The following is a 128,230-nucleotide window of genomic DNA, read 5'->3' on the forward strand; positions in this document are numbered from 1 at the left end:
CTGCCAGCAAGGGGCAAGTGTGTGTGGGAGTCTGCAAGGAAGCGGCAAGTGTGACTGTGTGTGTGACTGCAAGCAAAAGGCAAGTGTGTGTGTGACCGCAAGCAATGGGGCAAGTGTATGTGTGTGTGCGACTGCAAGCAAGGGGACAAGTGTGTGTGTGTGTGTGTGTGTGTGTGTGTGTGTGTGTGTGTGTGACTGCAAGCAAGGGGGCAAGTGTGTGTGTGTATGTGTGTGTGACTGCAATCAAGTGGGCAAGTGTGTGTGGGAGACGGCAAGCAAGGGTGCAAGTGTGGGTGTGTGACTGCAAGCAAGGGGAGAAGTGTGTGTGTGTGTGTGTGTGTGTGTGTGTGTGTGTGTGTGTGTGTGTGTGTGTGTGACTGCAAGCAAGGGGGCAAGTGTGTGTGTGTGACTGCAAGCAAGGGGACAAGTGTGTGTGTGTGTCTGCAAGCAAGGGGGCAAGTTTGTATGTGTGTGTGTGTGTGTGTGTGACTGCAAGCAAGGGGGCGAGTGTGTATGTGTGTGACTGCAAGCAAGGGGGCATGTGTGTGTGTGTGTGTGTGTGTATGTGACTGCAAGCAAGGGGGCAAGTGTGTGTGTGTGTGTGTGTGTGTGTGTGTGTGTGTGTGTGTGTGTGTGTGTATGTGACTGCAAGTAAGGGGGCAAGTGTGTGTGTGTGTGTGTGTGTGTGTGTGTGTGTGAGACTGCAAGCAAGGGGGCAAGTGTGTGTGTGTAACTGCCAGCAAGGGGGCAATGTGTGTGTGTGTGACTGCAAACAAGGGGCAAGTGTGTGTGTGACTGCAAGCAAGGGAAAAGTGTGTGTGTGATTGCAAGCAAGGGTGAAATTTGGCCTCTTTCCCGATTTCTTGTGCTGTAAAGTTCATAGATACAGCTGACTGAGTCGATTTTACAAGGAGCTGAGAGATGCAGGGGCACAAAAGTTTAGTGCTGCTTATGTCTGCTTGTATTGCTAATAGCACAACAGGTAGTGTATTTCCTTTTGATGCAGAAGACTGTGGGTTCTACTCACACTGTACACAGATGCATGTGTGAAACTGTACTGCATTGCAAATGTGGTGGATGATGCACTCCTTTCTGGTGAAGATGATCAATAACTATGAACCTGTTATCAGTTTGCCGTCCATTCCTTATTGCAGTATTACTAGCTTATTGTTTTAGTATAAGGCAATTTATTCCACTAAGGCAACATGGACTTTATTTGTTGATGACATTATGACTTAGAAAATTGTTTGCTAGCAGCAACCTCTCCATTAGTTACAGATCTCTTTAATGTGGAATTATTGACATGACTTTTTTACTAATTCAGAGATTGTACATATGTACTGATTCTGATGGACTATAGCAGTCTGACTAGAATTGTGATGGAAATGTTCAGAACTTGGCAGTGTTGTCATTATTGGTGCATGCATTTTTTTTCACTGTTTACACCCGCTAAAACTGTACTGCATTGCACAAGGAATATAATTATATACAATCAGGAAGGTGTATTCAAGAACATGTGCATTTTTTGTCTGCAACGGGTCTGTGATTTGAACATAGCCCAAACCTAAAGTTAAACTTTAACTAACACTGGCTAAATGTATTATCTTTGGATGTCTATTTCAGTGCTGTTTCAATGTCCAGATTCTGACTGCAAGCAAGGGCCAAGTGTGTTTGTGTGTGTGTGTGTGTGTGTGTGTGTGTGTGTGTGTGTGTGTGTGTGTGTGTGTGTGTGTGTGTGTGTGTGTGTGTGTGTGTGTGTATGTGTGTGACTGCAAGCAAGGTGGAAATGTTTCCTCTCTCGGGATTTCTTGTGCTGCGAAGTTCATAGATACAGCTGATCGAGTAGATTTTATCAAGGAGCTGAAAGATGCAGGGGCGCAAAAGTTTAGTGCTGCTTATGTCTGCTTGCATTGCTAATAGCACAACAGGTAGTGTATTAGCTTTTGATGCAGAAGGCTGTGGGTTCTACTCAGACTGTACATAGATGCATTTGTGAAACTGTACAGCATTGCAAATGGGGTGGATGATGCACTCCTTTCTTGTGAAGATAACCAGTAACTATGAACCTGTTATCAGTTTGCCGTCCATTCCCTATTGCAGTATTGCTATTGTATTGTTTTAGTGTGAGTGTGTGAGTGTGTGTGAGTGTGTGTGTGAGTGTGTGTGTGAGTGTGTGTGTGTGTGTGTGTGTGTGTGTGTGTGTGTGTGAGTGTGTGTGTGTGTGTGAGTGTGTGTGTGTGTGTGTGTGTGTGTGTGTGTGTGTGTGTGTGTGTGTGTGTGTGTGTGTGTGTGTGTGTCAGTGTGAGAGTATGTGTGTGACTGAGGGTGAGTGAGTGGCTGATAGTGAGTGAGAGTGATTGAGTTAGAGTGAATTAGTGAGTGAGGGTGAGTGAGTGAGGGTGAGTGGGTGAGTATGAGAGGGTGAGTGAGTGAGTTAGTGAGTGAGTGAGGTTGAGTCAGGGTGAGTGAGTGAGTGAGGGTGGGTGAGTGAGTGAGAGTGAGGGTGAGTGAGTGAGTGAGAGTGAGTGAGAGTGATTGAGTGAGTGACTGAGGGTGAGTGAGGGTGAGTGAGGGTGAGTGAGTAAGGGTGGGTGAGTGAGGGTGAGTGAGTGAGTGAGAGTGATTGAGTGAGTGACTGAGGGTGAGTAAGTGAGGGTGAGTGGGTGAGAGTGAGGGTGAGTGAGGGTGGGTGAGTGTGAGTGGGTGAGTGACTGAGGGTGAGTGAATGAAGGTGGGTGAGTGAATGAGTGACTGAGGGTGAGTGAGTGACTGACGGTGAGTGAGGGTGATTGAGTGAGTGAGAGTGAGTGAGAGTGATTGAGTGACTGAGGGTGAGTGAGTGAGGGTGAGTTAGTGACTGAGGGTGAGTGAGTAAGTGAGGGTGAGTAGGTGAGGGTGAGTGAGGGTGAGTGTGAGTGTGTGAGTGACTGAGGGTGAGTGAATGAAGGTGGGTGAGTGAATGAGAGACTGAGGGTGAGTGAGTGACTGAGGGTGAGTGAGTGACTGACGGTGAGTGAGGGTGAGGGTGATTGAGTGAGTGAGGGTGTGAGTGAGGGTGAGTGAAGAGTGAGTGAGGGTGTGAGTGAGTGAGTGACTGAAGGTGAGTGAGTGACTGAGGGTGAGTGAGTGAGAGTGAGGGTGAATGAGTGAGAGTGAGGGTGAATGAGTGAGAGTGAGGGTGAGTGAGTGACTGAGGGTAAGTGAAGAGTGAGTGAGGGTGAGTGAGTGACTGAGGGTGAGTGAGTGAGTGACTGAGGGTGAGTGAGTGAGTGAGGGCGTGAGTGAGGGTGTGAGTGAGGCTGTGAGTAAGTGACTGAGGGTGAGTGAGTGAGTGACTGACTGAGGGTGAGTGAGTGACTGACTGAGGGTGAGTGAATGCAGTACATTGCACACAAGCACATTTCCTGACTATAAAAATATTGTATGAAGAACAGACATTGTGTACAAAAACAGACAATATACAAATTACAATTCAAAGTTGTGTTTGTCAGGACCACCCAACAGATATCACTGAGATATATATCTATCTATTTATTTAAATGGAGGGTGCTACATTTTGTCTTTGTGCACTGGGGAAAAAAATCAAGGTAGGGATTTAAAAACATGGTGTCATAAAGGTGCATTGCGATTTGCGAGTATTACAGTTGCATGGAATCATGTTTGGAAATCTGAATACATGTATGTATACCATGGCCCCATCTGAAATCAGCCCAAGGCTGAAGTTTCTCCATCAGTTGCAAGAGTGCAATTTCTTTGAATGAGGGTTTCAGAACAGTGGCCAAAGTGTCATTTTCAAGGGCATGGGAACTGGAATGGCAAATATGTTAAATTCTGTGGGACCATTGCTTTTGCCTAGCAGTACTTCTGGAATGCAAAATCTCTAGTACTACAGTCTTATAGGTTCATAAGTTCATACTAGGCTATCTGCCCTGGGGCATTTATAAGCCTAGCCCGATTGTGTTTGGCTTACGCCACCCCTTGATTTGAGTATACTGTGCCCTTTTTAAAGTTTAGTTTACTGTGCCTCTGTCTAATAGTGACACGGAAGTAATCCCTGGGACAAACCTACGATCCCCCATCCACTCATCAAGATTCTTCTTGAAGAGAGTCAGTGAGGTGCTCTGCCTAACATGAATTTGAATTCTATTCCAGAGCGAAGGGAGCCTCTGGGTTATGAATCTGTCCCTCCAGCATGTTCTATTTATTTCTGTGCTCAGGTTCAAGTCCAAGTGGCTCTAAGGGATTTAGATTTACTGAGGTGGAGCATGTCCATTAATTCTGGGTTGGACATAGCTTTATATGTCAGGCATAGATCTCCTCGAAGTAGGCGGTATGCAACTGAGTAGAGCTGGAGTTTTTTTAACCGAGCAGCATATGGCATCTGTTTGAGTCCCTTGATCCTCCTGGTGAGGTACTTTTGGGGTCTTTCTAATTGCTGCAGGTGTCGGGTAAGGTACATCCCTAAGGGGGCATTGTATTCTATGATGGGCCTGATGAGGGATGAATAAAGGAACCACGATTACCTCTCTTGATCTAGATGTGAATCCTTTCATGATGAGGTGGGCTATGTAGAAGGTCTTTCTAACCACTTTGGCAATGTGGTTGTCAAAGAGAGATTGCTATCAACTTGGGTCCCCAGATCCCTAATTACTTTCTCTGTACTTAATGGGTTACCACCTATGTGGTAATTTGTGGGCACATTGTTTTTGCCAAAGGGTATGACTATACACTTTTTGGCATTTAGCTTTAGACCATGGCTCTGGCACCAGTTATCCGTCTCTTTGAGACCTTTTTGAAGGATGTTTGTGTCAGCTGAAGAGTCGATTATGGCGCCCAGTTTGCAGTCATCTGCAAACTTGGTGAGCCATAGTCCTCCCACGTTGGCCTGTACCTCAGAAAAGTAAATACCGAACAAGAGTGGTCCCAGGACAGAACCTTGTGGGACACCACTTGTGACCGGTTTCGAGTCTGACATGGCTCCAGCAACCCTGACTCTGTGGGTTCTGTCTTTGAGCCAGTTTGTGACCCATCTTGTGACATAGGGGTTTATATTTAGGCTGGATAGCTTATCTATGGTGCCCGAGTGGGGTATTGTGTCAAATGCCTTTGCGAGGTCCAGATAGGCTGTGTGGACTACCTTCCCTTCATCTATGGCCTTGGTGACTGTTTTGAAGAAGTTGACCAGGTTCAAAAGGCAGGATCTGCCCTTGACGAAGCCAAATTGGGTAGGATCTAGTGTCTGTAGGTCCCCAATGTCTTTGTTTATGAGTTTCATGATGATCCTCTCCATAGCCTTGCAGACTAGGCTAGTCAGGCTTATGGGGAGATAGTTTCCAGGGTCTGTAGAGGCGCCACCTTTGTGGAGTGGGAGCACTGTTGCTGTACGCCATTCTTTGGGCACATATCCTGTAGTGAGGCTGGGGTTGTACAGCAGTTTTACTTGAGGGATTAGTTCTTCTTGGAGTTCATGTAGGATGCAACCTGGGACGCCATCTGGTCCCATGGAAGCAGTGTTTTTTGCTTTGGAGAAGGCAGCCTTCACCTGAGCATCAGAAATGTTTGGGAGGCTGCACTCTGCCGGGATAGATACTTGCTCTTTTGGGGGGGGGAGAAGTTTGCACTGAACCTGTCTGCCAGGATATTGGCGATGTATGTGGGTTCAGTGTATTTTTTGTCGTTTAGAATCAACTCAGAACAAGTCTGGGAGTTGCATCCCAGGTTCCTAACATAACTGAAAAAAGCCTTATGATTGTCTTTAGTGTCCTGTGCAATTTTTCTCTCAAAGCTGGCCTTGGAGGATTTTATGAGTGATCGTAATTTTTTGCTAGTACTGATCAGAGATGCCTTCCCTTTTAGGGATTTTGCTCTATCATGTAGTAGCTTCCTCCTTCTGTTGTACAGTTTATTTATGGCTGGGGTCCACCAGACTGGACGCCTGCCTTTGGATGATTGGGTCTTGATTTTGTTTGGGATAGCATGATCCATGCATTCCTGGAGATGTCCGTAGAATGCGTTTATATAGGATTCTGCAGTTTGGGCCGTAGTTTCCACTGGCCCTGGGGCCTTGGAGGATTCCACTTTGGTTTTGAGAAGTGTGAAGTTCGCTTTTGAGAAGTTTTTCACTGTGGTTTTCTGGGCTGGGGGTGGGGTCAGGATGTGGATATCCAGTGAAATTAATTTATGGTCTTATCTTACCAATGAGGGATATACTTCTGGTATGGAGCATAGAGTTCCCATGTTTGTAATGATCAGGTCTAGTATGTTTTCCCCTCTTGTGGGAGTGATGACTAGTTGTTCCATAGCATTTGAGTTTATAATTTCCAGGAACCTTTGGGCTAAGGTGCTGGGGCTTGAGTAATGCTCCCAGTCTATGTTTGGGTAGTTGAAGTCACCCAATATAATGGTGTTCGGAGAGATCTTCATGTTCTCCAATGTTTTCAGGAAAGCCGAGTGGGATTCCTGACTTTGAGAGGGTGGTCTGTAGGATGCTATAAACTGAAAAGCAGTCTTGCCCACTGTCAGTTGCACATGGATGGTCTCCGATACGTGCAATGCCACTAACCTGGAGGTGTGGATATCCTTGATAAATATGGAAACTCCCCCTCCTTTTGTGGTTCAGTCTGGGTTTTGGGGCCGAAAAGCATTATATGAGGTATAACCTGGTAGTGCTGGGGTGCTCTCTGGAGCCTTGAACCAGGTTTCTGTCACTGCACAGATATCGATGTTCTCCATACTGAGGAGAGCTTCGAGTGCGTGCATCTTGAGGTTAAGACTTCTGGCGTTTAGTAGCATTACCCTTAGTTTCTTGTTCCTTGTGCTGTCTATGGAGGTGGGTTTGACTTTTGAGCCTTGCCTAAAAAAGGCACTATGGGGGTGGCAAGAGCCTTTGCCTTGTCACATTAAAACAGACTGTGTGTTAACAGTACTTCAGTCACACTGCACAATTGTCTGTATTCTAAACCTACATTTGCCTATTACCACAATTGGTTCAAAGGACACGTAGGCCTACCTCTAGATTGGTTTTCTACCTGTGACCTGTAATTCTTATGTTAAGTTTTAGTTGTGGTTTTTGTTGCAGTTGACCATCCCATAACCATTACATTGTGTGTTCTGGGTTGTCTGGAAGATCATCGGCTTATATTTCTGTAACTGCATTCTATGTGCTCATGCTATGCCTTCTGGACTGCTTATTCTACTTACATTCCTCTTTTGTAATGTCATTACATGCCTTCTGTTATATATAGTTATAGCTTACTTTGCCCATTACCAAACTGAAACACTGTCACTGGCATCTTCAGTGAGGGTGATTGATTTTTCGGACAGTATGCCGTATATATGTATATGGACGTATATGTGCATGCGATATTGTGGACACTGAATGCATTTATTTTTTTTGCATTGGACAATTCTCATGCATTTCTTTGGCTGTTTATTCTCTCCCACATTGTAACAGCTCACATGGCAGGGCACGATCAAAGTAATGCAAGACAGGGCTATCAATCTGAGCCCAGGTATCGACCTCAGGGCACGGTCAAAGTAATGCAAGACAGGGCTATCAATCTGAGCCCAGGTATCGACCTCAGGGCACGGTCAAAGTAATGCAAGACAGGGCTATCAATCTGAGCCCAGGTATCGACCTCAGGGCACGGTCAAAGTAATGCAAGACAGGGCTATCAATCTGAGCCCAGGTATCGACCTCAGGGCACGGTCAAAGTAATGCAAGACAGGGCTATCAATCTGAGCCCAGGTATCGACCTCAGGGCACGGTCAAAGTAATGCAAGACAGGGCTATCAATCTGAGCCCAGGTATCGACCTCAGGGCACGATCAAAGTAATGCAAGACAGGGCTATCAATCTGAGCCCAGGTATCGACCTCAGGGCACGGTCAAAGTAATGCAAGACAGGGCTATCAATCTGAGCCCAGGTATCGACCTCAGGGCACGGTCAAAGTAATGCAAGACAGGGCTATCAATCTGAGCCCAGGTATCGACCTCAAGGCACGGTCAAAGTAATGCAAGACAGGGCTATCAATCTGAGCCCAGGTATCGACCTCAGGGCACGGTCAAAGTAATGCAAGACAGGGCTATCAATCTGAGCCCAGGTATCGACCTCAGGGCACGGTCAAAGTAATGCAAGACAGGGCTATCAATTTGAGCCCAGGTATTGACCTCAGGGCACGGTCAAAGTAATGCAAGACAGGGCTATCAATCTAAGCCCAGGTATCGACCTCAGGGCACGGTCAAAGTAATGCAAGACAGGGCTATCAATCTGAGCCCAGGTATCGACCTCAGGGCACGGTCAAAGTAATGCAAGACAGGGCTATCAATTTGAGCCCAGGTATCGACCTCAGGGCACGGTCAAAGTAATGCAAGACAGGGCTATCAATCTGAGCCCAGGTATCGACCTCAGGGCACGGTCAAAGTAATGCAAGACAGGGCTATCAATCTGAGCCCAGGTATCGACCTCAGGGCACGGTCAAAGTAATGCAAGACAGGGCTATCAATCTGAGCCCAGGTATCGACCTCAGGGCACGGTCAAAGTAATGCAAGACAGGGCTATCAATCTGAGCCCAGGTATCGACCTCAGGGCATGGTCAAAGTAATGCAAGACAGGGCTATCAATCTGAGCCCAGGTATCGACCTCAGGGCACGGTCAAAGTAATGCAAGACAGGGCTATCAATTTGAGCCCAGGTATGACCTCAGGGCACGGTCAAAGTAATGCAAGACAGGGCTATCAATCTGAGCCCAGGTATCGACCTCAGGGCACGGTCAAAGTAATGCAAGACAGGGCTATCAATTTGAGCCCAGGTATTGACCTCAGGGCACGGTCAAAGTAATGCAAGACAGGGCTATCAATTTGAGCCCAGGTATCGACCTCAGGGCACGGTCAAAGTAATGCAAGACAGGGCTATCAATCTGAGCCCAGGTATCGACCTCAGGGCACGGTCAAAGTAATGCAAGACAGGGCTATCAATTTGAGCCCAGGTATCGACCTCAGGGCACGGTCAAAGTAATGCAAGACAGGGCTATCAATCTGAGCCCAGGTATCGACCTGGAGAGCCAAGGAAGCAATGCCGTTCATGCAACAGTGGTGAGAATGAACAGCCTTCTCCAGACCCTGATTACAGCAGTCTGTCAAGTATGACATGGTGCTTATGTGGCAAATGTACAATGATGACCACATTGCGTGAATGCCTATGTTGTGTGTCATCCCCATGAGCAATTGAAAAATGGGCAGCAATAACTTCAGCATCGGATCACACTGCATGCATAAATGTGCATCCACAGTTTGAATCAGCCTGCCTTTACACACATGTTTTAAAAACGATATTAAGGCTTCTGTGCCAGTGTAGAGGGTGTTGCCAACTAACACAGTGGACAAACAAGTAAGTTGTCTATGTGTGTGTGTGTGTGTGTGTGTGTGTGTGTCTGTCTGTATGTGTGTGTCTGTGTCTGTGTTTCTGTCTGTCTGTGCCTATGTGTGTGTCTGTCTGTGTCTGTCTGTGTGTCTGTGTGTGTCTGCCTGTCTGTCTGTGTCTATCTGTCTGTCTGTGTGTCTACCTATCTGTGTGTCTGTCTGTCTGTGTGTTTGTCTGTCTCTCTCTCTCACTCTGTCTCTCTCTCTCTGTCTCTTTCTCTTTCTCTCTATGTCTCTCTCTCGCTCTCTCTCTGTGTCTGTCTGTCTCTCTCTGTCTGTCTCTTTGTGTCTCTCTCTCTCTCTCTGTCTGTCTCTGTCTCTCTCTGTCAGTCTCTGTCTCTGTCTCTGTCTCTCTCTCTCTCTCTGTGTCTGTCTGTCTGTCTCTGTCTCTCTGTCTGTCTCTGTCTGTCTCTCTCTGTCTGTCTGTCTCTCTCTCTCTCTGTCTCTCTCTCTCTGTGTATTTCAGGTTGTACCAGGTTTTGGCATACAGTGCATACGTGTTATGAGTGCATAACAATTGAAGGCTGGGATATGGAAATTGCATGGTGCTTCCCGATTGTGTCATGTCGCGAATTCGAGCACAGTTTCCTTGTGATGATGATGATTCTTACACAGGATTTAAACCTTTTGAGGGACTATGGATTTTTTCAGAACACTGACATGTCAATTAAAGTAGTATTACTATAGCTGTGCATTGTTGGTCACAATTGACAAAATGGATTTTACTTTTCAAAGCCTTATACCCTAATTTATTTTGAAATTTGTGTACTAATAAAGTGTGTGAATCATTATGACTTGGATACTTAATGTTTCATGTGTGCTTCTGTCTACCATTGCCTTAAATTAACAGTGCTCTGAGAGCAGTTTACGTACTTACAGCCCTTTTGACTGTTGTATATCATCATGGTGATTGTGTCTTTCTACAGCAATATTTGCACAACTTGCAATCCATGGCGAATGTCCACCAGTGCAACTGGTACCATTCTTCCTGTGGCCCACCATGCATACAAACTAAATGTATGTGGTCCTAGAAGTGTTTTTTAATTCTGTACTGGTTCTGCCATACCGCATATGTAAGACTAATGAATTCCTAAGGTTTTTGGCTGCAGCAGAGTGACCATACGATCAATATATTCCAAGCTTGGTGATTGCACTTATTTGTAGCACAAAGTGTTGAAGTTGTGGTAAGGGGAGAAATTCACCTGAATTAAAACTCCTTTTACATTGCTAATGTAGAAAAGTAGTGTTTTACAGTGCCCTGGTTTGAATCAGAGGAATTGTCGACTTCATGTGTCATGTAAAGCCTGGGAACATGGATAAACTTTGATAGCAGAGCAACTAAGGTGGATGACTGTGACACTGACAAATGTATTTCATGACTGTCACATGAAGGCAGCCATTATTAAAGTTGGATATTTCATTGAACATCGATTCGAACTGTTGAAGTCTTACAGGTTATACCAACGTTATCATGCAGTCTAATCAGTTTACCATGAATTTTGTGATTCCTGTATGTGATTTGATATAGTACTTTTTATTTTTATTAGGTGATCGTCAAAATGCCATCCTGTTTTGCAATCAACTGTAGTATGCGCCAAGACAATCCATTCCATCGGTTTCCACGTGACATCAACCTGTGTAGACAGTCGGTGATTAACTGTGGTAGAGATGTCGGTAGCATACCGAAATTTGTTAAGGAAGTGCTGAGTAGTACAAAGCCACGACATTTCCTCTGCTCCAAACTTTTTGAGGAGAGCCAGTTTCACCTTGACTACCAGCATCAGCTACTTCCTGATGAGATGAAGCCCAAGCATCCAATTTGGAGATTAATAAAAGGGGCAGTACCATCAATTTTCGCTCTTTCGACCAGCAAGACACGGACATCTTCAGTACATCGATTGCAGCAGAAACAGCATCAGAAATTAAGAACATTGGTTGGAGCACTGAAAGGTTTAATCAGTCTACTGTCATTTACTTAGTGGGATACTGGCACTGTATGCATTTCAATTTGCAACAGTTAATGGATGCACTTTTCCATGCAGCTTACTGAAGACCTTCTGAGTACAACGCAGCCTACATTGCAAGACCTTGTGACAAAGCAACGGTCTGTCCAACGCAAGGTGAGTGTAATTGTATTGTCTCCTCAGCATACAAATCATTACTCACTACTCAGGTGAATGTAATTTTAATGAGCCATAATTTGTATCTGTTGCAGAGTAATATGCACGTCCAGCTACAGAATCAAAGGGATCTTGATAATGTGGCTTCAAGACACAATGTGGTAGAAGACCAAATGGAAGACTGCCAAGCGAGTCAAGAATCTGTGGAGGTAAGTTTTGATGAAAACCTAGTGGAATATGTATGTGTAGATAAGCATTTAGTCTACTGGTGAGGTTATGTTTGTCTGAGGAATCAAAAGAATTCTACATGAAAATTTTTGTCTGGAGTTCATTATGAGTCCATTGAAAATATTGACTCAGGATCACAGCGATCCAAATGCTTATGCTGTCATGACAGTGATATGTGTGTAGAGTTTTATACTTGTATATTTAAACTTTGTCATTAGTCGAGCATTGACTGATTAACAATTGTTATGTGATTGTAAATTCAAATGACAGAATTGTATGAAGAGGTAGTTGAAGGCATGGAAGTGTACGCAATGGAGATTGGGATTTGCAGTCAGAGTACAGTTGCATGCCAGACAACGTTTCGCCAAAAGAAAGGTAGCAGCATAGGAATTCAAGCCAAGCTAATGGACCTTCAAACATTACCACGCACTATGATTGATGCAGCTGTACAGGTTCCAGAAGTAGGAGTCTCACCACTGATAGACCACACATATTTCAAAAACTCCAAGGCTGTACAAACAGAATTGAGTGAGCCCAGACCAGAGCAGCACAGTTTCACTAATGCCAATCATCGCCTGAGTGAGAGTACATGCCACAATGAAAAGGATGAGAGTTCCACCGAAGAGGCCACGTGTAGCGCCAGTGCATACACCGCTGTGGAGATGGCAGATTGCAGTACTCTGGTCAAGCTACATAAGGATGTCCATAACACGAGCATGCATAGCAGCGCCTCACTTTCACAGTGGACAGATGATGTTGAAAAGGATCCGACTGGTTGTACACTTCTGACAACTTGTCTATGTCAGAGATGGAAGACACAGTGCTGGAACAGGACGAAGACGAGAAGATGATAAGTGAATCAAAATTCATTGGGTTTGAGTCCTGCCTAGCTTGTGTGTGTTGTTAAAACTGACCTGTCCACAATGCCAGACACCAGCCGTGGAACTGAAGAAAGTGAAGTTGGGATCCTATGTCTCTGTGAAGGTATCATGCATTAGTGGACATGAAGTTCTACATTGGGAAAGTCAACCATTAATAGGCTGAATGCCAGCTGGCAATCTTCTACTCGCATCATCTGTACTTTTCAGTGGAAGTACGTATGCACATATAGCGCGATTCTGTGCTTATCTAGGACTGGGATTTATAAGTGAAACCACATTCTATTCTATTTAATGAGAGTATTTATTCCCAGTTTTGCAGCATACTTGGACACAGCATCAGACTTGTCTGCTAGAAGATGCAATGGGTAAGGAAGTAAGGTTAGCTGGAGATGGGTGGTGTGATAGTCCAGATTATTCTGCCAAGTACTGCTGCTATAGCATGATGGACCTGGACTCTGGATTCATTGTTGATTTCTGTCTGGAGCAGGTCTGCAGCAGTGTATCCTCGGTGGCACTGGAGAAGAAAGCTTTTAAGAAGTGCATGAAAAACTTGCTGGATAAGAATGTGAATGTAAGCCTTGTGGTAACAGACAGACATCCTGGGATAAGGTTATTGATGCACACAGAATTTCCAAAGGTGGATCATCAGTTTGATGTGTGGCATATGACAAAAAATTTGACTAAGAAAATCACTGAAGCTGGGAAAAGAAGGGGCAAGCAAGACCTACTGCAGTGGTGCCACAGTATTTCAAATCACCTGTGGTGGTGTGCTGAAACATGTGAAGGGGCTGAAGTCGTACTAGAGGAGAAATGGTTTGTCATTGCTTTATCATGTAACTGACCAACACAGTTGGGGTGGTGGCAAGAAGGTTTCCTGTTGTGGACATAAAATGTCACTCATCGAAGGAGATGAGACAAAGTGGCTTGAAGAAGATGATGCATATCACAGTGCATTGAAGAGAATTGTTGCAAACAAATTTCTCATTAAAGATTTGAAACACATCACTAAATTCTGCCACACTGGTGACCTTGAGGTGTTCCATGCATTACTGTGCAAGTATTGCCCCAACTTTGAGCACTTTAGTTTTGCAGGGATGAAAACAAGAATCATACTTGCCATCCTGGATCATAACGAGAACCTTCATCATGAGCAAGTAGTGGTGAGATTCCCTACAAAGAAGTCAGCAGTAAAGGGAGAGCTTAGGTATCACATGGTGTACCCAAAAGCAAAACAGGAATGGGTAGCCAAACCAATATTTGAGAAGAGAAAGTTTGACTACATATATGACCTGATGTTGGAAGTTATAAAAGCTAAGCGAGGCATCTTGGAAATGCAAACCATGTGTATACTTGACATACCAAAGAATATTGCTAGGTGTGAATGTCCTGAGAAGACTATGGTGATTGCTAGACATATTTCACAATTTGGTGACAGTAGTAAACATCCAGGTTGAAACAGCACAGTTGCTACTGTGGACTGGGTAAGTAAATTGTGACACTCTATACTTTTTTCGATTGACCTAATTTGGACTGATAATATCCCCAGCTATTGATGATAATGGGTGATATTACCCCTATACCCTAAATAGCTCCCTACAGTTAAAGTAAATTAACTGTTTTATGTGCATAGGAGCACTGCCACAATATGCACGATCAGCCCTTATTGACCAATTCAAAGTGACACCCATTGGGATGCCACCGGGCATTCTGTACTGCTTCAGAGATCTTACTGGAACTGGCCCACTGGTGGGGCATACCTGAAATGCACCTGTTCGCCTTTTCCAACAGGCAACTTGGCTGGCATTGCAGCAGGACAACAGAATCAAAGGCAGTGGTAACCGATGGCCTCTCGACCTCTTGGCAGGGGAAATTTCTGCATGCTTTACCAATTATTTCCAAATTTGCAGCTGAAAAATTAAGTTGGATGAAGCATACATCTTTATGTTGACTCACTACTAGCCAAGATAGCACTGGTTCCCCCTCTTAGGTCAATCACGACAAGTTACCCCACTCAGTGGACCAACTAAACACAGGAGGGATCAGAGATGCACAAGGAAATCTTGCCTATTGATGAGGAAAAGATTTTCCATACAGTTTTACAAGTTTTTTGGAGCCCCAGGAAAGTGACATCCCTCTAATCCTGTCTTGTGTGTAAACAAATACAGACAGGTGCATACTCTACTATAAAAGGACATTTTTTCAATATCTCAGCTTGTCTCACCCTGGATCCACCCTTATCATACAGACTACCTTCAAAACCTTCTGGAAAGGGATTCTCCACCTAAGTCGCCATATGAAACAGACACCTCCTCCATGGGTTATTTAACTAGAAGTTCGAACTACTCAACAGAGCCCCCTTTGAGCCAGATGCCAAAGCCTCACCTAAATGTTTACACATGAAGCACTGGCATTTGATGGGCTGTAACCTCAGACTGGAGGGTCTCCCATCTAGTAGATGTAAATGTCTGACCCACCTTTCCTAACCTACCATCTTGACAGGCTTTTGCTCAGGACCAACCCGTCCTTCATGGCAATGATGAATGACCTATCCCTGAACCAGGCCATACACCGACCCACTTTTTTCCCTAAACCGCAGGGTGATAGGGATAGTTATCCATACTCTGGATGTTCACAGACTGATTTGGTTTTATGCCCGTAACACCAAGTGTAAATCAGTTCTCCCTAAACCGAACCGCAGGGTGGTTATCCGTACTCTGGATGTTCACAGATTGATTTGGTTTTATGCCCGTAACACCAAGTGTAAATCAGTTCAGGATTTTGTCTCTTTGCACCCCAGGGCTCTGTGGAAAGTAGTGGTCATACTGAACATTTCAGCCTCTTTTCTCCAAGGTAATTACATTTTGCTACCTGTACCATGGAAACACATTGCATGGAAGTATTACAGCTCACTACAGAAGAGTGATGGCCTCTTCAGGAGACTTAAGGAACGTGACTCCAATGCTATCATTGAAGTAGCTAGCTGTTCCTTAGTACAGACTTTATGTAAAAAATGCAAGCGGGACAAAATCACAATGGCCAGAGCAGGATTGTCCCGGGCTGTCCTCCATGGTTTCCTAGGGAAACGTCTACCAAACCAGATAGCCTTCAAGGTGAACTGAAAACAGGCGACACAGTAACAACTGCTGGAGGCTGATTTATTGAAAATAAATAACAAAACCATAAAACAAAAAGTACTAAGCGCTTTCACCCGTGAGTGTTCTGGGCATCATCAGAGTACTAAGAAATACATTCACTAGCTTCTATTTAAAGAGACTTGCTAATTAACTAATTAACAATTAGTTGCCAGTGGTTACTTATTGTGTAGTGAAGTTAATAAAAAAGCTAATAAAAAAGCTAAACACATACATTTACTATGCCAAGACTTGTATAGGACAAAATGTGCAATACTCCTTGCAACGAAAAACCTATATAAATTGCGTATATCCAATAAACAATTTAAAGATGCAATGGTCAAAAAATAAGATTTGCATTGTACATAATAAAATCCCAATAATAATAAATATAAATAATCATATTGAATGTTTGTAATACTTAGTGAATAATATATAATAAAAATACTGCAGTAATGAATAAACTGACACATTATAAAAAGTCAAGGAGTGTAAAAAAACTGATATTAAGTAAATAAATAAGCGGTAGTTAAAAATAATTAAAATCAGTTTCAAATAAAATGCAACTTGTATTTAAGAATACTAGCTATTGAAATGTGTTCATTGATACCTGATAAAGAACTAGCATTTAATATTAGTTGCCATAAACATTCTTTAGCCTCTAATAAGGTCTTATCATCCCCTCCTTTGTTATTGTTGTGTGCAATTCTGTCAATCACAAAAAATAAGAACCTTTTAAAATTGTGACATTTTTGACTATGCATATAAAGAGAACTAGTACTTTTTTCTTTTATTATATCTCTAGTGTGTTCAACTATCCGTTCTCTAAGCTTTCTAATAGTTTTGCCCACATAATAAGCTGAACAAGATGAACAGGTAGCAAGGTATACAACCATTTTAGTATTACAGTTGCAGTGACATCTGATAATTTTGCCATAATTATATATAGCAACATATGGTCCATCATTAATATATTTACAGGTTTGACATGCCCCACATTTGCTCATCCTAGACATTTTAAACATATTCTTGCTATTGGATGCCTCAAAATGCTCTTTTAAGTTCATCCCTCTACTGCAGGTAACCTTGGGGCAAAAACCTATGTTATCGATTAATTCAACATTGTTCATAAAAACACAAGTCCAGGTCTCCCGCACTGTGTTTGCTATCGTAAGAGATGCTTCATTAAATGGTATAACAAAGGTATTATTTCTGATTGTTTCGTTGCTCTTGGATATATTATTATCAAATCCAAACTTGATTATAGGTTTGTATACTTGATTTCTTTTCATGTGAATCTCATTTCTAACTTTATGTATTAGTTCACATGGGTAACCTCTGTCTAGAAACGTATTGGATAGTTTTTTGATCTCAATACAAAAAATATTGTCATTACTAATAATTCTGGAAAGCCTAACCATCTGTCCTTTAACTAGATTCTTTTTTTGATAGTATGGTTGGCAACTATCAAAATGTAAGAAAGAGTTAGAGTGTGTTTTCTTCCTAAAAATATTTGATTCTAACCTACCCTTGTTGTTGTAAGATAGTATATCCAGGTATTCACAATTATTGTCGTATATCTTGCTAGTAAAATTCAAAAAACTAGATGTTGTTTTAAGGAAATTTTCAAATTCTAAAAACAATTCTCTACTACCCTTCCAAAAAATAAGGATATCATCCAGGTATCTCAAATAAAGGGCAATATTTGACCAGTGAGTAGACGTAAAAACATATTGTGCTTCCCAAAGAGCTAACACCAAATTGGCATAAATGGGGGCACACTTGGCCCCATGGCTATCCCTGTACCTTGTCTATAGTATTCACCGTTGATGTAAATGTAATTGTTTTCAAGTACTACTTCCATAAATTCCCCTAAAAGTTTACATTTTTCACTATGTATATCACTAAATTTCAATAAACTGGCCTCAAACATTTCTAGACCCAGTTTATGGGGAATCACTGTGAATAAATTAACAATATCAATGGTTACCATAATCATGTCTGGGTCAATGCCAACAAGATGTTCTCTTACTTTGTCCAAACAATGCCAAGAGTCCTTCAATATATGCAGTAAGTGTTTTAACGTCTCCTTACAATGAACATCTATAAAGGAGGCTATAGCCTCAGTTTTGGACCCTTTGGCAGATACTGTGGGCCTAAATGGTGGATTATTGGTATCCTTATGAATTTTGGGAATACCAAAGATGGATGGAGTCATAGGATGTTCCACTGTTAAATAATCATATATTCTTCTTTATTAATGACTCCATCCATCAATCTGAAACATTTTGTCTTAAAGAGCTGACTACAACAGACAAATTTAGGGTTATGAAACCCAATAAGGGTGGTGGAGTTGTTATTATGTGTAAAACTGATTATTTGAACAAAATGACTGTAATGTTGAGTGACAAGACAACATATGAAAAAGTGTCCAAACACCAAATGCATAGGGCCTATACCAAAGTAGATTGGCAACTATATTTGATGGATGGAGAAGAACTGTCCTGTGCTGTACACATGTACAGATATTCGAGTTAGTTTAGGAGTTAGGTTATGAAAATTATGACATTTATTTCATATTTTGGTACATAACTCCTAGGGAAGTTGTTAACATGGTAAGTAATACCTCATTTAGAATCCAGTATTAGTACATACCCCATGGTAAAAGAACTGTGCCCATGTGCTGTACACATAGATGTCAATGATGCTAAGTAATACCTCATTTAGAATCCAGTATTAGTACATACCCCATGGTAAAAGAACTGTGCCCATGTGCTGTACACATAGATGTCAATGGTGCTAAGTAATACCTCATTTAGAATCCAGTATTAGTACATACCCCATGGTAAAAGAACTGCACCCATGTGCTGTACACATAGATGTCAATAGTGCTAAGTAATACCTCATTTAGAATCCAGTATTAGTATATACCCCATGGTAAAAGAACTGTGTCCATGTGCTGTACACATAGATGTCAATGGTGCTAAGTAATACCTCATTTTGAAGACAGTATTAGTACATACCCCATGGTAAAAGAACTGTGCCCATGTGCTGTACGCATAGATGTCAATGGTGCTAAGTAATACCTCATTTTGAAGACAGCCTTAATAGTTACAGCACGGTAAAAGAACTGTGTCTGTATGCTGTACACACGTAAAGATATCAGAGTTTGTTTAGGACTTTGGTTATGAAAAGTATGATTTTTTTTTTCATATTTTGGTAAATAACTTTCCTAGGGAGCATGATAATGTGCCAAATAATACCTCACTTTGAAGACAGCATTAGTCCTGACAATATGGTAAAAGAACTGTATCTGTATGCTGTACACATGTACAGATATCACAGTTTGTTTAGTCTTGTAGGATTATGAAAATTATGCATTTGCCATATTTATTATTATGTCCATATCTTTGTAAAGGAGCATGGTGATGACACACATGATACATAATGTTTAAGCTGACATTGAGCCACACAACCTGTATACTGATATGTAGTCTCTGTCTGTTACAAGTGATGAAATATTATGCTTTTTTAAATGATCAATTATGAGAAATATAATATTACTCATATTTCTGTGAATATCTCAATAAAGGAGCATCACACAGTAATGGTTATGGTATCATTTTAAATCTGACATACATACAAACAAATTGATTACAAATTGTATGGGTCTTCATGGTACATTCAACAAGATATTGTGATTTGTTTTACCAAAAGGGTAAAAAATATGCATAATCTCAGCATTCCTTGGCAAATATTTAATAACAACTTAGATACACACTATCAACATTTACACTGTTGGAAAGGTCGGTGTTTGCTGAACAACTTTCACATTTACATTTTTATTCTAGCTCTTGTGGTTAAAGAGTTAAGAACATTTATTTTCTGTATGGTATTACAAATGGACTATCTGAAAATAAGCTCAGGCTGCACTGTTGCTCCTAAGGTGGAAGTAAGCAGTAAGCAGGCAACATTTTCTGAGCTGCTTCGGGGTGAATGAGTTAAAATTTACAGTTTATAATTTAAATGATACATATTGAATTCTACTGAACACAAATTAGTCAGTAAAGCTTACAGAGATAAATTCCACACAGAATATAAAAAAGAAAAAAAATCAATGAGCAGTCAACAATAAATGGAAAAATATTTACAAATGTAGGGGTGAACAGTTCACATTTGTATAGAGTAGTCATTGCTGATCTTAATTGTTTACAATAGTAATAGAAGTATGTGTTGTTCTTTCAGAGTTATTATCTTACCAGTAGCTTTTTCACCATTAATACAGTTGACTAGATTGATTAGGGGTTACATGTGAGTCTAGGGGGTCTTGATGCAATTACATATCTAGTTAGATGAAAGGTGGGTATGAAGGGAAGCCTTGAAATGAGTAAAGTTTTGAGTTGCTCTGATGGGGAGGGGTAAAGCATTCCAAGTTGTGGCTACTGAGAATGGGTAGAGAAGTTGACCAGGAGGGAGATTGGGTTTGTGGATTTGTAATAGTTGCTGGTCTTCTAATCAGAGTGGTCTTTTGGGAAGGTAGTAGTTAAAGGTAGAGCTCAGAGCTGGACAGTCTTGGGGTTTGAAGAGGATTTTGTGAGCAGCAGTAAGTTGTAGATAGGAAAGATAGTTAGGAAGTTCTAGCCATCTGAGAGAATTGAGGGTAATGCAGTGGTGAGTGGAGTATTTGGAGTTGGTAGTGAATTTGGCGATTTTATTGTAGCAAGTTTCAAGTTTGTTTTTAGTAGAGGTATGGATGTTAGTGAGCAGGGGGGCATCGTAAAGTAGAACGGGTAGCAGGTATGTTGTGGCAAGGATGTGTCTAGTGGATAGGCCTAGGAAATGGTTGTGTCTATACAGGGTACCTAGTTTAGTATGTGTTTTGCGGATGTTGTGTTGTATGTGGAGATCAAAATTCATGTGCTCATCTATAATGACTCCAAGGAGCTTTATGTGGGTAATGACCCCTATCAAGGGTTTATTGAATGGAAGATGGTGAAGCCTGACTTATTTATGGGGGTTGTTTTTTTAGGAGAGAAAAGAATGATTTTGGTTTTTTTTTTTTTTGGATTCAGGGCATAATGATTATTGAGCATCCAGGATTCGAAGGCATTTTGAGTTAGTTTAAGTAAGTTGGGTGATGAATTGGAAGAATAGATGACTGTGAAGTCATCTGCATATTGAATAACTGACCCTTGTGGTAGTGATGGTTGGAATTTGTTTATGATTATACTAAAGAGAATGGGTCTGAGTATGGAGCCTTGGGGATCACCGGTGGTGGTGTTGAGAAAGGTGGAGATGGAGTTTTGCAATCTTGTGGCCTGTTTTCTTTCATTTAAGTAACTGGGGAACCAATTTAGAGAGTTGGGGAGAGGTCAATATTGGAGAGCTGGGAAATGAGTAAGGGGTGAGAGATGGTATCAAAGGCTTTGGCTAGGTCAAGGAAAAGAGTTGAGACTAGATGGCCTTTGTCACATGCTTTGTTTACTGAGTCTATAAATGATAGAAGGGTGGTTATTGCACTATGGCCGGGTCTAAAACCATGTTGTGATGGTGAGAGGATATGGTTATCTAAGATGTATTTGAGGAGTTTGGTGTTGACAAATTTTTCTAGTATTTTGGATAAAGAGGAAAGAGTTGCATTGGAGCGGTAGTTAGTGATGTCTCTGTTGTTGCCACCTTTATGGAGAGGGAGAATGCAAGGCTTTTTCCATATTTTCGGGACATAGGACTCAAGGATGGATCTGTTAATAAAAATGCTGATGGGTAAGAGATACTGTCAGCTACTATTTTTAGGTATTCTGAAGGCAGATTGTCAGGGGCACTGGAGCAGGGTTTTAGTTTAAGTAGTAGGTGTTTTATGATTGAGGTGATGATTGAGGTGGGGTAGGTGTTAGGGAGAAGGTAGAGGAGGGGTAGGTATTTGCTTTGGATGATAGTTGGGGTTGGGGTGAGCTGGAAAGAGTGGGTGTACTAGGTTTGGAGGGGGGAAGAGGAGGAAGGGTTAGTTTGGTGGAAGTCTGAAGCAATATTAGCAACAGAGTTAATAAAAAAAATGTTGAAGAGGGAGGCTATTTCTTCAGGAGGATTTTCAGGGTGGAGGCAGGGATTATTCTTTTTACCTGGGTTAAGTAATGTAGAAATGGAGCTCCAGAACTTTTTTGGGTTTTGTTAGTGAGTAGACTGGAGACTGAGGTAATGTTGTTTTTTGTCTTTGGTGACTTGTTTCTTAACTTGGTTGCACAGTTCTTTGAATTTTTGTAGGTTATCGGCATTATTGTATTCCTGCCATAGCTTCCAAGCTTTGTCCCTGGCATTCATGAGAAGTCTGATGGGTTTTGAAAGCCAGGGGTCATGGTTATTTTTTACTTGCTTTATACGTAGTGGGGCTAAGCTATTTAGTGAATTCAGGAAGGTTGTGTTGAAGTAATCAACAGCGTCATCTAGCGGGAGAGTCTTTTGTGAATGTCACTCTGTGGAGTTTAGGATATTGTTAAAGGTGGAAGGACTGAAGGAGGTAAGATTCCTGCTTTGCTTGTATAGATGCTGATACTGACAGGGGAGGGAGGCTTGGTTGATAAAAGCTGGGAGGTGGTCACTGAGGATATTGGGGAGAGTTTCTGGGGAGGATTTCTTGTTAGGGTTAGTGACCAGGGTCCAGTCTAGAATGGACCCAGTATCATTCATTTTGTTGGGTCTGTTTGGGGTTTTTATGAGCTGGATGAAGTTGAAGAGATTGATATTTGATGAGGGATGTGAGGAGTTGAGGTCTAGCCAGTTGATATTTACATCGCCTAGTATGATGGTTTCATTCCTAATATTGGATGACATCCATGCTAGGATGTCTTCCAGTATAGAAATGTTGTTTCCAGGGGGTATGTAGAGGGCAGCTAGGCAAAGCTTTTTATTCTTGTTCACGTTTAACATTGTTATAGAAGTTCTGCATTGGAGAAGTGTGGTGGGGGGTTGGAAAGTGGAGCAAGATTATATGAGTTGGAGAAAGGGATGGCAACTCTTTCTCCTTTTTATGGATCCTGTCTAGCCTGATTGTTTGATTGCCTGGATGGAGAAATTCAGTGTCTTTGTTAAGTGGGTTTAACCAGGTTTCAGTTATTGCAATAATGTCGGATTGCTGTTGTGTGACCCATGCATGAAAGTCTGAGATTTTGTTGTTAATGCTTTGGAGATATAGGCTTACTATATAGACAGACATTTTGGAGGTAGAGTTGTTGGGTGACGAGGGAGGGAGGGTTGAGTGTGGTGGGACCTGGTTTGGGTGTATATCATCACATAAGGCTATTGTTGAAGTTTGTTGTGGGGTGAATGGCTTTAGCTTTGGGGGGTTGAGGAGTGGATTCTTAAAAAAATTAGAAAATATAGTACAGGGAGTGAAGTGGATTTGAATGCTGTTTGGATAGTGTGGGTAAGGGTCTTACTTTGTAGAGGAGGAGGGGGTTGTTAATAGAGGGATGGGAAGATGTTAGTATAGCAGTCTGGTAGAATAGGTAGGGAGGTGGATGTGGAAGTGGTAGGAGTGGGGTAAGTAGACAGGGAGATGGTACTATAGGAAGTGAGGGAGACCAGGGAGAATAGTAATAAGAGGAGAGGTGTAGAGAATGGTGTCAGAGGGGGCATGTTGATGATGGTAAGTGGGCAAGGTGAGAAAGAATAGTTGGTAAATATATGGAGCTGGTAGTGGTATAGTTTATGTTGAGTGGGGTGGTGTGAGCAGGGAGAAGAAAGACTATTGTATAGTAAAGTGGGGTAGTTTGGGCAGAGAGTAATAAGTATTTAGTGAAGTAGGATAAGAGTGAGAGTTTGTAGAGTGGGGGGTTAAAGACTATAGACTGTGTATGGTGTGTTACGATAAGGAGCTGTAGTGTGGTAGAGAAGCTGGGATTGGTTGGGAGGTGTGGTTGTGAGAGGTTGGTGATTGGATGAGATGGGGTGAGGGGGTGGCCTGTTAGGTATAAGTCTAAGGATAGTGGGGTGGGTGGGAATGGGGTAGGGTAGGAGAGAGGAGTGAGCCCTTGCTTTGGGTTCACCCCATGTGAGATCAGGCCACAGCTGTGAAAAACAATCAGTGAGAGCAGTTTCTACTTTTCCTCTTTTGTTTTTGTTTTTTTTTACTTTTCTTATCTTTTATTTATGTTTTCTTTATACAGGTCCATGCCTAGTGCACAGCAGTAGGCTACAATAGCAGGACTTCTGCACTTCAGGGAGCTCGTCTGTAAGAACTGATAAGTAAGTCTGCCTTGAGGAGCTGGGAAGGGGTCTGCAAGAAACTATGTCCACTAGTGGGGGAAGGAAGAAGAAGGGGAGAAAGGGGAGTAGATCAAATATGTAATCTCTGGAAAATAAGGGTGGAGAGGGGAGTTACTAGAGCCCTGTTGAAGTGTGTGAACCACCACAGATGTTAGACAATTAGGCCAATTTGAATTGCAATTACTTGAAAACCGTTCTGGAAGGCATACACCATGGAGGTTATGAGTATGTCACTTACTGGTGACTGTGGCTTCAGCTATGCCATTTTATCCCTGCCATACCAATGTAGAGACCTGGTAATCTGAGGCACATTAGGTGAAACCTGTGTAGCCAGGTCTGTGTGCCCAGTTCTTTCACCCCTGATTATGTACAGCACGTTTTGCTACTGATGTGCTACTTACCAGGTGCATAGATCTACCTGATGGAAATGATGCTATATATATATTTGCTTGGAGTTTATAGTCATTAGTATGCCAAAAGGCATGTGTTCATAATACCCTCTTGCAGGATAGTGACATACCACTGAGACTCTATGAGTGCACACAATTTGCAGGCGTCAGCCAACATTGTTAGCCACAGTCATTCAATAGTCATGTGTATTGTGGTTACATGGATTCTAAGCAGCAGAGGACCTAGAACTGCTCCCTGCTGAGCATTGCTGCTTGCAGATCAACTGTTGGAGACAGATGTCCCTTTGTTGCATATGTGTGCCATCAATGAGCCACTTAGTGACCCCTGCAATGACAGTATCATGGCTGCCTAAGTGGGTGCTTTGTAAATGTTGCATGAGTGGGGGATATAGTCAGATAGCTTGGCTGAGTCTCGGGGTTGTACATCCTGATGTACCCTCACCCAGGTCCTTGGTGACTGCCTCAGAAATGTCTACCACGTGTAACAGTCATGCTCCCCCTGTCACACATCAAAACTGTGTACAGTCAATTGTGTGTAGATCACATATATATGTGGTGATCAGCTCCATGATGATTGTCTTTATGGGCATACAGATATGGCTACTTAGACAAAGAGGTCTATAGTTATGTTGGTCAGTGGATGCACCACCTCTGTGCAAGGGTACAACAGTTGGCGTTTTCCACTCAGCTGGTGGGCAGCCAGTGGTGTCAGTATGACTGCAAGGGTTTCCCAATGGTGTTAGTAATCCTTGTCAGATTGCATGTGGGATGTAGCCTAGAATGTTAGCATGTGCAATAGATGCTGGGTATGGTCCATTGAGAGGCCAGTTACAAACCGCTCTGTAAATATGGAAGTTATGGGACAGGTTGTAGGGATGTCATGTGCCACGTGGTGGGGACAAGGGAGTATACTTGACACAGACAGTGTGGGAATACAGGTTAGGTATGAGTACAGACCCATCATATGTGGCATCATGACATCTGAGGTCAGTGACAATCTGGGCCTGTCCTTTGAGGTCATACATGTAACTACACTGTGCATTATGGTTCTGCTTTGTGTGGCTGGCTAATGTTGTCACTTACCATGTCTACACAGCATCACAAATCTATGTGCTTCATTTAGCTGAGGAGGTTGTGGCTGCATGTTCGGGGGACACCCTCACCCCAACTGTCATACAGCAATGTCCACCTGTTATTACACAGCCTACTAATGGCAGTTGTCTACCAGTCAGGTTTGATGACCCATGATGAGCCTGTGTCCCCTCTGTTCCGTACAGCTGAGTTCATGCAGTTGTAATGCTGCTGACATAATCCATGGGTGCAGAGCTCTGCATATCTGCCTGCACCATCTAAAGGGGGTATGCAGTCATGCTATATCAACCATCCTGCAGGAAGTAATAAATGGCTTTCTTGACATATATGTCTATATTTTCTGCAAGGGGAAGGACACATGCTGGTAGTTCCAAAGAAAACGATCTGTGGACAGATCCCACCAGGTAGGACCTCACATTGGGGGGCTGTAGTGGTTACCTATATTGATAAACACATGATGCAATGGTTCCCCATGTGAGGATCTTACGGCACTGCTCCAGGGCATTGTAGGTAAGGACCCGGACCATTCTTTGGGCAAGTGTGTTGCAGCATGACTAAGCAACACAGTGTGTACGTATTACACTTCCCTAATGTGTTTGTCTGTGCTCTGTAGAGACACCTTGCATGACTCTCTTCTTGCAACATGCTGGAAGTAATTGCAATACTTACTTGCACAGAGGGAAACTAGTATGTAGTGCAAAGCAGTCTCCCCAGATCTCTGAGTCTTGTCACCTGAAATGCCATGATAGGAGTTAGCACACCTACTGACATGGACCAAACACTGTTACCTTTGCTGAAGGCCAGATCATGCCCTCCGACTGTAACTGGTGGAGCCCATTGACTGTTATACTATGCAATGGATGCCAGACAGACATCTCACTCACCAACCATGGCCTGACAACATGTATCACATAAGTCATGTACAGAGTGTTACCTGGTGGATAGGCAAGTGTCTGACAGTCATACTCAGGGAACATAACATTGGAAGACCTATGCTGCAATGATGCCAGTCACCAGTGGAGTTCATTATTGGCGCTCCCTTTCTACCTATTCCCTCTCTGCAGTCACAGCTACTGACATTGACCACTGATGAGTACATTAGCAGGTGACTGCATATCAGGAGCTGTCACAGAATCCCACACAGAACCAGCAGTTATCCAGGATGGCCTAAGACACAGTCAGTTGCTGTCTGAGCCACTGGCAATGACTGAATACCAACGACTGCACAATACTCTCCTGTGGGGAATCATCCACCCCTGCAAAATAGTTATGGACACAGAGATTAATGTAGCCTTTGCCTTTAACTGGTTGGAAAGAGGTGGCAATGCATTAACTGTTGTACAATCAATACCAACATGTTTGGGATGTAAATCTCAGACTGTCGCTGCTATACTGAACGTGGCAGTCATCACACCTATCATTCTGTGCAGTGGCCCCTTGCCATGTCACTACATAGGCATATTGTACAACTTTAGCAGCCACACAGGTTCCATGGTACACTGATACACAGTGTAGATAACATGTCATATGGAGTCTGTGTCACAATCATACATGTGTAGTAAATGCTTTGGAGGGTGTGTGTGTGTGTGTGTATGGCTCCATACAGGGATGTTAGTTCCCACTGTGTAGCTCCCACTTATCCATGACAGGACTAACACATATCTCACCTCTTTACACACTGACAAAATCAGCATGGTATGCATAGTACATGCTGGAGAGATAGGTATGTAACACAGACAGTGCACCCTACATGAAACAGGCCCACCATGCATGTAAAGCATACATCTGCTGTGACACAGTTTATGTGCAGGTTACACATTAGGATGCAGAACACGACAATCATAACTGGTGTTGGGCAACTGTTGGTACTGGACATGGGATCTATCTAGATGGGTCCTCTCCATCACTGCAGCTTGTAGTTGTTTTAGTTCTAGAACCCTGGTAACACTTATCAAGAGTAGCAGATCTTATCACAGATTAGGGATGCATGAGTACGCTGAATGCTGCCATTGTCCTTCTTAGCCTGTTATACACATATGAACCTATAGAGCCATGCATTAATAGTACTCTACCATGACGAAGACATATTTCTGTTGTGCTGACATGCCATCCTATATTTATTTTCAGTAGAGGCCCGGGAGAAAAGCTCCATACATAAAAGTCAAAATGACAGGTGTGTCATGAGCCTGTTTTGTACTAGGCTAATTGCCCTGGAGCCTTTACAAGCCTATCCCATAGAAGTGCCCTGGCATTGTGCTGCCCAATGTTAGTTCCCAGTGCCTCTATCAAGCAGAGCCACTGGAGTGATCCCCGGGCTGAACTTTCAATTTCCCTACCACTCATCAAGATTTCTATTGAAGAGGGCCAGTGAGATGCTCTGCTTGACATGCATGGGAAGTCTATTCCAGAGCATGGGCATTCTCTGGGTTATGAACCTGTCCCCCCAGCATGTTCTGTTGATTGTGGTAATGAGGTTGAGGTCTCTGGAGGGTGTAGTGAGGAGGGATTGGGATTTCTTTAGATGTAGCATTTCTAACAGAGCTGGTTCAGATATGGCTTTGTAAGTCAAGCAGAGATTGCATCATAGTGTTGCTTTACTTCCACTGTGTATCCATAAGTTATACCAACAGACTCCTGTAACAGAAACAGGCTCATGACACACCTGTCATTTTGTAACTATACATCCAGTAGCACATCATACAACACAAGGTACACACATGTATGTGGCATAATTGTGACAAATACCAGCATACAGTATCTGTTGGTAACAACTACAAATGGCATGACAAACCAACTCTGCATAACACAAGTACATGTTAACTAGTATAGTCACCCTGTGCATCAGACACATAGCTTCATTTCCCTGCATCAATGGCGAGGGTGACAGGGATGTGGCACAGGTGTCATCACTTTCACAGGGTGTTATGTGGGGGTGCAGGAGGCCTAGGCTGGCCAAATGGTTGACAGCATGTGTGTGAGTCAGGAAGGGGATCATGTAAGATGGACTATGGAGAAGTGCCATGTGTGTCTGTAGGTGACCTGCATTTGACAGCAGTGAGTGAGCGTGTGCGTGTACACAGTCGATCTCAGTGCTAGCCCTAACATCTTTATGTTGGACAGCTTTGTACCATACATGGTAGAGTTGACAGTTCACCACCTCCGGCCCTGAACACTGAAACTGGATCTGCCAGGAGTTGCACTGGCACCTCCATGCCCAAGGTAAGAAGCGATGCTAGTATCTGATGGTGACCGCTGTCTGCTGGGACCTTGTCCTCCATGGGACCAACCAGGACCATGAGCCCATGGCCTGCCATGTCATGGTGTGGACAACACACTCCCCTCTGTAGCATTGTGCACAGCCACATGGAGCCTCAGCAGATGATGTTGCTAATCACACATTCCAGCACAATGTGCAGTCAAAGACAGACACTGTCTCAGCCCACTTTCTGTCCACTGCATCAGTGAACCAATCCAGGTTGTCCCCAATGTGGTGGAGGCAGTCACGGACGTCAGACTGTGCTGCATCCATAACCCTAAGCATATGTCTGGTGTTCCATTCAGAACATACCTGTGCCTTCGCAATGGCCAAAAACATGTGCTGAGTGACCTGTGATGCTGGTATCTGTGGTTTAAATACCCATTGCCCACATGGTCTATGACCTTGTCATACTGGTATCTGTGGTTTAAACACCCATCGCCCACATGGAATATGACCTTGTCATACTGGTAGCTGTGGTTTAAACACCCATCACCCACATGGACTATGACATTGTCATACTGGTATCTGTGGCTTAAAGACCCATCGCCCACATGGAATATGACCTTGTCATACTGGTATCGGTAGTTTAAAGACCCATTGCCTCCAAGGACTATGAACTTGTCACACTGGTATGTCTGGTTTAAACACCTATCGCCCACATGGACTATGACCTTGTCATACTGGTATCTGTGGTTTAAAGACCCATCGCCCACATGGACTGTGACCTTGTCATGCTGGTATCTGTGGTTTAAAGACCCATCGCCCACATGGACTGTGACCTTGTCATGCTGGTATCTGTGGTTTAAAGACCCATCGCCCACATGGACTGTGACCTTGTCATGCTGGTATCTGTGGTTTAAAGACCCATTGCTCACATGGACTGTGACCTTCTCATACTGGTTTCTGTGGTTTAAAGACCCATCACCCACATGGACTGTGACCTTGTCATACTGGTATCTGTGGTTTAAACACCCATTGCCCACATAGACTGTGACCTTGTCATACTGGTATCTGTGGTTTAAACACCCATCGCCAACATGGGCTGTGACCTTGTCATACTGGTATCTGTGGTTTAAACACCCATCATCCACTTGGACTATGACCTTTTCATACTGATATCTGTGGTTTAAACACCCATTGCCCACATGGACTATGACCTTGTCATACTGGTATCTGTGGTTTAAAGACCCATCGCCCCCAAGGACTGTGACCTTGTCATACTGGTATGTCTGGATTAAACACCTATCGCCCACATGCACTATGACCTTGTCATGCTGGTATCTGTGGTTTAATCACCCATTGTCCACATGGACTGTGACCTTGTCATGCTGGTATCTGTGGTTTAAAGTCCCATCACCCACATGGACTGTGACCTTGTCATGCTGGTATCTGTGGTTTAAAGACCCATCGCCCACATAGACTGTGACCTTGTCATACTGGTTTCTGTGGTTTAAAGACCCATCGCCCACATGGACTGTGACCTTGTCATACTGGTATCTGTGGTTTAAACACCCATCGCCCACATGGACTGTGACCTTGTCATACTGGTATCTGTGGTTTAAACACCCATCGCCCACATGGGCTGTGACCTTGTCATGCTGGTATCTGTGGTTTAAAGACCCATCGCCCACATGGACTGTGACCTTGTCATGCTGGTATCTGTGGTTTAAAGACCCATTGCCCACATGGACTGTGACCTTGTCATGCTGGTATCTGTGGTTTAAAGACCCATTGCCCACATGGACTGTGACCTTCTCATACTGGTTTCTGTGGTTTAAAACACCATCACCCACATGGACTGTGACCTTGTCATACTGGTATCTGTGGTTTAAACACCCATCGCCCACATAGACTGTGACCTTGTCATACTGGTATCTGTGGTTTAAAGACCCATCGCCCACATGGACTGTGACCTTGTCATGCTGGTATCTGTGGTTTAAAGAGCCATTGCCCACATGGACTGTGACCTTGTCATGCTGGTATCTGTGGTTTAAAGACCCATTGCCCACATGGACTGTGACCTTCTCATACTGGTTTCTGTGGTTTAAAGACCCATCACCCACATGGACTGTGACCTTGTCATACTGGTATCTGTGGTTTAAACACCCATCGCCCACATAGACTGTGACCTTGTCATACTGGTATCTGTGGTTTAAACACCCATCGCCAACATGGACTGTGACCTTGTCATACTGGTATCTGTGGTTTAAACACCCATCACCCACATGGACTGTGACCTTGTCATACTGGTATCTGTGGTTTAAACACCCATCGCCCACATGGGCTGTGACCTTGTCATGCTGGTATCTGTGGTTTAAAGACCCATCGCCCACATGGACTGTGACCTTGTCATGCTGGTATCTGTGGTTTAAAGACCCATCGCCCACATGGACTGTGACCTTGTCATGCTGGTATCTGTGGTTTAAAGACCCATTGCCCACATGGACTGTGACCTTCTCATACTGGTTTCTGTGGTTTAAAGACCCATCACCCACATGGACTGTGACCTTGTCATACTGGTATCTGTGGTTTAAACACCCATCGCCCACATAGACTGTGACCTTGTCATACTGGTATGTCTGGATTAAACACCTATCGCCCACATGGACTATGACCTTGTCATGCTGGTATCTGTGGTTTAATCACCCATTGCCCACATGGACTGTGACCTTGTCATGCTGGTATCTGTGGTTTAAAGTCCCATCACCCACATGGACTGTGACCTTGTCATGCTGGTATCTGTGGTTTAAAGACCCATCGCCCACATAGACTGTGACCTTGTCATACTGGTTTCTGTGGTTTAAAGACCCATCACCCACATGGACTGTGACCTTGTCATACTGGTATCTGTGGTTTAAGCACCCATCACCCACATGGACTGTGACCTTGTCATACTGGTATCTGTGGTTTAAACACCCATCGCCCACATGGACTGTGACCTTGTCATACTGGTATCTGTGGTTTAAACACCCATCGCCCACATGGGCTGTGACCTTTACCTGTGGTTTAAACACCCATTGCCCACATGGATTATGACCTTGTCATACTGGTATCTGTGGTTTAAACACCCATCATCCACATGGACTATGACCTTGTCGTACTGCTATCTGTGGTTTGAACACCCATCGCCCACATGGACTATGACGTTTTCATGCTGGTATCTGTGGTTTAAACACCCATCACCCACATGGACTATAACCTTCTCATACTGGTATCTGTGGTTTAAACACCCATCGCCGAAATGGACTATGACCTTGTCATACTGGTATCTGTGGTTTAAAGACCCATCGCCCACATGGACTATGACCTTGTTATATTGGTATCTGTGGTTTAAACACCCATCACCCACATGGACTGTGACCTTGTCATACTGGTATCTGTGATTTAAACACCCATCGCCCACATTTATTTATTTATTTTATTTTATTTTTATTTATTTTATTTAACATTTGTTGACCGGGAAAGTCCGACTAGGTTCCACAGAGCCTGTTTTCAGCAGAGGCCCAGGGAGAAATGCTCCAGATGCAGGACTATGACCTTGTCATACTGGTATTTGTGGTTGGACTATGACCTTGTCGTACTGGTATCTGTGATTTAAACAACCATCACCCATATGGACTGTGACCTTGTCGTACTGGTATCGGTAGTTTAAAGACCCATCGCCCCCAAGGACTGTGACCTTGTCATACTGGTATGTCTGGTTTAAACACCTATCGCCCACATGGACTATGACCTTGTCATACTGGTATCTGTGGTTTAAAGACCCATCGCCCACATGGACTGTGACCTTGTCATACTGGTATCTGTGGTTTAAACACCCATCGGCCACATGGACTGTGACCTTGTCATACTGGTATCTGTGGTTTAAACACCCATCGCCACATGGGCTGTGACCTTGTCATACTGGTATCTGTGGTTTAAACACCCATCATCCACATGGACTATGACCTTTTTGTACTGATATCTGTGGTTTAAACACCCATTGCCCACATGGACTATGTCCTTGTCATACTGGTATCTGTGGTTTAAAGACCCATCGCTCACATGGACTATGACCTTGTCATACTGGTATCGGTAGTTTAAAGACCCATTGCCCCCAAGGACTGTGACCTTGTCATACTGGTATGTCTGGATTAAACACCTATCGCCCACATGGAATATGACCTTGTCATACTGGTATCTGTGGTTTAATCACCCATTGGCCACATGGACTGTGATCTTGATATGCTGGTATCTGTGGTTTAAAGACCCATCGCCCACATGGACTGTGACCTTGTCATGCTGGTATCTGTGGTTTAAAGACCCATCGCCCACATAGACTGTGACCTTGTCATACTGGTTTCTGTGGTTTAAAGACCCATCACCCACATGGACTGTGACCTTGTCATACTGGTATCTGTGGTTTAAACACCCATCGCCCACATGGACTGTGACCTTGTCATACTGGTATCTGTGGTTTAAACACCCATCGGTTTGATGGGTTTTGAAAGCCAGGGGGCATGTTTTTTTTTACTTACTTTATACATACTGGGTCTAAACTATTTAATGCATTCAAGAAGGTTGTGTTGAAGTAATCAACAAGGGAGAGTCTTTTGTGAATGCCAATCTGTGGAGTTTAGGATATTGTTAAAGGTGGAAGGATTGAAGGAGGTAAGATTCCTGCTTTGCTTGTATAGATACTGATACTGACAGGGGAGGGAGGCTTCATTGATAAAAGCTGGGAGGTGGTGACTGAAGGTATTGGGTAGAGTTCCTGCAGTGGATATCTTGTTAAGGTTAGTGACCAGGATCCACTCTAGAATGGATCTAGTATCATTCAATTTTTTGGGTCTGGTTAGGGTTTTTATGAGCTGGATGAAGTTGAAGAGACTGATATTTGATGAGGGATGTGAGGAGTTAAGGTCTAGCCTGTTGATATTTACATCACCTAGTATGATGGTTTCATTCTTAATATTGGATTACATCCATGCTAGGATGTCTTCCAGTATAGAAATGTTGTTTCCAGGGGGTATGTAGAGGGCAGCTAGGCAAAGCTTTTTATTCTTGTTCATGTTTAACACTGTTATAGAAGTTCTGCATTGGAGAAGTGTGGTAGGGGGTTGGAAAGCGGAACAAGATTATATGAGTTGGAGAAAGGGATTGCAACTCCTCCTCCTTTTTTGTGGGTCCTGTCTAGCCTGATTGTTTGATAGCCTGGAGGGAAAAATTCAGTGTCTTTGGTAAGTGGTTTTAGCCTGGCTTCATTTATTGCAATAATGTTGGGTTGCTGGTGTTTGACCCATGCATGAAAGTCTGAGATTTTGTTGTTAATGCTTTGGAGATTGAAGTTTACTATATAGAGAGACTTTTTGGAGGTAGAGTTGTTGGGTGATGAGGGAGGGTTGAGTGTGGTGGGACCTGGATTTGGGTGTATATTGCCACATAAGGCTATGCATGAAGCTTTGTTGTGGTGTGAATGGCTTTAGCTTTGGGGGGGGGAGTGGATTCTTAGAAAATTAGAAAATATAGTACAGGGAGATGAAGTGGATTTGAATGCTGTTTGGATAGTGTGAGTAAGGGTCTTAGTTTGTAGAGGATGTAGGGGGTTGTTAATAGAGGGATGGGAGATGTTGGTATAGCAGTCAGGTAGAATAGGTAGGAAGGTGGCTGTGGAAGTGGTAGGAGTGGGGTTAGTAGAGTAGGAGATGGTACTATAGGAAGTGAGGGAAGCCAGGGAGAATAGTAATAAGAGGAGGGGTGTGGAGAATAGTGTCAGAGTTGTGTTATGGGGCATGTTGGTGATGGTAAGTGGGGAGGTGAGGAAAAATAGTTGGTAGATATATGGAGCTGGTGGCGGTATAGTTTGTTATGTTGAGTGGGGTGGTGTGAGCAGGGAGAAGAAAGGCTATCATATAGTAGAGTGGGGTAGTTTGGGTAGGGAGTAATAAGTATATAGTGAATTAGGATAAGAGCGAGATTTTGTAGAATGGGGGGTTAAAGAGTATAGACTGTGTATGATGTGGTAAGATAAGGAGTTGTAGTGTGGTAGAGAGGCTGGGATTGGTTGGGAGATGTGGTTGTGAGAGGATGGTGATTAGATGAGATGGGATGAGGGAGTGGCCTGTTAGGTATAAGTCTAAGGAGTGTGGGGGTAGGTGGAAATGGGGTAGAGTAGGGGAGCGAAGTGAGCCCTTGCTTCGGATTGCATCCCATGCGAAATTAGGCTGCAGCCATTAAAAACAATCAGTGAGAGCAGTTTCTAATTTTCCTTTTTTTTTTTTTTTTACTTTTCTTATCTTTTATGTTTTTTTTTTCTACAGGTCAGTGCCTAGTGCACAGGAGTAGGTTACAATAGCAGGACTTCTGAGCTTCAGGGAGCTCGCCTGTAAGAACTGATAAGTAAGTCTGCCTTGAGGGGTTGGGAAGAGTTAATTGAATGGGGTTTGCAAAAAACTATGTCCACTAGTGGGGGTAGGAAGAAAAAGGGGAGAGAGGGGAATAGATCAAATATGTAATCTCTGGGAAATAAGGGTGGAGGGGAAGATGCTAGAGCCCTGTTGAGGTGTGTGAACCACCAGACAAGTTAGACAATTAGGCCAGTTTCAATTGCAATTACTTGAAATCAGTTCTGGAAGGCATACAACATGGAGGTTATGAGTATGCCACTTATTGGTGACTGTGGCCTCAGCTATGCCATAGTATCCCTGCTATACCAATTTAGAGACATGGTGATCTGAAGAACATTAGGTGAAACCTGTGTAGCCAGGTCTGTGTGCCCAGTTCTTTCACCCCTGAGTATGTATAATACATTTTGCTACTGATGTGCTACTTACCAGGTACATAGGTCTACCTGATGGAAATGATGCTACATATATATTTGCTTGGAGTTTATAGCCATTAGTATGTCAACAGGCATGTGTTCACAATACCCTTTTGCAGGAGAGTGACATACCACTGAGAATCTATGAGTGCACACAATTTGCAGAAATCAGCCAACATTGTTAGCCACAGTCATTCAGTAGTCATGTATATTGTGGTTACATGGATTCTAAGCAACAGAGGACCTAGAACTGCTCCCTGTTCAGCACTGCTGAACAGGGAGCAGTGCTGATCTGTAAGCAGCAGCACTGCTCCCTGTTCAGCACTGCTGCTTACAGATCAGCTATTGGAGACAGATGTCCCTGTGTTGCATATGTGTGCCATCAGTGGGCCAGATGTCCCTGTGTTGCATATGTGTGCCATCAGTGGGACATTTAGGGACACCAACAATGACAGTATCATGGATGCCTAAGTGGGCACTTTGTAAATGTTGCCTGAGTGGCAGATATAGTCAGACAGCTTGGCTCAGTCATTGACCACTGACTGAGTACATTAACAGGTGACTGCAGATCAGGAGCTGTCACAGAATCCTACACAGAACCAGCAGTTATCCAGGATGGCCTAAGACACAGTTAGTTGCTGTCTGAGCCACTGGCAATGACTGAATACCAACGACTGCACAATACTCTCCTGTGGGGAATCATCCACCCTTGCAAAATATTTTGGTGTCCACACACCACACACAGTCGAGCCATTACACATGGAGTTATGGACACAGAGATTAATGTAGCCTTTGACTTTCATTGATTGGAAAGATGTAGGGATGCATTAACAGTTGTACACTAAATACCAACAGGTTTGAGATGTAAATCCCAGACTGTCACTGCTATACTGAATGTGGCAGTCATCATACCTATCATTCTGTGCAATGGTAGCCTTGCCATGTCACTACACAGGCATACAACTGTAGCAGCCACACAGGTTCCATGGTACACTGATACACACTGTAGATAACATGTCATATGGAGTCTGTGTCACAATCGTACATGTGTAGTAAATGCTTTGGAGGGGGGGGTGTATGGCTCCATAAAGGGATGTTAGTTCCCACTGTGTAGCTCCTGCTTATCCATGATAGGACTAACACATGTCTCACCTCTTTTACACACTGACAAAATCAGCATGGTATGCATAGTACATGCTGGAAAGACAGGTATGTAACACAGACAGTACACCCTACATGAAACAGGCCCCCAATGCATGTAAAGCACACATCTGCTGTGACAAAGTTTATGTGCAGGTTACACATTAGGATGCAGAACATTACGATCATAACTGGTGTTGAGCAACTGTTGGTACTGGACACGGGATATATGTAGATGGGTCATGTCCATCACTGCAGCTTGTAGGTGTGTTAGTTCTAGAACTCTGGTGACTCTTATCAAGGGTAGCACATCTTATCACAGATTAGGGATGCATGGGTACGCTGAATGCCACCATTGTCCTTTTAGCCTGTTATACACATATAAACCTATGGAGCCATGCACTTATAGTGCTCTACCTTGCTATAGATATATTTCTGTTGTGGTGACATTGACCAAAAAAGAAAGCCAACACTGGTAAAACAGCCAAAACCACAAAAAACAGTGTACGAAGGGATCAGTCCACCAATAAATATCCAGAAACAAGTTTATTAACGAAGGCAATTCCAACATATACCGTTTTCGTCAACACTGTGACTTCATCAGATACAATGTTACAATAAAATTCATGAATATATATATACACTTAATTGACTTCAATCTTTCAATTATAGCTAATTGATAATATAATTTTAAAGAGACATAGAGACCACTCTTAAAAAACCTGAAGCTCAATAAAACTAGTAAAACCCTAAGGTATTGGAAATATATGAATATCAATATACAATATTACAGATTTAAAAATATATTAATAAATAATTTATAAATACTATTAAAATTTATTTACATGCAACAAGCTTTTAACCTTAACAAAGGCTTAATAGATATATATTCATTTATACCTGGTTCCTTATTAGATTCCAGTAAAATTTGCCAATAGGTTTCCCTGTGCTCTAATCTATTTTCCCATGGCCCTCCTCTCTTTGTAAACAGTTTCCAAAACAAAAAACTGATACTTGGCTGTAGGGCATGTCGTAAGATGTCTATAACGGGCATTTTTGAGATTTTGTTTTTGTATCTCATATAAGTGCTCATATATCCTTCTTTTTAAAGGACGTTCAGTTTTGCCCACATAGAAGGCGGGACATGATAAACAGAAGGCCAAATAAACCACCCCCTGACTATTGCAGTTAGAAAACCTAGTGGACTTAATATATTTATTTCTAGCTGCAAGAAAAAAGTTTTCCAGATTGACAACGTAGTGGCACTGTGAACATGAACCACATTTGTAAGTGCCCATACGCTTATTAGAATATTTATTTAAATGGAAATTTTGTTCTAACAAGTTCTTAATATTTCTGCCCCTTCTAAAAACTGTCTTAACATTTTTGTAACTTAAATTTTCCGAATCTGTAATGTCCCGGAAATTATCCATTCATTTTGTATGATATTCCTGATGACCCCTGAATTGGCACTGTACTCAGTAATAAACACCCGATTAAAATTGGATAGCACCTTGGTGTTGTCAGTTGTATTATATGTATCTCCTAAACCCAAAATGGGTTTGTACTGATCTCTTCTGCCTGAATCTACCTGTTCCTTAATCTGGGAGATAAACTCATATGGATAACCTCTTTCTTGAAACATACAAAATAATTTGTAACACTCCAAGTTGTAATCTTCTTCCTCTGATGTCATACGGGATATCCTGACCAACTGTCCCTTTACTATTCCTCTTTTTTGATATAATGGATGGGAACTATTGAAATTTATATAACTATTAGAGAAGGTTGGCTTCCTATAAACTTTAGATGTGAATTTTCCTTGATGGATACTTAATAATACATCTAGGTATTCAACCTTCCCTTCCTGAATGTGATGAGTGAAAGTTAAAAATTCAGTGGTAGAGGCCAAATATTCCATAAAAATGGAAATAATGTTGTCAGGTCCTGTCCAAAAGATACAAATGTCATCCAGGAATCTGAAATAGGCCCCCCAATATTGAGTAAATTCACAATTGAATACATATTTGTTCTCCCAGACAGATAGAATAATGTCGGCATAAGTGGAGGCACAATTAGACCCCATGGCCACCCCTGAGGTCTGTTTATAATATTCCCCTGAAAAATAAATGAAATTGTTATTCAAAACCATTTCCATTAATTCTAATATAAGAAAGTTGTCATTGGCACTAGCCTTGGGAAAAGATGTTAAAGCTTAAGTCCAATATCGTGTGGAATCACAGAAAACAAGTCCACCACGTCTATAATTAAAAATTTTAAGTTAGGAACTAATAAATCTGGGGTTACTTTCTTCAAAAATTCCCAAGAGTCTTTTAATAAACAGCTTGCCTTGGGCCATAGATTCTTGAACTTCCAGTCAATAAACTTTGAAAGTGGAGAAATTTTGGAACCCTGTGCTGCTACAATGGGTCTGAGGGGGGGTCATAAATGTTTTTATGTACCTTGGGTACCCTGAAAATGGAGGGCACCCTGGGATTAGTGTTATCCAAAAAGGTATACATACTAAAATCTATAACTTCTTGATCAAAGAGATCTTTTATGGCTATGTCAATTATTTGTAAGCTATATTGATCTCATTTAGAGAAACAGAAGTATATCTAGAATCATTGTTCAAAAGGGCATACATTTTACTTTCATATATGATCTTGTCCATGAAAACTGTACCTCCCCCCTTATCTGGTTCCATAACCCTGATATTAGGGTTATGGCCCAGTTCATATAATAATGAACTTTCTTGTACAGTTAAATTAACTTGATATCCATTTTTTCTAAAGTTGTTTCTGATTTTAAGTTCCATCCTTCTCTCTAAATTCTTTAATTGAGGATGTAATGGTGGATTGTATGTACTAGGCCTATGGGGGGTGTTGACATTAGCAAATTGGCCTTCCCCTAACAAGTTCTCTAGATTCAGTTTTCTCATAAAGTTTTAACTCCATAATAACTTGAGTAATGTTACTGTTCCTCCTTGGTATGTACTTAAACCCTTTGGTAAAAAGATCAAAATGTGTGTCTGTAATCTCTAAATTACTATAATTGTAAATAGAATAATTCTCCCTAACAAACACATGTCCGTTTTCCACACTAGATACAACTGATGTGCTTAATGGTCCTGTTGCCAGGACGGTGGTTTGTTCTGAAACACATTCCTGTTGTGTCCCCCCTCCCCCTGTGATGATAGCGAATCGGCGAAAAATGATTATCTTGATTTGAATTACGCTGATTGCGTATTCTCTCTGATCTCCTGGGTAAAAACTCTGTTTCGTATTCATGTCCCCTATCATCCTCATAGCCATCCTGGGCTGTAACTGAGGCTGGTGGAGTATTGGGACGAGTGTAGGAACTTCTATAATGCTTAGGAGGCAGAGGGTATTGATTTCCTTCTTTGTATTCTCTTATGTCCCTATAAAGTTTTTTGTACTTTCTATCAAGTATATCCTGACACTTACGATCAACTTCTCTTCTAATATTGTAATATTTCTTTTTCTCTATATCAACATTGAATAACAAATCGCCAACAATAGCTTGATTATACATATCTATGTCATTGTTAAGCAAGACAATATCCCTTTCATTTTGATGGATAATAGCTTGCACTATATCCAGTCCGCATTGATCAAATGCCTTTAACAAGTCCGAATGAAATACGCTACCAGCAACAACATTATTAGGGTATTTGTATACCCGTAAACCTTTAGGCACAATCCGCTTCCTGAGACATTCATTAAGGTACATATTGTCAAGTATTAAACCCCTGTATGTGTATAATGAAGTCTCGAGCGCTGCCATAGAGTCAGAAAAAGTCCTATGATTTTCTGAAATGGTGCCATTATTTTCACGAAAGTCAAAGGTAGGTACTGCCTTATACCATTCATCGAAGGTGGAAGGCGGTGTTTGTAGCCCTGAATTGGCTCCTGCTGACTGTGGTAGTTCTTCGTTGTTGGAACGCAAAACCTGTGGCGTTCTGTGAAACTCTGTTGTACGCATATCATTTCCGCGACTAGTTGAAGGGTTAAGTCCATTAGAAGAAAAAACACTGGGGGTGTTTTCGGTCTCCTTGTCTCAAACGCTGTTTTTAGCATTAGAACCGGTCAAAATAGAATGGAGTCCTTGCCCCAAAGGCAAAAGAATGTCAATTAACTGGCTCAATTGTCATGTGAGCTTGTAACTCACCCACCTCTGAGCGGGTGGCAGGTTCCGGGATATCGGCGGATCTAGATTCCCCTGCTGAGACTTCCATAATCCACAATGACCAAAAAAGAAAGCCAACACTGGTAAAACAGCCAAAACCACAAAAACCAGTGCACGAAGGGATCAGTCCACCAATAAATATCCAGAAACAAGTTTATTAACGAAGGCAATTCCAACATATACCATTTTCGTCAACACTGTGACTTCATCAGATACAATGTTACAATAAAATTCATGAATATATATACACTTAATTGACTTCAATCTTTCAATTATAGCTAATTGATAATATAATTTTAAAGAGACATAGAGACCACTCTTAAAAAACCTGAAGCTCAATAAAACTAGTAAAACCCTAAGGTATTGGAAATATATGAATATCAATATACAATATTACAGATTTAAAATATATTAATAAATAATTTACATTATGATCATAACTGGTGTTGAGCAACTGTTGGTACTGGACACGGGATATATGTAGATGGGTCATGTCCATCACTGCAGCTTGTAGGTGTGTTAGTTCTAGAACTCTGGTGACTCTTATCAAGGGTAGCACATCTTATCACAGATTAGGGATGCATGGGTACGCTGAATGCCACCATTGTCCTTCTTAGCCTGTTATACACATATAAACCTATGGAGCCATGCACTTATAGTGCTCTACCTTGCTATAGATATATTTCTGTTGTGCTGACATGCCATCCTATGTTCATAGGTTCATAGGTGTGTACTAGGCTAATGACCCTGAAGCCTTTACAAGCCTAGCCCATAGAAGTGCACTGGAATCGTGCTGTCCGATGGTGGTTCCCAGTGCATCTATCAAGTAGAGCCACTGGAGTGATCCCCGGGGTGAACTATTTCCTATCCACTCATCAAGATTTCTGTTGAAGAGGGCCAGTAAGATGCTCTGCTTGACATGTATGGGAAGTCTATTTCAGAGCATGGGCAGACTCTGGGTTATGAACCTGTCCCTCCAGCATGGTCTGTTGATTGTGGTAATGAGGTTCAGGTCTCTGGAGCATGTGGTGTGGAAGTATTGGGACTTCTTTAGATGCAGCATTTCTAAAAGAGCTGCTGTGGTGGTGGTGCTGCGGTAGCGTTGTCACCTCACAGTAAGACATTGTCCTGTTCGATTCTCAGCTAAAGCATCTTCTGTGTGGAGACATATGTGAATGGTGATGGTGCTGTGGTAGCGTTGTCACCTCACAGTAAGACGTTGTCCTGTTCGATTCTCAGCTAAAGCGTCTTCTGTGTGGAGACATTTGTGAATGGGCGTACCTTCGTTGAAGGTTGTACGTCAGGCCTGGCAAGTCGGTACGTAAAAATCTACTGCCAATCATTAGTGGACCAGAGTTCCGCTGTGGCGACCCCTAACCCGGGAAAAGCTGAAAGATACAACAACATTTCTAAAAGAGCTGGGTCAGACATGGCTTTGTAAGACAAGCAGAGATCGCCTCTTAGTGTTGCTTTATTTCCACTGTGTATCCATAGGTTATCCAAACAACTCCTGTAAGAGAAACAGGCTCATGACACACCTGTCATTGTGCAACTATACATTCAGTACAACATCATACAACATAAGGTACACACATGTATGTGGCGTAATTATGACAAATGTCAGCATACAGTACCTGTTGGTAACAACTACAAATGGCATGGCAAACCAACTCTGCATAACACAAGTACGTGTTAACTAGTATAGTCACCCTGTGGATCAGACACATAGTTTCATTTCCCTGCATCAATGGCGAGGGTGACAAGGATATGGCACAGGTATCATCACTTTCACAAGGTGTTGTGTGGGGGTGTAGGAGGCCTAGGCTGGCCCAAATGGTTAACAGCATGTGTGTGAGTCAGGAAGGGGAGCATGTAAGATGGACCATGGAGAGGTGCCGTGTGTGTCTGTAGGTGACCTGCATTTGACAGCAGTGAGTGTGTGCGTGTACACAGTTGATCTCAGAGCTAGCCCTACACATCTATATGTTGGACAGCTTTGGACCATACATGGTAGAGTTGACAGTTCACAATCTCTGGCCCCAAACACAGAAACTGGATCTGCCAGGAGTTGCACTGGCACCTCCATGTCCAAGATAAGAAGCGATGTTAGTATCTGATGGTGACTGCTGTCTGCTGGGACCTTGTCCTCCATGGGACCACCCAGGACCATGAGCCCATGGCCTGTGACGTCATGGTGTGGACAGCACACTCCCCTCTGTAGCACTGGATGTAGTACCACTATGCGAGAATGACTGTGCACAGCCACATGGACTCTCAGCAGATGGTGTTGCTAACCGCACGTTTCAGCACAGACAATGTGCAGTCCAAGACAGACATTGTCTCAGCCCACTTTCTGTCCACTGCATCAGTGAACCAATCCAGGGTGTCCCCAATGTGGTGGAGGCAGTCATGGATGTCAGACTGTGCTGCATCCATAACCCTAAGTATATGTCTGGTGTTCCATTCAGAACATGCCTGTGCCTCCACAATGGACCAAACGATGTGCTGAGTGACCTGTGATATGACCCCTACAACAGGTGGTGTATGGACTGCAGGTCTCCTACAAGCACCCCTGTCAATCTACCTGTGTGGGACCTCACCAGCTCTCTGGCTATGGCCGTCTGCACTTACTGGAACCACAGTTGCCACACTTTCCTGTTCAGTGTCCCCATCCTCTGACTGTTCAATATATGTGGCTTTCTGGGGCAGGGTATGTGTGGGCATACAGAGGGTGTGCAGTGACAATGGGGGCAGAAGAGGGGTGTCTACCACTGGGACAGATTCAGCCCTTGAAACCCCTCCTGTGCCTCACTGTGGCCACCATCATCATCGGAGTCTGAAGAGACACTGACTTGTGTAGGTGACAGACATCAACCTGCCCCCAAGTCACCTACAATAAGAAAGAAAAAAGCATTGCATTAATACCTGCATTATTGTGTATGAAAAATCCACCAAGACTCATAATAACGAAGACCCATAACTGGATTAGTGGTCAAACGCCTTCTCTGCTAAAAGTCTTCCTCAGAACAAAATACAAATTCAATTCAAGACCTTTATAACAACCACTTGAAGTAAATCAAGTAAAACGTGACCAGTAATATTTACCTTTTAATTAATCGATATGACAATATACTAGAAAAAACAACACACAAAAAACAAGATAACTATCCTAAGACATATACTGAAATACACATTTCACTGCCTAATTTATTTACCTTCAACCCCTTGATTTTTAAAAGGCATTTTAGATTCTTTGCCTCATTCAAACAGGGAGCCTTATCTGCTCTTAACTGTCAAAGTGTTTCTTTTTGTTCAGCTACACTCCTGTGATTACCCCCTCTAAGATCCTTAGATACCTGTTCCAGAATGGAAAATAAAAACATTCTATGCAATTTACACATGAAATTATGTTTACATAGGGCAGTATTCTGGCCCTTAACTATACTAGAATATAAATGTTCCTTAACAAAACAGTGTCATCCTTACCAGGAGCAGGACCACGGCCTTGGGCAATACCTGACGGGCCTGTGAAAAGTTGAGGGTGGGGTAATGTCATTACCACTGCATGTTGCAGCACAAGGTAACACATGTATATATCTCACATTTACAGTAGCTAGTGTGTTACTTGTTGTATTGGTCACATTCTGCGTATGAGACTATAACTGAGGTTAACCCCTCCCCCAAAGAACAAAGGCCTGACACACACACAAATATCTACAGCCTGACACACCGACTGCTACAGTATTACAATGCTGATCACAGTAAGTTTACCTACATGCTCCAAACCTGTGGAAACTGTGGCACCCACCTCCACAATGTATGGTCTGATAGATGTCTGGGCACTGTTGTGTGTGCCTAGGTATGCCAGGAATCCCTCAGTGGGTGAGAGTGGTTGTTCCACTGCAGGACCTCCACCGGTGACAGCACGATCCCTGGCTACATCTGCTGCCCTTCATCATGCGGCATTTGTCATGTCAGTTGCATGGTGTTGAACCTGCTCATATTTCCTGCCCTGCTAGCCCATGCCATTCATATCACAGACAAGGTCTGCTGACAGTGTAGCCCTCTGTTCCCTGCTTTGTCTCCCCTGGACAGTAGGTTGTGATGATGTTGCCTCAGTCCTTCCAGTATAATTTAATTCTCCACATCCAAAAAGGGTGCATGGCATCTATGATACATAATTCCTGAAAGACAACAAAAGGGGAACACATTACAGGATCATATATGTGGAAGTACACTATGTACAGATACAGATAGGCCAAAATGGCTGGTGCTATCCACTGCTTGCTCACACGTCATACTCCACAGTGTGCAAACAAACTAAGTGCGTGGCTACCACTGAGATAGACTGAGATAGTAGCAATAGTTAGGTATTCTCATATGTGCAATAACAGCTACTGCTGCATTATCATACACCCAACACTCAAGCCTACTGTGGTGTGTCCCCTATGGGTAACCCTTTGATATGTCATACTAACAATGCCACATGAATAGAAGTGTGTGCTACTACAACAACTATAAAGGGATAGTCCATCGAGACAGGTGTGCCACAATGCACCACTGATATTTTGTACATCCTGTGTAGGTGTAAGACAGCAGGAGATCAATGGATTGTCATTATCACTGGTCTAAGACAGGTGCAATGCTGTAATCCCTAATAATGGCCTAGTAATGGTGACCAAAAACTGGGTTTTCCATGACAAATATCTGAGGTCACAAGAAGAAGCTGTTTCAAAAGGAGGCATTGTCAGAGATTGTAGAACTAATGTCAAGTCCCATGGCTGAATAGGCTCTCTGAAAGGGGGCTTCAGATGATTCACATCTTTTATGAAGGTCTTGCATAGTCTGTGTGACATAAGAGAGGAGTCCTGGACACTCTCATGGAAGTTAGATATTGCAGCCAAATGCACTCTAATCGTAGATGCCGATACACCTGAGTGAAACAGGTCGGCCAGATATTCTAGTACTACAGGCACTGGTGCTGAAAAAGGGTCTAGTTGTTTTTCTTTCAACCAACACGTAAATATTTTCCACTTGCTTAGGTAAGTAATTCTAGTGGAAGACTTATGAGATGCAATAAGAACATCCCGTACTGGTAAAGAAAGATCATTCTGCCTGGCAATCAAGGGAATTGGAGGAGCCAGGCTGTGAGCTTCAGGCTGTCCAAGTTGGAATGAATCAGATTCTGTGGATGGGAGATCAACCCCGGGGTTGGATGGAGGATCCATGGTTGATCTAGCAGGTGAGGCCAAAGGAAGGGGAAGCAAATCTGACGAGGCCAATATGGTGCTATGAGGATCACCTTGCTCTTCAACCGATGGGCTTTCTTCAGAAACTGAGGAATGAGGGGAAGAGGTGGAAAGGCAAAAAGAAGACCTGAGGGCCAATCGTGGACTAGAGCATCCCTGGGTGACTGTCCCAGAGGGGGAATCAGGGCGAAGTAGTTGCTGCATTTGTAGTTGGTCGGGGATGCAAAGAGGTCGCAGCAAGGAAGGCCCCAGCGGTGGAAGAGCTCCACTGCTATCAAGGGATTTAGGGACCACTCATGAGGTTGTAGAATGCACCTGCTAAGTCTGTCTGCTATCACGTTGGAACTCCCGGGAATGTGCATTGCTAGAAGAAAGCGGTTGGTAGCCATCGCCCATTGCCATATCCTCATGGCCTCTCGACAAAGGGGGTATGATTTGGTTCCACCTTGTTTGTTGATGTACTAGACCACTGCCATGTTGTCTGATTGTATCGCAATAGTCCCGGACGGCAGCAGGGGATGGAATGCTTGCAACGCCAGAAGCACTGCCCTCAGCACTAGAACATTTATATGCAGTTGGGCCTCCTGTTCAGGCCAAGTGCCTTGGACTGTCTGTCCCTGATATAGCCCCCCCCCACCCCATCAGAGAAGCATCCATGGTCACTGTGGCCTTGGGCTGTTGGTGGGAGAATGGGCAAGACCATTTTGATGGGTCGTGGACATCCAACAATTTAAATCCTGTTTGCACCTGTAAGTCACTTGAATCTTGGCTGAAAGAGGAGACTGAAAGGGATTACCAGTGAGTGAGGAGTAGCCATTGTAGAAGCCTCATGTGAAACCTGACTAGGGGAACAATGGTGATAGAGGCTGCCATGGAACCCAACAGCTGAAGGACAGAGTGAGCTGTGGCTTTCTCCCCTGAAAGGCCTGGGACCAGTTGTTGTTTCATCCTTAGTATTCTGTGCTCTGGAACAGATGCTCTGCAATTATTTGTATCCAAGATGACCCCTATGAAGTCTATGGAGTGAGATGGGGTGAGATTGGATTTTTGCCAGATTATGGTTATCCCTAGCTTTTCTGCAGTGAAGAGAGAGTATGCCAGGGCCTCTTCCAACATATGTCTGGTGGGGGTGGAAATGAGCCAGTCGTCTAGATATGGAAACACCTGGAATCCTTGTAGTCGCAAGTGGGCTGTGACAACTGCCATGCACTTTGTGAACACTCTGGGGCTGTAGAGAGTCCGAAGGGCAGCACTCTGAACTGGTAGTGACTGGCTCCCACACAGAAGCGCAGGAATCTTCTTGATGGCCTGTCCACTTTTATGTGGTAGTACGCATCTTGAAGATCTATAGAGCACATCCAGTCATCTTTTTCCAAAAGCTGGAGGATAGACTGTATTGTGACCATCTGGAATTTTTGCACTCTTACAAATTTGTTCAACAAACTGAGATCCAGAATTGGTCTCCAGTCCCCTGTTTTCTTTGGCACCAAAAATAGTCTTGAGTAGAATCCGGATCCTATCTTGTCTGGAGGGACTATTTTGATGACTTTTTCTTAGCAGCTTTGCTATCTCTAATGCTGCTTCTTCCCTTTGACTGGGTGGAACATCGGGTAAGTTTTTTGAAGGGACAGGACAAAGATCGAAGGGGATATGATAACCTCTGGTTATAATCCTTTGTACCCAAGAATCGGTGGTGATGGTTACCCAGGCAGAAGAGTACAAGGAGAAATGACCCCCAACCACCTCCAGAGGAAAGGAGTTGGACCGTTCTTCAGGACCGCTGGTAGGATTGGCCAGGAAAAGTGTCCCTGGAACCCTGGTTACACAGACCCCCCACTGCTCCAAAAGGGGCATCTTCCTTGTGAGCTTCCCCCTCTGCCTCTAGGGGAGAACTTGGCCTGTGTGTCACAGAAAGGACCCTGAGACTTCTTGAACCATATCTTCCTACTCTTTTGGTTTCAGGAGAAAGCACATTGAGGGGAAGAATAATGGATACCTACGGCAGAAAGGCTCTTACCGTCCTGTTCACATCTGGCCAGTGTGCTTTTAACTTTGGGTTCAAACAATGAAGAGGCTTCAATGGGAGCGTTAAGAAAGGAAGCCTTAAAGGGTTCTGCAAAATTGCACAAGCGCATCCAGGCTTGTCGTCTCAAGACCACGCCTGAACCCACCGCTCTAGCTGCTCCTTCTGATGCGTGAGATATCAGTCGCATGGAGGAGTTACATATTGACTCATTGGTGACCAGCTGAGAGGTCACTTTGTCACGGACCTCATCAGACATAGCACCAGCCAAGGTTTTAGAGAGCTCGGAAATTAGATCCCTTTGAAGCCTGGTAAGAGTGTGCCTTATACTTTAGGGACCTGATAGCAAAGGTCGCTGATGCAAAGGTGCGCTTCCCAATCCTACTCTTTGTTGGGCGGATGGACAGTCTGGCTTTATTCTTACGCCAGATCCTTTTTGTTTGCGGCCGCCAGCACCAGAGCATCCACAGGGAGACCTCTGGACCAATGGGGATCCATGGCAGGAGGGGAAAAAACTTATCTGGCCTCCGGGAAATAGCCTCAACAGTGTCAGGAGCCTTCCATGCATGCTGCACGATGAGCCGGACCAGTTCATCAGCAGGTGGAGTAACCCAGGAGATAGGGGGCTGGGCGCGAAAAGCCTGCAGGAACACAGACTACTCAGAGGTTGGATTAAGGGGCTGCCATTCACCTCTCTGTTTAAGGATTTCGAGGATATCACCAAAGGATATCTCAGTGGGTGACTGAGGGGACCCTTCCCCATCATCAAAGTCTGTGTCTTCAGTGAGGGACTCCTCTGTGGAATTCATGTGCTTCCTCGTGCACAAACTTTTCTGGTGAACTTTGTCAGAGGGGGAAGCTGGGGAAGACAATGGAAAGGGGGTTTCCTGTGGGAATATGTCCTGAGGCCCTTGCGCCTGGTGTCCACTAGGTGTGACTTGTGAACATAGCGGTCCAGAGGAGGCCAGGGAGATAGCACAGTATCGCCAGCAGATGCCAGAGCCTTCTCCATCAGTTGGAAGGCTGGTCCACCTGAAGAGGGATGAGTGTCCATGACAGGGGTCATCCCTCCCCTAAGTGGCTCAGCCTGCCAATCCGGAGTTCCCGGATGGCTGTGAATGTCACAACTATCATCCTGGGTCATAGCTAAACTCTCCTGCCATGAAGGCAACTGCATTTCCTTAGTGAGGTCCATAAAAGGAACCATAGAGGGGGAAGACTGTGCTATATCAAGGGGCTTCAAAGGCAATGAAGGAGGAGAATAAGAAGGGGTCTTTGGCGATGGGTGATCACCTCCAAAGGAAGGATAGGTTCTGGGGGGGCGGGATACCTCTGGCCAGAAGCACTTGATCCACAAGACGCAACACATCACGTTCAGAAAGGCTTCTAGTGGACTTCACGGACACAGCTGAGGGAGAAACAGGTCTATCCACAGAAGAGACAAGTTTGGTGCCCACCTCACTAGTCCACACTAAGAACAACGGTGCCGAAAGAGACTGGACTATGGGTGTCTGCACCGAGGAAATCACTGGTGCCGAGGTCATAGTCTGCACTGACAAAAAGATTGGTGCCAAAGTGGCTGTCGGTACCGAAGCTGGAACCGAAAAAATCAGTGTCAATAACTGAGGTGTCGGTTCCAGAAAAGATGTCGGATCCGATGTGGTTAAGGTCTGTTCTGACTGAACAGTCAGTGCCGATATAGTAGTCTGAACCGAGGAGCCCCTTGGTACTGATACAGTAAAGGCTACAGTAGATGGAGCCAAAATCACAGATGGTGCCGAAGGCCTTGGTGCCGAAGGTCTAGGCACCGAAAGTGCTGGGGCCGACAAAGTCAGCTCCGAAGCAGAAAGCTTAGCCTTCTTGGGTCTTGGTTGGCGGGAGTCCCCAGCCGGGGAAGAAGGCAGAGACTTGGCCTTTGTAGGATCATCCGATTTTTTCTTATGGGCTCTAGGAGGGGTTGAAGCCTCTGACCCAGAAATAGCCTCTGAAAAGGGAGATTTAAGAAGTCCCTTCAGTAACAATTTATTTTTCCTCTCAATCAAAGTTCTGTTGGAAAAGTTCTTACAAATACCACAGGGCGGGTCAACAGATAAGTGAGACACACCCAGGCAATAGACACACAGAGTGTGCATCTGATGTAGGTAATTTGTGTCCACAATCTGAACACCTTTTAAATCCTGGACTACCTTTTTTATCTGCCATGAAAGAAAAGGAGAAAGAAAGAAAGGGTACCAGCAATGGTACGAAAGAATACCTGAAGGTAATGAAGAAAGGAAGGGTTTACCAATGATGGTAAGGGAGAAAAAACCTTGCGGTAAAAAGTGCAGAGTAAAGAGAAGGAAACTCAAGAAATATAGTCGCTAAATGCGATAAGGTAAGAGACAACAAATTAGAAACTTTTCTGACAGAAAAGGTTATTTGAGACTAATTTGACAACAAATATCTATACTTTGCTCAAGAGAAGTTGCTTGACATGACTGAATGGCAACGCGGCAAATGATCTTTGGGGTAACAGGGAGAGGGGGATTCTGGGTAAGCGTTTTAGCTCGAGAGTTTGTAGCTGACGTGAGCTTGGAAGATGGCCGGCTCGGTTCTGAGGTTGGAACCGATACCCATATTTAAGGAATGAACGAGGATTAACAATATCAGATTGACTGAATTCTGACAACTACTGTTTGTGTGATATAAATTAATAATTGCTTTAAGTTGTGAAATGAGATACCATAACCAATCAACAATGAAGTATTGCAGCAGAAAATAGTGGCAAATACTTTTTAAGTGACAGATAATGCTTTCACTACCAGAGTGGTCATTACTGATATACAACAGTTCTTCCACTGCATTGGTTCAGTATAATACATTAATATCTCAAGTTTTATGTACTGACTATTGAGTGATGACAACCCATCATAATGAAATATGGTACTGCATTTGTCACTTGTGTCATATTTTATATGGTTATATACTTTTATATTACTTAATATTATTTATTATTTGTTACACTTATGAGTATGTTACACCATCTGGGACACTCCCACTGGTGATGTTTGCAGTTATATTAGATCTCCTCTGGCACTGTGGAGATACTAGTAAAATATGAGAAAAAGAAAGATGCTTACTTTTCTCACTTGTGTGTGCATTCTGAATAAAAGGAATTCCTTATTTCTAACTTATGTTATAATTACTAACAAAGTTGGTAACTGAAGTCAACACCTTCTATCCCTTGCATGCTTCATTTTTTGAAGCCATCCATGGTCTTTTTCTGACAGTATATAACATGTTACTATGTAAATTTGTGTCTGCCCCTTGAAGTATTTCTTGTAATAGTATAGTAAAGTTGAGAAGGTGTCCATCCTGGAATAGATCTTGCGGTTCCTTTGCTTCAAACAGGGTTTGGTAGTTTGTTACAGCCAGTACTGAACATTCATCAGCTAATAACATCAGAGGCACTATAATCTGTGGAGGGGAATGGCAACTGGTTTATTCATCTTTTGAAAGGAATGATACCATGGCAACCGCAGCAGATAGTCTCAGGAAGACCTTATTCCTATTGCTAAGCTTGCAAACAGTTTCAAAGTGAACAGCTTAAGGTGCAGGCTATTATTGCTATCAGTATTCAGCTATGTATATCTTTCTCTATAACTGGAATTAGTTCTATGCTATGGCAATGATGCCTTGATTATTAATACCATGAGTTATTCAACATAGCCTAAAGTATTGCAATTTGCATGAATGCAAACATATTAAAAATAAATCAGTTCAGATAATTTCTGCACAACACCTCCCTTCCCCTAGGCTGGGTATGGTGTCTTGGTGTATGCAGCCATTGGTGAAGTGAAGGAAAGCTATGGGAATCACCAGAACACTTCAAATAGCTATTTACATGACACTGCAACATAATTGTAATGCATTTTACAGTACAAAATGAATGTTATCACTATGTATCATTACATTTTATGACCCCAGTAACAGAAAATAATTACCATCATTACAATGAAACTGTCTAACTGAACTGCAATGTAAAAACTACAAGAAAGACCATCTAGAATCTTCATTGTATAATACTTTAAACCTCCTGTGCTAGAGGCCCCTGGGACAAATGCAAGTGATCCCTTAAGGACATACTAATGTTTCAACTATTTGGCTTCTGAAAGCCCACGAGTTTTAACATTTTACTTTTTAGTCTTTATGGGTACATGCAGGTCAGTTGGCAAACATAGTAAACACAACTATGATTACTACCCTAAGTTCAAAATTTCCTTTATTATTTGTCAGCATTTGAGCACAGTCTGACTTCACTCTTGTCTCGATGCTGCATTTTCAGACTTCAAAATATAAACTCTTTTCACTATGTAGCACCAACAGATAGTTTGCTTCCATGTTTCTGTTGAACACACAAACTGTTTTAAATGCACTTACCTTTCATTTTGCACCTTTCGAAAATAATTTTTTAACAAGGTTTCTACAGAACTGATTAAAAGTAGAACATTTCTTCCTCTCAGTTTACACCACACAGAGAACAAGAGGTTTGCTCTACTACCTCTGAGCCTTATGGTTTTCTTATTTTTAGTACTGTTATGACAGTGTGTCACTATAATTCTTATTTTTCCTTTCTTTCACTCATATTTTATCTTGTACAAGTCAATCTGCTCGGTTAATTCTTTTAAAATATGAACCAATTTCACTCATTCTGCACACATCCACAACTTTCAAAAAATCAGGAGCATTTCTCTTAATAGCCTAATATTTGATTATTTTAATTGTCCATTTTATTCCCCAGTACTAGCAGGGTGGCTGAAGAAACCTGAATAGTTAGTGTGTGAAACATTTCTGCATGTTGCTGTCATTAAGTCTCAGATTGTTCCATTTCTTATTAGTGAATCATGGAAATCAGTAAACTTAATGTGTCTGTGTTGACTCTTATCTTCATTGACATAAATACCTACAACATCTGTACGACTGTTTGCTTTTGTGAGGAGGAAACTGTTCTTTCTGGGTTTATAATGATTCCTAACCTTCCCTCCAACACTGTTTTTCCTTCCTCTTCCTGAAAGGCATAAGTATTAAATACCTTTCAGACTTCACTGACAGCAACAAGCAGAAATGTTTCACGCTGTAACTGATCAGGTTTCTTCAGCCACTCGGTTAGCACAGAGGAATAAAATTAATTTCTTGATCTAAACTTCTGAGATTTTTTTTGTATCAAGAGAATTCCAGGTGACTGCAGCTGTACCATTTTGGAATTGGAAATTATACTTCTAAACTTATAATTCCTTAACTCTCAAAACAAATATATTTATTAATTTCTGCACATCTTTAGTTTTGAAACCATGTAACATTTAAATGTTCAATTGGGTGCTTAATAACTAACAAAAACACAGTAAAAGTGCTTTTAGTCTCAATGAGGTATTTATTCTTACTCAGAAATAATTGTACCACATTCCATACACTTCCTTTTGCTAGACATTAACATACTTAAAGATACATATCCTGCATGTTACAGTACTGTACAAAGTAAACCAACATGCATCTGAGGAAGGAAGTTCATAATTGTATGATACTCCAGCATTATTGTGTGTGTGGATGTTGCACTGAAAAAAGGCTAGCAGGTACTTGGTTGTTTAACTAATACACATCCGTGCAATAGCTGAACCTGCAGGTCTGAACCAGGGGGATATATCTATCTGGGAAAAGAAGGCTGGAACCCTGCACATTTAAGAATCCAAGACAACTAATTAAGTCAATAGCAGGCACATACAGACATCCATCAGGCATGGATTTCAAAGTGAATGAGGCAGACTGTTTCGAAGTTGTGCTTTTCTTTTATAGTTTTTAGATCAATCTCTTTTTCTGTATTCTTCTAGTAATGATGCTTCTTTTATTAACTGTTTTACATTTGTTTCTAATCATCATTTCCATGGTGGAGATATATTTTTTTCCTTTATTACTTTGTTTTCTTGGTAATACTTTCTCTGTTATTAGCTCTGTTATACAGTAACGCATTCTGTTAGTTTCTATTATATCATATGTATATTTTTACTTTACATTAATAATTTTTATTTTTAATAATCTGTGTCTTATTCACTTTTGGTAGTCTCTGTCTCTCATATATATTGTTATATGTATCTATTTCTATCAAAACCACCAGTTCACGCCTTAAATTAAACTCTTCATGGTTAAGATTTTTTTCCTATAGCTTGTTTTCTGCTCTTCTTGCCTCTGTATAGACACAAAGCTCTCAACCTCTTACCACAAAAAAATTTGGACAAAACCAAAAATAATGGGGGACAAGCCTCAAAAATAGGGATACATTTTCAATATTGTTGTGTTGTGTCTTTCAGCTTTTCCTGGTTAGGGGTCGCCATAGCGGAACTCCGGTCCGCTAATGATTGGCAGTAGATTTTTACATGTCGAGTTGCCAGCTCTGATGCACAGCCTTCAATGAAGGTACGCCCATTCACGCATGTCTCCACACAGAAGACGCTCTAGCTGAGAATCGAACAGGACAACGTCGTACTGTGAGGTGACAATGCTACCGCAGCACCACCACCGCAGTTTCAATATTGCTCTTACAAAATTAGAAAGTTGCTAGAATAAAAAAGTCTTGTGTTGTTATGCATTTTCTGAATTATATGAAGTTTGAAACTCAAATGACTGTCATTATTTAGTGAATTTAATCCTCAATGATTTCCCATAAAAATAAAAAAAAAATCACAAATTTTATGAGGAACAGATGACAAATATGAAGCAAAAATCTAGACATTCTGCGAAAATTTGTAAAGTTGAGAGGTATGACAGACATATCTTGATTTTTGAATAATTCTCCAGCTAGACTTCCTGAGATTTTGTTTTGTGAAACATGTTCATTGCTTTCAACATTTAACTGAATTAATGAACACTTTTCATTACTGTAATACTGCTCTACATCCTGTCACTTCTTCAGCCTGTACCTGTTTTACTGAATAACCATTCTGAAGTAGCATTTGTATCTCGGGTTCCCATTTCAAATCCTTCACTTCTTAGCAGATCTATCACTTCATTTTCAATTGGCTCCATTTCTGTCTCACTGACCTACTTACTTTTCAGTACTTTAGACTTCTGTGCTGCTATTCTCTCTTGTAACACTTGACATGTCTGGGTTTCTTCACCTATATATATTTGCAAATATTTCTGATTTTGATTTAAGACTGTAAGTTAGAACTGATTTGTTTTCTTCATACGAGTTGCACCACATTAGGTCTCAGTTCTTTTCTCGAGTCCATTTCTCTCTTTTTAAGGTTGCAAATAAATGTGGCCTTTTTTTTTCACTTAATACTTCCTTTTCTGCATCTTTTTCTAAATTCATCAGTGTTTTCTCATCTACATATTGTTTTGCTTTTATTTGATCAATTACTGATCTTAGGTTGGAATCTGTAATGTTTAGCATTTTTTCCTTTTCAATGACTTTTCTCTTTTCGACTTGCTCCCTTACTCTTGAAATGTAACCCCTTTTTGGAAACTCCAGGTTTGCTGCATAAAAATGACAAAACAAGATTTCATTTTTGTCCTTAAGTGTCCATCTCTTTGTTTTCATGCTGTTTGCCTGCCTTACCATACTTTTTCCTTTTTGAGGAGTACTTTCATTTGTCACAGTGGGATTTCTTAGATCAGTGTGGATATTTTGATGATTTTTCAAAGTATTTTTAAGTCTAAAACTCTTGTCACATATGGTGCATTTAAAAGGTTTCTGCCCAGTGTGGATACTCTGATGTACTACCATTTGACTCTTCTGTGTAAAACTCTTGTCACATATCTTGCATTTATATGGCTTTTTCCCAGTGTGGACACGTTGGTGAACTATCAAACTACTCCTCTGTGCAAAACTCTTGTTACACATTGTACACTTGAAGGGTTTATACCCAGTATGTATGTTCTGATGAACTATCATATAACTTTTAGACCTGAAGCTCTTATCGCACATGGTGCACTTGTAGGGTTTCTGTCCAGTGTGGCTCTGCTGATGAATTAGCATGTGACTCTTTTGTGTAAAACTCTTGTCACACACAGTGCATTTATATGGCTTTTTCCCAGTGTGGATACGTTGGTGAACTATTACACTTCTCTTGTATGCAAAACTCTTATCACACATTTTGCACCTGTAAAGGTTTAGCCCAGTGTGTATGTTCTGATGAGCTATCATATCACTTTTACATCTAAAGCCTTTGTCACACATGGTGCATTTGTAGGGTTTCTGTCCAGAGTGGTTATACTGATGAGTTTGCATGTGACTCTTCTTTTCAAAACTCTTATCACACATTTTGCATTTGTAAGGTTTTAGCCCAGTATGTGTGCTTTGATGAGCTATCATGTCACTTTTATATCTAAAGGCTTTGTCACACATGGTGCATTTGTAGGGTTTTTGTCCAGTGTGGAGAAGTTGGTGACTTAACATGTGACTCTTCTGTATAAATCTCTTGTCACATGTGGTACATTTATAGGGTTTTTGCCCAGTGTGGATACACTGATGAATTACCAGACTCTGTTTGTGCTTAAAACTCTTCTCACACATGGTACATTTATAGGATTTCTGATCAGTGTGAATATGCTGATGCCTTACCATAGTGTTTTTGTGCCTAAAACTCTTGTCACATGTGGTACATTTATAGGGTTTCTGCTCAGTGTGGATACGCTGATGACTTACAAGAGCGCTTTTCGCTCTGAACCTCTTCTCACATGTGGCACATTTATAAGGTTTTTGCCCAGTGTGGATACGCTGATGAACTACCAGACTGCTTTTGTGCCCAAAATTCTTCTCACACGTGGTACATTTATAGTGTTTCTGCTCAGTGTGGATACGCTGATGCCTTACCAGACTATTTTTATGCCTATAACTCTTGTCACATGTGGTACATTTATATTGTTTTTGCTCAGTGTGGATATGCTGATGAATTATAAGAGTGCTTTTCTGTCTAAAACGTTTATCACATGTGTTGCATTTATATGGTGTCTGCTCAGTGTGGATACGCTGATGACTTATAATAGAGCTTTGCTGTCTAAAACTCTTCTCACATATGGCACATTTATAGGGTTTTTGCCCAGTGTGGATACGCTGATGAATTACCAAACTGCTTTTGTGCCTAAAACTCTTTTCACACGTGGTACATTCATAAGGTTTCTGCTCAGTGTGGATACGCTGATGACTTACCAGATTGTTTTTATACCTACAAATCTTGTCACATGTGGTACATTTATATTGTTTTTGCTCAGTGTGGATACGCTGATGAATTATAACAGCACTTTTCTGTCTAAAACGTTTATCACATGTGGTGCGTTTATATGGTTTTGTCAGTGTATTGTTTTGTGTTTTTTCACTGTGAATTAAAAGAGTAGAAAACCTTTTCTTAGTGGGCATTGAAGTGCTGCTGTCATTAAGCCAACTGCCCTGCCTTTCTCCTGCAGAAGTTTCCAGATGCATTTCTTGTTCTGTTTTCTTCATAAACTCACTGCTTTCCAAGCTTTTAAGCTGTCTTGTTTCAGCCTGCAACATGCATTGCAATGTGAATGACATCTTATCTGAGGGATATGTGTCACCTTCAGAATCCTGATGTTTCCCATGGGATGACTGTAGAATCTGCAGATCAGGGAAATCTACAGGTACATTCCTGTGGACTGAAAAGAAATAATGTGTCAGAATATAATGAGCAACACTGCACATTTGCTTCTCTTACCCGTGGTTTTACAAAACAAACTACATATCAGCATAGCCACAAAAAAAAAAACTTTCTAATTTGTAACGGTAGAAAGCACTGCAGAGCTATTTTCATTAATGAAGTGCTGCCATTAAAATCGGTGTCCTATTTACTGCTCCTTCTAATCACATGCCAATACTAATCACGCTTAAGGCTTTATAACAGTATGTCTGATGTAACTGGCATCTCTAAGTCCTCCCCAAATTATCCTCCTCCTCCAGCTTCTTGTGACAGCATCACTGTTACTCCTAAAAAGTAAGAAACTCTTACAATCAGCTTGCTTGATGGCTGAAAGGTGCAATCAGCTCATTCACTAGTGACAACAAGAAAACATGGTACTAGTCTAGGTTCACTACAGTCATAACACAAAAACATGGTACTAGTCTAAGTTCACTACAGTCATAACACGAAAACATGGTACTTGCCTAAGTTTCAAAAACTAGTCATGCTTAATGGCACTGTTTTCTAACACAATAGCTTTATGCATTTAAAAACTCACCATTAGCTGCAAATAACTGGTAGACATTATAGAATCAGACTGCAGGATTTGATTTAGCTGCAACATTTTAGCAACAGATAAGCTTCTTGCTACTGTTACAATGGCAAAGAATGCTTCCTTATTACTAGCGATACTAAGTAATCAGACTCTTGTTACTGTTGCAACGATAAAGAATGTTTCCTTATTACTAGTGGTACTCAGTAATCAGACTCCTATTACTGTTACAATGGTAAAGAATGGTCCCTTATTACTAGTGGCACTTAGTAATCAGACTTTTGTTACTGTTGCAATGGTAAAGAATGTTCCCTTATTACTGGTGGTACTAAGTAATCAGACTTTTGTTACTGTTACAATAGTAAAGAATGTTTCCCTATTACTACTGTTACTAAGTAATCATACTCCTGTTACAATGGCAAAGAATGTTTCCTTACTACGAGTGGTACTAAGACTCTTTTTACTGTCACAATGGTAAAGAACGTTCTGTTATTACAGGTGATACTAAGTAATCAGACTCTTGTTACTGTTGCAATGGTAAAGAATGTTTCCTTATTACTAATGGTACTACATAATCAGACTCTTGTTACTGTTGTAACGTTAAAGAACGTTCCCTTATTGCAGGTGATACTAAGTAATCAAACTCTTGTCACTGTCACAAAAGTAAAGAAAGTTCCCTTATTACTAATGGTACTAAGTAGTCAGACTCTTGTTACTGTCACAATGGTAAAGGACATTTCCTTATTACTGGTGGTACTAAGTAATGAGACTCTTGTTACTGTTGCAACGGTAAAGAACGTTCCCTTATTACTAGTGGTACTAAGTACAAATAGAAAAAAAGACTGAAGTCCTGATGCTTTTATTCATGTGTTAAAGTAGATAAGCTTAGTGGTACAATTGCAACTTTCCACGTAAGAAAGCTAACATATATTTACTATTGTTCCTGACCCATGATATGACACAATACAAATGCCTGTAACAGGGTTCATAAATATACCTGTTGAATACATAGAGATACAATTCCATAAAACTATCATTATCATTCATAAATATACCTGTTGAATACATAGACATCGTCTTCTTCTTCTTCTTCTTTCAGCTTTTCCCGGTTAGGGGTCACCACAGTGGATCATCTGTCCACTCTTGATTGGCAGTGGAGTTTTTACAGTGTCGAGTTGCCAGCCCGGTGCCCAGCATTCCACAGAAGGCATACACACGCACACACTCACACTTAGGGCCAATTTTAGAGTGTCCAATCCACCTACTGCACGTCTTTGGGATGTGGGAGGAAACCGGAGCACCTGGAGGAAACCGAAGTGACCACAGGGAGGACATGCAGACTCCACACAGAAGGCACCCAGCCAAGAATAGAACCAGAGAACCTCTTGCTGTGAGGTGGCAACGCTAACCGCTTCACCACCGTGGCCGCCCAGTTGAATACACAGAGATACAATTCCATAAAACTATCATCATTTATAAGTATACATACATGTTGTATACATAGAGATACAATTCCATAAAACTATCAATATCATTAATAAATATACCTGTTGAATATACAGATATACAATTCCATAAAACGATCATCACCATCATTCATAAATATACCTGTTGAATACATACAGATACAATTCCATAAAAAGTACAGTTTTGTACCGACCATAAATGTAGATGTTCGAGTGTCTTCACTGCTGCAGTCATTACACTTGGGTTATCCTGCCATCAGGCAGTCCCGCAGTCGGCCAGAGTTCCAAAGTCTTGGCCTGGCGTCAGTTGCTGTCGCTTCTTCCCTGACGTCAGTGCGCCAGGGGTATATAAGATGCAGCCAACGCCATTTTCTTCAGTTTTTCTTGCCCCAGATGTCAGGTGCCCCCAAATAGGTAGGCAATACATATTGCTAATAAAACATACAATAAAGGTAAAAGCAAAACCTTCAGTTACCAGCAAATACACCACATAGGTAGTATAGGGTTGAAAGGTATAGATAAGTCCCATCTAAGAAAGAGGGGATGGCAGGTGGGTAACCTGAACTGCAGCAGTGAAGACACTCGAACATCTACATTTATGGTAGGTACAAAACTGTACTATGTTCATCGTCTTTCACTGCTGCAGTCATTACACTTGGGTTGAATCCCAAAGCTGAGTTAGGGTGGCTAGTTCTGTAGAGGATTTGGGGTGGCTATGAGGCCCTGCAGCACTGCAGTGGCAAAGCCAGCTCTGGATCTAGAATAAAGAGGCAAGTGATAATGCTTGGTGAAGGTGTGCACTGCACTCCAAGTTGCAGCTTCCAAGATATCTTTGGTAGGTACTCCTCTAAGGTAGGCAGTTGAAGTGACTGTTGCCCTGGTGGAATGTGGCCTAATGTTACTAGGTACAGGTTTCCCATGCTGTGTGTAGCAGAACCGGATACAGTGTCCTATCCACTTTGAAATGGTCTGCTTTGAAATAGCCTTTCCCTGTGATCCTGCAGCATATGCTACAAACAATTGCTCAGTTTTTCTGAAAGCTTTTGTTTTGTCCAAGTAGAAACGTAATTGTCTGTGTATGTCCAAAAAATGCAGAAGCCTCTCCCCTTTATTCTGGGGATTTGGATAAAATGTTGGCAAGTGAATAGCTTGGTTAAGAGCCACACTGGATACCACCTTAGGCATAAATGAAGGGTTTGTTCTTAAGGAAACCCTGTCTTGGTGGAAAATGATGAAAGGCTCCATTGCCATTAGTGCCTGTAACCCTGAGACTCTTCGTGCTGAGGTTACTGCCAGAAGCAGAGCAGTTTTCCATGATACATATTTTAATTCTGCTGAATTGGCTGGCTCAAAAGGAGGTAAAGTTAGTTTTTCCAAGACAAAATTGAGGTCCCAAGTTGGTGTTGGTGCTCTCCGGGGTGGTCTTATGTTTTTAGCCCCTCTGAGGTGCTGTTTTAGCAATGGATGAGAGAAAATAGGAGGATCTGTGTTGTAATGAGCCGAGATGGCAGAGGCGTGGATCTTAATGGATGAAAAGGATAGTCCTTTGTCCAGCATCTCAGTTAAGTATTGTAATATCTGAGGAATATTTGGGACAAGAGGGTCAAAGCTTTAAGCCTGGTTCCAGGCACAGAATCTCTTCCACTTTTCTGAATAAGATTTCCTGGTGCTAGGCCTCCTGGCCTCCAAAATGACATCCATAACAGCTTTAGAGAGAGGTGTTGTCTGCTTGACTAATGAATCTGCCATGCAGCCAGGTTTAAGGTTTTGAGCTGACTGTGCAGGATCTGATTGTTTTGTTGAGTCAGAAGGTGCGGAGTTTGAGGTAAAATCCATGGTGGGCCTTGAGCTAAGTTCTTTAAGATTGGGTACCAGTGCTGGCGTGGCCAGTCTGGGGCAATCAGGATCATCTGTGGGTTTTCTTGTCTGGCTTTTAGTAGTACCTTTGAAAGGAGAGGCAGTTGTGGGAAGGCATAAACTTTTAGGCTTTTCCAGCTGAATGAGAGAGCGTCCACTTTCCATGCTTGTGTGTGATAAGTCCTTGAGCAGAATTTTTGTAGTTGGCAATTCATTGGGGAGGCAAAAAGATCTATGTCTGGGCACCCCCATTTTTGCATTATCATGCTGAATACTTGTGGATTTAATTTCCACTCGTGAGGTCCATAATGTTTCTGCTTAAGTCGTCTGCCAGAGTATTTTTCTTTCCTGGCAGGAATTGTGCTTGTAGATGAACTTGATAGGTTAAAGCCATGTTCCACAAGGTCATGGCTTGCCTGCAGAGGGGATAAGAATGAGTGTCCCCTTGCTTGTTTATGTACCACATAACTGTGGTGTTGTCTGTATTTAGTAGTAGTTGTCCTGGATGCAGAAGGTCCTTGAAAGCTGTTGGGACATTTTGTACAGCTAGCATCTCTTTTTGATTGATGTGAAGATGCATTTGGTCTGCGGCCCACATGCCCTGAATACATTTTCCTGCCATATGTCCTCCCCAGGCGTAATCCGAAGCATCTGTTGTTAGTGTATGCCTGGCTGTGGGTAGAGTGAAAGGCTGTCCCTTGTTGAGGTGACATGCCTGTGCCCACCATCGAAAGTCCTGTTGTACGCAGGGAATAAGAGGTATTACTGCTTTCAAACTGTGACAGTGTTGAGTCCAAACACTTTTTAGGTACCATTGTAATTTCCTCATATGCAGTCTGGCATATGGAATTAGTAGTATGCAGGATGCCATGAATCCCAAGGCCTGCAGAATTTTTCTTGCAGGGAGCTAGGTTTTTGTTGCCATCAATTGAAAGTACTGAGACAGTTGTCCTTGCTTGTCTGGCGTGAGACAAGCCATCTGGGCCGTTGTATTTAAGCTGGCACCCAGGAATATTATCTCTTGTGAGGGCACTAGTTTTGACTTCTTTTCATTTACTGTGTACCCTAGGCAAATTAGCATCCTTTTTACAAACACCAGATGCTTTAGAAGAATGTCCTTGCTCTCTGCTTGAATAAGGCAGTCGTCCAGGTATGGATATATTTGAATTCCTTTTTGTCTGCAAAATGCAAGTACTGGTGCCAGGCACTTTGTGAAGATCCTGGGCGCAGTAGATAAGCCAAAGGGCAGTGCAGAGAATTGGTAATGTATTGAACCAGCTATGAATCTGAGGCATCTTCTGCAATTTTGTCTGATAGGGACATGCAGGTATGCCTCTTTGAGGTCCAAAGTTACAAGCCAAGCCTTCTTGCCCAGCATGGGAAGAAGCTGCTGTAGTGTCAACATTCTGAATTCCGGAACATCCAGGTAAGTATTTAGAGTAGAAAGGTCTAGTATGGGTCTCCAGGCTTTGTCCTTTCTGGGGACCAGGAAAAGTCTTGAGTAAAATCCTTGTCCTTGTTCCTGTTGTGGCACTTTTTGAATAACTCTCATGTCCAGGAGGGCTGTAATTTGTTTTAGTGCCTCTGCCCATTGATTTTGTGGCAGGTCTGGCATTCCTTTTAGCCTTGGTAGAATGTGAAAGTGGAACCTGTAGCCTTGAGACACAATATTCAGAACCCATTTGTCTTGGGTGATTATATGCCAATTTTGAGAAAAAAGTGCTAGTTTTCCCCCTAAGGGAGTTGCCAAAAGGTAAGTGCTTGGCATTCGAAGGGGGAAGTCATTGGGACTGTTTCCTGTAAGGTTGTGGCTTGTCTTCACCTCCTTTTGGGGTTGAAGCACCCCACTGTCATGGTCTGTAAGAGCCTTGGGGCTGAGATCTGCCTCTTGGGCATCTGTATCTGCCTCTTTGTGGTCTGTCTGACACTGGAAAGGACCAATTCTTTGAAGGCCAATTTCTGCTAAATCAAGGTGGCTGTACCTGTAAGAAATCCTTCACTGTTTGTATAGCTTTTGCCTTATCCTCCATTTTCTTTAATACCTCTTCTGCCTTAACACCAAATAAAATATCCTGCTGTAAAGGAGCATCCAATAATTTAGCCTTAACATGATCAGGTAAACCTTGTTCTTTTAACCAAGCATGCCTTCGAATCACAGATCCTGTAACTGCTGCTCTACAAGAAGCCTCTAATGAATCAAAACCACATTGCAGAGTATTTTTCCCACTTGTTCAGCTGCATGCAATAAATCCTGCATTTCCTTATAGTCAGGATGTTCTGAACTTGTAAGCATTTTCTGTTTTAACAGAGACATTAAATATTGTTGGTATTTAAGCATGTGAAACTGGCAATTTAAAGCTCCCACTGCTAAAGTTGCAGAAGTGTAAACTTTCTTCCCCTATCTGTCTAATGCTCTAGAATCCCTGTCAGAGGGAACTGGATTCTTAGTCGTGGAAGCCTTTACCCCTTTGGGACCCTGGGAAATAGTTTCTGGGTCAGCAACAGGGTTTTTAAAAAGAAATTTGTGAGAGTCAGGGAATCTGTAGTACCTGTCCGGCTTGACTGGAGCAGGGGGCAAAGAATCAAGATTTAAACTGGATTCAGAGAACACATTATCCACAATATCTAACACTGGCAGAATAGCAAGGGGTCTGTGCTGAGGTAATAAAAGAAAGTCTCTGAGCCTTTTCTTGGATTCTGACAAATCCTGGCCCTCCCAATGGAAATGCTCCCTCATGGTATGTACAGTTTCCCCAAAAGAATAATCCTCAGGAGGAGAGGCTGAAAGAATTGATTCTTCAGCATCAGAGTCCTCACATGGGGGTAAAGAGTATCCCTGGTCTGAAGAGGAATCAGAAGAAATGGAAGCCTGGTCAGAGGAATCATAGTCTGTATCCTGCCTAGGCCTTTTATCAGGAGGGGGATGGGTACCACTGATCAGAGTAATTAAGTCTTCGGCCATTTTGAGCATCTGTTTTTTAGGCATGGAGGCCTGTCCAGGTGAATGCTGTACTTGCCTCTTTGTCTTTAATGGAGTTTTAGACTTGGCAGTAGTTTTTATGGTAAGCTGTGAAGGTCTGAAAACACCCTCAGAAAACGATGCCTGCTCAGTGGCTCCAGACCCATCTGAAGGTTAGTTTCCATAGGCCCAACACTTTGAGTATCCAGAGGCCTAGACATCTCCACGTGGGAGTCGGAGGCGGCCTGTGGCTTTGAGGTAGCGAGTGTCAGGGGCTGCGAAAGCGCCTCACTGAGAACCGGTGAACCGGCAACTGGCCTAGAAGAGGCTTCATCGTCAGTTTTGGGCCTTGGATGCCTGTCCTTATCCTTGTCTTTGCGTTTTTTGTGTATTCCGGTCGTCGGTTGTTCCGATGGCATGGTGTAATTAAACCTTCGGCCAAAGTAATGGCGAGCAAAATCAAACCGACGTTTAATAGTGCGTTTGTTAAATCTACCACAAAACTGACAACTAGTGACGTCGTGGTCTGGGCCTAGGCATGGAATACAGTAAGAATGAGAATCCTTATGAGGTATTTGCTTCCCACAAGAAATACAATTATTAACTTTTACTGACATCGGTCTGAGGCAAGAAAAAGTTTCCCCAACGGGGTACTTAGCTTTATTGAAGACTTTGGTTCTGAAATTCGAATTGGAAATCTCAGGAGTCGGCCGACCGGCACTTGCGAACTGCTTTTGCTTCGGGCACCGTGCAGCAAGAAAGACTGAAGAAAATAGCGTCAGCTGCATCTTACATACCCCTGGCGCACTGACGTCAGGGAAGAAGCAACAGCAACCGACGCCGGACCAAGACTTTAGAACTCTGGCCAACTGCGGGACCGCCTGACGGCAGGATAACCCATGTGTAATGACTGCAGCAGTGAAACACGATAAACATCTATCATTTTGTTCCTTACCCATGATATGAAAAAAATACAAATGCCTGCAGCAGGGTTCATAAATATACCTGTTGAATACACAGAGATACAATTCCATAAAACTATCATCATTCATAAATATACCTGTTGAATATATATAGATACAATTCTACAAAACTATCATCATTCATAAATATACCTGTTGAATATACAGAGATACAATTCCATAAAACTATCATTGCCATCATTCATATATATACCTGTTGAATACATAGAGATCTTCTTCTTCTGGCTTAGGGGTTGCCACAGCGGATCATCTGTCCGCTCATGACTGGCAGTGGAGTTTTTAAGGTGTCGAATTGTCAACCTGGCGCCCAACCTTCCACAGAAGACATACACACCCACACACTCACACCTAGGGCCAATTTTAGAGTGTCCAATCCACCTACTGCATGTCTTTGGGATGCGGGAGGAAACCAGAGCACCTGGAGGAAACCCACGCGACCACAGGGAGGACATGTAGACTCCGCACAGAAGGCACCCCAGCCGAGAATCAAACCGGAGAACCTCTTGCTGTGAGGCGGCAATGCTAACCGCTGCACCACCATGGCCACCCAGCTGAATACATAGAGATACAATTCCATAAAATGATTATCATCATTCATAAATATACCTGTTGAATACACAGAGGTACAATTCCATAAAACTATCATCATTCATAAATATACCTGTTGAATACACAGAGATACAATTCCATAAAACTATCATTCATAAATATACCTGTTGAATACATAGAGATACAATTCCATAAAACTATCATTACCATCATTCATAAATATACCTGTTGAATATACAGAGATACAATTCCAAAAAACTATCATCATTCATAAATATACCTGTTGAATATACAGAGATACAATTCCATAAAACTATCATTATCAGCATTCATAAATATACCTGTTGAATACATAGAGATACAATTCCATAAAACTATCAATATCATTCATAAATATACCTGTTGAATATACAGAGATACAATTCCATAAAACTGTCATCATTCATAAATATACCTGTTGAATTTACAGAGATACAATTCCATAAAACTATCATCATTCATAAATATACCTGTTGAATATACAGAGATACAATTCCATAAAACTATCATCATTCATAAATATACCTGTTGAATATACAGAGATACAATTCCATAAAAGTATCATTATCATCAATCCAGGTTGGAAGGGTGGCCTAATCGTTAAGGTGTTTGCCTTACAAACATGAAGTGCAGGGTTTGAGTCTCACAAGGGATAATTGGCTAGGCTTAAAATGGCTCGCAAGGGCAGTTAGTTTAGTATTAACCTATGAACCTATGAATCATCATTCATAAATATACCTGATGAATACATAGAGATACAATTCCATAAAACTATCAGTATAATTATTCATAAATACAATTCCATAAAACTATGATTATCATTTATAAATAGGGTCTATGTTATATGTTCGAACGCTTAATCGCTTGAACAAGTAAACATCGACTGTTAGTGACTGAACAACTAATTGATTGAACATATAAAAAAAATAATATTTAAAGAAAAAAAAAGAAAATGTAAAGGCAAGCCCCCCTGTACCCCCACATCCCCCCTACTTAAATATACCAACTCCGAGATCGTACTTCAGTGTGCTACAGTGTGGAAATGGAAAATTTCCCATTTCGTTCACTGTTGTGCAATCTTGGAGTTGGTATATTTAAGTAGCGGTGGGTGTGGGGGGCACAGCCCCCTTGCTTACACCCTTAAGTTTTTTTTTTTTGTTTACTTCAGTTTTTTTTTAATTTTTTACAATATTTGAACATTTAAATGTTCGATCACTGAAGGTCGATCTTCAGCAATCCAATCATTTAAGCATTCGAATATTTAACATAGACAGCATAAATATACATGTTGAATATACAGAGATACAATTCCATAAAACTATCATTATCGTCATTCATAAATATACCTGTTGAATATACAGAGATACAATTCCATACAACATTGTCTACATGAGGTTGGGGGTGTCGTGTCAGCTGTCACCAACTGAGCTCCTCCATGAACGATTCTGAAAAGCCACTCCTAGTGACAACAGTCTTCAACCTAGCATTATTGATAGTTGGACTACCCTTGTTTCTCCTGCCAACCTTGTTGACTTGGGTCTCTTAAGGCAGTGTAACAATTGCCTCATGCACACTGACAACCCTGTACTAATAACTTATTCTAGTACAGAGTGCAAGAGATGTATCTATGCCAAGAATCTTGAATTCATGCTCTCTCGCACTCAAAACAGTAATACAGAAGAGGTTGTCAACTCACCCACCACTAAATATGCACATAGTACCATTACTCATACACAAAGTGCGCATCAAACACAAAATTTATCTACACACATGGAGGTTCTCTCAAAAAAACTACCAAAACACCACAGACCTCCAAAATACAAGACTGCTACAACTAACATTGCCCCGACAGCACCAACAACACATAGCAATACTAGTGTCTCACCCAGCAAAATATTAAAAGGGTACACTCAAAAAAAAATTTACTTGTCATTGGAGACTCAGTGGTGAGACATAGGGATGTCCCACTCACTAGGTTGGACAAGGAGAAAGTCATAGTCAGCTGCCTGTCCGGTGCCATAATTTGCCAGATCACACATGCACGTAGGCCTCTCAGCAACACGTTCAATTACAACTCTGTCATACTTCATGTTGGTGTGAATGACCTGAGACGTACCTAACTGGTCTATTTGAAGAGAGACATGGTTGAGCTCTCCGAGTATGCACCCCAGGCAGGTATGTCCCTAGCCTGATGCCGCAATATAAACAAAAAATTATTCATTTTAATAACTGGCTTAGTTTTTGTGTCATTCAAAAGGGAACCAGTACCTGTCAGACTGGGAAGCCATGGTTGACAAATCTTGCTGCTTTGCCAGAGATGGTTTGCACCTGGCACCTCTAGGTTTTTGGCTGCTGGCAAAGCCTTTTGCCTCCCCCATTGTGCCTTTTTTAGGCAAAGTCTCGAAAACAACATTAACAACATGAATTAGCCAATCACAACAAAATAAGGGTCATGCTGCTAAATGCTAAGAGCTTAAACCAAAAACTGCACTCCTTGGAAGCACTTCTATCACTAGAAGATGTAGATGTCTGTATTATCACAGAAACCTGGTTCAAGGCCTCAGATAGTACCATGGTGTTGCAAGGCATAATGCATTCCATACCTTTAGACCACAAAATGAACATATGAAAACCAAAGGTGGTGGGGTTTCTATCTATATTAGAGATAAATTCACCTCCCATCTAGTTAGACTGGGGAGCACCATAGAGTTACTCCAAGTCAAGGTTATGGTGGGTAAGACCCCCCCCCCCATCCAAGTCATAGCCAGTTATAGATTCCCCCTCCATGGGTCATGGTGCCCACAATGCCTACTTGACCAAACTGGAGACAATCCAAATTTTACCAAACACTCTGGTCATGGGGAATTTCAATTATCACACCATGAACTGGGGAACCTACGGTAGCCCCAACTCACTAGCACAAAAGTTCCTTGACTTTGTTAATTCAAATGCCCTGGAACAAACTGTTCATACCCTGACAAGAGGAACAAGCATTCTCAATATGGTCCTCACTAACATGTCAAACAGATGCAATGCCGCAACTGTCAGACACTCATTGACCACAAAAGTCACCTTCGAGCTGGCACTAACAACAAAACTCACAAAGGATGAAATCAGTCTAAAAAACTTCACCAGGCAGTGGTAACTACATCAACGCTTACACTAAAGCCCTGTACAATTACTTGCATAAGTGTATAAACTCGGTTGTACCAAAAAGAATCAAAGCTAGAGCACCAAGTAAAGCAAGCTGCCATGGTGGACATCCATCAACAAACTTTACAATAAATGCTAAACTTTGCTGTCCAAGAAAACAAAGGCAATGTTTCAACAATGGAAAAGCACCCTTCTCAGCCTCAACAGGCAAATAAGACAACTTGTCAACTCCTCTAAGGACTCATTTGAGAGAAATTAACAAGTACAGCCAAGGATAACTATAAGACCTTTTACAGCTATGTAAGTAGCCTAAAAGGTAATACCCAACCATGTGCAGAACTAGTGACTATTGATATCACACACAGTGACCCCACAGAGACAGCAAACCTGCTAGCAGATAGGTTTGGTGAAAATCTCACTCCCTTATCCCCTCCTAACTTATCACAAACCTTCCCCCCAACCCTACATATCTGAAGAGCAGGTCCTCAAAGCCTTGTTCAAGGCAAAAAAAACAGTGTCTATGGGACCAGAAAACCTACTAGGCTGTCTTCTAAACAGGCTTTTCAATCATAGCCTAACCACATGCTTTGTCCCTGCAGAATAAGTTCATAGGTTGGTACTAGACTATTGTCCCTAGGGCCTATACAAGCCTAGCCATAACAATTCCCTGGCTATTTCTTCCCACAGTATTTACTTCCCTGGACCCATGTCTAGCAGGGCAACTGACATGATCCCCAGGGTGAATTTCCTATCTCCCATCCAATCAAGGTTCCTTTTGAAGAGGGCCAAAGAGGCGCTCTGCCTGACATATATGGGCAGTCTATTCCAGAGTCTGGGGAGTATCTGGGTCAAGAACCTATCCCTTCAGCATGTTTTGTTCATTGTGATGACGAGATTTAGATCCCTGGAGCATGTGTCTCTGAGGGATTGGGATTTCTTTAAGTGTAGCATGTCCAATAGCTCTGGATTTGACATGGCCTTGTATGTTAAGCAGAGATCGCCTCTGAGTAGACGATATGCGACAGAGTATAGGTGGAGTGTTTTTAGATGGTCAGCACAGGGCATCTGCTTTAGGCCAATGAGGTATTTCTGCAGCCTTTCCAGTTGTTGCAGATGTCTTGAGAGGTACATACCAAACGGGGCATTGTATTCTTTAATGGGTCTAATGAAGGATGAGTACAATGGGACGATGAATTCCTTTTTTCTGGATGAAAAGCCCTTAGTGATGAGGTGTGCCACACAGACGGATTTCCTGACTGTTGTGGTGATGTGGTTATTGAAGGTGAGACCACTGTCCACCTGTGCCCCTTTGTCTCTTATCACACTTTCGGTGTTTAGTGTACTGCCACCTATGTGGTAATTCATGGGTACATGTTTTTTCCCAGAGGAGATAACTATACATTTCTTGGCATTGAGCTTGAGCCCATGGCTCTGGCACCAAGCATCTGTTTCTGTAACGCCCTTTTGTAGAATATCCATATCATATGGGGATTCAATAATGGCTCCCAGTTTGCAGTCATCTGCAAACTTTGTTAGCCAGAGTCCCTTAGTGTTGGCCTATACTTCAGAGAAGTAGATGCCAACAAGAGCGGTCCCAAAACCGAACCCTGAGGTTCTCCACTTGTCAAATGTCTGGAGCTGGATTTGGAGTCGGTTACTTTTACAGTGTGGGTTCTGTCAGTAAGCCAGTTGGCAACCCATCGAGTGATGTAGAGATTAATGCCCAGCTTAGTAAGTTTATCTATGATTCCAGAGTGGGGAATGGTGTCAAAGGCCTTGGTGAGGTCCAGACAGGCTGTGTGAACCACCATACCCTTGTTCACAGCTCTGGAAACTGATTCAATAAGTCATTCAGGTTCAGGAGACAAGATCAGCCCTTCATGGACCCAAACTGCATGGGGTTCAGTCTTTGAAGGTTGCCAATGTCTTTGTTTATAAGTTCCATTATAATACGTTCCATGGCCTTGCAGATCAGGCTCATCAGACTGATGGGGCAAGTAGTTCCTGGGATCCAAGGTGGATCCCCCTTGTTGAGTGGGATAACTGTAGCTGTGTGCCACTCAGTGAGCATGGAGTCTGAGGTGAGGCTATGATTAAACACGACACTTAGGTGAGGTGCCAGTTCATTTTGTAGTTCATGAAGTACACAGCCTGGGATGTCGTCTGGTCCCATGGATGCTGTATTCTTAGCTTTGGAGAGTGAGTTTTTACCTGTGTGGCCATTATTATTGGAATTTGGCAATCCTTTGGTATTGAGATGGGCTCTTTAGGAGGTGAGAGGTGGTGAAGTTTGCAATGAATCGATCTGCCAGTATATTGGCAATATCCTTGGGATCAGTATATTTAATGTCATTCTGTTGTAGCTCAGAGCAGATCTGAGCACTGCCATTTAGATTCTTGACATAGCTATAGAATACCTTGTGGTTGTCTTTGGAATCTTTGGCAATTTTATTTTCATAACTAGCTTTCGAGGATTTTATGAGGGATCTCAGCTTCTTAATGAGGTTGGTAAGGGAGTTTTTTGCATCCTGGGATTTTTCCTCTTTTCTGCAACAGTTTCTTCCTTTTGTTGTAAAGTTTGTTTATGGCAAGGGACCACCAGATTGGCTTCCTTTTTTTGGAGGAGAGCATCTTGGTTCTAATGGGGATGGCACTATTCATGCACGAGTGGATGTGCTCGTACAGTACCTTAGTGTAGGATTCAGCAGTCAAACTTTCAGTTCCCGTCTGCATGGGTGTCATGAAGTTTCTGACTTGAGTACCATGATGTTGGCTTTGCAGAAGTTTTTAATGGAGGTTTCCTTACTGGGGGGTCAGGGTGGGATGTGGATGTCAAGGGTGATTAGCTTATGGTCAAACCTGACCAATGAGGGGGGGTGACCATAGGTGTGGAGCATAGATTTCCCATGGAGAACAGTAACAGTTATTCCCCTCCACAAAGGTGGCCTAATAACAGACCAAGGGAATTACAGACCCATAAGCCTGACCAGCCTCATTTGTAAAGCTATGGAACATATCATTATGGACCTCATATATAAAGATATAGGTAACCTCCAAACCCTGGATCACACCCAATTTGACTTCATCAAGGGCAGATCCTGCCTGTTAAGTCTAGTGGACTTCTTTGAAAATATGACCAGGGCCAGTGACGAGGGAAAATTTGTGCACACAGCATACCTGAACATGGCAAACACAATCTCACATTCAGGCATTACTGATAAACTTAACAAACTGAATGTAAACCCCTCCAACTGGCTCACAGACAGTACACACACTATCAAAGTGGGTGACCTCACATCAACTAGCAGATCTGTTACCAGCGGGTGCCACAGGGGTCAGTATTGGGCCCTCTACTGCTTAGTATATACTTCTCAGAAGTTCAGGTCAAAGCTAAGGGATTGTGGTGGAACAAGTTTGTAGATGACAGCAAATTAGATGCACTCACTCAATCCCCAAATGATGTCAGTATACTCCAGGCGGGTCTCACGCAGACCAACAACTAGTGTATTAGTCATGGTCTCAATGCAAAGACATGTACCATCATTCACTTTGGCACAAACAATATTCCTTCACACTATCAGATCAACAGCAATAACCTAATTACCCACTAAGTGGTAAGGGACCTGGGATCACAAGTTAACTGCAATGTTAACTTCGACCACCATGTGTCTACTGTAGTAAGAAAAGCATTCTACATAGTACAATTGATTAGTAAAGGCATCGCCATGAAAGCAAAAGAGGTTATAACCCCTCTATACTCGGCACAAATCTGTCCCATAATTGAGTATAACACCCTGTACTGTACAAAACACATGCAACAACTGGAGAGATCTTAGAGGTTTCTAACAAAGAAGATCAAGGGGCTCTAGCATGTGCCTTACACAGTCTGACTCAAGTGCCTGTCACTATACTCCATATCATATGGATTTCTTAAGAAAGACTTGTATGCCTGGTCTACAGATTAATCCAAGAAGAGGCATTACTTCATATCAGTAAATCGAATGGGACTAGGGCTATCCATTTCAGGGACCAAAATATGGCCTGTGACTTAAATAGGACATGCTGGAGGTTCATAGGTTGGTACTAGGCTATCGGCCCTAGGGCTTATGCAAGCCTAGCCATAACAATTTCCTGGATATTTATTCCCACAATATTTACTTCTCTGGACCCCTGTCTAGCAGGGCGACTAACATGATCCCGGGGTGAATTTCCTATCTCCCATCCAATCATCAAGGTTCCTTTTGAAGAGGGCCAATGAGGCACTATGCTTGACATGTATGGGCAGTCTATTCCAGAGTATGGGGAGTCTCTGGGTCAGGAACCTATCCCTCCAGCATGTTTTGTTCATTGTGATGACAAGGTTTAGATCCTTGGAGCGTGTGGCTCTGAGGGATTGGGATTTCTTTAAGTGGAGCATGTCCAACAGCTCAGGGTTTGACATGGCCTTGTATGTTAAGCAGAGATCGCCTCTGAGTAGACGATATACCACAGAGTATAGCTGGAGTTTTTTTAGATAGTCAGCATATGGCATCTGCTTTAGGCCTGTGATTCTTTTAGTGAGGTATTTCTGTGGCCTTTCCAGCTGTTGCAGATGTCTTGTGAGGTACATACCAAATGGGGCATTATACTCTATAATGAGTCTAATGAGGGATGAGTACAGTGGGACAATGACCTCCTTTTTTCTGGATGAAAAGCCCTTAGTGATGAGGTGTGCCAGATAGAAGGATTTCCTGACTGTTGTAGTGATGTGGTTATCGAAAGTGAGACCACTGTCCACCGGTGTCCCTAAGTCTCTCATCACACTTTCAATGTTTAGTGTCTTCCCACCTATGTGGTAATTCATGGGTACATGTTTTTTTTCCAAAGGGGATAACTATACATTTCTTGGCATTAAGCTTGAGCCCATGGCTCTGGCACTAGGCATCTGTTTCTGTAAGGCCGTTTTGTAGAATATCCACATCATTTGGGGATTCAATAATGGCTCCCAGTTTGCAGTCATCTGCGAACTTTGTTAGCCAGAGTCCCTTAGTGTTGGCCTGTACGTCAGAGAAGTAGATGCCAAACAAGAGTGGTCCCAGGACTGAACCCTGAGGTAATCCACTTGTCTGGAGCTGGATTTGGAGTCGGCTACTTTTACAGTCTGGGTTCTGTCAGTAAGCCAGTTGGCAACCCATCGAGTGACGTAGGGATTTATGCCCAGCTTAGTAAGTTTATCTATGATTCCAGAGTGGGGGATGGTGTCAAAGGCCTTGGCGAGGTCCAGATAGGCTGTGTGGACCACCTTACCCACGCCCACAGCTCTGGAGACTGATTCGAAGAAGTCAATCAGATTCAGGAGACAAGATCGGCCCTTCACAAACCCAAACTGGGTGGGGTCCAGTGTTTGAAGGGACAGATTTATCTCCCAGTGACTGACGTATCTTTGGAACAAGTTACCTATTTATGTGAAATAGAGCACCTGATATGTGCAGAGCTGATAGATTTAAATTCTCCTGTCTGTGTGCAGAGTTGGAATCTATTCCCATCTAATATTCCAAACTGATAAGTACACTTTTTGCAACACAATTTGCACTGCACTGTATTTATATATTTGCTTTATTATTTATATATTTGCTGTATTGTTTATGTCCTTTGTTGTCTGCAACAGTCTGAATCTGCTTGTTCTTATTCCCTGCCAAGGAGTGTATCATATAACTGATTTAGTTTCCCCCTCCCTATTGGTATCTTGTTCCTATACTTGGTGGCTTTGCAGTTGCCTGCCCCTACTATAAATTTATCTGGGACACTCCTCCCAGTCTAGTGTCACTGGCTCATTCTACCGAATACAGAGAGAAAACCTGAGAAGGCCAACCCACTTAGTTTCTTAACCTTGAATTATCCTCTGCTCCTCCTTTCTCCCTTTCCACGTAACGAAAAAAAAAAAAAACTTTGCTAGGATCTCTCTGTGTTCTGACCGAGTGTGCTTCTCAACTGATAACTGTTCAGATCTGAATAAAACAATAATTGAATTCAATTCAGAATACACTTTGAATAAATTGCACTTATTTAAACTGTATTTGCCTTAATACTGCTACACAAGTGTGCTAGCTTGCACTACACTTGAATTGTTTTTAGTGCTGTTTTAGCTGCTTTTCTGTAAAAAAAAAATTCTAAGCTTGTTTCCTACCTTTCCTGGAACTAGTCTAGTCCAGATATAGATTTCCTGTATCCAAGAGTGTTTGTAAGCTTCTGAGCCTCCAAGTCTTTCTGTGTTGGAGGAAAGCCTTCTAGCTTGATGAGCACTAAGTAACCTATCTACCACAAGAGGGGTGGTTTCTGGCCAAGAAGTTGTAGTTTGTTGGCCATTTGGGCAGTTTTTCCATCTTTCAACTTTCTGGTTTAAAAGCCTGTAATTGCTCTTTTCCCACCTTTCTTGTGTCTAGTCTAGTCCAGATACAGATTTGCTGTATTCAGGACTGTATGTAAGCTTCTGAGCACTGCCAAAGTCTACTCTTCAAAATTTCCCTTAGATCTGCTAGTTCTCTCCTCTCCTGCACTTTTACTAGCTTATTAGTCTAGCACTTTATCAGACTTCTTGTAGCAATTATTGTAGCACACAAAAGTGCTACCAGCACTAAATGTTCTACAAGGAAACAGCTCCAGTACTTATTATTAATGCCCACCCCTTCAGGCATGTGTAAAGGTCAGTTCCCTGTGCTTTCTCCTATTAATCTGGTGAACTTGGGCATCCTGAGACAATGTAGCAACTGCCTCATGTATAATGACAACTCTCTCCTCTTACCTCCCAACACTCAGACTTGTGAGAGATGCACTTATATATCCAAATTGAAAGCCACTCACTCTCCAGCCAAGACCGGAATAGCTGGTTAACAGGAGAAGGTCAACACTTGCAGGACACCACATGGAACACTCAGCCCTCCAGAACACACACCAGCACTGCTTTCCCATAAAAACACAAACCACACACCCACCTTCATGGAGGCTCTCAACAAACACCTACCCAAACAGCACAGACCTCCAAGGTAGAAATGCACTCGACCACCACAGCACTAATCATGAGACACATAACTCTCCTAAAGTGTGTGCCACTCAAACAAAGCCCCTAAGGCAAAACAGCATGCCCAACACACTAGTCATAGGTGACTCGATAGTGAGGCACACTGATGTCCCACTCACTAGGTTGAATAGGGAGAAAGTAACAGTCAGCTACCTGCCAGGCACCAGGATCCACCACATAATGCACGCACACAGGTCCCTCAACAACAGGTACAAATATGACTCTGTCATTGTACATGTGAGTGTGAATGACCTGAGATATACCTCCCTGGACTACATGAGCTACAGGAGCTCTCAGATTATGTAGTCCAGGCAGGGTATGACCTTAGCCCTGAGCAGCATCTTACCATCACCCAGAATGATACCACAGTACAAGCAGAACATGATTTCAACAACTGGCTAAGTTTCTGTTGTCATTCTAAGGGGATCCAGTATCTGTCTGCCTGGGATGACATGATTGACAGACCTCGATGCTTTGCCAGATATGGCCTGCATCTGTCACTCTTGGGCTTCCAGATACTGGCCAAGACTCTTGCCACCCCTATAGTGCCTTTTTTAGGCAGTGCACCAAAGACCAAATGACCACTGTAACAGCTACAAACAAATGCAATCTGAGGGTCATGCTGCTCAATGATAGATGTATAAATCTCAAAATGCACTCGCTCGAAGCACTCCTTAAAATGGAGGACATTGGCATTTGTGCCACAACAGAGACCTGTTCAAGGCAGCAGAAAGCACCCCTGCAGTGCCAGGCTATAACTTATTCCACACCTTTCAGGCCCAGAACTTGGACTGAAGCTCCAAAGGCGGTGGTGTTTCCATATTCATAAAGGATGCCCAACATAATGCATCAGAGATACTTCAGGTTCAGCTAACATTGGGTAAGACAGTGATTTAGGTTGTAGCCTTCTACAGGTCCCCAAACATGTCCCAAGACTCACACTTCACATTCATAAGCACCCTAGAGAATATTAGGGTCCAACCTAACAATCTCATACTGGGCGACTTCAACTACCCCTCCATTAACAGGGAAAACTACTCATGTACCAATACACTTCCCCAACGTTTCCTGGAATTCATTAATTCCAATACCCTGGACCAGCTCATTCTTACCTCTACTAGAAGTAGCAACATCCTTGACCTGGTCATTACTAACATGGGTGACCATTGCTCTACACCAATAGTCACCTCCTCCCTGGTTAGATCTGACCACAAACTAATCACCTTGGAAATTCATATCCCTCCAACCTCGCACGCAAAGGTAACCACCATGAAAAACTGCTCCAAAGCTAACTTTGGGCTCCTAAAAACATAGGTGGCTAACTTCACAGCACCCATGCAAATGGAGAATAGCTGCATGACCACCAAATCATACACCAATGCACTGTACGAACAAGTACACAAATGCATGGATCTCGCCATACCAAACAGAACCAAGACACTCCTCCAAAAAAAAGGAAGCCAATCTGGTGGTTCCCTGCCATAAACAATCTCTACAATAAAAGGAGGAATCTGATGCGGAATAAGGTGAAGTCCCAAGACTGGAAAAACTCCCTTATTAGCCTCAACAAAAAGTTGAGATCCCTCATCAAATCCACTAAAGCTAGCTATGAAAACAGAATTGCAGCAGATAGTAAAGACAACCACAAGGCCTTCTATAGTTATATAAAGAATCTCCATGGAAATACCCAGATTTGGTCTGAGCTACTGCACAATGGTACCTCCTATACCGAGCCAACAGATATTGCCAATATACTGGCCAACAGATTCAGTGACAACTTTACCCCTCCCCCCCAAAGGACCAGTCACAATACCAATAGATTGCCAGGCACCCTGTATTACTACTGCACAGGTAAAAACAGCACTGTCAAAGGCCAAGAATACAGCTTCTATGGGACCTGACAATATCCCTGGCTGTGTTCTACATGAACTACAGAGTGAACTGGCACCTCACCTTATTGCCCTGTTCAATTACAGCCTTACCTCAGGCTTTGGCCCTACCGAATGGTGCACTGCTATAGTCATCCCTCTCCACAAAGAAGGAGTGACTACAGACCCTGGGAACTATTGCTCCATTAGTCTGATGAGTCTGATATGCAAAGCTATGGAATGCATCATCATGGACCTAATACACAAGGATATAGGGAATCTCCAAACTCTGAATCCCACACAGTTTGGTTTTGTGAAGGGCAGATCATGCCTGCTCAACCTGGTCGACTTCTTTGAGTCAGTCATCAGAGCTGTGGATGAAGGCAAGGTGGTTCATACAGCCTACCTTGATCTGGCCAAGGCCTTTGATACCATTCCCCAATCAGGAATCATAGAAAAATATCATTAGGTGGGTTGCAAATTGGCTCACAGATAGAACCCACAGTGTGAAAATAGCTAACTCCAAGTGAGACTGCCAACCAGTCACAAGTGGAGTCCCACATGGTTCGGTCCTGGGTCCTCTCCTGTTTGTTATGTACTTCTCTGAAGTCCAGGCCAACATAAAGGTACTCTGGCTGACAAAGTTCGCAGACGACTGCAAATTGGGCGCTATTATTAACTTCTCAAGTGATGCTGACATCCTGCAGAAAGGCCTCACTGAGACCAATGACTGGTGTCAGAACCATGGCCTTAAGCTCAATGCCAAAAAATGTGTTGTCATCCCCTTTGGGAACAACTCATTTCCCATGAATTACCACATTGATGGTAGTCCACTGAACACAGAAGGAGTTATAAGAGAGCTGGGAACACAGGTTGACAGCAACCTCTCTTTTGACCACCACATTGACACTGTGGTCAGAAAGTCCTTCTATGTGACACATCTCATTACTAAGGGCTTTGCATCCAAGAAGAAAAAGGTCATTGTTTCCCTCTACTCTTCCCTCATTAGGCCAGTCATCGAGTACAATGCCCCATTTAGCATGTACCTCACTAAACACCTGCAACAACTGGGGAGGCCACAAAAGTACCTCATAAAGATGATCCTAGGCCTTAAACACTTGTTCTATCTGGACAGACTCAAAAACCTCCAACTATTCTCTGTCTCATTTTGCCTACTTTGAGGCGATCTACGCATGACTTACAAAGCAATGTCTGACCCATCTCTGTTAGAATTGCTACATCTAAAGAAATCCCAATCCCTCTGCACCACATGCTCCTGAGACCTCAGCCTCATTACCACAATCAACATAATATGCTGGAGGGACAGGTTCATAACCCAGAGACTGCCCATGCTATGGAATAGACTTCCCATACATGTCAAACAGAGCACCTCACTGGCCCTCTTCAAGAGAAATCTTGATGAGTGGATGGGAAATAGAAAATTAACCCGGGGATCACTCCAGTGGCTGTACTCAACAAAGGCACTGGGAACTAACGTTGGGTGGCAAGATGACAGGTTAATCATATGGGATAGGCTTGTAAAGGCTCCAAGGCCATTAGCCTAGCACACACCCATGAACACATTTAGCCCACCCTCTGAAAAGAAAAAAAAAAAAAACTAAAGAAGACAGTGTTTTCATTATATAAAAAACAACCACACCACAAGACTGGTCAAGCAGAATGACTGTCTTGAGCTTCCTCATGTCCAGCTGACAATAGGTAAAATCCCCCACCATATCATCGCTTCAAGTCACTAACCATGAACCATAAAAAACATTCTGCATACCTGAAATTACTAGACTCACTTACCTGCTGGATGATCTACCTCTAGTTGAGTTATCCATTCGTACTCACATAAATCATTATTCACATTTGTCTATTACCGTAAAACGAAACCTACGATCATCACTCTTTTCCCTCATATGCCTTCCCAATGCATTACTGTTCACCTTCCTACGTATCTTAGACTTATGCTCAGTAATTCTGTCTTTCAATTTCCTGTTACATTTGCTGTATAGAAAGCTGAACATACTATACAATTCGCCATATACACAATGGCACTCAAAGTACAAGTAACATAACATCTGAATAAATATTTCGTACCTGTAACTGGATGTATAAATTCATTATTTACTTTTATATCACCACAACATTTGCAATTATTAGGCAGATCATCTACCAGGTTTAAATGCAAGTATGAAACTGGTTTTAAAAAAGAAACAAATGATTTTAAAATGAATAGTTGAGTAGTCAAGTGTTGCTATATTGTATATGGTTTTATGTTGTATATATGGTTTAATTGTTTTACTGATTTGGCTGTGTCATGTAATTTGTTTTGGGTATTTAAATGGTTGATTTGCACTATGATTTACACACTGAATAAGGGCTGGTCCGGAAAGCTTTGTGACTGGAATAAAGTGCTTTCTTGTTGCTTCTGGTTATTTTTTCTACCCAGCGTCTCCAGTACTTGGATTTTTTACTGTGTACTTTGGATTTCATTTATTTTTCCAAGTCTGGTTCGCCTAAGTGCTGGTTCAATTTTGACTCTCTTGAGCCATTAGCCAAGTAATATCCTATAAAGCTATAAAATAGGAACAGGGCAGTTAAGAATAAAAGAATCAGATAAACTTATAGAGTAGTCTGTTCTGGTAGCTCTCTTAAGAAAACCTTGAACTAGAAACCAGTGCCATGGCAAAAAGAGTACAATACCCTATGTACGTTCCAGAAAAAAAACATATGTGCACAGATAAAGCCATACCTGCAGCCCAGACAACCCAGGCTAATTAGCAGCTCGGGCATCTGAGTCCCTGGCAGGGAGAGCTGTGGTATCCATCCAGGGGGGGGGTGTTCAGTGAAGATGCACCCTGATGAGAGGAGTGGCCCACAGGGGCGACTAGCCCTCGACTGTTGATGAACACACGTGTGGGACACAGGAAAATATTGATAGGTCATAATAACCCCTGTTAGCAGCAGCAGTTGCAGGCAGCCCCCCCCCCCCAATGCTCTTAAGATCCATGCCAGCCCCAGCTCACTAAGAGACACCTGGGGAGGAAGAAGGAGCCGGCAGACCCAGAGATGGACACTGGGACCAGAACAGCCACAATGAATGAAGCAAGGAAGATAGGGAAAGTACTCTGAACAGATTTATTTTCCTTGTTATCCAACATACAAGTTTTGAGTTCCTCCTACAATTGACAAGCAAATGTTTCTTTCATGAGGACTTGGGAAGATTAAGAGTTTTGCTTTCTGCCCTAAGAAGTTCTAAAGCTCAAAGAAACAAAAATCTCTCTAAATAAATAATACTGCAACAAAATAAGAGTGAAATAAGACAACAATGCAAGCCTAAGAGTGCCGTACCATGTCCTGTAATGGCACTCTCAGGTCCCTTTATTTTTATATCATGTACTACACTACTCTTCCCTGCCTTCAGAGTCATAGGTTCATAGGTTCATAGGTTCATACTAGGCTATCTGCCCAAGGGCATTTATAAGCCTAGCCCATAGTTATGTGGCTTTCGCCACCCCTTTAGTTTGAATAAAAACTATGCCTATCATTTTGCTGTGCCTCTGTCAAGCAGTGACACTGAAGTAATCCCTGGGGTATATCTGCAGTCTCCCATGTTGCATTCTGCAGTGCTATGTTTCTCATGTTCCTATCGTCATGTTACATTCTGCAGTGCTGCGTTTCTCATGTTCCCATCGTCATGTTACATTCTGCAGTGCTGCGTTTCTCATGTTCCCATCGTCATGTTACATTCTGCAGTGCTGTGTTTCTCATGTTCCCATCGTCATGTTACATTCTGCAGTGCTGCGTTTCTCATGTTCCCATCATGTTACATTCTGCAGTGCTGCGTTTATCATGTTCCCATCATCATGTTACATTCTGCAGTGCTGCGTTTCTCATGTTCCCATCGTCATGTTACATTCTGCAGTGCTGCGTTTCTCATGTTCCCATCGTCATGTTACATTCTGCAGTGCTGCGTTTCTCATGTTCCCATCGTCATGTTACATTTTGCAGTGCTGCATTTCTCATGTTCCCATCCTTCAGTGTGTTTTGAATTATTTTCCTGCATCCACCTGACGTTCTCCTGCAGACCAGACTTCCCCAGCCTTCAGTACTGCTTCAAATGCTATTTCTAATGGCTAAATGTGCTTTGGATTCAGAAGGTAAACATTTAAAAAAAGGACTTCAAAATGCAGACACAGCTTTGACATGTGTCCTGGACTCTATACATGTTAAGGGAAAGTGTTTGATACTCTTATTCCAACTGCCTGATAACCATAAGTCCTCATGCAAACAATCAGCTATTCATTCCCTTGTGGGGTAAGTACTGGTCAAATAAGACATCCAGGCAGTCATCAGTTTTTTTTTTCCCTGTAATTGTCTAAGTTCCTATCACAAGGTGGCTTACATTCAGGCTTACATATGTGATAGCCAGCTATGCCTTCCCCTCCATGGCATAAAACACCCTCCCACAGAACCCCCCTTAAGGCTACTGCCTACTGACAGCTTGGAAGAGCAAAGTCCATGTCCCCAGTCCATGTGCTGTACCTTTAATACCTACTTCACCTCTACAATCAGTATGAAAACAGACGCAGGCCATCTTCTTAACCCAAAGTCAGTCAGTCATCATCCATGGCAATGAGCAAGCTCAGGAGATATGAGTCATCATCCATGGCAAAGTGCAGGGACAGGACAAAGTGAGTCATCAGTCATGGCAAAGGGTGGGGTCAAGAAACTAAGAGTCATCATCCAAGGTGAAAGGTGGGCTCTAGAGATAATGAGTCACCATCCATGACAAAGGGTGGGGTCAGAAGTTAGTGAATCATTATGTATAGGAAAGGGTGGGGTCAGGAGACAGTAAGTCAACATCCATAGGAAAGGGTGGGGTCAGGGGATAGTGAGTCACAATCCATAGGAAAGGGTGGGGTCAGGGGATAGTGAGTCACAATCCACAGGAAAGGGTGGGGTCAGAAGACACTGAGTCATCATTCATGGTAATGGGCTATATCAGGGGATAGTGAGTCATCATCTATGTCACTTTTTCCTTTTGGTGTCACTTTCCTCACTCTGTCACTCAGCAGATTAATTGCCATCTGCACTGCTGGGCCCAGAAGTGCTAGTGTACATTTATTTTCATAAACATCCCTGATGACAGTAAGTTCATCTACTGACAGGCAACCCCTGCTTTGCCCATGTAACTTGAGATTCTCTTCCTTCACCCTTCCTCCCACATGTAACACATGAAAAGTAGGACCAAGATAATACCCCTCACCCTGCAATGGGGGAACAGACATTTGCACTTACTCCCATCCAATAACAACAACTTCCACCCACTCCTAAACTACCTAAATGCAGGTCAAGAAGGTAGTAAATTATCCAGACTTGCACTTACATCCGATACTGCTGTGAAGAAGGTGATCATTTCATTATCTACCCTTGTACTTACAGTTGATAATGCTGTCAGAAAGCTGACCAGTTAATTATCTGAACTTGTAGTTACTGCTGATACGGCTGTCAGGAAGTGACCAATTAGTTATCTGACCTTGTAGTCACAGCTGATACTGCTATCAGGTAACTGACCAGTTAATTATCTGAACTTGTAGCTACTGCTGATGTCACTGTCAGGAATCTGACCAGTTAATTATCTGACCTTGTACTTACTGCTGATACAGCTGTCAGGAAGCTGACCAGTTAATTATCAGACCTTGTACTTACTGCTGATACAGCTGTCAGGAAGCTGATCAATTAGTTATCTGACCTTGTACTTACTGCTGTCAGGAAGCTGACCAGTTAACTATCTGACCTTGTACTTACTGCTGATGTCACTGTCAGGAAGCTGACCAGTTAATTATCTGACCTTGTACTTACTGCTGATACAGCTGTCAGGAAGCTGACCAGTTAATTATCTGACATTGTAATGACTGCTAGTACTGCTGTCAGGAAGCTGACCAGTTAATTATCTGAACTTGTACTTACTGCTGATGTCACTGTCAGGAAACTGACCAGTTAATTATCTGACCTTGTACTTACTGCTGATACAGCTGTCAGGAAGCTGACCAGTTAATTATCTGACATTGTAATGACTGCTAGTACTGCTGTCAGGAAGCTGACCAGTTAATTATCTGAACTTGTACTTACTGCTGATGTCACTGTCAGGAAACTGACCAGTTAATTATCTGACCTTGTACTTACTACTGATACCGCTGTCAGGAAGCTGACCAGTTAATTATCTGACTTTGTACTTACCGCTGATATCACTGTCAGGAAGCTGACCAGTTAATTATCTGACTTTGTACTTACTGCTGATGTTGCTGTCAGGAATCTGACCAGTTAATTATCCGACGTTGTACTCAATGCTGATACTGCAGTCAGGAAGCTGACCAGTTAATTATCTGACCTTGTACGTAGTGCTAGTACCGCTGTCGGGAAACTGACTTGTTAATTATCTGAACTTGTACTTACTGCTGACAGAGCTGTCAGGAAACTGACCAGTTAATTATCCGACGTTGTACTTACTGCTGGTACCACTGTCAGGAAAGTGACCAGTTAATTATCCAACGTTGTACTTACTGCTGGTACCGCTGTCAGGAAACTGACTAGTTAATTATCTGACCTTGTACTTACTACTGATACCGTTGTCAGGAAGCTATCCACAGGTTCATAGGTAGGCAAGGGCGCCCGCAGGCAGGTGCAAGGGGGTGCACTTGCACCCCCCTGGAATCGGCTGACTAATGCTATAATTTTAAAAAAAAGTTTTTTTTTTTTTTTGGACGTTCTTCTTTAAGAAGAAAGAAGTCCGTGCTGACATCATGCGTTCTTCTTTAAGAAGAACGGTCGCGGGCGTGCTGACATCATCGCGCGCATATTTTCAAGTTTTGCGAGCGGGAACTCACATGGACGGATGGTTTTGGGGTTCGCAAGCGGAAAATGGGACCACGAGCGGGAACTGAAACGGACGGATTCGAAAGCGGGAGGAAACGAGCGGAAGATGGGACACTTTCAGAGTGTGTGTGTGTGTGTGTGTGTGTGTGTGTGTGTGTGTGTGTGTGTGTGTGTGTGTGTCTGTTTGTGCATGCGCGCGCACACACACAGACACAAATATATGTTCATATTGTTCTCTGAAAGATAGAGCTTCAAATCCAGCAATACCAAGAAAAATCACAAAAAATTACATTGCCAAAAAAACAACACTATTGCAAAAATCATCTTCCAAAATTCCATATTGCTCCAGACCCAAAAACAAGCACTAACATGCGTACTGATGGGGCAGATCTGGGAGTTTGTTATTGTAGGTTTTGTGATTTTTAGTATTTTCTTTTCATCATTGCTAGATTTGATGTTCCATCAAGTGCGATGCCAAGCCATATTACATATACTGTATACATATTTTGACAATAAGAAACAAAAAATGTATTTCTTTCATATAAATTTCTACAGGAGCAGCCATAGTTTTGTAGTGACATTCTCATCTTAAATTTTAGATATACTTCATTCAAAAGCCTCAGAGAAAACATATATGAAAATTTGACCAGCATATTGTCTTAAATAACTACTTTAATCAACAGGACAGTGTTGTAACAGGAGGACATTTCTGTTTCAGTTATGGAAAATAATCTAATTTCTTTTCATTGTAAGATGAAAGGCTTGTAGATATTTCTGTAAATGTGTAGTACTTTCTTTTGAAGCTTTTAATGCTTTATTTATGTTACAGTGCAGAATACATTGCCCTACTCTGCTGCTTGTAGTATATATGCATGTTAGGAAAAAATGGACTGTTTTGAAGTAAGCACTACTCAGATGTGCGGTGAAAACTAAACAATATAGCTTATTTGTTTACTAGCTTGGTTTGAATACCTTTTGAGTATCAGGTCATGTATTGACATGCAGCATTACAGAATTTTCTTTTTCAGTCCTAAGAAGAATAAAATATTTTGTGTGATTTTGGTTCTTATATCATGTCAAGCTAAGTGAATATAACCAAGTTTAAAGAAGGTACAGGAAGTACCAAGAATGAAGGTAGGTAGGTATCAAATTTGAGCAAAGAGTGACAGAACAGAAGAAGCTGCAGATAGGTAAAGGAAACAGTCCAGGATTAGCTTTTGTCACACTGGGGCAAAAATGCAATAAACTGGAATTGAATAAGCTACATTCCTTGCTCTCTTAACCTTAAGCTGAATAAGATTCTTATTCTTGTTTGATACAGAAGGGATATTATTACAATACAAGCTTATAGAAAGAGAAATAGATGCAACATAACAAGGGTTTGAAGTAGCTTGTGTTCTGCTGTGGGGTAACTGTATGAGGCAATCATGACTGTAAAGAGCTTCCTGTTTGTTATGTCAAGCTCAGTAAAGTTGTGTGTGTGTGTGAAATGCCCCAGGTGCTACATGGTGGTGGGTAGAGAATAAGGCTTGAACCCTATCCCTTGGGGCCAAGTGGTAAGAGCCTTAATTCCCTACCCACCACCATTTGTAAAAAACAGTGGTAGCATTGTTGCCTGACAGCTACGTGTTCTCTGGTTTGATTCTTGGCTGTCTAGAGTGTTTGTTTCTCCCTGGGCCTCTGCTAAAAATTAGCTTTTTTTTCCCCAAGTCAGACTTTCCTGGTTAACAAATGTTAAAAAAAATGACACATTTGAATATCATCAGACTTCATATTCTTCAGAAACTGCATGGTAACAAAAGCTTTTATTCTAGCAATTTTCTAAGTGTACAAGATGGATATTTGAAATGTATCACTGTCTTTGGGACTGTACCCCCCCCCCCCATTATTGGCTTCATCCAGGTTTTCTGCTAAGGTTGAGAACTATGGTAAGAACTGAATTCACTGCATATGTTTGGGGGCTATATTCCCCCATTACTGGCTTTGTCCGGGTGTTTTTTGCTAAGAGGTTGAGAGCTATGGTGAGAACTGAATTCACTGAATGTTTGGGGGCTGTATTCACCCGGTATTGGCTTTGTTCAGATATTTTGTGTTAAGAGGTTGACAGCTGTGTTATGGTAAGAACTGAATTCACTAAATGGTAGCCATTTAAGTTTCAGTCGTTCTTTCACAAAACAGCTGATTTGGCGTAGTGGTATGTTGCTCTGACTGTTTTGCACAGGATCCCCTGGGTTCAAGACGTGGCAGTGAAATGTATGGTGGTAATGGATCATTTTATTCTAGCAACTTTCCAACATTATACAAGCAATGTTTAAAATGTGTTCCTGGTTTTTGGCCTTTTGCCCCCCCCCCCCAATAAATTTTGGCTTTTTCCAGATTTCTTGTGCTGCAAAGTTCAGAGATATAGCCGAGTGTCGAGTAGATTTGATTTTATAAGGAGCTGAGAGCTGCAGAGGAGCAAAAGTTTAGTGCTGCTTATGTTTAGTCTGCTTACATTGTTAATAGCACAACAGATAGTGTACTTGCATTTGATGCTGAAAGCTGTGGGTTCTACTCCCACAGTAGGGAGATGCATTGCTGATACTGTACTGTGTTGTAAAGGGGGTGGATGCTGCAGTCCTTTTTGGCAAAGATACCTAGTAACTATGAACCTGTTATCAGTTTGCTATCCATTCCCTATTGCGGTATTACTAGCTTATTTTTTTATTGCATGCAACAAAGGCAATTTATTCTTCAAGGGCAACAGGCACTTTATTTGTAGATGAAACAATGACATATAAAGTTGTTTGCTAGCAGCAACCTCTTTCAGTTACAAATTTCTTTAATGTGGATTTTACTACTTCAGAGATTGTGCATATTGTTTTACTGATACTGGTGGACTATAGAAGGTTGAGTAGAGTTTTTATGATGGAAATGTTCTGAATTGGGCAGTTTTGTCATTGGTGTATGCATGGTGTATTTCATTGTTTACCGGAAAAATGTTCAAAACAATAAATTTAAAATGCCCTCTGACAACTGTACTGTATTGTACAAGGAATGTAATGTAATACAGTCAGGAAGGTGTATCAAAGAGCATGTGTATGCTATGTTCAAGGGGCCTATGATTTTGAAGACAGCCCAGAGTTAATATTTATCTGCCACTGGCAAAATGTATTTTCTTTGAATGTGGGTTTCAATGCTGTTTCAATGCATGTGAGTTTCAAGGGCAGAGAAGTTTTAATGTTAAGTCTATTTTCATTGTGAGACTGCATTGCTTTGTTTAACATATATGTATTAGAATTTGTGCTGTAAAATGCAAAATAAAACTTTCAAATGAAATCTAAATAATCGCAGAAGTAAAGCAGTATGCATATTACAGTGTTTATGGTAAATGGGGCAAAATTACCAAGGAATGGGACATTGGAATGGCTGCAGGGAGGAGGCTCCATTTCACCATGATTTTGTGAGGGGGGGGGTAGCATAGGTTCATAGGTTCATACTAGGTTATCTGCCCTGGGGCAATTATAAGCTTAGCCCGATTCTGTATGGCTTACGCCACCCCTTGATTTGAGTATACTGTGCCCTTTTTAAGGTTTAGTTTACTGTGCCTCTGTCTAATAGTGACACGGGAATAATCCCTGGGACAAACCTACAATCCCCCATCCACCTATAGAGATTCTTCTTGAAGAGATTCAGTGAGGTGCTGTGCCTCACATGAACTGGAATTCTATTCCAGAGCAAAGGGAGCCTCTGGGTTATGAACCTGTCCCTCCAGCAAGTTCTATTTATTTCTGTGCTGAGGTTCAAGTCCCTCGAGTGTGTGGCTCTAAGGGATTTAGATTTACTGAGGTGGAGCATGTCCATTAATTCTGGATTTGACATAGCTTTGTATGTCAGGCATAGATCGCCTCGAAGTAGGCGGTATGCAACTGAGTAGAGCTGAAATTTATTTAACCGAGCAGCATATGGCATCTGTTTGAGACCCTTGATCCTCTTGGTGAGATACTTTTGGGGTCTTTCTAATTGCTGCAGGTGTCGGGTAAGGTACATCCAAAAGGGGCATTGTATTCTATGATGGGCCTGATGAGGGATGAATAAAGGGGCACGATTACCTCTCTTGATCTAGATGTGAAACCCTTCGTGATGAGGTGGGCTATGTAGAAGGTCTTTCTAACCACTTTGCAATGTGGTTTTCAAAGGAGAGATTGCTATCAACTTGGGTCCCCAGGTCCCTAATAACTTTCTCTGTACTTAATGGGTTTCCGCCTATGTGGTAATTTGTGGGCACATTGTTTTTGCCAAAGGGTATGACTATACATTTTTTGGCATTTAGCTTTAAACCATGGCACTGGCACCAGTTATCTGTCTCTGTGAGACCCTTTTGAAAGATGTTTGTGTCAGCTGGAGAGTTGATTATGGCACCCAGTTTGCAGTCGTCTGCGAACTTGGTGAGCCATAGTCCTCCCATGTTTGCCTGTACCTTGGAAAAGTATATACCGAACAAGAGTGGTCCCAGGACAGAACCCTGTGGGACGCCACTTGTGACTGGTTTCGAGTCTGACATGGCTCCAGCAACTCTCACTCTGTGGGTTCTGTCTTTGAGCCAGTTTGCGACCCATCTTGTGACATAGGGGTTTATATTTAAGCTGGATAGCTTATCTATGATGCCCGATTGGGGTATTTTGTCAAATGCCTTTGCAAGGTCCAGATAGGCTGTGTGGACTACCTTCCCTTCATCTATGGCTTTGGTGACTGTTTTGAAGAAGTCAACCAGGTTCAAAAGGCAGGATCTGCCCTTGACAAAGCCGAACTGGGTAGGATCTAGTGTCTGTAGGTCCCCAATGTCTTTGTTTATGAGCTCCATGATGATCCTCTCCATAGCCTTGCAGACTAAGCTAGTCAGGCTTATGGGGCGATAGTTTCCAGGGTCCGTAGAGGCTCCACCTTTGTGGAGTGGGACCACTGTTGCTGTACACCATTCTGTGGGCACATATCCTGTAGTGAGGCTGAGATTGTATAGCTGTTTTATTTGAGGGATTAGTTCCTCTTGGAGTTCATGTAGGTCGCAACCTGGGACGCCATCTGGTTGCATGGAAGCAGTGTTTTTTGCTTTGGAGAGGGCAGCCTTCACCTGAGCATCAGAGATGTTTGGGAGGCAGCCCTCTGCCGGGATAGATACTTGCTCTTTTGGGGGGTGGAGAAGTTTGCACTGAACCTGTCTGCCAGGATATTGGCGATGTCTGTGGGTTCAGTGTATTTTTTGTCATTTAGAATCAACTCAGAACAAGTCTGGGAGTTGCATCCCAGGTTTCTAACATAACTGAAAAAAGCCTTATGATTGTCTTTGGTGTCCTGTGCAATTTTTCTCTCGAAGCTGGCCTTGGAGGATTTTATGAGGGATTGTAATTTTTTGCTAGTACTGATCAGAGATGCCTTCCCTATTAGGGATTTTGCTCTATCATATAGTAGCTTCCTCCTTCTGTCGTACAGTTTATTTATGGCAGGGGTCCACCAGACTGGACGCCTGCCTTTGGATGATTGGGTCTTGGTTTTGTTTGGGATAGCATGATCCATGCATTCCTTAACTCATTAACCCCGAGTACCTTCTCATGGCGCCTGTGCGCTTAACACCGAGCGCGCCATGAGAAGATACTAATTTCAAGCTGTTACCCCCGAGTGCCTTCCTGAAGCGTGAGAAACTGTAGTTCACATTTGTAGTGGAGTTTAAAAACACACTGAAATCGTAACTGAACATGTAAATTCCATTATATAGTTCCGATTCAGTGTGTTTTTACATTAAGTTCACATTAAAGTTTTACTATAAATTCCGTGTAAAAGGTTCTTGTTAAAGCAAGTGGTGCAGCCAATTGGATTCTTGCAATCTGAGCCACCACTTACGTACCGTAACCCCCCCCGTGCAGAGAAAAATAAAAACGGAACTGCACTACATCTGGTTTTTTTTTTTTCATTCACAACTCAAACCTTTGTGTCCTAAATAGACTAAATTAGCCTGATCGCAGTGAACTAAATAAAACCCTGACTGTAACCCTAAACACCTCGCCCATTCCTTAAATCCCCCGATTATTCTCTAAGCCTAATCCTCGCTTCACTCTCCTGCCCCCTGGCCCTAAACCTAAGTCCCAGTTAGCAGCATAACATCCATTCCCAGGAGCCTGAGCCTGCTATTTATTTCGCAGAGCATTGATTTCTGTGTGCCACTTTCCGAAAGGACAGCCTCAACTTCAAATAATTGTGCAGGGTCCTGCTTCATATATTTGTGCTTGTTTTTGGATGGTCGACGGAATAGCATTTTTTTCATTAGCATGTATTTGATGAAAAGTATGAAGTCTGAAACTTGGATGTTTGCCGTTGTTTGGTAAGGTTAGTTAGTCTGTTAGAGAGAACGATCGTTGCATGAGCAATTAGTTTATGGGGCAGTGTATTTCAATATTTGTCTATGAGATTGAAGTAATTTCTAAAAACTTATTATAATGCTGGCTAGAATCTGTAATTGTGGTTGTAGCATCATGTAGGGGTTTGTAGGATCACTTTAACTCGTTGCACTGTTTCCTTTAGACCTGCAGTAAAGGTTTTAGTGCTTTCGTGGATGCACTCAATTCCTAAGTACGTGCTTTGTGTTAAAGTATCGAAGGAAGCAAAAGGACCAATGTATGCACGAGTCTGATGTTATATGTAGTAAAATAATGACTGCTTGTATTAGTAAGGAACTGTTGTCTCTTGTAAAGAACGGGTATTGAAACTAATGTGTTATTTTGATGCATCGTTGAAAAGCACGAATGATGAGCCATTATTGTGTTGTTTGAAAGCGTACAGCATTATTGAAGTGAAGGTGTATCGTGGTAGACTTTTTTGATTCTTTTGTGTTGATTAACTGCAGTGCAGCGGAACACCAAAGGTAGAGTGCGACTTTACCTCATCCGCATCTTTTCTCTTGATCGGAGGCGGGGAGCTGTCCACTTAGTTTCCCTCCCTTCAGGTGTAGTAAATGTATGTAGGTCAGGGTAAGACCCTTTACATTAGCTCCCCCCTTTGAGTCCTTATGACCATTGCCGAAAGGACACATGTACATGGAAAAGGTAGAGGTAAGGCAGAGTGCTGGCACTGCATGCAATCAGGAGTCATTGCTGCTACCAGCAGTCTGAGTGGGTAGCCAGCACAGGTATGGGACACTTCAGACGCCCATGGCCTGAAGTCCCGTGCCTGTCCTAGGCATATTAGTGGAGTTGCAGTCCTTACTCTGTTTTTTATCTTTACATGTGCCCTTTCTGTGCCCCCTTGTCAGTCGTGTGTAATTTTGTGTTTTTTAGGTATGTACAGTTGTATTCCCCGTGAGACCGGATTAGATTGGTTTTCTGAATTTCTGTTGGTGGAATTCGGACTAGATCAAGATGTAATTAATGTCTATATGCTTGGTCAGTTATGGGTGGAAATTAGGTGGGTAGGAGGAAGGGCTCAGTAACATCCAAGTGTTATACTATTTTGACTGAATTATAATGATGTAGTATTTCTACTGGATGATAATGAATGCCTCTGCACTCCACTCTAACATGTATTAGAACATGCTAATGCAAAGAATACTGCCCCTGTGGCTAGGATGGAAGATTTGGATGGGCTAACCAGGTAATGAATATGATATACATACATATGTAGTCTTCCAATACATCTGTCAAACATCAGTAGTAATCTGTTTGCAATTTCTTTCCTGTGCAGGTTTGTTCACCTTCTGACACTGTCATGGTTGCATGACCAGGAGACAAGTGAGAGTGTGGGTATGTGGCCATTCCTAGATTCACTGGGCTGCCAGCCATGCCTCCAAACTGAAAACCAGTACAACTTGAGCTTCCCACATCCAGTGTGAAGGTATACTGGATTGCAAGAAGAGGTATGCATTGAAGCCGTACTGCAGTTGTTGAAGAAAAGTGTTCCAGCTACCCTGAGCCTGACATTCTTGTGCTGCAGATTGAGGGAATGATGTCCTCAGTCAACTACTCGGAAGGCTACGGTTTCAAATCACAGCAATTTTTTAACACCTGCAGTCATGGTGGCCACATTGTCATTTTGTGTGGTCTGATATAATCCTCGACAGATATGGAAAACAGCAAAAGTCAGCGGGCAGCGCACAAGGCCAGATGTTTACAGAATGGGTTCATGCATGGCTTGAAGCACAGGGTCGGTGGATCTACAATCTGTCATGACAGCATCACCGCACAGGATGTTCACCTGTTCAGAAGGGATGGCTTGTTCACCTAACTGAGGAGGGCATTGCGTTGTTCTTGACTGACCTCCACAAGTGAGTGAGGAGAGCTATGCAGGACTGGTAATATGCAGCTTGTGAGAAGACTGGAAAACACCCATGACCAAGTAGGACCAGTATGGTAAGTAAAACTCTGCTATGAATTGTGTTGTGTAAAATATATTTTTCTGAGTTTGGCAAATAACTGTGGTAAAGAGATGGTGAAGATGCTGAGAAAGAACAACTGTTTCAGGAGAGTGCTAGCATACAATCTGATATGTCAGTAACTATCCTGCAATACTTCTTTTTATTCTGCTTTTATCAGGCATGTGTAGAGTTTAGATGACAGGAAGGGCTTAGTAATGTCAGTGTGCAGGTAATGCCTCATTTTGGTGACAGTATTGCTGGTTCCAACATGGTAAATGAATTGTGCCTGTATGTTCTATACATGTGCAGATATCAAAGTTTTTTTCAGACTTAGGTTATGGAAATTATATTTTTTTTCATATTCTGGTAAATAACTTTGCAAGGGAGCATCTGAATGTGCCAAGTAATATCTCATTTTGAAGACAGTATTGCTGGTTCTAACATGGTAAAAGAATTGTTGACATGTGCAGATATCAAAGTTTGTTTCGGACTTGGGTTATAGAAATTATGATTATTTTTTCATATTTTGGTAAATAGTTTTGCAAGGGAGCATCTGAATGTGCCAAGTAATATCTCATTTTGAAGACAGTATTGATGGTTCTAACATGGTAAAAGAATAGTGCCTGTATGTTTGACACATGTGCAGATACCAAAGTTTGTTTGGGACTTTATGGAAATTATGATTTTTTCATATGTTGGTAAATAACTTTGCAAGGGAGCATCTGAATGTGCCAGGTAATATCTCATTTGAAGACAGTATTGATGGTTCTAACATGGTAAAAGAATAGTGCCTGTATGTTTGACACATGTGCAGATACCAAAGTTTGTTTGGGACTCGGTTATGGAAATTATGATTTTTTTTCATATTTTGGTAAATAACTTTGCAAGGGAGCATCTGAATGTGCCAGGTAATATCTCATTTTGAAGACAGTATTGCTGGTTCCAACATGGTAAAAGAACTGTGCCTGTATGTTTGACACCTGTGCAGATATCAAAGTTTGTTTCGGACTTAGGTTATGGAAATTATGATTTTCATTTTCATATTTTGGTAAATAACTTTGCAAGGGAGCATCTGAATGTAAGTAATACCTCATTTTGAAAAGATTATTTATAGTTCTAACATGGTAAAGAATGGTGCCTGTATGTTGTACTCATAGGCAGATATCAATGTTTGTTTCGGACTTAGGTTATGGAAATTATGATGTTTTTTCATATTTTGGGAAATAACTTTGCAAGGGAGCATCTGAATATGCCAAGTAACACCTCATTTCGAAGACAGTATTGCTGGTTCCAACATGGTAAAAGAATGGTGCCGGTATGTTTTACACATGTGCTGATATCAAAGTTTGTTTCGGACTTAGGTTATGGAAATTATGATTTTTTTCATATTTTGCTAAATAACTTTTCAAGGGAGCATCTGAATGTGCCAAGTAATATCTCATTTTGAAGACAGTATTGCTGGTTCCAACATGGTAAAATAATTGTGCCTGTATGTTTGACACCTGTGCAGATATCAAAGTTTGTTTGGTACTTATGGTTATGGAAATTATGATTTTTTTTCATCTTTCGGTAAATAACTTTGCATGGAAGCATCTGAATGTGCCAAGTAATATCTCATTTTGAAGACAGTATTGCTGGTTCTACCATGGTAAAATAATTGTGCCTGTATGTTTGACACGCAGATATCAGTTTGTTTCGGACTTAGGTTATGGAAATTATGATTTTATTTTTCATATTTTGGTAAATAACTTTGCAAGGGAGCATCTGAATGTGCTAAGTAATACCTCAGTTTGAAGACAGTACTGATAGTTATAACATGGTAAAAGAATGGTGCCTGTATGTTGTACTCATGTGCAGATATCAAACTTTGTTTTGGACTTAGGTTATGGAAATTATGATTTTTTTTTCATATTTTGGTAAATAACTTTGCAAGGGAGCATCTGAATGTGCTAAGCCATATCTCATTTTGAAAAGATTATTTATAGTTCTAAGATGGTAAAAGAATGGTGCCTGTATGTTGTACTCATAGGCAGATATCAAAGTTTGTTTGGAATTAGGTTATGGAAATTATGATTTTTTTTTCATATTTTGGTAAATAACTTTGCAAGGGAGCATCTGAATGTGCTAAGCCATATCTCATTTTGAAAAGATTATTTATAGTTCTAAGATGGTAAAAGAATGGTGCCTGTATGTTGTACTCATAGGCAGATATCAAAGTTTGTTTGGAATTAGGTTATGGAAATTATGAATTTTTTTCATATTTTGGTAAATAACTTTGCAAGGGAGCATGTCAGTGTGCCAAGTAATACCTTATTTTGAAGACAGTGTTACTCCTTACAACATGGTAAAAGAACTATGTCTGTGCACTCTACACATGTACAGATATCACAGTTTGTTTAGTCTTGTACGATTATGAAAATTGTACATTTACAATACTTTTCATTATTATGCCCATATCTTTGCAAGGGAGCTTGGTGATCACACAAATGATGCATCATTTTGAAGCTGACATTCAGATGCACAACTTCTACACTGATATGTAGGCTCTGTCTGTTACAGGTGATGAGATATTATGCTTTGTTTATTAATCAAATATGAAAAATAATATATTAATCATATTTATGTGAATATCTACAGAAAGGAATATCACACAGTAATGGTTAAGGTATCATTTTAAAGCTGACATTCATATTAGCAAATTACATTCAAATTGTATGGGTCTGCATGGGACATTGACCAAGATATTGTGCCTTGTTTTTCCAAAAAGGTAAAAAATATGCACAAAATCAGCATTCCTTGCCAAATATTTAATAATGACTTTGATATACGCTGTCAACATTTACACTGTTGAAAAGGTCAGTGTCTGCTGAACAACTTCCGCGTTTACATTTTTAGTCTAGCTCTTATAGTTAAAGAGTTATGAACATTTGTTTTCTGTATGGATTTACAAATGGATTTTCTGAAAATGAGCTCAGGCTGCACTGTTATTCCTATGGTGGAATTAAGCAGGCATTCTTTCCTGAGCTGCTCCGGAGTGAATGAGTTAAGATGTCCATAGAATGCGTTTATATAGGATTCTGCAGTTTGGGCCGTAGTTTCCACTGGCCCTGGGGCCTTGAAGGATTCCACTTCGGTTTTGAGAAGTGAGAAGTTCGCTTTTGAGAAGTTTTTCACTGTGGTTTTCTGGGCTGGGGGTGGGGTAAGGATGTGGACATCCAGTGAAATTAATTTATGGTCTGATCTTACCAATGAAGGATATACTTCTGGTGTGGAGCATAGAGTCCCCATGTTGGTAATGATCAGGTCTAGTATGTTGTCCCCTCTTGTGGGAGTGGTGACTAGCTGTTCCATAGCATTTGAGTTTATAATTTCCAGGAACCTTTGGGCTAAGGTGCTGGGGCTTGAGTAGTGCTCCCAGTCAATGTTTGGGTAGTTGAAGTCGCCCAATATAATGGTGTTCGGAGAGATCTTCATGCTCTCCAATGTTTTCAGGAAAGCCGAGTGGGATTCCTGACTTTGAGAGGGTGGTCTGTAGGATGCTATAAACTGAAAAGCAGTCTTGCCCACTGTTAGTTGCACATGGATGGTCTCCGATACTTCGTGCAATATCACTAACCTGGAGGTGTGGATATCCTTGATAAATATGGAAACTCCCCCTCCTTTTGTGGTTCAGTCCGGGTTTTGGGGCCGAAAAGCATTATATGAGGTATAACCTGGTAGTGCTGGGGTGATCTCTGGAGCCTTGAACCAGGTTTCTGTCACTGCACAGATATCGATGTTCTCCATACTGAGGAGAGCTTTGAGTGCGTGCATCTTGAGGTTAAGACTTCTGGCATTTAGCAGCATTACCCTTAGTTTCTTGTTCCTTGTGCTGTCTATGGGGGTGGGTTTGACTTTTGAGCCTTGCCTAAAAAAGGCACTATGGGGGTGACAAGAGCCTTTGCCAATATCCAAAAGCCCAGTGGTGACAGGTGCAAGCTGTCCCTAGTGAAGCAACGTGGCTTGTCGAGCATGTCATCCCAGGCTGACAGACACTGGATCCCCTTTGAATGACACCAAAATTTTAGTCAATTGTTAAAATCGATCATTTTGTGTTTGTACTGTGGCATCATTTTAGGTGAGGGTAAGATGCTGCTCAAGGTCAGGGTCATACCAGCCTGGGCTACATGATCAGAGAGCTCCTCTATGTCTCTTTTCATGTAGTCCAGGGAGGTACGTCTCAGGTCATTCACACCAGCATGTACAATGACTGAGTCATATATGTATTTGCTTTGGAGTGACCTGAGTGCTTGCGTTATGTGGCGGATCCTAGCACCAGACAGGCAGCTCACCGTGACCTTCTCTTTATTCAGCCTGGTGAGCGGGACGTCAGTGTGTCTGACAATAGAGTCACCTATTGCAAGAGTATCAGGTGTGTTATTCAGCCTTAAGGGCTGTGGCTGCTTGGCACACTGACTTTGTGGGCTATGTGTTGTGCATGTTTTGTTTTGAGGTAGCGTTTGCTTGGATGTCTGCTTTGGAGGTCGCTGTTGCTTAGGTAGATTTTTATTTAGAGCCTCCGAGTATGTTTTTGTGTGTTTATGTGTTTGGTTCGCTGATGTTTTGGGACTATGTGATACTGGAGCAAACTCAGACAGCCCTGGTTGAACTATACCTCTCAGTTGTCCATATCTTTGCAGAATGAATAGATATTTGCTTCTTATTTTGGTTTGTTCCTCATACAATGAAGTCACTAAATGACAGACATTTGAGTTTCAGACGTCATAACCTTCAGAAAAATGCATGCTAATGCAAGACCTATTATTCTATCAACTGTCAAGTTTATACAAGAGCAATTTTTAGTAGTGTTTGTATGTTCCCCCAATATATTTAGCCTTGTCCAGATTTCCTGCATTAAGAGGTTGAGAGGTATGTGCAAATCGCTTTGTAGAATTAGGAATATCCAAACCTCTCCATTGTCCCCAATTTTGGCTCAAAATGTTGCTCTCCCTTAATAATCCTTCCTCAAAATGGCAATTTTGGAAGAAAATGTGATTGAAGTCTCCTAGAATAATGGCGTTGGCTTAATGCATAGGGACACCATATTAGTTAGGTTGGAGATATGGACTGATGGGGTACATAGAGGGGACCTATAGTTAGGTATGACACAGTAAGGAGTTTTGTTAATGCTAAGCTGGATGCAGAGGAATTCCATGTCATTATCTCACATAGCAAGTCTGGAGATGAAATATTGTTTAAGAATATGTAGACACCATCAGCTTTTCATCTCGGGTGATAGGCCTGAACACTTGTGGCAGGTATTGAAATCCTGCATTAAAGGAGTGCTGTCATCTGACTTGAACTAGGTCTCTGATGCATATATATATATATATATATATATATATATATATATATATATATATATATATATATATATATATATGTTTTCCAGGGGAAGCAGTGCTTGTAAGGAGTGAACTTTTTAGCTTAGGCTCTGAAAAGGAAATTAGTTAATTTCTAATTCATGTAGCTATAAAAATTCAGTATAAAAACTGTAAGTTTCTGAATGCAAACACACTAGTTAAGCAGCATCATGGTAGGGAGTACTTCAGTACAGAGAGATTCAACTATATACATAGCCCTTTCTGTCAAAAACACACACACACCATGGTCACACAGAGTTTACAGTTGTTGTAACATGTTTCTGAATACAAACACACTATTAAAGCAGAATCGTGGTAGGGAGTACTTCAGTACAGAGAGATTCAACTATATACATAGCCATGAGTTCCCTTATACCTTTCTGTCAAAAACAAATACACACCATGGTCACAGAGTTTACAATTGTTGTAACTTTGAAAAAATCAATCTATTTATGTATTTCTTGCACTAAAGTTGAGGTGTGTGTGTGACAGAGAGAAATGCCCTAGTTAGCTCTAACAGGTGGAATTTATGTGCAACCGTTTTGTTTAGCAAATGGTATCATTATTGTGGTATAGAATTTTAAAGCAGTGTTAGCACAGCAGGTAGCATTCATGCATCTTGATGCAAAGGGCTGTAGGTTCTATTCATACAGCATGCACATTTGTATTTTAAGGGGGTATGGTACTGCAGTTCTTAGAATGTCCTCCTTTGGATGAAACACCTAATAACTATGAACCTGCTTTTCAGCCTGCCACCCATTCCCTATTGCAATATATCAACTTACCATTTATTTTAATGTGGCACATGCAATTTATTCTTCAAGTGCAACAGGCACTAAATTTGTAAATGAAACACTGAAATATAAATTTTTTTTCTAGCAACAACCTCTTCATTGGTTTCAGATCTCTTTAATGTGGAATTATTCAGATGACTTTTACTTCTGCAGAGATTCTGCATACTGATTGATATTGGTGGATTTTATGACAGAAGTTTGAGTGTTCCTTTATGGTTGAAATGTTCTGAATTGGGCAGGCTGTCATTATTGGTTCATATGATTTGTTTCATTGCTTAAAGGAAAGATGCTCAGAACTATAAATTTAAAACACACTCTAACAAGTGGTGCTGTGTTATACAAGGGATATAATTCAATTATTATGTAGCATAATAGTCAGGAAGGTGAATCGAAGAACTCTTGCATGTTTCTAAAAATGTGTGCAAGGAGCCTATGATTTGGAAACGGGCCAAAGGTAAACTTACCCTGCCACTAGCCAGATGCATATTCGTGAAATGTGGGTTTCGATGCTGTTTCAGTGAATGTGGGTTTCAAAGGTAGAGAAGTTTTAATGCTAAGTCTGTTTTCATTGTAAGACTATTGCTTTGTTTAGGTTTAGTAAATGTCTGTCAGTGTTTGTGCTATAAAATTTGAAATAAAAGTTGTAAATGAAATCCAGATATCTGTAGTCATTGTAGAAGTAAAGCATAAAACAAGTATGCACACAGAGATTTGAACAATTTCTATAAAATGGGGAGAAATAGCCAAGTAATGGGACACTGGAATGGCTGTGAGGGCGGGGCAGCATAGGGGATGGGGCAGTGTGGGCGGGGCTTGGGTTTGCACCCCCCCTGCAAAAAATCCTGCGGGCTCCCTTGTAGGTAGGTGCTAGGCTATCAGCCCTAGAGCCTATATAAGCCTAGCCAAAAAGGTACCCTGACTTTCGCCACCCAAGAAAATTATTTTCCTGTGCCCCTGTCAAGCAGAGCCACAGAAGTGATCCCAGGGATGAATTTCCTATTTCCCATCCAATCATCAAAATTTTTCTTGAAGAGTGCTAATGAGGAGCTCTGTTTGACACAGATAGGTAGTCTGTTCCAGAGTATGGGAGGTCTCTGGGACAGGAGTCTATCCCTCCAGCATGTTCTGTTTATTGTGGTGACAAGGTTTAGGTCCCTAGAGCGTGTAGCTCAGAGGGATTGTGATTTCTTTAAGTGGAGAATGTCCAACAGCTCTGGGTTTGACATAGCTTTGTATGTTAGGCAGAGATCGCCACTGAGTAGGCGAAGCGACAGAGTAAAGCTGGAGTTTTTTGAGACGGTCTGCGTAGGGCATCTGTTTGAGGCCAGTAATCCTCTTTGTGAGGTATTTCTGTGGCATTTCCAGTTGTTGTAGATGTCTTGTGAGGTACATATCAAAAGGAGCGTTGTACTCTATAATGGGTCTAATGAGTGATGAGTAGAGGGGAACAATGACCTCTTTTTTTCTGGATGAGAAACCTTTTGTGATGAGGTGTGCCACGTAGAAGGATTTCCTAACCACTGTGGCGATGTGATTATCAAAGGAGAGACTACTGTCCACCTATGTCTCAAGGTCTCTTAACACACTTTGAGTGTTAAGTAGACTACTGCCTATATGGTAGTTCATGGGTACAGAGTTTTTACCAAAGGGTATGACAATGCACTTTTTGGCATTGAGGTTGAGGCCATCTGTCTCAGTGAGGCCCTCTTGTAGGATGTCCACATCATTAGGAATTCTGGTTATGGCTCCTAGTTTGCAGTCATCTGTAAACTTAGTTAGACAAAGACCTTCTGTGTTAGCCTGTACTTCAGAGAAGTAGATACCAAACAGGAGAGGATCCAGGACTGAACCCTGTGGTAATCCACTTGTCTCTGGTCTGAAGTCGGATTTGGAGTCTGCTACTTTTACAGTGTGGGTTCTGTCAGTAAGCCATTTGGCAACCCATCTTGTGACATAGGGATTTTTACTTAGTTTAGTGAGTTTATCTATAATTACAGAGTGGGGGATGGTGTTGAAAGCCTTGGCGAGATCTAGATATGCTGTTTGAACCACCTTACCCTCATCTATGGCTTTGGTGACTGCTTCAAAGAAGTCAGTCAGGTTTAGGAGACATGATCTGCCTTTTACAAACTCGAACTGTGTGGGGTCCAGAGTTTGGAGTTTACCAGTGTCTTTGTTTATGAGTTCCATGATGATACGTTCCATGGCCTTGCAGACCAGGCTCGTCAGGCTAATGGGGCAGTGTTCCCAGGGTCTGTTGTGGCTCCCCCTTTGTGCAGTGGGATAACCATCGCAGTGCACCATTCAATGGATGCAAAGCCTGAGGTGAGGCTATGATTGAACATGGTACTTAGGTGGGGTGCCAGTTCATTCTATAGTTCATGTAGAATGCAGCCTGGGATGTTGTCAGGTCCCATGGATGCTATGTTCTTGGCTTTGGAGAGTGAGGTTTACCTGTGCAGCCGTGATTACAGGAACTTTGCATTCTTCCGGCATAGAGATGGGCCCTTTAGGGGGTGAGAGGGGGGATAAAGTTAGCACTGAAACTATCTTCCAGGACGTTGGCAATATCAGTTGGTTCTGTATATTTAGTGCCATTGTGCTGCAACTCAGAGCAGATCTGGGTGTTGCCATTGAGATTCTTGACATAGCTATAGAATGCTTTGTGGTTGTCTTTAGAATCAGTGGTGATTTTATTTTCATAACTAGCTTTGGAGGATTTTATGAGGGATCTCAGCTTCTTACTGAGGCTGACCAGGGAGTTCCTCCAATCATGGGATTTTACTCTTTTTTTGCAACAGTTTCTTTCTTCTGTTGTAGAGTTTTTTTATGGCAGAAGACCACCAGATTGGCTTCCGTTTTTTGGAGGATAGCTTCTTGGTTCTGTTAGGATTAGCACGATCCATGCACTCGTGTAAGTGCTTATAAAGTGTATTTGTGTAGGATGCAGCAGTTGTACCTCTATTGTCCATCTGCATGGGTGTCGTGAAGTTTGCCACTTCTGTCTTAAGAAGCATGCAGTTGGCTTTGGAGAAATTTTTTACGGTTGTTTCGCTAATGGGGGTGGGGCAGGATGTGGAGGTCTAGGGTGATTATCTTGTGGTCAGATCTGACCAACGAGGAATTGAACTCTGGGGTGGAACACCGGTCGCCCATGTTGGTAATGACCAGGTCTAGGATACTGCTGCCCCTCGTGGGGGTGTGGATAAGTTGATCCAAGGCGTTGGAATTTATGAATTCTAGAAAACGTTGATCAAAAGAGTTGGTACATGAGTAGTTTTCCCAGTTAATGGTGAGGTAGTTGAAATCACCCATTATTAGGGTGTTGGGTTGTACCAAATATTTTCCAGTGTATCAAGAAAAGAGGAGGGGGGAATCCTGGGGCATGGTGGGGGGTCTGTAACAAGCTACAATTTGGATTGCGGTCTTACCCAGAGTTAGTTGCACTTGGATAATCTCGGATGCATTATGCTGAGCAACTAGCTTGGAGGTGTGGACATCCTTAATGAAAATGGACACGTCTCAGCCTTTAGTGTTTCGGACTGGGTTAGGTGGCCAAAAGGTGTCATATGAATTATAGCCTGGTAATGCAGGGGTGCTCTCTGGAGCTTTGAACCAGGTCTCTGTCACTGCACAGATGTCGATGTTCTCCATTTTAAGGAGTGCCTTGAGTAAGTGCATTTTGAGGTTTAGACCCCTAGTATTGAGTAGCATTACCCTCAGATTTTGCTTGCTTGTACCTGTTACGGTGGTGAATTTGTCATTTGAATCTTGCCTAAAAAAGGCACTATGGGGTGGCAAGAGCCTTTGCCAGTATCCGGAATCCCAAGGGTGACAGGTGCAGGCCATCGCTGGCAAAGCATTGTGGTCTGTCAATCATGTCATCCCAGGCAGACAGATACTGGATTCCCTTAAAATGACACCAGAAGCTTAGCCAAGTGTTGAAGTCAATCATTTTGTCCTTGTACTGTGGTATAATTCTGGGTGATGGCAGGATGCTACTCAGGGCTAGGATCTTACCTGCCTGGGCTACAAGATCGGAGAGTTCCTCCATGTTTCTTTTCATGTAGTCCAGGGAGTATGTCATTCACACCAACATGGACAATGGCAAAGTCACATTTGCACTTGTTGTGGAGTGACCTGAGTGCATGCGTTATGTGGCGGATCCTGGCACCCCCCAGGCAGCTGATAGTAACTTTCTCCTTGTTTATCCTAGTGAGTGGAACAACAGTGTGCCTGACTATAGAGTCACCTATGACTAGAATGTTGGGTACATTATGCCTTATGGGCTGTAGCTGAGTGACACACTGAATTTGTAGGCTATGTGTCATTTGGGTTGTGTTGGGGGGTGGAGGATGCTTGCATCTCTGCTTTGGAGGTCTCGGTTGTTTGGGCAGATTTTTATTGAGAGCCTCCGCGAATGTAGTTGTGTGTTTTGTGCTTCTCTGTGTGTGTTTTGGTGGTGTAGGTTTTGAGGGACTATGTGATGAGTGTGGTGAGGTGCAAGTATTTACCTTCTCCTCTTGACTGTCTAGTCCAGTCTTCGATGAAGAGAGCTTTGCTTCCAGTTTGACTATATAAGTGCATCTCTCACAGGTTGTAGTATTGGGTGGTAGGAGGAGAGGGTTGTCTGTGTACATAAGGCAATTGCTGCATTGCCCCAAGATGCTCAGATTCATCAGGTAGACAGGAGGAAACACCGTGAGCTGACCTTAAGACATGCCTGGATAGGTGCTTATTTATTAAGTACTAAAAACTGTTTTCCTCTAGGCAAGTGAGGAAAGTTGAGTGCTGTAGTAATTTGTAGCTTATTTAGTGCTTACAACAAGTTCTGAACAAGTGCTGAACTCAAAGAAACAAATGTGAGTGCTAAAATGAAAAAGCTGGCTAGTTGTAAGGGAAAATTTGAAGAGCAGACGTTATGGCGCCAGCAATAGTTTAACCTTAGTTAAGTGGGGGGTGTGGGTGGCTCAGGAATAGTCCTGGATACAGAAAATCTGTATCCGGACTAGACTTGTTACAGGAAAGGGGGGAAACAAGTTTAGAATTTTTTTTTTCAGTAAAGTGGAAAAGGAGAAAGCTGGAACAGAAGTTAATTCAAGGTTAAGAATCTGAATGGGTTGGCCTTCACAAATGTTCTCTCTCTATTACATTGAATGAACTAATGACACTAGACTGGGAGGAGTAACCCAGATCAAATATACAGTATGGGCTGGCAACTGCAAAGCCACCAAGTATAAGAACACCACAACAATAGGGGGTGTGGGAAACTACAACTATTACAGCTACTAGCTGTAGCCACTAAATGAAAGTTTCAAACAGATCAAGGAGCAAGAAGACTCTAGAGAATGCTTTTAACTGCAAACAGACTAGACTAGAACACAGAAACCTCAAAAAATCAACAAAACACGGATAGAGCACTCACAAACAGAAAATACAACTCTCAGTATGAAAAAGCAGTTTACAGTTAAGTAATTTAATAAACATGCAATTAGAGTAATGAAACAGTACCTAGCAATGAAAAATACAGTTAAAACAGTATAAAACAATATGGAAATGCAGTGAAACAGTAAAAAAGCTTTATAACAGTACAACCAGTTAATTACCTGAACTTGTACTTACTGCTGATACTGCTGTTAGGAAGCTGACCAGTTAATTATCTGACCTTGTAGTTATTGCTGATACCATTGTCAGGAAGCTGACCACTTAATTATCTGAACTTGTACTTAATGCTGATACTACTGTCAGGAAGCTGACCAGTTAATTACTTGACCTTGTACTTGCTGCAGATACCGCTGACAGGAAGCTGACCAGTTACTTATCTGAGCTTGTACTTACTATAGATACCATGGTCAGGAAGCCGACCAGTTAATTATAAGTACTTGTACTTACTGCTGATGTTACTGTCAGGAAACTGAGCAGTTAATTATCTGACCTTGTACTTACTGCTGATACCACTGTCAGGAAGTGACCAGTTAATTATCTGAACTTGTACTTACTGCTGATACCGCTGTCTGGAAGCTGACCAGTTAATTATCTGACCTTGCACTTACTGTTGGTACCACTGCCAGGAAGCTGACCAGTTACTTATCTGAGATTGTACTTACTGCTGATACCACTGTCAGGAAGCTGACCACTTAATTATCTGACCTTGTAATTACTGCAGATACTGCTGTCAGGAAGCTGACCAGTTAATTATCTGGACTTTTACTTAATGCTGATATCACTGTCAGGAAGCTGACCAGTGAATTATCTGACCTTGTACTTACTACAGATACCATGGTCAGGAAGCTGACCAGTGAATTATCTGACCTTGTACTTACTACAGATACCATGGTCAGAAAACTGAGCAGTTAATTATCTGACCTTGTACTTACTGCTGATACTGCTGTGAGGAAGCTGACCAGTTAATTACCTGACCTTGTACTTACTGCTGATACCGCTGTCAGGAAGCTGACCAGTTAATTATTTGAACTTGTACTTATTGCTGATAGAGCTGTCAGGAAGCTGACCAGTTAATTATCTGACCTTGCACTTACTGTTGGTACCACTGCCAAGAAGCTGACCAGTTAATTATCTGAACTTGTACTAACTGCAGTTACCACTGTCAGGAAGCTGACCAGTTAATTATCTGAACTTGTACTTACTGCTGATATCGCTGTCAGGAAGCTGACCAGTTAATTATCTGACCTTGTACTTACTGCTGATGCCACTGTCAGGAAGTGACCAGTTAATTATCTGACCTTGTACTTACTGCTGATGCCACTGTCAGGAAGTGACCAGTTAATTATATGACCTTTTACTTACTACTGATACTGCAGCCAGGAAGCTGACCAGTTAATTATCTGAGCTTGTACTTACCGCTGATACCACTGTTAGGAAGCTGACCAGTTAATTATCTGAACTTGCACTTACTTCTGATATTGCTGTCAGGAAGATGACCAGTTAATTATCTGAGCTTGTACTTACTGCCGATGCTGCTGTCAGGAAGCTGACCAGTCAATTATCTGAGCTTGTACTTACTGCCGATACCGCTGTCAGGAAGCTGACCAGTTAATTATCTGACCTTGTACTTACTACTGATACCGCTGTCAGGAAGCTGACCAGTTAATTATCTGAGCTTGTACTTACTGCCGATGCTGCTGGCAGGAAGCTGACCATTTAATTATCTGACTTTGTACTTACTGCCGATACCGCTGTCAGGAAGATGACTTTGTTGCACCTTCATTCCTCCTTCGCTCTCATCAGATGAGACTGTCTCATTTTTATTAATAAGTAACCACAGATGTTCTACAGGGATGTTGTACCCTGGAAATCAAAAACCAGTAGAAATTGTATAGTTAAAAAGGATCCTTCAAGGAGTTTTTTGCACTATCTTTACAATAGTTTAATCATGCAGTGTGGATGGATTTTGATACAAATAAATGAGAACAGAACAATACGTGACTACAAGCTATAGATAAAACCTAACTAATGTTGTGGTCAAATGGTTGTTGTGTACATTATTGTATTATTCTAGCCCTGCACTCTGTACCATTTATCTTAATAAAAACATTTCCCCACTGTTATTATATATTTTTTATCAGTATGAAAGTTTTGCTCCAGGTACTATCTTTATACTGAAGTTCAGAAGCATTCATATCTGTCTACACTTAGTGTTTATTTACTTTATATTCACTAACCTGGCAAACAAAGTGATCCAAGAAGTGTATCTTTGAAAATATAATCCAAGTCAAGGGCAACAGAAAACTAAATTACATGCAGAACAGAAGGAAAACATAACACCGACCATAACAGCATTACATCTCAATGTAATAACACAACAATACTCATCCGAACGTCCTAAGAAAAAATACATGAGACTATACGTATCTACAATGTATGCTTATTAAGTGGTCCATCTATTGTAATGCAACAGCTTAAAGTAAGACATATTCCCATTTGCAAGCATCCATAACAGACACAACCATTTCTAAACCATTTAGAAATTTCTTTCTAGCAATGGGTTGCATAACATCAGTACTTACCTAACTCAGTAAGGTGTTTCTGCTGTTTGATAATGAAAACACTAACATCTTTATTAGTTCTTACACTGATAGGAGCAACACTCCAGTCACCAGATTCTGGAATGAAGAAAAAGCCATAAACTACATCTGTTTTGGTCTGAGGGATGAAGAAAGTCCAGTAACCAAGACTGGTTATGGTCTGGAGCCCAGTTAGGAGAATCAAACGTACCTACAGAATGAATGAATCTAGTTTCCTACAATGAATTCTGTGCACAAGTAATGAGCTTGTATCACAAGCGATCAGTTTATTTACTTAAAAGCACAAGACACTAGACATGCTTCAATTGGCTGCCAAGATCCTTTGTGAATACAGAGCATCTATCTCCTTTCTAGGACTAAAAAAAAAAAGAAACAAGCTGTTTATTTCATAAAGACAGGGGTCTGAGCAGATTATCAGTGCATGTTCTAACTATGAAGTGACTGCAAATAAATAAAGCCATATTCCAGCTGTTTAAAATAAATCACTGCCTGTGATCTATCAGGCCTCAAGCACAACAAATATATAAATGTACTCTTATTCTTTAGCGAAGTCTCACTGAACATCAGTTCAAATTATACATGAAATGGAAAACTGAGCTACATTATGTCAATAGTCACACAGTTACTGGGATGTGAAAGGTTACTTTTGTACTGCCTGGTTAAGTAATTTGTGAAATTTCATTCAAAAACTTGCAAAATTCACAGTAACTGCAGCTGTAATAAACAACACACTGCCTTTCCAGCTAAATGTAATGTAAATGTAACCAATTCCATGTGTAAAATCCTTATTAAAAGTACCCAGATGAGTGTATGGTATACACTTCAAAAGTGTCTTTCAGCCACCGACTCACTGATGGCATCTTTCCGGGGAGTGCTTCGGTGTTAAAGACCCAAAGTGTCTCAAGGCACATGCTATTAGAGGAAGTAACCCCCCCCCCATGTTAAAAGAAAGTACAGTTGTGTTCACTTACCATAAATGTAGATGTTCGAGTGTATTCACTGTTGCAGTCATTACATTTAGGTAATCTGCTGGCAGGTTGCCCTCAGTCGGCCTGAATAAGTCTTGGGTCCTGCGCCAGTTGCTGTCTCTTCTTCCATGACGTCAGGTCGTCAGGGGTATAAAACATGCAGCCAATGCCATTTTTACCAGTTTTTCTTGCCCCAGATGTCAGGTGCCCCCCAAATGGGGAGCAAATTATATATATATATATATATATATATATATATATATATATATATATATATATTTAGGACACAAAAAAATTACCTCCAACTAAAAGCAAATACACCAAAAAGGCTTTTGAGCATAGTGAAGGAAAGAAGAGGTATAATAAGAGAGAAAAAAGGGGGCTGGCAGGTGGGTAACCCGGACTGCAACAGTGAATACACTCGAACATCTACATTTATGGTAAGTGTACACAACTGTACTATGTTCTTCGTGTTTCACTGTTGCAGTCATTACATTTGGGTAGAATCCCAAAGCTATGGATGGGAGGATGAAATTATATAGCATTAGGAGCAGCTATAAGGCCCTGCAGGACAGCAGTGGCAAAGCCTGCCCTGGATTTAGAAAAGAGAGGTAAATGGTAATGTTTGGTGAACGTATGAACTGATCTCCAAGTAGCAGCTTTTAGAACGTCTCTGGTAGGTACCCCTCTGAGAAAAAGCTGCAGAAGTAGATGCAGCCCTGGTGGTATGGGATCTGATCCCCTTGGGGACAGGTTTACCATGGTGCATGTAGCAGAAACAAATACAATGGCTTATCCATTTTGAAATAGTCTGCTTTAAAATAGCCTTCCCCTCCGCCCCTGCAGCAAATGCCACCTATAGTTGCTCAGACTTTCTTAGAGATTTTGTCCTGTTTAAGTAGAATCTTAGTTGTATGTGTACATCCAATGAGTGCAGAATCCGCTCCCCCTTGTTCTGCGGATTTGGGTAAAAGGTTGACAGAAGAATGGTCTGGTTAAGAGCCACACTGGATACCACCTTAGGCATAAAAGAAGGATTGGTCCTGAGGGCCACCCTGTCCGGATAAAAGATAATGAAAGGCTCCACTGCCATGAGAGCCTGTAGTTCTGAAATCCTTCTAGCTGAAGTGACTGCTAAAAGAAAAGCTGTCTTCCAAGAAAGGAATTTTATGTCTGCAGTAGCAGCTGGTTCAAAAGGAGGTAGGGTGAGTTTTTCCAGCACAAAATTGAGGTCCCATGCAGGAGTTGGTGCTCTCCTGGGAGGTCTCAAATTTTTGGCCCCTCTGAGGTACTGTTTTAGCAGGGGGATGAGAAAAGAGAGGAGGCTGTATGCTGTAATGAGCCAAGATGGCAGAGGCATGGATTTTTATAGAAGAAAAAGATAGGCCCTTGTGAAGCATCTGAGTTAAATATTGCAGAATCTGAGGAATATTGGGCATTGCTGTGTTTATTCCTTGTGCTTGGTTCCAGGCACAGAATCTCTTCCATTTATCAGCATCAGATTTTCTAGTACTAGGGCTTCTAGCCTCCAAAATGACATCCATCACAGGTTTACTGAGAGATGTGAGTGGTGAAAATAGTTGATTAGCCATGTTGCAAGATTCAGAGTTTGGAGCCGAGTGTGCAGAATTTGATAGTTCTGCTGAGACAATAGATGAGGTGTCTGAGGAAAGTACCACGGAGGAAGGTGTGACATATTCCATAGAAGCGGGTACCAGTGTTGGTGAGGCCAGTCTGGAGCAATCAGAATAATTTTTGGTTTTTCCTGTCTGCCTTTTAGTAAAGCCTTGGAGAGCAGAGGCAGAGGGGGAAAGGGCTGATAGGTTTTTCCAGCTGAAGGAGAGTGCATTCCATAAGATTTCTGCTTAGATCGTCTGCCAGAGTATTTTGCTTTCCTGGCAGGAACTGAGCTTGTAGATGTATTTGGTAAGTCAAGGCTGTGTTCCACAAGGCCATGGCTAGTCTGCAAAGAGGGCAGAAGTGGACCCCCATGCTTGTTTATGTACCACATAACTGTGGTGTTGTCCGTCTTTATCAGTAGTTGTCCTGGATGATGGAAGTCCTTGAATCAGAGCATTTTGTACAGCTAGCATTTCTTTCTGGTTGATATGTAGGTGCATTTGATTTAGGCTCCATTCACCCTGAATGCATCTCCCTGCCAGATGGGCCCCCCAAGCATAGTCTGATGCATCTGTAGTCAGGGTTTGGGTGGCAGGAGGTAGAATGAATGACAGTCCCTTGTTTTGGTGACAGGCCTCTGCCCACCATAGGAATTCCTATTGCAGGCAAGGAATGAGAGGGATCATTGTTTCCAGACTGTGACAATGCTGACTCTATAAGCTTTTTAGGTACCATTGAAGTTTCCTCATATGCAGTCTTGCATATGGAATTAGTAGAATGCAGGATGCCATGAACCCCAAAGCCTGCAGATTTTGTCTTGCAGATAGCCGGGTTTTTGTGGCCATTTGTTTGAAGTATGTTATCAACTGAATTTGTTTGTCTGGTGTGAGGTAAGCCATCTGGACAGTTGTATTCAAGCTTGCACCCAGGAATGTAATTATTTCAGAGGGTACCAGTTGTGATTTCTTTTTGTTTATGGTGTACCATAGGCATGTTAGAAGCCTTATTACAAACGCCAAATGTTGTAGAAGAGTGTCCTTGTCTTCTGCCTGAATTAGACAATCATCCAGATAAGGATAAATTTGAATGTTTCTTTGTCTGCAAAATGCAATCACTGGTGCCAGGCACTTTATGAAGACCCTGGGTGCAGTAGATAAGCCAAAGGGTAGTGCAGAGAACTGGTAATGCAAATAGCATGCTTTGAAGCGGAGGTATCTTCTGCAAGATTCCCTGATTGGGATATGCAGGTAAGCCTCTTTTAAGTCTAGAGTTACCAACCAGGCATCCTTGCCTAGCATAGGCAGTAACTGTTGTAGAGTCAGCATCTTGAATTTTGGAATGTCCAGGAAGGTATTTAGAATGGATAAGTGCAGAATTGGACGCCATGATTTGTCTTTTCTGGGTACCAGGAAAAGTCCTGAATAAAAACCTTGACCTTTTTCCTTTTCTGGTACTGGTTGAATAGCCCCCATATCCACGAGGGACATTACTTGTTTCTGGGCCTCTGCCCACTGATTTGGAGGCAGATCTGGCCATCTGTTTGGAATTAGCAACGTGTGGAAATGAAATTTGTATCCCTCTGATACTATATTTAAGACCGACTTGTCCTGGGTAATTAGATGCCAATTTTGAGCATCTCCCCAAAGGGGCTGCCAAAAGATAAGTGCTTGGAAATGACAGAGGAAAGTCATTGAGACTGTTTACCGTAGGGGGGTGCTTTGCTACTTCCTGATTTGGAGGTGGAGGCACCCCATTGTTTTGTCCTGTAAGATCCTTGTGACTGAAACCTGGAGCCTTTGGACTGTCTGGGTTTGACTTGAGCGGCTCTAATGGGTACTGGAAAGGACCAGTTTTTAGTAAGCCAGTGCCTACTGAACCTGGGTGGCTGCACTTGCAAGAAATCTTTTACAGTTTGCATAGATTTAGCCTTGTCTTCCATCTTTTTCAAAACTTCTTCTGCCTTATTACCAAACAGACTGTCCTGCTGTAAAGGAGCATCCAACAATTTAGCTTTAACATGATCAGGCAGATTTTGCTCCTTGAGCCAAGCATGCCTTCTTATCATAGATCCAGTTACAGCGGCCCTGCAAGAGGTCTCCAAGAAATCAAAACCACATTGCAAAGTATGCTTTCCAACTTGTTCAGCCGAATGCAATAAATCCTGTAACTTTATTTTCCACACAATCAGAAATCAACATAATTTTCTGTTTAAGTAAGCCCATGACATGCTGTTGATATTTAAGCATATGACGTTTTAAAGCCCTGATTGCCAGGGTTGCAGACGTATAAACCTTCTTACCCCATCTATCCAGTGCCCTGGAGTCTCTATCAGAAGGGGTAGGATTTTTTGCAGTAGAAGCCTTAACACCCTTGGGACCCTGAGACATTGTTTCAGGATCAGCAGTAGGATTTTTGAAAAGAAATTTGTGGGAGTCAGGAACCCTGTAGTATCTGTCTGGCTTACTAGAAGCTGGAGGCAGGGAATCAGGGGCCATGCTGGATTCTGAGAAAACATCATCAACAATGTCTAAAACAGGAGGTGTAGCCAAAGGCCCTAAACCTCTTTTTGGAGTCTGAAAAATCCTGACTCTCCCAATGAAAATGTTCCCTTAAGGCATGCAAAGTCTCTCCAAAAGAAAAATCCTCAGAAGGAGAAGCAGAAGGGATGGCTTCTTCTGCATCGGAGTCCTCATAAGGGGGAATAGAAAATTCCTGATCAGAAGAGGAATCAGAAGAAATGGAAACCTGATCTGAAGATTCATAATCAATGCCTTGCCTAGGCCTCTTAGCAGGAGGGGGTTGGGAACCCCTGATCAAGGTAATTAAATCCTCAGCCATTTTGGTCATTTGTTTTTTAGGCATAGGAGCCTGAGCACGTGGCTCATGCGTTGGTTTTTTAGACATAGAAGTTGTTTTTTGCCTTGTTTTTGATGATGGCATCAGTTTAATATACAAATATTTAGGCCTGAAAACACCCTCAAAAGCCGGTGCCTGCTCAGCAGCTCCGGACCCATCCAAGGGAGAGACATCCGCGGGTTCAATACTTGAAGAATCTCACAGCATACTGGACTCCGAGGGTCTCGGTAGGGGCCTGCGACTCAAAAGTAGTGGGCATCAGGGGCTGGGAAAGCACCTCACTGAGTACTGGCAAACCGGCGACTGGCTTAGGAGAAACTTCGTCGTCTGTTTTGGACCTCGACGGTCTGTCTCTTTTTCTTTGCGTTTTTTGTGAATTCCGGTAGTCGGATTGCTAACCGATGACATTTCAGGATAGTTAAATCTTGTGCCAAAGTATTTAGAAGCAATAATATACCAACGCTTAATAGTGCATTGGTTAAATTTAGCACAAAACTGACAGCAAGGCACGTTGTGGTCAGGGCCTAGGCAAGGAATACAGTACAAATAAAAATCCTTATGAGGTTTTGCTTCCCACAAGTAATACAATTATTAACTTTTACTGACATCGGAAAGGAGCAAGAAAAAGTTTCCCCAACGGGGTGCTTAGCTTTAGTTTGAAGACTTAGGTTCTGAAACTCGAAAATGAAAATTTCAGGAGTTGGCCAATCGGCACTTGTGAACTGCTTCTGCTTCGGGCACCGCATGGCAAGAAAGACTGATTAAAATGGTATCGGCTGCATATTTTATACCCCTGACAACCTGACGTCATGGAAGAGGAGACAGCAACTGACGCAGGACCCAAGACTTTGTTATTCAGGCCGACTGAGGGCAACCTGCCAGCAGATTACCCAAATGTAATGACTGCAACAGTGAAACACAAAGAACATCAGGAGTAAGCGTTAGTGCGGTGCTAAAGAATATGGCTTTAATATTCGAACAGCCAACTCTCCCACCTGGCTCCATGGTGCAAAGGGGTGGAGCCCCAACTGAGGTACACTTAGGGGCTCTAGCACTGGAGCAGCTGGGCAGGAAGGGGAAGAAGTAAAAGGGCATGGCCCAATTACCTCTCCTGGAAGGACAATGGGGTTTGCATGCACTTAGCAGCATCTTGGGCAGCTCATTCTCCCCGGTGAAGACTGAAGAGACCCCCATTCATGCTGTGGGGGAAGCGACAGGCAGGGATCCTTGGTAGGAATGGCCCTGCAGAAGTGAGGGAATAATCCTGATCAGACTCCAGCTGTAAGATTTCCTTCCAAAGTAGTAAAGTTACATGTTTTGACTTCGAATGTACAGTTTTGTAAGTGGCTGTAAAAGCAATGAATTTCACTGTTCCCAAAGTTAACTACTCGCATCTTTCTTTAAAGAGGATTTGATTATTTATGTTTTTAAATGCTCTGGTCAGATCTATAAAAATAGCAACAGAAGCATGTCCCTTTTCTACTGCAGAAGTTATACTACCTGCAAGTGTAGACAGTAATCAGAGTGTTGTGTCCGCTGCTAAACCCATGCTGAGAATCAATAATTAGGTCAAATTTATTGAGTTGTTCTTGCATTTGGTTACACAGTATTTTTCCTGACGTTTAGTTGGCTGGGTGTAGTGTATAGACAGGAGTGTAATCAGCACTGGAACAAGGTGTACTGTTTATTCAGAATGGAAGTGATGATCGAGTGCTTAAACTGTCTGAGAATGATATTCATGCTATCACAACAGGCATCAATGCTACAGATTTGTCTAGCAGTTTAATACAAAATTAAAGAAATTTGAGGCTCTTAAGTCTAATACCTTACCTACCAGGATAAGGCCTGAAAGGCACATTGTGAAGCCCTGTACTTATACCATGCAATGAAATTCTGGAACCAAATGCCATCTGTCGTCAGACAACCTCAGACTCAAAAACCTTTTAAAAAAAATCTTCACACTCCTCTCCTTAACTCTACAGTCCGTGCCTAGTCCTTTCTTCCTGCTTAATCAGCTGCTTCCCATACACTTTCCATCTTCCTAGATCAACGTTTTTCCTTTCATCGGTAACTCTAGAATTTTGCTCTTTTCAGAACTGTTGATATGGACCTTTAACTTTTTCTTTTCTGTAATCTTGACTATGTGGATTACTAAATATGTTGTTTGAGCTTTTATTCCAAGGATGTCTGCTGAAAAGGGGTTTTGTGTAACCAAGTCAGACTTCTGCAAATAAGTAAATAACAAATACATAAAGCTGCAGGGATACTGTTTGGGTTAGGGCTGCTTTTTGTATTTATTTTTTTTTCCAAGACATTTTCTCACTTCCCTTGAAGTTATTTATCTAAAATAGAAAGTTGTGAAAGAAAGCGGGAAATGTGTGAGTCTGGGCAGCTCAACCTGAGATCAGACTGCAGTGATGAGTGGGAGCAACGTTGAGGGTCACTGGATAAGTAGAGTGCTAAGGGTAGAATAACAGGGGTGCTCATAGTCAGTGGAACATTATATAGACAGTCTTTGGAACTATCAGAGTTGGATGCATCCTTTATGAGTTTCCAGAAAAAAACAATTAGGCTGTGGTTGTGTTCTTAGGTAGGCAGTTTTGGCTTTCTACACTTGTAACTTGCAAGATTTTCTAAGGGATAGCAAGTAGGAATAGTCATTTTGGTTTCTGGAAGCCTTCCATTGTTTACAGGTTTTGTCATGCTCTTTCAGCATTGCTATATTTATACATAATCTGTGTAGAGCTGTATAAACCTAATGTGAACTGTTCTAGTTTTAAAATATTTTTATTCTGAGTAACATATTCCATTATGATGGACAACAGAAGTGCTAGCTAACAGAATTCTGGAGTGCTCAAAGCTGGAGTAACAGCTCTGCTGGAATTCTAGGTCTCATCTGGACTTAAATAGACAAATGATTGTTCAAAGTCCTTAATTTTAAAATGCTTTGAACAAAGTACAGCTTCTGCCTAACTTAGAATTCATTGTATGTTGCTTTTACTGGCTGACAAAGTTTCAGCAGCAGTGATGTGATTGGTCTTTTGAAATGTCACATGATTTAAATTGTTTTAGAGAATGGGCAACCTGCAGAACAAAAGTTCTTCAGCAGGATGGTAATCTACGGATAACACCTGCTGAAAAATGAGCCCACCACTTCACGGCAGCATATCAAGCTGCCGTAGAGCTTGGCCACTATTATTTTACATACACTGAGCAGCGCTTTTACTGTTTAGCAAATCTAAACTAAAAAAAAAAAGAAAATTAAAAAACGTGTGTGTGTGTGGGTTTATGTCTGTGTGTGAGACAGAGCTCGATCAAGCTTTTATTTTACACTTGCTAAGTAGCGCTTTTGCTGTTTAGCGAGTGCAAAAAAACAAACAAAACAAAAAAAAGTGAGACAGAGAGACAAAGAGTGAGTGAAAGTGATCAATTGATCCCTGGCAGCAGCAGGGGTTTGTGTACCTCTGCACCTCTTAGGCTTTAGCTCAAGATATCTGGATAGGCCTAAAATAAATGGGGGACAAAGGCCCAAGATAGGGACATATTTTAAATGCTGCTATTACAAAATAACAAAGTCACTTGAAAACTAAGATAAGTGTTACCATGCTTTTCTGAAGCAGAGGTGTGTGTGTATGTGTATGTGTGTGTGTGTGTGTGTGTGTGTGTGTGTGTGTGTGTGTGTGTGTGTGTGTGTGTGTGTGTGTGTGTGTGTGAGAAAGAGAGAGAGAGAGAGAGAGAGACAGAGATGGACCACTGGCAGCAGCGGCAGTAAAGAGGTTTGCATACCTCTGGACATTTCAGCTAAAGAAATCTGGATAAAGCCTAAAATAATGGGAGAACAAAGGCTCCAAAATAGAAACAGATTTTATTTATTGCTCTTATAAAATTATAAACCTGCTTAAATAACAGGATTTGTGTTAGCATGAATTTTCTGAAGAAAATAAAACTCTGAAACTCGAATGTACGTCATTATTTAGTGACATCAGTCTCTAATGACTGTCAACAGACCAAATGTTTTAGGAATAAGGGACCAAAAAATAAAGCCTTTACCTAGATACTTTTAAAGTGTTCTATTTTGGTTGTAAAATGTTTCCACCAACACTATTAATATATACTAGAGCAAGTCTGAAACATTTTACATCAAAATTATTTTAAAAATATAGTAATAAAAACTAAGTAAGTAAAACACAACAATTTTACAGACAACCCATTCTCTAAGCGCAATAATACCCCCAAGGGTGTGCGTTATTGTGTAAATAGCACCCTTCCAAGGTAATACTCATATAACATCTATTTTGTTAGCACAGTCACAAGGTACATTTGATTTTAAGGACTGGGTTTCCACGTACTGGATTTCATTACAATCATGAACCATGCAAACTGATGAAATAAATTAGATAAACTAAATGAGACGAGATCAGTGTAGCACAAACTCACATTCTTTTTCAGAAAAAAGCAAACAGCTTTTCATAATCTTCATAATTTCCTTCCTGTACCATTCATCCAGTTATGTGGACAGTGCAGTGGTTGCGTTGTTGCCTCACAGCAAGAAGTTCTCTGGTTTGATTCTTGGCTGGTGAGCATTCTATGTGGAGTCTACATGTCCTCCCCTGCATGCATGTGGGTTTTCCCCAGGTGCTCCGGTTTCCTCCCATGTTACAAAGACATGCATCTGAAGCATTTCTCCCCAGGCCTCCGCTGAAAATTGGCTTCATTCCCAGTCGGACTTTCCCAGTAAATAAATGTAAAAAAAAAAAGTGCATCCCACAAGTAAAGATGGCACCTTGGAAATTGCCTTACCTACAGAAATCATGTTGTCGTAGTTTTGCACCATGACCTCTCTGTGTAGCTTTTTATCCTGCTTAGTCAGCATTTTCCATTCCTCTTTTGAAAACTTGACAGCAACATCTTCAAAGCTTTGTGGCACCTGAAAGGACACAGAATTTACTTGTTTATTCACAATTTCATTACACATAACAGATGAGGTTGAAACATTCCAACATAAGTGGCTATGTTATAATTTGGTAAAGGGACACTATCTTTCCATTCCCAAATATATTAGCAACTTCCTCGGCAGAGACATAAATAGCAAATAAAAACAAAATGTCCTCTCATAATTTAGGCCCAAATTAAAAAAAGGAAGCTGCTTGCTACATTTGTAGTCAGCTGCTTCCTAACATTTAGACCACACAAGCGCTAAAGCACTTCAGTCCTGACTGCAAATTGAAGGCCAACCATCATCGGACAATCACACTCCCTAGCACTTTCACTGGTGGTAGCTTCCCCTTGGCCCAACCGTGACCACGTATGTGCTCCAGGGTAGGGTAGCAACCAGGATGACCAGGTGTGTTTATTCAATCCCAGTATCACACATCTTTGCAAGAAGACTTAGAAACATTAAATGGTATGGATTTGCAATAAGACATTTAACTTACTTCATACAGAGGGATATAGACACGGGCACCCACAGGATTTTTTGCAGGGCTCTGAAAACCCAGAGTCCCCACACACACAGCCATTCCAGTGTCCCTGAAGCTCACAGTTCCTTGAAAACTGACTTGAAACTAAATTCCTTGAAAAATGCAGCTTGGCATTTGGGGTAGAGGATTCAGGTTTTTGTTTCCTGTAGCTAAGGTACAAGGTTTGAGCCTAAGCAATTTGCTAACCACCTGCTAACCTTAACTAGGTCATTTCACTCTCTCACACACACCTCGACCTCTTAGTGCAAGAAATCTGGAAAAAGCCTGAAATAAATGGAGACAGATTATAAACAATGCTCTCATGAACTTTGAAAACTGCCAGAACGACTCTTTGTGTTAGTATGCATTTTTCTAAAGGATATGAAGTCTAAAACTCAAATGTCTGTTATTATTTAGCAACTTCAATCCTTTTTATGAGGAAAAGCCATAAGTATGGGGCAAAAATCTGGACATTCTGCAAAAACCTGGACAGTTCAGGGGTATGCATACCTATCCCTTACACCCACACCCACATCCACTCAACCTCTTAGAGCAAGAAATACGGACAAAGCCTGTCATAATGGAGGGGGGTGGCCCAAAACTATAGACACATTTTAAAAATTGCTCTCATAAACTTGAAAAGTTGATAGAATAATAGGATTTGTGTTAGAATACATTTTCTGAAACATATGAAGTCTGAAACTGAAATGCACATCATTATTTAGTAACTTTAATTCTTATCCAAGTGATTTGTCAAAAAAAAAAAATAATTTTTATGAGGAACAGACCAAAATTATAAAGCAAAAACCTGGACATTCTGTGAAAATCTGTACAGTTGAGATGTATGATATACCTCCTACCTCTGTCTTAAACCCCCATACCTCTCAACCTCTTAAAGCATGAAATCTGGACAAAGCCACAAATAATGGGGGATAAAGGCCGAAAAATAGGGACACCTTTTAAATATTGCTCTTACAAACTCAGAAAGCTGATAGAACAACAGGTTTTGCATTAATATGAATTTTCTGAAGGATATGATGTCTAACCCTCAAATGTCTGCCATTATTTTCTGACATCAGTCCTCAATGATTTGCCAGATAAACACAATTTTATGAGAAACAGACCAGAAATATGAGGAAAAAATCTGGACATTCTGCAAAAATCTGAACAACTAACCCACCACCTCCCTCTTACACACACACACACACACACACACACACACACACACACACACACACACACACACACACACACACACACACACGCCCTATCTTCCTACTTCTGATACTCACACACACACACACACACACACACACACACACACACACACACACACACACACCTACCTCTTAAACACTTAAAACGCACACACACTCCTACCTCTCACTTGTCCGTTCATGGTCCGCAGTCCAAATGTCTTTTGGAATTCAAATTCCATGTGCACAGAAGATGAAGATGTAAACAATCATTTGCACTGATGCAATAGATGTTTCGTACCTATTTTCATCGTCTGCGTCTGTGTGACTGGACATACACAGCGTTCTTAAACAATGCCCTTAAAAAGTCTTTTTTTTTAATGTACAAGAAAATTAATCTACCGGCCAGCCAGTGGGCCTAGGTGACTCCCTTAGTTGCCTAGTGCTGGATCCGGCTCTGATCCAAGGGGTGCAAGTGCACTCCCTAGCACCTGCCTGTGGGTGCCCTTGGATATAGAACATTCTTTGCTCTGCTGGTGATTTATTTTAAACCTAGAATTTATAAGTGCTCCCCCTATGGGAGATCAGTGCATGAATAACTGAAATAACACTTGTTCTCAATTGAGGAACTCTTCTTCTAAAGGTCATCTAAACAAACATTCTTGTTGGGGTAAGCTCCCTGTACTTCCCATGAACGAGACAAAACTGTGCTCATCCAACTTATAAATACTATCTTAACTGTTGAACAAAAAATGGTGAAATCGGGAACTCCCTGCCGAACCTCACAGCAGTCCTGTACAATGATCCCACACAGCTGAAATCTGTACCTTTCAGTCTTAGCCTATTGTCTTTGGACAGTCACACCACAACCAACTAGTATGTGATCATCTGCAGAGAAACTTTGCACAGTAAAAAGGCGTTCTTGCATTACTTAAATTATATGGAAAAATTCTCTCAGCTATATCTTTATAACATCTAACAGCCATAAATAGAATATTTTAAATGTATATAATTACAAATTAAAAAATCCTTCTTACCTCAATCAACAAATTTTTAGCATTCAAGAAAAGAATAGGCCCCACAGATATCTTTTGTGACTTTTGTTACATATATTTCTACAAGTAGTTGAGTGTTTGTATGAATTCAACTTGCAGGTTATCTGCTGTTTATTTCTAAACTTAACGCCAATGTTGTTGTTGTTGTGTCTTTCGGCTTTTCCCGGTTAGGGGTCGCCACAGCGGAACTCCGGTCCGCTAATGATTGGCAATAGATTTTTATGTGCCAAGTCACCGGACCTGACGCACAACCTTCAACGTAGGTACGCCCATTCACGCATGTCTCCACACAGAAGACGCTCTAGCTGAGAATCGAACAGGACAACATCTTACTGTGAGGTGACAACGCTACCTAGTACCACCACTGCAGCCATCTAAACTCAACGCCAGTACGTTCCTATATTTCCAAGGCTGCTAGCTGCAAATTTATAGCAAGTCACTCACAGGTGTTGCCATGATGTTAAAAGTGTTAAAAAATCTTGCACTTCAATCTTGAAACAAGGTTCATTCTACCCAACAATTCACCTATTAAAGCTTTTATAGTGATGATTCTTACTAACAAAACTGATTGGTATGTACTTTGTTAAAGATGGACCTGAGGAATCATATCAGGTGAAAGTGTTTTTTTTTTTACATAAACACCCTGGTAACCCTTTGTTTAAATACATTGTTAAAACATTTGGATATTTTTAAAAAACTGTTCCCCCACTAAAACAGAGACAGATTCCAAATGGCAAGTCTTAAAACCTACGAAACCACAAGACACAGCGAAATGCCACTTGAAAACCACAGTAAAAACACGAACTTCGCTGTAAACAAGATCACGGTTCCACAAATGTCATGAAACTGTCAGCTACAATAAAAAAGCCTTTATTCCACAGTAATAGTAAGAACTGGTTAAGCGCTTTCATCTACAGGTAGTAGACTTCCTCAGAACACTCTACAATTAAAAAAGCTGGGTTTAAATACATAAATTCCTTACATGATTAATTGTAGTCAATTGTCATTTAAAGTGCTCAGTGCAGTGATAACTAATATATACATTTCTCCTTATACAATACTGCTAAAATCCAATAAAATCACTTGCACATAAAATATGCATCTAATATACATACTTTCTCACTAATTTATTTTTGCTTCTAATACTGGTTTAATGGAAATGCTTTCATTAATACCAGGATAAACAGTTGCATGTAACAATATTTGCCATTTTATCTCCTTCTCACCCAGTTTTACCTTGATGTTTCCACCCCTAGGGTTTGATTTTACTTGCTCTAAAATGGCAAACTTAAAACTATCAACTTGGGCTTTCGACTAAATGTCTATACAGTGCATTTTTGTGTCTTTCTTACTTATGCAGTAAAGGTGGTTGTAAATCCAATTTCTTAAACATCTGTCTGTTTTTCCACATAGTAACAAGGACATCTGACGCATTTAGCCAGATATATCACATGTTGGGTCCGACAGTTCCCCTTCTTAAATCTAATCTCAGTTTGGTTAACGTCCCCCAATGTTAAGCTCCTGTCTTCCAGTATAGCAATGTATTGCTTACATTTTCCGCACTTACTAGTACCTCTTACCGCACCCTTCTCTTTGTTGACTGTAAGCCCACCTTCAAATTTGTTTTTTAAATTCCAACCTGTCTTAAATACAAATAATCGCTTTTCCCCTAGTTTCTCTGCTACCATAGCGTCACTTCTCAAAATGTTCCAATTCTTACCTATAATTTCTTGTACGTCTTTACTCTGTTTACTATACATGCTCTTTTGTAATTCTTAATGGGTTCACTTGTAATCAATCCACTAGGGGCATTGAAATTTGTAACACCTAATAAGGGTACATATTTTTTGCCCCATTCTTTCTGGACATAACTAATGATATCACTTGTGAGTTAGAAGGGAAACCCCGTCTTCTAAACATCTCACTGATGTTTTTTAACTCCTGCACCATTTCATGCTAGTCGGATGTCATACATGCTGCATGGATGCACTGTCCTTTAAAAATGCTCCGCTTCTGCTCCATGGGATGGCAACTTGAATAGTCTAGATAGGCATTACTAAAACTATCTTTCTTGTAGATCTTAGATTTAAACCCTACTGGGGTTGAATAAATGTAAGTGTCCAAATATGGAATTCCTAGTTTACCAAAGCTATGGGTAAAGTTAAGATACTCACTAGCCATGTTTAAGTCATTAATAAAAATGTCCATCTCCCCTATAGTGCCATTCCATAAAATAAAAATGTAGTCCAGATATCTTACATAGCAACTAACATACTTAAACAGTACATGCTTGAATAAACACTCCTCTTTCCAATCTAGAAGAACAAGGTTAGTGTATATGGGGGCACAAGCTGCCCCCATGCTACGACCCTAATTTGTTTATAATATTCTCCTTGGAAATAAATGCAATTATGACTTAAAACTATGTCCATAAATTCTGTAATAAGTGCTACTTTATCCCAACCAAATTGTGTATGTTTCTGAATACTATTATTGAACCTAATAATACCATCTTCCTTAGGAATACAAGAAAAAAGATCTATGACATCTATGGTTAAAAAAATAATATCTTCCTTCCATAATTCTGGTTTTAATCGACTTAAAAAGCCCCAAAAGTCAATAATTATATGTGGTACCCTTTTGTATATTAATTTCAACCAGTTATCAATAACCTTACCAAACGGAAAGGTTTTGGATTTACTCCCAGAAATTATGGAGCGAAAAGGTGAATCAAGTGTATTCTTGTGGACTTTAGGAATACCTACTATTGTAGCTAGTGTGGGAAATTCAGTTTTTAAAAACTTGTAAAAATCTGTATCAATTCTCTTGTATAATAAAAATTCTTCTAGAAACAAATCTATACGACAGTAACTAATGTTTAATTCATTAAGTGAGGATGTTTTATAATTACCAGAGTTATGCAATATATCATATATCTTGTTCATATAGTCACTGCTATCATATAAAACAGTGCCGCCCCCTTTGTCGGGTTTCATAATACGAACATTGTTATCATTACAAAGTTCATTCAAAGCAGCATATTCTTCCTTGTTCAAATTATATTTTATATTGATATTTTTGTTATTTGCAAAGTATTTATATAATTCATCAATGATTACTTTCTCATAAGCTGCTGAGGTGTTGTTCATAGGGGGTATGAATGCGCTTCTTTTCCTAGTTTCACATTCAGTAAAATTCCCCCTTTCATTCTGAAAATATAAAGCTAAATTTAGTTTCCGTAAATATAGTTTAAATTCCACTATACAGTCCACTAAGTTGACCTTAGTACTTGGGACATACTTCATCCCTTTTGAAAACAGTGAAAAGTGTTCTTTTTTAACTTAAAATGTGTATAGTTGAAAATGTTAAAATCACCTAAACTAAACTTAACGTCATTATGTTGAATGATTTCCTGTCCTATGTCCACCTTCTCTGGTTGTTCTTGTTGGGCCACCTTCTGTTGTAAGGTCAGGTCTCTCGATTTACAAATACCCGGCCCATATCTTCCTCCCTGTGTCCTCCTTGCCATCCCTGATTTGTTTCTTCTAAAAAATGACTCTTGTTATTTCTTCATCCTTTCCTGTTATGTAAATCTGTGTCACCACTAAATCCACTAGTCTGTCCTTGTTTATCAAAATGGCGACTTCCAATGTTAGTTTGTTTATTCCACTTATATACTTGTTTTTTTTCATAATGTTCAATATCCCTTTTCATTTTATTGCATTTCCTATCATATTGTTTATTCCTGTTCTTTTCAGCCCATACATATTGTTTATTGTATAAACTTTCCCATTCACTAAATAAGAAATCTTTCAGTATAATCTCATTTAACTGTTCAACGTCTAAAAACATTCTACTTAATTTATTATCGTTACATTTTATAATGAATTCCATAAACTTGAACCCAAATCCATCAAACATTTGACTACATTCAGTAATATTAATTTCATTTAAATTAATGCCCATAGGTTGCTTAAAGAAGCACATACCCATGGGAACAATTTTAAGTTCAATACATCTTTTTAGATACATATTGTCCAACTGAAGTCCCTTAAATGATACCCAGCTTCTTCCCAAAGCCAAAAATGTATTATTTTAAAGTTTTGTCGGTACCACTATGTTCCACACCTCTAGTAGTGTCCCGCTTGCTGTTTCCATTAAACTGAAAGTCAAAATTAGCTTTGAAAAAAGTGTCATGCTCTCATTGTTTATTAGAAATAACATTTGGACCTTGAGAGCTATTATCAATGGAAATATTTACAGTACTTTTAACCTGTTGGTTTCCAACAACTGAATAAGTTTTTTTAGCACCGTGTGCTTTGGTATAGCCCCCGAAATGTTGTGATTGTCCTCCGAAATGTTGCCTCCACCTGTTATTCTGTCCTCCAAGGCACTAGTGCCCCTAAGTGCCTCTGCAATACAACAATAAGAGGGTCCAGACACATTCAACATGCCATTATCTTGGCCGTTGGGGAAACCACCTGAAGCAGCACATCCTTCCTGCATACGGCTTGACGTAATCAGACTCTGCTGCCTTTCCTTACCACTCTCAGCCTGGCTCATCATGTCGATTAGCGGAGTAAGCTCTCCCTTTACAATGGCTATTTCCGATTGTAACTTCTGTATTTCATCCTTCCTGGGTGGTGAAAACATGGATGACAGCTCGTCAAGGGAATCCATTGTCTTGTAAAACTAACAACTACGAAACCACAAGACACAGCGAAATGCCACTTGTAAAACCACAGTAAAAACACGAAATTAGCTGTAAAGAAGATCACGGTTCCACAAATGTCATGAAACTGTCAGCTACAATAAAAAAGCCTTTATTCCACAGTAATAGTAAGAACTGGTTAAGCGCTTTCATCTACAGGTAGTAGATTTCCTCAGAACACTCTACAATTAAAAAAGCTGGGTTTAAATACAAAAATTCCTCCAATCAGATTACATGATTAATTGTAGTCAATTGTCATTTAAAGTGCTCAGTGCAGTGATAACTTATATAATCATTTCTCCTTATACAGTACTGCCAAAATCCAATAAAATCACTTATGCATTTAATATAAATATTTTCTCACTAATTTATTTTTGCTTCTAATACTGGTTTAATGGAAATGCTTTCATTACTACCAGGATAAACAGTTGCATGTAGCAATATCTGCCATTTTATCTACTTCTCACCCAGTTTTACTTTTATGTTTCCACCCCTAGGGTTTGATTTTACTTGCTCTAAAATGTCAAACTTAAAACTATCACAACTTGGGCTTCCAACTAAATGTCTGACGTATGACGTCTGACTATCATGAAGTGGTGCAGGAGTTAAAAAACATTAGTGGGATGTTTAGAAGATGGGGTTACCCCCTCAAGACTCACAAGTGATATCAATAGTTATGTCCAGAAAGAATGGGGCAAAAAATATGTACCCCTTATTAGGTGTTACAAATTTCAATGCCTCTAGTGGATTGATTATAAGTGAACCCATTAAGAATTACAAAAGAGCGTGTATAGTACAGTATAGTAAACAGAGTAAAGACATACAAGAAATTATAGGTAAGAATCGGAACATTTTGAGAAGTGACACTATTGTAGAGGAGGAACTAGGGGAAAAAACATTATTTGTATTTAAGACAGGTTGGAATTTAAAAAACAAATTTGAAGGTGGGCTTACAGTCAACAAAGAGAAGGGTGCGGTAGGAGGTACTAGTAAGTGCGGAAAATGTAAGCAATGCATTGCTATACTGGAAGACAGGAGCTTAACATTGGGGGACGTTAACCAAACTGAGATTAGATTTAAGAAGGGTAACTGTCGGACCCAACATGTGATCTATCTGGCGAAATGTGTCAGATGTCCTTGTTACTATGTGGGAAAAACCAACAGATGTTTAAGAAATCGGATTTATGACCACCTTTACTGCATAAGTAAGAAAGACACAAAAATGCACTGTATAGACATTTACTTGGAAGCCCAAGTTGTGATAGTTTTAAGTTTGCCATTTTAGAGCAAGTAAAATCAAACCCTAGGGGTGGAAACATCAAGGTAAAACTGGGTGAGAAGGAGATAAAATGGCAGATATTGTTACATGCAACTGTTTATCCTGGTATTAATGAAAGCGTTTCCATTAAACCAGTATTAGAAGCAAAAATAAATTAGTGAGAAAGTATGTATATTAGATGCATATTTTATATGCAAGTGATTTTATTGGATTTTAGCAGTATTGTATAAGGATAAATGTATATATAAGTTATCACTGCACTGAGCACTTTAAATGACAATTGACTACGATTAATCATGTAATCTGATTGGAGGAATTTATGAATTTAAACCCAGCTTTTTTAATTGTAGAGTGTTCTGAGGAAGTCTGCTACCTGTAGATGAAAGCGCTTAACCAGTTCTTACTATTACTGTGGAATAAAGGCTTTTTTATCGTAGCTGACAGTTTCATGACATTTGTGGAACCGTGATCTTGTTTACAGCGAAGTTCGTGTTTTTACTGTGGTTTTACAAGTCTTAAAACCTAATTGGTCACTGTAATATTCAAATAGAGTAAATCCAACTCCACCACCTACATACCATGGCTTTCATGCTATCAGGAGCTTGTCCAATGGACAAACCCACTGCTTTAGTGGCTATAAAAACTCATGCTGTTTGACTGTAGTACTCGTATCAGAAAAAGCCATTTTCATGGCTACTGTACTTACCCATCTTTGAATAAAGACTTTTTTTTAACAAAAGAACAACCTGCGTCTTATTCTTTGGAAAGGAAGGGATGATATAATCAAAGGAAAACCTGATAATTTAATTTGGTGTACTACAGGCGAGAAACACTTAGGAGTAAGAAGATACTTCTGGCTTATCATAATTAATGAAATGGTTCTTAGAAGCTTGCAGTTTGCCCTGCCCCTGAACCCCTATGGGGCAGGTGGGATCCTACTGATCTGCTCATTCACCATTTGTAGTAATTCTGAACTTCAACTTATAAGTAAGTGTATGGCATCTAAGTCCAAGGAAGTTGCAATACTACTTGGCTCGGCCCTTGTCAGATCCATTAATGAGTATAATGCCCCCTTCGGTATGTTCCTCACTAGGCATCTGAAACAGCTGGAACGTCCCCAGAGGTCCCACACCAACAGAATCCAGGGTAATAACATGTTGTCCTATACAGATCGCCTAAGAGCCATGTCTCTATTCTTGTTCCCCTA

General features: G+C 41.6%; 1 protein-coding gene across 2 annotated transcripts; it reads right to left on the reverse strand.

The window, feature by feature from the left end:
• Nucleotides 1-54,942: 54,942 nt before the first annotated feature.
• Nucleotides 54,943-118,246, reverse strand: LOC122798746 (zinc finger protein 271-like). Of its 2 annotated transcripts, XM_044067847.1 has the most exons (3): nt 118,124-118,246; nt 107,020-107,142; nt 54,943-57,869 (listed from the first exon to the last, which is right to left on the reverse strand). In XM_044067847.1, exons 1-3 carry the CDS (start codon nt 118,194-118,196, stop codon nt 55,462-55,464), a joined length of 2,604 nt encoding a protein of 867 aa, XP_043923782.1. In that variant the 5' UTR covers nt 118,197-118,246; the 3' UTR covers nt 54,943-55,461. The 2 variants fall into 2 exon arrangements, with proteins under 2 accessions (XP_043923782.1, XP_043923783.1); XM_044067848.1 differs by lacking the exons at nt 107,020-107,142; nt 118,124-118,246 and adding an exon at nt 106,858-106,878.
• Between the last annotated feature and the right edge of the window lie 9,984 nt (nt 118,247-128,230).

Source organism: Protopterus annectens, chromosome 3.part1, assembly GCF_019279795.1.
Source record: "Protopterus annectens isolate FY-2018-M chromosome 3.part1, PAN1.0, whole genome shotgun sequence".
Classification (NCBI taxonomy): Eukaryota; Metazoa; Chordata; order Ceratodontiformes; family Protopteridae; genus Protopterus; species Protopterus annectens.

Excerpts from the sequence above, each read along its gene's own strand:
- LOC122798746 (XM_044067847.1), bottom strand. The coding sequence starts at position 118,196 with ATGCTGACTAAGCAGGATAAAAAGCTACACAGAGAGGTCATGGTGCAA. Across the intron at positions 107,143-118,123 it reads CGACAACATGATTTCTGTAG|GGTACAACATCCCTGTAGAA; the intron begins GTAAGGCAATTT and ends TTTGATTTCCAG. Across the intron at positions 57,870-107,019 it reads TCCTGACAGCGGTATCGGCA|TCCACAGGAATGTACCTGTA; the intron begins GTAAGTACAAAG and ends ATTTCTTTTCAG.